The sequence below is a fragment of the Harpia harpyja genome, chromosome 1 (genome assembly GCF_026419915.1).
Source record: "Harpia harpyja isolate bHarHar1 chromosome 1, bHarHar1 primary haplotype, whole genome shotgun sequence".
Taxonomy (NCBI): Eukaryota; Metazoa; Chordata; class Aves; order Accipitriformes; family Accipitridae; genus Harpia; species Harpia harpyja.
Window position 1 is genome coordinate 20,086,114 of NC_068940.1, and position 144,179 is coordinate 20,230,292.

Sequence of the window (144,179 nt, forward strand, 5' to 3'; positions counted from 1 at the left end):
TAGTCAACTGTTAGTCTCCACTCCCCATTAGACTTTCGCACGGGCCATATGGGACTATTAAAAGGTGAGCGAGTTTTGCTGATCACTCCTTGGCTCTCCAGTTGGCGAATCAACTTGTGGATGGGAATCAGAGAGTCTCGGTTGGTGCGATATTGGCGCCGGTGCACCGTCGTGGTAGCAATTGGTACTTGTTGTTCTTCAACCCTCAGCAACCCCACAATCGAAGGGTCTTGAGAGAGACCAGGCAGGGTAGACAGCTCTTCCGTGCCCTCCATCTCCAAGGCAGCTATACCAAAAGCCCATCGATACCCCTTTGGGTCCTTAAAATACCCTCTCCTGAGACAGGCTATGCCAAGGATGCACGGAGCCTCTGGACCAGTCACAATGGGGTGTTTCTGCCATTCATTCCCAGTTAGGCTTACTTCAGCTTCCAATACAGTTAACTCTTGGGATCCCCCTGTCACACCAGAAATACAAATGGGTTCTGCCCCTTCATAACTTGATGGCATTAAAGTACACTGTGCGCCGGTGTCTACTAGAGCCTTATACTCCTGTGGGTCTAACGTGCCAGGCCATCGAATCCACACAGTCCAATAGACCCGGTTATCCCTTTCCTCCACCTGGCTGGAGGCGGGGCCCCTCTAATTCTGGTCAGAGTATCCAGTATTCACTTCTCATAAAATTGGCTCAGAAGTCCCTTCAAGAGGATCAGAAACAAGATCAGCCCTTCTACTCTGTTTGGAAACCGGAGCGGCATTTTTCCTGGTAGAATCCCCTTTTGTGGTGTTTTCTCCTCGCAGCTCACGTACCCGTGCATTTAGGACCGAGGTAGGTTTTCCATCCCATTTCCTCATGTCCTCTCCATGATCACATAAGTAAAACCACAGGGCACCTCGCGGTGTGTACCTTCTATATTCTCCCTCTTGGGCAGAGGAGCGCTCACTCCTAATAGTTGAGACATTGGTCCTTACAGGTGGGCAACAGGCCATCTCCTCTTTGAATTGCTGGAAATCCTCGGACAGCTTCTCCACAGCCGAAATGCAGGCTTGTAGGGAGGAGGAGAGATTTTCTTCGTATTGACGGAGTTGGCGAGCCACTTCATCCACTGTCAGTGCCTCTTCGTCTTTCCAGGTCATTATTGCCAGTGAGTTGGCATAGGACGATGGTGCGCTCCGTACAAACTTCCGCCACATGGGTCGTGTGCATTGGACTTCGTCTGGATCTTTGGGTAATTGTGGGTTGCCCAGATCATGATGAATTGTCTCTAGCACAGCTAATTCCCTCAGATATTGGATACCTTATTCCATGGTTGTCCACTTGCTTGATTGACATATAACATCTTCCTTAAAGGGGTACCTTTCCTTCACACTTGACAGGAGTCGCCTCCAGAGGCTGATGGCTTGTGTCCCTCTTCCAATTCCCTTGTCAATGCCACCTTCCCTGGCAAGCGATCCCAGCTGCTTGGCTTCCCTACCTTCTAATTCCAAGCTATTAGCCCCATTGTCCCAGCATCGGAGGAGCCAGGTGATAATATGCTCACCTATACGGCGGCCAAAATCTTTTCGCATATCCCGCAGCTCACTCAAGGATAGGGACCGGGTTATTACCTCTGGTTCTGCCTCTTCCTCCTGTTCCTGTGATGACCCTGGTTCGCCTTCATCCTTCGCTAAGCGAACTGATTTTTTTGTATATTTCTTTTTCTGTATGGGGGCAACTGATACTGGTGCAGGTTGGTCTGCTGGTTCAGTTGCAGTACCGCTCGCCGGGTCTTGGATAACCGCAGTGTCTGTTGCCACAGTTTGGGTAGCTGCTGTGCTCGTTGCTGGGGCTGGAGGGACCTCAGTGCCCGTTGCCGAGGTTTGGGTAGCTGCTGTGCTCGTTGCTGGGGCTGGAGGGACCTCAGTGCCCGTTGCCGAGGTTTGGGTAGCTGTCGTGCTCATTGCTGAGGCTGGAGGGGCTGCAGTGCCTGTCACTGAGGTTTGGGTAGCCACAGTGCTCGTCGCTGGGGCTGGAGCCGCAGTGCCCGTTGCCGAGGTTTGAGTGACCGCAGTGCTCATCGTTTTGTTGTTAGGTCCAGAGACCTTCTCCTCCCCTTGAGGGTATTGAGTGGTGTCGAACAGGGCTCGATAGGCATGGGCCAGGCCCCAGCACGTTGCAGTAATTTGTATCTCTCTGGAGCTGCGGGGGTGACAGCATACCTTTTCCAAATATTTTACTAGTTCTTCTGGATTCTGCACTTGTTCAGGGGTGAATTTCCAAAACATTGGAGGTGCCCACTTTTCTAGGTACTTGCCCATACTACCCCACACACCCTGCCACTCATAATTATCCAGCCTTGGGACAGATCTCTGGGTGATTTTCTTAAATAGTTGTTTAACCTTAAACGAGAGCTGAACCACATTCAGAAGCATGCTAATTCCTAGCAGTAGGGCTAGGACCGTGCTGGTCCCAACATCCCAAGAGTATTCAAATTTTTCAAAATTCTCAAACACCATTGTAACTGGACTGAAGGAGAAAGGAGAGGGGAAGAAAGGTAGCCCACCCATAGACTGGTTTTCCAAGGAGGAAAGGTAAATGGTATAATTATTAATAGTTTCCCACAGATGGCTTCCACAGTATAAAGGTGACAATGCTGAGTGCAAGTACCGGATTAATCCCACAGCCGACGACTTTATCATACCATAAACCAGTGTTATATAATACATCAAAGCGAAAACCTTAATCCACCTCCCACGGATGATAAGCAGCAGAAGAGGGACTACATACAGCAAGCGAGGTGATACATAACAGAACTTTAAAAACCAGAGCAACAACTCTAAGAACACGTAAATCAACATAATGACCAGCAACTATTAGACCGATATAATGAATGCTTATAACAAATTTGTTTTAACAAGCTCTGGTCAGGTTTGTCGTTATCTCAACCCTTCGTGCCCCATGTTGGGCGCCAAAAAGGACTGTCATGGTTTAACCCCAGCCAGCAACTAAACACCACGCAGCCGCTCACTCACTCTCTCCACCCCCCAGTGGGATGGGGGAGAAAATCGGGAAAAGAAGCAAAACCCGTGGGCTGAGATAAGAACGGTTTAATAGAACAGAAAAGAAGAAACTAATAATGATAATGATAACACTAATAAAATGACAACAGCAATAATGAAAGGATTGGAATGTACAAATGATGCGCAGTGCAATTGCTCACCACCCGCCGACCGACACCCAGCCAGTCCCCCAAGCGGCGAATCCCTGCCCCCACTTCCCCGTTCCTATACTAGATGGGACGTCACATGGTATGGAATACACCGTTGGCCAGTTTGGGTCAGGTGCCCTGGCTGTGTCCTGTGCCAACTTCTTGTGCCCCTCCAGCTTTCTCGCTGGCTGGGCATGAGAAGCTGAAAAATCCTTGACATTAGTCTAAACACTACTGAGCAACAACTGAAGACATCAGTGTTATCAACATTCTTCGCATACTGAACTCAAAACATAGCACTGTACCAGCTACTAGGAAGACAATTAACTCTATCCCAGCTGAAACCAGGACATAAGAAAAGAAAAAATATTTCACAACCTCTGCTGTTCCATAGTTTTGTATTCTCAGTCAGAACATGAATTCTCATCCAGTCCCTAGCCTAAGCTCTGCTAAGGAGGTGTTTCAAAATTAAGGTGGAGTACAACCATAGGGCTGATTCCTATTAGGAGAATTTATAGGTGAAAACTTAGAAGTAGAAAAGACTACTAATGGGACTTCCAGACCTGCTGGTTGCAGCTGGAGTTGGTAACTGCTAATCATTTAAGATCTTTTAGGAAAGAGTTGGGGATGGAGGGGATTGTTTTTGTTGTTGTTTTGTTTTATTTTTTTTCATCTAGCTTGTGCCCTGTTAATGTCATTCTCTGTGAGAGAGGTTCATTGGAAAAAAACATTTTCTCAAGTGTACTGCTTTGCATATTGGAAGCTTGACTTCTATCAGGGACACCATAAGAAAGAACAGGTCCTTTCTTTATTTCATTTCTCTTCTGCTATCCTAACTTTAAGGTGTACCTCTTGATAAATAAGAAGGTAGCACAAGAGTAGCACTTTTCATAATCTGTTAAAGTGGAAAAAAGAGTCGATGTGCATCCTGCTAATTGCATATGAGCACTTCAATGAATAAGGAGCTTAAAATGTCCCTAAGTCTCTCTGAATCCAAATGTGATATAGCTACAACGTTAAACACATGTTGAAATGTATCATTTCTTTGTATTTCTGTCTTTTTTTCTGAGCAGGGTTATGCTTTACTGTCTGCTTTTTCTACAAATGTAATTCCTGGCATTATTTAGACTGAAAAAGTATGCTTAATTTGATTTTGTTCTCTGCAAAAATATAGCTTCTTTCAAGTATGAGCAATTGATCTAAAGCTGTTTAGCAGTTTAGCTGTTCTTAATGTATCACTATCACATTTGCCAAATGCAAAATTGATACATTTAATCTGTGTTCTTCCAGATACGTTATCAAGGGAGGAAGGATTTCTTGTGTATTTGTTCACATATTTGCAATTGCACATACATGCACATTCTTATTTAAGTGTAATGGGATGGCACTAAACCTGCTGACAAACCTTCAGAGACAGGTATGTATAACAGCATTGGTATACGATAGTAAAATTAGAACCATGCAGCTAAAGCAAACATCTGAATAAAACCAATGTATAAAAATATTATTTACTTGTGAATGCAGAGAAACATATTAATGTTAGATGGGAATCATATAACAAGTTGTTGGAATTGTTCACAAGGTTTCTGGTGCAGTTGTCACTGAATGGAAACCAAGAAACGGAAAGACCAAGGAAAAGAGAGATCTGGTAACCTTCACATTACTGCTACTAAGAACAACTTGCACAGCAGTGTTGTGTTTACACAGTGTAATGACTTAGATCTGCAAGTACATTTTGACAATGTTTAAGCCAGTACTAACAGAAAAATAACAAACAACCAACTGACTTGAAAAGGGGAAATCCACAGAATAATTTTAGTGAAGTCAAGTAAGGATATTTTCTGTTATATTTATTTTCATGGTATTATACAGAAATAATACGTTTTGTCCAAATCAGAGGATATCTGTTCTGTCAAAAAGCTGCTGCTTGGTTGTATTAATACAGCATTATTTCCAAAAAGCGCCCTGTCTGTTCATACTGCTAAAAACATGAGAGGCAATTTGAAGAATGCTACCAATAATCCATAAAGATTTGTCTTTATAGTTGTTTTAAATTTTTTTCATAATCATTTGATAAACCATAGACAAGTTTGTATACAGTATGGATGCTTTACTGACATCCTTCTTAGTAATTTCATCTTTTGTGTGTGTAGTCTTCTGTATGAATTATGTTCCATTTATACTGTTTATGGATGTTTTCTAGGTAACTATAAACTTCTTTAGTGTACTGTACTAAAATTCACTTGTAGCATCAAAACATTTGAACGCTCAGATACAGGAGTAGAAGGGCAGATGATTTATAAAAACAAGAGAATTTTAGAAGATACCAGGATGCGTGCACTCTGGAATAACTGCAATGAATGAAAGAATGGGTAGTTGATTCTTTGGAGGCAGCTATGTACTTATGGCTTTCAACAGTTGGAAGAAAATATGTGTTTGGGTTAAAATGAGATGCCAGAAACTCAAAGAACTCAACTTGCTTGGTTTTATTTTCCATCACAATAGATCAAAGGAGATTTATAACAGAAGTCAGGGCACTGCAAGGCATTGCTGAGTCTGCATGGAGAATTAAAGGAAACAGTGTTATTGTCAGAGCAGGAGCTGCAGCTGGTATGAACATTACTGAATGGAATGGGGTGATGATGTTACTTTTAGAAGAGTAATATTTTGGACTAGGTACTGCTCTGTTGAATTTTTTTTTTTCTTAATGCATGTACTGTGAAATATTTTGCTCTTCTTTCCTTCATGAACAGCCTTTTGTTCATAGTACTGTCTATGTGTTCCTCCACAGCACTTGGGCTGTTTGACATGGAAACCTCCACTCCTTTACTAGCAACTCTCTCTGCAATTTATTGCTATTCTTTTCCTGTTAGTTTTTTGTTTGTTTCTTTGTTTGTTTACTTAGCCACCTTTTCATGTTGTGTTGTCCATCCTTTCATGTCTTCTTTTTGGAAAAGATCCCTCAGTGTGGGATCTGCTGTTGTATTTTTGTCTGTGTGGTCTCACAGAATCACAGAATGGTTGAGGTTGGCAGGGACCTCTGGAGGTCATCTTGTCCAAGCCACCCCTGCTCAAGCAAGGCCATCTAGAGCCAGTTGCTCAGGACCATGTCTAGACAGCTTTTGAGTATCTCCAAGGATGGAGACTCCACAACCTGTCTGCACAACCTGTGCCAGTGCTCAGTCACCCTCACAGCATAAAAGTGTTTCCTGATGTTCAGAGGGAACCTCCTGTGGTTCACTTTGTGCCCATTGCCTCTGCGCCTGTCACTGGGCACCACCGAAAAGAGCCTGGCTCTGTCCTCTTTGCACCCTCCCTTCAGGTATTTATATACATTGATAAGATCCCCCCTGAGCCTTCTCTCAGCTTCTAGGGTAAAGAGTTCCAGCTCCCTCAGCTTTTCCTCATACATGAGGTGCTCCAGTCCCTTCATCATCCTTACGGCCCTTCGCTGGACTCTCTCCACTATGCCCATGTCTCTCTTGTACTGGGGTGCCCAGAACTGGACACAGCACTCCAGGTGTGGCCTCACCAGTGCTGAAAAGAAGGGAACGATCTCCTCCCTTGACCTGCTAACAATACTTTGCCTCATGAAGCCCAGGATACCTTTAGCCTTCTTTGCGGCAAGGGCACGTTGCTGGCTCATGTGGTCCAGCAGAACCACCAGGGTCTTTCCGGTTGGTCAGCCCCCAGCATATACTGGTGCCTGGGGTTGTTCCTTCCCAGGTGCAGGACTTTTCACTTCACCTTGTTGAACTTCATGAGGTTCCTGTCAGCCCATCTCTCCAGCCTGTTGAGGTCCCTCTGGATGGCAGCATGACCCATCAGTTACTCCTCCCAGTTCTGTGTCATCTGCAAACTGGCTGAGAGTACACTCTGCCCCATCATCCACATCATTAATGAAAATGTTAAACAGGACTGTACCTGATATTGATCCCTGGGATATACTGCTAGCTAAGGGCCTCCAACCAGACCTCATACCTATTATATTCATGGTAGCTTAATGAAAAAATAATAAAAATTTAAAATACTGATGTGCATGTAGTCTTTGTAAAAGACAACTACTAAGATTTCAGATTCAAGCTTGCAGAACTTAGGAAATGCTAAAATTATTTGCTTATCCTGCAGCTAACACGCTTCATGAGAATCATGATATTTTGCTATATTATTGTATTGAAGGCACATATTTTCTTAATTCTGCTTCAATGTCATTATTCAATGTGGTTTATGGCTTTGTTTGAGGCACACTTTTCAAGTCCTGCTTTTGTATAACTTTCTTAAGGACTTCTGTAATGTTTAACATTATAATAGCTGAATGTTTTCCAAACATTAGCTTATCCTCTCAGTAAGTGTCTGACGTGGGGCCATGATGTTTACCCTTTTCCACAAAACAGAATTTGAGGCATAGAGAGAGACCATGGTCAGAAGTACAGGCTGACTTAGTGACAAGACACAGAGCACCAAACTTCGTATTTACAATTTTTTCTCTTATTATAGCACGGTGTGTGCTGAAACTGTGAGTGTTCAGCACCTCTTTATATCAGACCCAGCTCTTCAGTCAGAAACTTAGAAATAATAGGACATAACAGGAAAACACTCATGAAAGAAATCTGGGTCAAGTGACATGCTCAGCATCATACAGGCATAGGTGGCAGAGGATTAGATATGGTCTAGTTCAAAGGAGAATGTTTTCATTGTGAAAACATCTATTTTCCCTTCCATTCAGCTTCATTCACCACAATTTTTCTGGCTTCTACACCATAAAAGACAGTCTTTTCTAGACAAGAGAGTTGCTGTGCTGTGACTTACCCATAGACCAGTCCATCTTGTGCAATAAGGGTACTTTTGGGAGTGTATGAAGGGAGTTGGAAAGTAATTAGGAGATGTGTGTAATAAATTGGCTTCTTTGCATATATGCACTATGATATTTTTTTTTAGTTTGCATTATACATAGATAAACAATTCTGGTGTTTGTTAATTTTGGACTACTTGGGGTTTATTGTTAGGTTTCTGTATACAATTTTACAGAGGTTAAAAATATATCAAACATGGAATACAAAAAAGGAAAAATGGGATCATCAGGTTCCATATAGCTCATTGCTAGGTTTGGAGTCTTTAGAAACACCACATTGATCACTATTTCATGAGCTCATGAAGCAACCAACTAATGTGCTCTCTTCATCCATGTGGGCCAACACTGAGTGGAAAGAATTCCAGTAGGTTTGACAGGCATTTGCCGATAGTGATACTTACGAAAATGGGGTCTAATTCCAGATTTTTTCTTTCTCATCCTTCTTACACCTCATTGTCTTCTTATAAATGCAACTGTTGGCTTCTGGGATCTCTGTCAAGTTTGTAACCAGAAATGAAAAACAAGGAAAGCATCTCCAATGTAGTTTGAGTAGGTATCATACTAGACCTATCATTTCAGAGGATAAAGCTGCCTACCTTGAAGACAGAGATGGCAAAAAGCAACCCCACAGTCCCCGGTAAGGTCTGTACCTCTTTTTCTGGCTTTTTATCTCGTGTGCTGCTTTTTTTTTTTTTTCCCCACCCATCCCATGTTTCCTTGTTCAGTCTCTGTGAATTTATGTATTTACCCCTATGCTGCCACTGTTTCTTCCTTCTTGCTTCTTTATCAGAAATAAGTCTTTTTTTCTCTCCTGGCCAAGAAGAATATATCCTCCAGCCTCCACTCCTTCTGCTCCTACCACTCTTCCTTTATTTTAATGCTCCTTGACCTAATCTGTTCCCATTGGTAAGCTTCCCTGACTCAAAGGCCAGCTGTACCCTGTGGAGTTTCACATTCTGCCTTCAAAGCATGAAGGTTGTTTTACTCCTGTGAGAAAATTCCAGCTGTATATTTTTTCCTCATTCTCTGAAATCTCTGTATCATTTTGGCTGAAATGTTTTTAAATGATTTCTGCCTGAGGCAGACCATCAGCATAGAAAATTTAATCCTAAATAATTTGTTTGGTAAATTTATAAGCAACTATAAAAGAATTCTCCTAATGGGAAGTATTAGGCAGTGTTAAAAATAGGTTATGATGCCACCTTGTTTTAAAGTTACTGTCATGTGTATGAATAAGTATACGGCTGAGTAACTGTTTTGGCATAGATATCCAAATGCTATCAGTATAAATAAGTACTGGCTTTTAAATAGTTACCATACCAACAGAAATAGGAGTTAGTGACAAAGTACGGCTTTTCTAGAGTTAAACCTTAACTCCCAAAGTTAGTCCAATTTAAGGGTGCAAGTGCGACTTGCAGTAACTATGCCTGAATAAATTAATATATCTCTAGGATAAGACTGGTTCACTTTAGCTGAATAAAACCCTAGCAGAAATATATCAAAATACTCTGCAGAAAAGGGAGTAAGCACACATTCAGTGACTCTGAAGTTCTTGTTCCTCAATAATTCCACTAAATCATTTATTTTCTTCAACTTGAGAATTTGGCGTAGCTCTGTGTGTGTGTGTGTGTGTGTGAGCATGCATAGAATAAACTTTTGTATATATACAGAAATTGTCACTTATTTCCCACCTCATTGTTGCAAATTAAATAACAGAAGACAAAATGCTAAAAAGAACTGAAGCTTTTAACTTGATTTTCAACACTCAGTATTTTGGTGATCATCTAAAAAGCAGTATGGCTTTAAAGAGCTACTTCCCAGCCATGTAAATACATTTCCACATATTTGTGTCTCCTTTCATTACAATTTAGTTTGTCTGTATTACCAAACTGAAAATGCAACTTCTATTCTAAGACAATCCTTAGCTTTCTACTGTAGGGTCCAAGCCTAGATCTGATATTTTAGGAGGCAGAAGCACAGTTGGTACAGCCAGAAAAGAAAGTTCCATGAACTTCACCTTCAGATCAATGTGAGAGGGTTTGCCCAAAATAAGAGAATCTTATGCTTCCAGTTTTGCACACATAAATGAGTAAACTTGGAAGACAGTGCCGATATCTCAATACTGTCAGTTCCACATGGATCACCGGGAACTGTGAATGTATCTTTACATAGTGAAATGTCAAATGGTGGCAGAGATTAGGAAGCTTGAGTTAGATTCTGCAATCTCCTCCTTTCCTGTGAAAGGACTGAGAATGAAGATCTTTGGAAACCAGGAGCAGATGGACATACGACACTTCTAATTTTTATGTTGATACAACAATGGGAAAGGGAGAAGGAAAGTAATGGAATTTTTTACAGATGCACCATGCATTGCACGGTGTATTTATGTGCCCAAGTACAGCAAAAGCCAATGAACTTCATTGTCTTTCCTTGAAAGATTCAAAATCTATTGTGGTAGATAAATTTTTCAAAACCTAATCTTTTCCTATACAGTAGTAAAAAGAGGTAACCCCCACCCCCTGACATTTTGCTGCTTTTCTTCTTTCTATCTCCAGATGATGTGCTCATGTGCCAGTATAGCATATTACTTCAATGCTGACTTGCTTATCTGCTAAAAGGTTGTGCTTAGGTGGTGGGTCATTTCTGTTCCTACTGGTGGTTACAGATCTGGGGAAATGACAGCAGTTGGTCACATTAGGAAGTGATACTAGGCACGATAAGGATCTTGCCTTTTTTCTTTAATTGTCTTTTTGACCGGTAGTTAGCAGCTGAAAACAAGCAAAATAGTTACCACTGAGCAGCCTAACAACAGCCAGTGATCTATCTACTCCTGTATTAGGTCTTCTAATAATGAAATGGTTTTCATTTTTACTTTCTTCCTCACTCCCAAATACAACATTTTTCAGCTCCTGTTTTAAGACAATTTGGCTTTTTTTTTTTTTTAGGAAGACTTTTTTACAACCAGAGAAAGTCCTTTATGACACTTTTTAGATAGAGCAATACTGACATCCATTGGTTTAATCTTTCGTGACTATTTGTTAAATCTTTCCTAACTAATGTACACATAACGCTCTACAGTATCACAATGAAAGGATTGGACTTGATATGATCCAAGGAGGATTGTGCTAAGTCCAATTTGCTGTATTAGAAACATGAAACCAACACAGATTAACTTGATGAAAAGGAACACATTGCAAAATGTGAAGTCTGAATACAGTGACTGAAATAAAATAAAAACAGGCATTGCAAGTATCAACCGGGGAAAAAATTTTAATGGGGGATTAGTAGTGATGCTGGCATTTTTTTCAGGTAACCTCTGGAAATGTGAAAATACCTAATATTATATGAACCTGTCTTGTTTTATATTAATCATAAAACTGGCAAAGCACGAGGAAAAATGTTTCTAATCTAATAGCATAAGCAGTTCAGTGAAGAAAATAACTATTGTCTGTGGTTTCATTTGAGCCCTCTGAGGTTGCAATGTAACTTGGCACCATGCTATTTTTTTAAATATATATATATATAAATTTTATAAACATTGCTATAAGATCACTGGTGGTATACAAAAGCGGTTATATTAATGGAGAAAAAACACACCGCAAAAAGTGGCGGTGTTTTCAGTATTTATTATTACGACAAGCTAAGCAGATGAAGCTGATTACCTTCGACTTCAAAAACAGAGACCCATTCTGTCAGCGAAGGGAGGGCGACAGGCTTTAACAAAAAAAAGCTCTCCGTTTGCTGTACCCTCCCACCGCATTCACTTGCAAATCACTGTGCGCTTGGAAAAGCCTGCCCTTCCCTGCGCTCCAACCTTCCCAGGGTAAGTGCTGCGGCTCCATCCGCACCGCTTCTCGCTCCCGGCCTCGGAGGGAGGGAGAAGGAGGGAGGGGAGAAGGAGTGTGTGTGTGTGAGTGTGTGTCTGTGCATGTTGCCTGTGTGCGGTGGGAATGGTGTGTCTTTTTTTTTTTTTTTTTTTTTTTTTTTTTTTTTAATCAGGAGCTCTGAATGAAAGCCAGTCAGAGGGAGACCTCCCCCTTAGCTTTGGTTCCCGGCTGTCCAGAGTTAAGTGATGCTGGGAGAAAAAGCCCGAGTTAGATCCAAGTAGGATCAGTCTTAGAAAATAACAGGAGAAAACAAACAAAAAAAGGACTCTAACAGCTTGGGTTTCAGTTTGGTTGGGGTGGACACTACTTCACTTTCTCAGAAGCTGAATAAAAGGTAGGAGCCTTTCTTATTTCTATTTCCTTAAGCTCTTTGTAGTTGCTGGTGTTATCGTTGTTATTATTATTACTATAGCAGGAAGAGTATGGTGTTTAATGCAATGGATAGAATTGTTCTACTATATACAACTTTTCACATTTTATAAATATGCTTCCAGAGTAATGTGACGAGGGCTAGGAAATGACTGCTGTGTATTTTCTCCTCAGAGTAAACTGATATCATATTTATTCAAAATTGAAACACTAAGCATTTTATAATTTCTATTTTTATTTTCCTAGTAAGCAGGCTATCTTTTGAGCAGCAGTTTCCGTCTGTATTCAGTTCTTGCAAATTCAGTGGCGGGGGGGAACAATGCTACTCAAATCGAAAAAAGCACAATATTTCATAGTGTAACTGTTATGAACATAGCATGAAACATACACATATGTGCCCTCACTTTCTTTACACCAGTGCAAGTCTGTAACAGCTTTCACTGCTATTCTTTCTGCCCTGAACTGAATTTCAGAATAATTATACACACTCAGAGCAAATGCTTATGAAGAAAATCCCTGTGGAGGGGGATAGCAGGGTGAATACAGGCAATATTTCAAATATCTGTACAGAGCTATATACATGCAAATGGGGAAAATATTGCCAGGTTTGACATTTCAGTAAAGGGGGCGGTGGGGGAAGAAGGGAAAAGGTGGAGGGAGGAAAAATTTAGTCTGCAACTGTGTGAGCATTTATTGTCACTGCTGCAATAAAATCCATATTTGATGTGGTGTTAAATTAATGCAGCACAATGCAAGTCTAAATCCATGTTCCCAACTACTAACTATTGATGGCATTGTCAACTGTATTAGAAATTTGCAATAGGCTAATACTGTCCATGATAGTAGTTGCAGCTGGAAAAACCTAACAGTCCTTCAGCTTAAGAGAATGCATCTGCACGTGCAATCAGTGACAAATAGCAACCAGCATTTTAAAACTGACCTATCATTTCTGTTGCTTCCACACAAATGGAGCTGTTGCCTATAATCTTCATCTTTCATTTCAGTAAAAGCCTCTGTATTACCCCAACTGCACACCCATTGCTTTTAAGGTATTTTTTGAATTATACAACTTGTTGTGTATGCATGTGCATATGCATATAGGAGTGTGTGAGTGTGTGCACAGTGTGAGGAAGCAGGTTTGTAAAAAATTATGTGCTTTTTTTTTTTTTTAAGCTAGTAGGCTTTAAATTTACGTGGCGATATTACTGGAGGGGGAAAGCAGGGAGTGGGAGACTGGAACATACTTCTGAATCTCTAAATCTTTTTTAAATATGCCATTTACTAGCAATATCATGAGTCTGGTACCAGCATTTCTCAAGGTTTTCCAGTTACTCAAACTTTTATATTAATTGGTTACTTTTTGAATATAATAGTAGTCTGTGCTATTTTAGAGGATGAGATGAAAGAATGAACTTAGAGAACTGGGAAAAGCAAGTAGAAAAGACAAGCTATCTTTCTCAAGAGTTGAAAACCAGCTTTTTAGAGTCAATGTGGGCTTGCATCGAGAGGAATACTTCTTGGGTTATCAACTGGTAACCTAGTTTGTGCCTGAGGGAGTCTTCTCGTATTTTTATATGCTTTGTTAAATAAAAGTATGAATGAAGAGGTCATTTCTGTAGCAGTTTCTGTTAATTTTAGCTTAGCTTTCTGTCCATGCTTTCTTTGTATGGTGTCAAGATGATTTTGTACACTTAAATAGGAACTTTAATGTCTGAGGAGTGTTGATTATACTACAGATATTTAAACTTGAAACTGCTGATGATGATTTGATTTTTTGTTGCTTTGGGTAGCATTGGATAGCATATGTCTTGGTTGCTTGCTTTGCCAACAGTTTATATTTATAATGCTTTGTAACAGTTCATGGAAAAGAAAATAGCAAAATCTCTCTTAAAGGGACTGTGCCTAGGACCTTATATATTCTTAAATGATCTTGTTGGCTTTGCATTAGAGTAAATGAGTGTAGATCTACTAAAACTTTGTACTGGCGTGTTCTCAATAGACAAAGGATCCGTGAAGAAACTGATGAAATACTGGAATGTGCTCACAGTAGACACTGTGGTTACTGTTCTTTTCTGTGCCTAGCTGTAGCTGAAAAATGCATAAAAATAATGTTATATGTCAAAGCAAATTAGCTCATCATTAATTAAATGTAGAGAGATATTCATAAGGCACACATCTATACATGCACACCAGTATACAAATTTCAGCTAAGTAATGTAAGTTATTTTTTCCTTGTTAAATAATTAAGTGCAAAAAGCAGAAAAGGTTAATGTGAAAATAATATCTATCTATGATTCTGAGAAAGTAATTTCCTGATCTTAACGTGATTTCCCAAGGAAACAAGTGAATGAAATAGAGCCTGTCTCATCTGGATAATTCTGTGCAAGTGACTTAGTTTCTATGTCTGTTAACCATATTTACAGCCAGGTTGCAGGTCGAAGTAGTATAATGTTACACCTTATCACACCACTAGGTTGCAGCACTAGTGCAGGGGGTCAAATTAAGATTGAAATACAGTTGAATGGTAGCAATGGGGTGAAGTTTCTGACTTATCAAAATATTATTTTTAATTCATCCATTATTATCACTTGAAACCAAGTTTGTAAACACCAGGGCATCTTAATTGGACTTCACAATATGTCCCTGTTCATAGATTTGAAAAAATCTGCTGTACAGTTATTCTTTGATATTATGTGGTAGACAGAAATGGAAGGAAAACACTGATTATTTGGGTTTAAGTATATAAGGGTTTAAGAAACATTTTGTGAGTGCCTGAAGTGAACCACATAAATATATATTCTGTATTACCATTGTATTTGCTAGTGTTTTTTAATAACTCACTAATTGATGTATCATTTATTATAAAGGATGAAAATTGAAATTCAGAAATAAAACTTCTTTTCTTATAAGCAGTTTAAGTATGCCAAAGTAAAACATTATGAAGGGTGACTTCACTGCACGTAAGGATGCTATACCATAGCACATTTTCAATTGCTCTGAATTGTATGCAACTATCAATGAAAGGTCATGCGAACTCAAGGTACAGTTCACTGAAACCTTGGTTGACTATACAATGCACACGCTGTACGTCCTGCACCCTCAAATCTACTAATGCAAACACTTGCTTTTTGAAGAAAACATACTTCCTCTACTGTCCAACTTCTGGAAAAACTTGAAAGCAAGAAACAATGGTGAAACAATGGTATTCTGTCTTGAACCAAATGTTCCCCAAACTCTCTTCAGGCCAAGAGGAACTTCTATGTTGAATGTTGCTTGTTTTTCCCTCCCTGGATTTACAGCTTTTCAGCTTTGAGTCCTTGGCAACTTCCCTAACTTGCCTGTTTCTGTGGGTTAGCAGCTCTACAATAGAGCAATAGAAAATAATCTTCATCTCTGTGGACCTGAGTGTGTTACAGTTATCAGGCTGTATTACTACACACAGAAAAAAAATCAACTAGACCTGAGCACTGTTTTTTTCTTTGTTCTGTTTTCATCTGGTGGGAAGCCAGAACACCACCCAACCAAAGAGCTATTGAGCTGTATGTTCTGTTTAATGGCTTATCAGTCTAATTTTCAGTATGTGGTGGATCTGCCAAAAATCTGCCAGTTGAAGCTTTATACACATTTCTTTGTACATGCAGTCTTCCCAATTATTAAATGTCAAAACCAGTTACTTCAAGTGTGTGTATGTGTACAGTAGAGGCAAAACAGGGAAAACCTTTGTCTTGTACAGGGATTCATTTTAGCAAGCAGAATACTGTACAATTTCTCTCTAATTTATATCAGTGTTTTATTACTTCACTTTTTCTGTAAGCTCCCACTACTGTTTCTTACCTCTACTAACTTATATGAAATAGATAATGCTTATCACTTTTTTGATAAAGAAGCGTGTCCAGCAGGAGGCATAAAGCTCTAGCTGTATCTCAGAGGTACTCCTCAGCTTGTACTGTCACAGGGCATCTGATCTGCAATGTAAATTCAAGTCTGCTAGTTGGAAGTGTGTAGTACTATGTCTGTACCAACAGGCTGCATCAAGGGAATACAAAGACTTAGGAAGTTAACTGGATATAATGAAAAGCAACATGGCAGGTGTCCTTTTTAATATTGCTCCCACGTGCATATCATTCTTCACACAGTTGTTTGGGGTTTTTTATTTGTAACTTTATTATGGCATCTCTTAATTGTAACTCAAAGTGAACTTTGAATTGTATTTCAAACAGTAGGAAATTGTGTAAAGAAGAGAGCATGTGTATGTGTGTTTATGTAAAGGTAATGATTCAAAATATGAAATGAAAATAGATGTTTCCAGAATTCTGTTGCTCAAAAGCTAGAACCATGTTCTTCTGTGTTTAAAAAACAAAACAAAAAAAAACCACAAAAAAACCCAAACCTCTCCAAAATATTTTCTCATGAAGAACTGTATATTATGTGAGATATATATGTATGTATATGTAGGTTTATGATTTTACTGTTAATATTCCATCACCTGCCACTTTACAGATTGGATTTATTGTATTATCCTGTTCAGTACTTTGCATTACAGCATAAGGAACACACATATCATCACTTGGCCCAATCAGATCATGATCCTTAAAAATGAATGCAATCCTCATGAACTCTGCAATGCTATAATATCCAGATTTTTAAAACATAAAGAATACATACCAATGTAATTTACAGCACTATGAGCAAGGCTCAAAATGCAATGTCCAACAGGACTGTTAATATTTTTCCCCAAATTAACATAAAATAGAAATATGTATAACTGAACTGTTACTGTGTGCTTGTGTCTACCATACTTCAGTAGTTCACATATTTACACCTGTTTAATGAATAAAATTATTATCTTGTTAATTGCTATGCTATCCTAATAGTAAGCACAAATAAAACAGTGATATGCCTGTGTCTAGGATACTTAGATGCTGTGCGTTCTCTCATTGGTTCCTCTAAGTATCACAGGTGTATAGCTGATTTTTACTTCCGCTAGAATCAAGAGAGTTTTGAGTGTAGATTTTCTTGAATATGTTTCATAAGACAAAATACGTGGACAAAATCTTTGAGTTTTAAAATGAGGGTGAGAAAAGAGATAAGGACCCAAAGTATTTGTAATTATTTAGAGGTAATATTCAGGACAGAGGGAGGATGGTCATGTTTATCCTGCTTCTAAGATTTCTAAGAAAAATTATCCCGTAAATGTATAAATTCCTTTCCCTTACAAATAGTGACCTGCCATTTTCCTGATGCCTTTTCTATGGTGAGTGGGACTGGCACCATAAATGCATGTAATGTCCAAGATGCAAGACTCAGTCAGCATCAGTAATGTTGCTGTGGGTACAGTGCTGGCATCCTTGCCTCGGTCCCCTGTCCTGGGGTGATGGAATCTCCAGGGCCAAGGCTCCTGTAACCCTGCAAAGGTCTTTGTACTGGTACTGCTACCACAGATAAAGTCTCCTAAAAAGGGATCTGGACACCCTTTTAGAAGTAGGTGATGAAAGATGGGAAAAGAGACCCTTCCTCTCTCACGACATTGAGGTTTTCCTGACTCTGTCCATGTGGTTTAATAGGCATAACATAAAATTTTTTTCTTGATATGGTTATCTATCTTATAATGTTCTTTTAACAATACTGTCCCTCACTAGACCTTAAAATGCTGTCAGATTTGGCCTTGACAAGCACATGGGCTTCAATTATGAATTGGGATTGTAGTGTGTTTTATCTGCAAGTTCCTATTTTTTGAGGGAATGAGTGTCATCTTTTCTCCATATATCTTTCTACGCCTTTGGCAGAGAGAAAAAGGGGAGAAATGTGTACCTAACCTTCTTGTAGTCTTGACTGAAAACTGTCAATAGTATTACTATACTTAATTTGAAATTAAAAAATGGCTTCTTTCAATCCTCAGGTTGTTTTCTCTATTTTTTTTTTTAATACATCCCCTTATAATCATGTTTTCATGTTTCATTCTTTGTTAGAGAAATATCTGAGCCTAAATGTATCAGACAAGGTGTGAATCTAAAAGTTTCTATTTAGGTCCCTCTCTGGTTTATGGTACATAAGAAGATTCCATGAAGACCTATAGATCCATTTTACCTGTGTGTCACCAGAAAATTAGTTAAAAGCAGACTTAAATGTCATTGATTTCTCTACATCATGAAGATTCTAAGTAATACATTCACTAGAAGTGTACATGTGCTAATTAGATGAATAAGATTTAATTCTTAAAATAATGTGGGGTGGTTTTTTGTTTTTGTTTCTTTTTTAATGTTGAGGCTACTCAGAAGATGACCTGGATTTTCAGTAGCAGACTGTCAGTTGTTAGAAATAATTGCAAAATGAAACCCAAGAAAAATAGAGAGGAAAAAAAAAGCAGAATGTGTTTAAAACAAAAAATCCCAAAACATGATGAGCTGAAGCAGGAGAATGACAATATTTCAGCTCTTACTTTCTTTCCACCTGTAAGAAAAAAATTATGCAAATAACCTTTCACAAAAATTTCACATCATGCTATAGATCATCTTTTTGTATTAGTATAGATGTCTTCTAATTTTTTTTTTTATTTAGTAGGGAGAGGATTTTTACTTGTCAGTACTGTTGTATGTTATATTATTCTTTCTTTCATTATAATCTTGATCCTGCAAAGTATGCTATGTAGAGCTACTAGCCTGCCCTCATGACTTTCTGCTAAAATATCAAACCAAAACTAATTAATCATGCTAAATGACTCATGGGTCATCTAGCAGTGAATTATAGTTAAATACATAGGTTAAAACAAAAACCATCAGAATCTATAAAATCACTGCCATAGAATAAGGGGTGTTTCAGCAGAGATCAACAGCATTCAGCCATTTAATCAGCAGTCTTTAATCAAAATAGTCCTGTATTAAATGATAAGTAATAGTGTAGACCTCAATTTATGAATGAATTGTTGGGGTATACCCAGTCATTTTACAGCTGTATGAAAAAATTTGCTCATTTCTATGGTTAGGGAAGCAAGACATTTCATTACAACATGAAAGATAGTTTAAGATCTGCTTAAGCATAACACTTCCAAGTTCCCTAAATATGCTACTGCTTCCCACTTTCCAAGGCCAGGTTTTAAATAGTATTTTTGCCTCCTACTTCTGTTTCCCTGTAGGATAGTTTCCACATGCTTTTGGCAGAAATCTGTAGTGTCCATAAAAGAGTAGGACATAAAACACTATCGTGAGTACAATCTTAGGGAAGTGTGATTTTTCTCCCTCTGTTGGACAAAGTTTTTTTCTGTCATTAACGTGCTGAAATATGTTCTTTCCCTTGAGTAAGAGCATGGTACTCATGGTCAAGATATCACTGAAGCTGACATCTTGATTAAAGTGGATGAACCAAGCCCCGGGCGTATTAGGTACATTTGGTTCTCTCCATGACTTAATACTTGGGGGCATTCTATTGACAGTTTGTGATTAACAACTTAAAAGCATATGCGTTATGTTATTAGATCTACTTTTTTCTGGTAGTTACATCTGAATGGCAGATGTACAGATACGGATAGACGGATTTTTATCTGTAACATTATTCTTTTATAAAATATACACTTTTTTCCTTGCTTATACAATTCCTTCAAAATTCTCTTAAGTGGTTTCAAATGAAGTAGTACCCTGATTCGACCAATTAATTTGAGAAGATCTTTCTTAAGGTGGAAATGTATTACTTTTTTATTTATTTATATTATTTAGACAGTCTTTAATCATTCTAATGATCAGAAGAAACTGATCTCTGTTCTACAATTTAAGTATGTGTGTGGAATATATGTACAGAATGGAAAATTAAGACAAAATCATACATTTCTTCTTCTTTTTATCCTTGACTAGCAAGGCATCTGAACCCACTTTGAAACACACGTGCTGTTTCTGAATATATCCTAATTGTGCCTTCGTTTCCTCTAGCTTTTTATTTGAGGTCAGAATAATGAGAATTGGAAAAGAAAGATGAACTAAGACATAGTGTATTATAATAATAATCCCATTAAAGTTTTGACGAGCATAAATCTTCAAGAGAATTTAGGAATCTATAATGTGAATAAGAAAGGTCACTGGGCTTGAGCTATTCTAAATTCAGTACCTAAAAGTTTGTGACAAAGAAGGAGAAATCAATTATTTGAGTTCTGAAATGCAAAGTTTTTTAAAAAGTAACACTATAATTCCAATTCCTTACATTCAGGGGTTTAAATTGTACTTGTTATGCTAGTGTTTTAGAACAAAACTTACAAATAGCCATCTACAAATGAGTGTTTTCAGCTTTCATTTCAAACACCACCCACTTAGCTGGAGTTAAACACAAATGGTAAAGCTGAAAAGCTACTACTGGAAGGTAGTTCAGCCTTCTAAATTACAGGACGAAAAAACCTGTGTTAACACAGCAGCGATTTCTTGCTAAATTTTGGTTATGTACATTCAAGAGAGGAAATACCCACCTTTTCCTTCCTCCATGACTACAGCCATCAAGATCCAACCACTAAGTGCTTATGCACATAGGGTTGCAGGTGTTTTGCCACTTGGACCGCCTGTGAAAGTCAGGTCTGATGGGATAAAAGCAGGCTAGGTGGATCAGTCCCACAACTGCCAGTTAAATGATTCCAGTTCAATCTCTGGAAAAGCACCCAGACAGTCTTGTCCTCCAGGTCTACACGACTATGGGGTCATTTTAGTGATGTGACTGATGTGACAGTCGTTGTTACTCTTGGTATGCTGATTGGAGTCCATTTTGTTATCATGATAGTGGATTAAAACTGGACTACTTGTTATCAGGACAACATGAAAAAAATGTGGTGTCATAATGGCATGATGACTGAAAAAAAAGACTATTTTAAAGAATTAAATTCAATTCTATTTAAGTAAACAGACTTAATCTCAATGATTCTCATGTGTAATCAAGCACTGACTTCTCAAGGGTAATCCATTAGTGCTTTAAAATATATGAGCTAAAATGAAGTAATATACAGAAAAAATATTTTGAAGGTAGCTTACTACGTTTCTGTACAATCAGAAATACTGGCAATGAGGATCAGGATAATACTGACACAAAAATAACTCTTTTATGTCTTCTCTCTTTAAAGGAAACACAGTGACTTAAAGAAATTTGCTGGTGAATTAGTAGTTTTATGTTTGGAGATGTTTGGTTTCTTTTGGCTGAAGGCTGTGAACACTTTTTAATGGTTGTTTTGTTGGATTTTTTTAATAGATATATGAAATGTACTACATGAAATAATTACCAGTGAAATACTTGTGATTTGAAATTTTTTGTCTCCCCAAGGCTTTGGGGTTTTGTTTTGGTTTTATGCAGTTAGTGCACTCTGACCTGTACCTACCATATAATACTATTCTTTGTGAAGGATGAGGTTTTGCTGTGGGAATAGAAAAGCATTAATCTGACAATGAGATATCCCATAAGCTAGAAATATAGTTTCTTCAGTATTTCTCACATTATATACCACACAACTTTTTAAAAAGTTCACTGAATTTGAGATCAACTTTTTTTTAAATTGCAATTGGGAGGGAAAATTGAGTGGAGTAAAAGAATAATTCTTAATGTGTAAGTTGTTGAACTTTGATAAATTTTCCTCTAGGGGAGACTATAAATTGATGATGGGTTTGGAGTAATTTTTTCTTGTGTCTGTTTAGTTTTTAATCATACATTTGCATATGTTCTTACTTACGTGTCCTAAAAAGGAAATATATCATTCTAAATGTTCACTGCTTGTTCTTTGCCATTTGTAGGAAACTTAAGCTTTAGTAAAATTTTTTTTTTTCTCCATATTCACTAACTCTATGGTAAGTCTCTGCATTTCAGCAGTTTGTCGAAGTAAGCAGTATGACGTTCATAACTTGCTAACCAAATAGAAAGTCAAATGTTGATGACATTTCTTGTGCAATTCCCTGCAAAGTTTGTTCATTTTTTTCAGACGGGAACCTTAGGAATGCAGATATTTTTAATCTTGTGGTGCCATCTTGTGGCAAGAGGATAATTATATGAAACCAGGAGGTACTCTTTTCTAGCCCACAGTTTCTATGCCTACCAGCAAAATAGCTTGCTTTGGTGATAGAGATGTATGTATGAATTTTGATAGTGACTGTAAAATAACAAACTGGGTCATGCACAGGACAAAGTTCTCTTTGGTTGCTTCTTTTTTTTGATCTTTTCAAATGCATTACTATAAATATTGATTTGAGAAATCTCACAAAAATTTGCTATAATTACCACATAGAAATAGATTTTTAGTCTGTAATGCATTAGATCTCTGTAGAATACTTAAATACTTAACTAGTTCAAGGAAATTGTCAATATATTTTTATTGTATTAGTGCATTAGATCTCTGTAGAATACTTTAATACTTAGCTAGCTCAAGGCAATATTCACTTCAGCATCCTGTAATGTTTAACAGAAAGCCAAGGTCTGTGCTAACATTCTTGTTTTTCATTTTATTTTCTGGTTTTGGCTTGGGAAAATTCATACCAGCCTGCATCCAAAAAAGCAATAACAGCACAGGAATGCTGTTTATTTTCCTGATATTTTCATTGGGATTCAGCAAGATGAGTGGTTTTGGTTCTGTGCTAAATGAATGCTAGTTTAATACCTGTTTTTTTGAAGATAATGCTTGTAGATGTCTGCAATCAGTGCAGATCACATTTTCGCTCAATTTCCTAAGGAGTTTTCTATGTGATAGTCCATCTTTGCTTACTTATTTTTGTCTGACTTCCACTCACGCTGAAAGTTTCTAGATGCAAAAATATTACTCCCTGTCAATAGCTGGAAAGAAAATCAAGATGTCAGTCCTGCTTTTACTTAAGCAATAGTTCTCATGTTTTCCAAAGTAAGGATGATTTTCTTTTTCTTTTTTTTGAAAGACATTTATTATAGTCTGGTCCAAATAACATCCAAAAATCTTGTAGTCATTGAATATCAATTGCAAATTATAACTTTGTGAGTTGTTGTTATAATACCCTTTTTTCAGACAAGGGATATGAAAGCATATAAAGATTAAAAGTGCTTGTACCTAGGCACTGGAAAACAGACTGAAATTTTTAATTTCAGTCCAGTACTATAGCCACAAAAGAAAAAAAAATTACAGTATTTTTTATAGTGTATCCTCCCAGCTGAAGGAAGAAATACTATCGATCAAAATGAGTACCAAATGAGAGTACTGTTTAAGATCTCATCTTTGAAATGGAAGTAGTATTCCAATTGGATATTCTTGCAATGTCAGATACTTCTGTCACTTTCTGTGCACATGGCCAATACTGCCTCGTGTATTATATGCTTTCTAAACTTATACAGAAAATAAAAATATGATGTGGATGTTAATACAAGATATGTTTTCCAGCAATTATATGGCATATATTAAAATATTAGTCACTAGAATGTGATTTTTTAATAAGCAATCACTAGCTGAGGTATAGTTGTATGCTGTGCCAGCTTATGACTGATTAATCAGTCAACAGCTGAAGCATTGCTTTTGGATGGTTAGACATTGTGTGATTTCTCTGATTAGGGTTAGCTAGACAGAAAACTCTGTTGCCTATCAGCAGGAATTGAGAGAAGAATCATAGCATTAATGTAATAAGATATAGAATTTCAACAGTCTTGTACATGTATGCGATAATGTGTTTGTTAGAATTTTTCCTCCTGATCCAGTAAAATTCTCTTGACAATTAACACACTTGAATGCTTCCCTCTTTTTCTGTATCTTTTGGTGCCTTCTATAGTATAATTTGGCTACAAGATGAAAGCGGTAGGTGAATTAACAAAAGAAAGAATTGCAATTGCACATTCCAGTGAATTCACATGGTGTGAATTCCCTTACAAGGAAGACAAACCTAAATAAGTGTCACAGTCTTTTTGATAGAAAGGTGTGAAACTTAAGGCATGCATCTAAATAATATTTGTATAAAGTTATGATATTATGATATGTATAATATGCTAATAATAATAAAATTGAAACCCAAAATATAATTTTTACCTTTTGCAGTCCATATAAAATCAGTTTCTATATCATTATATGATTTGCTTCATAGGCCTAATAGAGGCATTTTCTATAACTACAATTTCTAGGCCTGGTAGAGTTTACATTTCTTACATTGAAAAATACAGTCAGTATTTAGTCATTAAACAGTATTTTCTGTCATTTCAAGGTAACCTGTGAATGGTCTGTAAAAATGAAATCTTAAAAAGCTTTCTAGAAAGTTATTTACCAAAACTGCATCTTCTTAACATCTTTTTCTGGATGAATACACATTTGTGTATGCATGGCACTGTAATTTTCATGTGGTTACATTTAATGCAAACTGAGTACAGAATATTTTGAAGAACATTCAAGAGGGGAAAAGTAGAATTCTATTTTATATATATATATAAGTTCTTTTTAATTTGATTTATGGGTTGTTTTAAATGTATTTACTTATAAAAGCTGCAGGTAAGGCAGGCAGCACGCTTCACCTGCAACATGGGATGAGACAGGCAACAAATCAAGCACAGATACAGAAAGGTGATGGAGCATGTTATAAGTTACCAAAGAGAGAGTCTCCAATGAGAAGCAGTTGTGTTTATGCAGTGCAAAAAGCAGAAATGTAAGTGTGATAAGTCAATGGATATTGTGGAGGAACAGACAGAGAGTTTCTTGGATTGATTGATATGCATACCTGAAGCACTTCAGGAAATTATGTGAATGCTTATTTGAACAGAAGAGTTTTGAAATTTGGAGAGAAAGTGTTGTAAAGGTTGCATCTCTTAATTCACATAAGAATGTACAGCAATAGCCTTCAAAAACTGAAGTAAGAGGCCATATGCAAAAGAAGCAGGACGTTCAATGATAGAAGAAATAATGGTTTGGCCAAGGATTTGGGTAGAAATAAGGTTGACATGAGGTTAAGAGAATTTACAGACAATGCTATGTGGATGAGGGATGTAAAATAAACTTAAGGGATAAAAAGAGAACATAGATAGTTAGGAATGTGTCTTAGATTAAATAATCCAAAGTATCAATGTCTCCACTGAAGTTAGAGAGGAAAGAGGAAACATGGTCAATTATAGTGATTATTCTTATTTCTGGAGCTTGTGGAGGTGAAAAGAAAACAAAAGTTCATGATTTTGTGATTATAGTCAGGAATGCCTGGAAATCCATATAATACCGTTTCAGAATATGTTTTTGAAAGAAGTGGAATTCCTAGAATTTCTTCTTCTCAGTTGTCAAATCCCTTGTATGCCCTCTGCAAATTACACCTGTTGAATAGTAGATTTTTCTCTTTCAATCCCAGTGTGCTTAATTTAGCTAGAATTTTAGGTAGGTAAGTAAATATATTATTTATGTTGGAAACTGTTAGTTCCTGTACATAAAGGGGAGACTGAAAAGTGTCCATCACAGAACTTGTCTGGATGATCAAAAGGAAAAAATGATTTTTAAAACTGTTTCTGGGGTTAGTCCATCAGAAAAGATTGATTGCCTATCTGTGGAACTTGTATATTTAGTGTGTTCTCCTGACTGTCAAAATTATTTATGTCTAGTGTGACTACCAGCTAGTCTAAGCAACATGCACCTAGGCTGTGGCAGTGAAAGAAGAAAATTCATCCTGCTGTACAGCTGCAGTAATATATAACTGACATGTTTCAGGGCCTGAATGCCTAGAGATATTGTAAACAAGATATAAAGGTCACAAAAGCACAGGATCCCAACAACTATGTGTGCTGTTCTTACATACAAGACATAGGTGTACGGTCTTTTCAGATATCTGCAGAAAGAGTCTGAATGAGTTTGTTGCTATGACTTTGTCCTTCGGAGATTACAGTATTTAGGGCAAACTAGGAAGTGTTATTCAGATCGAAAAGAGAGACTGCTAAAATAAGAGTAGTGGCACTGATACTTCAGGTTATGTACTTTTTGGCAGTAGATTGAAAGATCTTTCCTTTGCCAAAGTAAGCTTGGTTGTTTTCTCATGAAGATGAACAGAGAGGCTTATGTACCCGCTAGCTGCAAATGAAGCACTTTTTTCCTTCCCTACCTTTTACAATGTAGAAATAATGTAAACTGTCTTTGAGGTATGAATATACAAATAGAAAAAAACTAAAATTATGTTTTATTGGACTGATGTAATGGAGTCTACCTGCTTCAGAAATAAAACTGTATTTTCCTGCAACGGATTTATATCCATCTCCTTTGATGCAGAGCAAACTGAAACACTGACATAGAGATAGCTGTCACTTTTGAGTATTCTAAAGACAATTCAGGAAATGAAAGACAAAAGAAATTGTAGTTCCTTAAAAATGGGAGCAAAAAGTCCTGCCTTAATAAATTTTAAAACATTTCTTTTTTCCCTGATTTAATAATAATTTGGCAATAGCCTCACAATGTCTTTTGCAGGAAATAAAAGTTTTCAGAGAAACTAAAACCTTGTGTCTCTAGAACCATCTCTCTCCAGCAGCATTGAATCAAGTTCTCCTCAGCCAAAGGAAAAAAATAATCTCCAGATATTCCGGTAGTCTTATGGTAGTTTTAGACCAGGCTACAGCTCTTTTCTAGCTCCTCAGTCTGTGACAGCTGGTTTACATGAGAAAGGAAAGGTAACAATGATCAGCTCTCCTGCTTTCTCTTTGTTAGTCCACATTGCTAGCCACAAGAACTCTACAGTTTTTGCACTTCGAAAAGATACTAGAGTCTTTCTTGCACCTCATTTAAAAAAAATAATCCTGAAGGAGGGTAAATAAGAGTTAATTTATACTGCCTCTTTCTGTGTGTTTAGGTACTTTCTCTGAAAGGCATTTTAGTTAACAACAGCAGTCAGGTGCTCTTCTCAATTAGGCCATGCTTGAAATATTGTGTACTTGTTCACGCGTAAGAGACATGCATTTGAAGAACCAGAAGATGCAGGGCTGGACAGCACTGCAGAAGCTTCTCATTGTCAGTGGTTTTCTGATGCCCTCTTCCTAATTAGAGGGAAAGCGTTTGCCTGCAGGGAGGATAAAAGCCACCTCTTACTATGTATTGCAAACTTGGAGAATATACTAAAACTCAGAAGTTTGAGGGCCACGGTATGTTGTTAGACTAGTGTGCTTTTGTGCATGGAAGACCCCAGCATTTTGCAAATGACTTAAGCTTGTGTTTAATTTCTATTACCGTTGACAGGATTTGATCATATATATAAATTTTAGCACATTTAAATTGTTTTTAACAATGTGCAAATATGTACACACTCATGTGCTTTGGCCAACTTAGTCCTTAATCAAAGCTGTGCCTTGTTCTGAGACTAATTTCCTAGCAGAAAATAAGAATAAAATGGCTCTCTATTTCTGAGAATAACTGGATGTTAATCATCAACTTTATCTTTGTCTCAGTTTGTTCTTAGCAGTACTGTGTTCAGGACTTCTAATTATTTCAGACATTTTATTGGTTTCCACCCAGATTTTAATAAAAGGGTAATTTTCATCCCCCATGTAATTCTTAGAAGGCAGTGATTTTTTTCATAACCTTTTAATGATGTACAATAAGTATTTGTCAGGTAGTTGATTTAATTGATTTAAAGAACAAGATGAGCATTCTGCTTTAGTAATGAAATGCAGAGGGCAGTTGGAATGAATGAATTCTATGTAGAATACATGTCATCAGAGCTTGTCCTGGAAGAGAAGTGAAAAATGAGAACCTATGCTAAGCTGATCATTCTTATTACCTAGAAAGTGCTTAATTGCACTTTTGCTCCAGGGTGTATTAAGCAGAAATTTTCACATCCAAAAGTAATATATAAAATTATATATTTAATAAAATATCAACATGCTATCTCACTAAAAAGGCTACAGTGTTGTAAGTCAAACACTGCCAAATGTTTTAGAATTATTAAATCCTCAACATAAGACTATGACATAAAATTATAAGTGAAATCAAATTGCGAGCTTTCATTTCTGTGCTTTTTTTATACACATATTTCAATATGTGTATTTTATACACAAAATTTCAATGTTTGTTGTGTTATCCTTTATGTGTCTCTGTTCATAAACCCTCCAAAATTATAAGCAATGTTTTTGCAATATTTCTTACATCCTAATGTTGCCCAACTGTTACTCAGAACTTGATCACCTGATTTATTTCTGTGCTGTGCAGGCGCTGGTATTTTGGTGTTCTTTTTATGTGTTGTGTTCTTTGCTTAGGACATACTTTTCATGTTCTTTGCTTCTCACTTCGTATTTCCTGCCAGCCACGGATGTTTGCCTTTTACGTGTGTGATGTAAAATAGCAAACTAGAAGTTGAATACTCTGAAATCCTGGTTCTTGTGAGCAAGACTAGTGTTCACTGTGACAGGCTAAAAGGAGCCTAAGTCCTCTGTGAGAAATTTTATTATGTAGCTGAAACATAGAACTCTTTTTTTAAAAAAAAAATATATGAATTCTAGCTGGGCATATAAAATTTCTGTTCCAGTGAATAGGTAAGTACTGTGTCATACCTCTTCCAGGTATGCTCTTCCTGGGCTGTATCACCAGGACCTGCAAAAATTGGTTAAACTTTGATAGACCTAATTTGAGTATCAATACCCTGAAGAAACATGCCACATAAGAGACAATGTGGCCCACCAGCAAGAAGAAACATTAAAAAATTGTTCAGACATAACCACTCATGTGATAAGTCCCTTTACATCTGTCCATGAAAAGAGACTATCTCTAGGTATCAGTACACACATTCAGATACTTCTTGGACACTCTATGATACTTTGCATATCCTTACAGATAGGGGTTTTTTTCTGTTTCTTCAGTCTCTTACTCATTTTTAAACATGGATTTTACGGTATGCTTTGGAGCTTTTAAGAATATTCAATGCTGTCAACAGTGTTCATGCTGTACAGCTGTAGTTCCTGGATAATTTTCAGTATATAATGGATATTATTTATGAAGATTTAATTAATGATAAAGTCAGGTTTTATCATATATCACTTATTAGCTATTAATAGGTATGTAAAGTACTGGGGTTACAGCAGTGTTTGTGCTTAGGCACTGTCCTGTTATCTATTTGTGCACTGCCTGGTTGTTTGCAGAACAGCAAGGGCTTCAGCATCACTGAAGAGCTTTAGGCCTTCTTTTTGTCCATATAATACGTTAGAATTAATGAACACAACAAAACCCACAAACTATATCCACTCTACTTAGTCTGTAGTCCTACTTACTCCTAGAAATTTTCTGAGTTATACAGGTGGTTGGGCAGCATACACTTGTTTAGTGAAATATAAAGTAATTCATAATTCCATAGCTGATGTTTTTTGTTTTGAATCCAAACTGAACTAACAATCAGTATTCAAATTACAGGTACACTGCTGTTACTACTGTACATCAAGTAAAACTTAAAATCAAGTCTTCCTGATTATTTGGGATTATCAAATAATATATAATACAGTTATGAATGTATAGGTGTTGAGAACGGCATTCTATCTCAGTTTCATCTTGGGAATTTGTCCTACTGATTGGGCTGCTTTACATGTAATCACTGGGGCCCTTTCTTTGTAAAGACACCCTGGTGGGACTTGGTTATCCTGTTCAAAAATCTTCCATCTGCCTTGAAGTCCTGTGCCATGATACTTGCTTGTGGAAGGATTGAGAAAAAAGTGTTTATGGGGGAGAGAAGAACCATGAAGTCTGAGCTACTCCCTGGGAGATGAAACATGTAACCCAGGGCACACATGATGTGTACATGGGCATACAGTTCTCTAAAGGTGTGCAGCTTTACCCATTTAACACTATGCAGGAATGAAAAGCAAACAAAACCATCTTACTGTAGTGTGTTGGGACTTCCAGCATTAAGACCTGTGTAAACTGTCTAGTCTTGCTGCTTGAATTTTCTTGCTCTTTTGGAAGTATTTTTATGGAACTCTTTGCATGGAAATGTGGCCTGTTAGAGACTGTCACAGATTTAAGGCATTTCTAAAGTAGACAAAACTGGAAAAGGCTAGGAGGTGGGGAATAGCTCACAGAGGTTTCAAATAACTTGCCCTAACTCACACTTCACATTGCTTGAAGATTTAGGAATAGAAACTTTTTCTTTCAAGTTCATCCCTGTCTACTGGCTATGTATCATATCAGTACGCTTAAGTAAAAATCCATGAAAATATGTAATAAAATAAATGTGGGAAAAGGAAGATAACTTCTTGGGACCTTTCAAGGCTGATGAAGTAGTTTACCAATTTAACAAATTGTTGATTTTTAAAAATTTTTATTATTTTACTATTTTTTTGATTCTTCTCTAAATTAAAAAAATATTTGTTTCCTCTGCCTCTTCCCACCACAATCTCTTTGGAAACATAACATTTTATGTTTGATGATAAATGACATATCACATTAGAGCTAAGTGTGATTTGAAATGGCTGAAATATCTAAAAGAATCAAACATTATATTGGAGACAGGTCATCTTTAATATCAATGTGATTACAGTTTTCATACCATTTTTCCTCTTTCAGACAGCATTTCTTCTGCATACTTGGAATCATTCCATCTTCCTTTCCTTGAAGACACAGCGGGTATATAAGCATTAACCATTGTGTGTTCAGGCCCTTGGGCTATGTTTTCTGTTTCCAGTGATGTTAAAAGGTACTTCTGAAAATCCAGTAGTCTAAAGTGACAACTCTAAATAAGCAAATGTAGGGTGAGCTACTACTAAACAAAATATGAGTAGGCATTCAGTTTTTCAAATTATGTTTAATCCCTAGAGGGCTGTGGAAGCCAGCCTGCAAGTATTACTTATTTTGCGTTGAATCTAGGTTAATGGAGCTTTTTATTATTTTTTTATTTCACAAAATAGGGTCTGTATGATTAACATTATCTCAAAATTTTCGTTCTCCTACTTTGTACAGTTACTATGTGGAAGTGAGAAATATCTGAAAGTATGTGTTATACAATAGCCTTTTATAACTTTTTTCAGTGTAAATAAAATAAAGTTCAGGGTTGGTCTTCTGGGTATAGCACTTACAAGATTAAGGATGGATAGAGGTGGAAAGGGAAGTTAATCTCCAAGACAGTCTTAAGAGATGAATTGTACTATGTAAATGTGTGCTAGTTCTGTCTGTAGATGTAATTATCACTAAAGTTACAAAAAAATTCATTCACTGGGCTCGGTTTTGCGGCTTTTTCCCAGCTACAAATCATCTCAACCGTTACTTCTTGTCATGTTCAGTAGATATGGATAACAGATTATCCTGTCTCTTTTACAGAAGTCTTACATAGTTGAAAGTTTTAACTTGTTCTCCCCTCTCAGACTCTTTTCTGTTATAAGCTAGTGGCACCCATTTGTTAACTTGTGCCAGGATAGTCATGACAATTCATCTTTTACCCTGACTTCTCCACACCTGTCTTAAGGTATGGTGTTCAAAAATTGATTTATTGTTTTAGCTGAGCCCTTCCCATTGTTGCACAAGTAGAGAAGATATACTTTATTTTTCTTATAGGTGGTAATCCTCCTTATATTTCAGTTTCTTTTTTGGATGTAGATGATGCTATTAAATCATATTCAGTGATCTGTTTGCCTCAGTAGCATTAAGATAGTTGACATTTACTGATTTTTCTCTGTCCACAAAGCACAATAATTATTCGATCATAGAAAGAATTTAGAATGGAATTGGAGTGGAAAATATATTTTTAAATAAAAGAATGTCTAATTATTCTGAAACTGCTTCAGCCAATTCATGTTCTATACTAGTAGTAAATTCACTAGGCCCAGTGCTTTAAAAACCTGTAATTTGCAGTGAACAGTGTGTGGTCCTTGAGCATGCTCGATTCCCATGCCTACGTGGTTTTATTTTATCAACACATGAACATGCTGATACTGGATTGCTGGGTTTTCTGAATGTCTTGTCACTGAAAGAAGAGTCCCATAACTTAACATAACTGGGTTGCCTTGCTCGCAGCTGCACACCTTGTCCAGTGTCATTCCATCCCCTTCAGGAGGAGTTCACATCACTTCCCACCTAGGAATCGTTTATAGATTTCTCCAGTGTCTCATGGCTCTTGATTGCAAACCCAGCTTGTTACACAGCTAATAGGATTGCAAAGGCTGGCCATTCTTATCTATGTTCTTCAATTACTCTTTACCCTGCCCTTTTCCTGTTTAATGTTGAGATCATAACATCTTGCTGTCAGTATTAATTGTATTAGTTACCTGCCCTAAATTTTCTTTTAGAAACAATGCTGCTGAGAAAAGACACTGCATTCTCCAACTTCCCTTATTCTATCTGTAAGAGCACTATTTCTCCACTGATTATTGAACCAAAGTTTTCAGTCTTGCTCCTGTTGCTAATACTCTTACAGAATTATTTCATCCTGGATGTCTCTGACTTCTCATTTTGTGCCTCAACTTTGTCCATTTTACCTCTTTCTTTGCCTGCTATTGCTTTATACTCATATTTATCAATACAATATATTTTATATTTTTGACATGCTTGCTTCTGTATGTTTTGAATGACATGAGAATGGCTTAGCCAAAGTCTGTTCTTTACTCCATTTCCTATCCCACTTTTGCACTAGAAAAGCTTTTGTTTGTGTGATACAGTTTCTTTCAAAAACTACCTCTTCCTTTGGTCTTCCTGTCTTTCCTGTACATAATATTATCATAACCTTCCAGTCCTATGGGATACCTTACCAGCTTTCTATTATGCTTATTATATGATTTTCAACTTTTAAAACAAAAGACTTCAAGATTTTCTAGGTTTGCTCACTGTGCTTTTTGTATTAATGTACAGATGTCTAAGGTGTTTGATAGATGACTAATGCAGGACCTTCTTCATCCTTTCTGACTTGCTGTCACCTGTTCTTTTTATCCTTGCCCTTAGACTGGTTTCCAGGTATTTCCTGTTTATACCTAAATTACATGTTTATGTTAGCGTAGCCATGTTTCATCTTACTCTAAAATCCTTTCTACTAAGTTAGTGACTGAATCTTCCTTCCTTATTTCCCTGCAGATCCCATAAGAAAGAATTTACCTTTATCTAATAGCTCAATGAAAAATGTCTCCTAAGTGAGGAAGCCAAAGCAGTCCAGCTGACACCATCAGTCGTTAATGTATTTCCAGACTATTATTCTATAGAACTGATGTTTTCTTCCTAATGACAAGGTTCTCTAAAAGACAGTGAGTAAAAGGAGCTTGCTAATGAAAAGGGTAAGAGGTTGTTACAAATGCTGATACTGTGGACAAAATTTGCATAACTTGGCATGGATGAACATTTGTAGCAGACCTCAGCATTTTGGATAAATAGAGATTTTGGGGGAGAAAGTTTCCAAATTAATTGGAAAAGGTCGTGGAACAGGATTTGGAAAAACACTGAGGCACAGAGGCTTTGAAGAGGCTGCTGTTCTATTGCAGACCAGAATAAGGGACACACATGCATCACTTGTCAGGACTGAGGATGGAGATGACAGCAGCAGTGCTGCTGCTGTGATCTAGTTGCTCTGTGACATGACTCCTTGCTGATTTCATTGTCTGTCAGGTGGTATTTGACATCTTACCTTACAAGTTGCCAGAAAGGTGCAAAACTTTCAACAGTGTGAAAGTGACTTTATATCATATTCAGTGTGTGGCCATTTTTTAAACACCTGTCTGTCTTCTAGAGCTGGTGTTTTCATTGTGGTTTGGGGAGTTTTTTCTTCACTATCATACAGCTATCTTTTTTAAAGAGTTGCACTGAGTAGTGTGATGAAGACATTGCAAACTGGAAGGTTTGTTCATAGGCACAGGAAAAATTTACACTTCAGTCCTTTGACCTTCACTCATATAACAGTTATTAGAGGTGATATATCTATTTTTTTTTTTATAATAGTGTTTAAAGGAGAGGGAGGAAATAATTGCTTGACTTTTTCTCTAAGTTTTTCTAATGTGTGTATATATATATTATAGCATTGTAGTTCTGTGCTGCTCATCACTTTGAAAAAAATCCCCATAGTTTGTTTATATATGGTAATATACACTTGAAATATATATCACATTGTGCTCTGGGTGACACCAGTGAATATCTTCAGGAAATACACTTCAGTCACTGAAGTAGCAGGCTTTTTGCTGCCGAAATTGAGAACAGATCCTTGACATTCTTGTAGTAACATAAATATAACACTTTCATTTACACTAGATTCTTATGCTAGCCTGCCTTTCTCAAACAAGTGTTTGAAAGAGGACTAAAAGAAACACCAGGGATAAAATGAAAATGTTAGCAAAAGAAGAGATAGCTGTCAAAATAGCAATGAAAATCCATGTTCAAAATATAGGCTACAGCAAGTAAGTCATGAATGACATTGGATGGAAATTGCAAAAGTGAACAGGAGTCATAAGAAAAAAACAGTCAATGGGATGTATTACCATTTAATTTATGTGACCTTTACAGCCTGTTAAGAATCATTTTTACTTCCAGTTTGGAACCGTTGTTCCTTTGGACCTTAACGAATGGATGTAGGACCTCAAGTAACCTTCCTCCTATGTTTGTCTAAAGTCCTAAACTTCTTGTAATTGCTTGCTTTACTGTAAAGCAAGCTATACATGAGAACATGAAGCTTTGTTCAGCATTGCTTCTTCCCACGCTGACACTAGCATTGGGTCCATGCATTTTTCTTGGCAGGTGCAACAAATAATGTTTGTAGCAGTATGACAAAGATTCAGCCTGACATAAGCCTTCCAGAAGTGAGAAGCTGGATGCTGTTCTCTAAATATATCAAGCCAGATTGGATAAAACAGTAATTCTTTAGCTACTAGTTAAGTCATGGTATACTTTGGACAGAAATAGATTTGCTTCCCCAGGAGTGATTTTGATCACAGATGGTCAGCATTTCCTATATTGACACTTCCCAGAATATTTTTTTGCAGAAGGCATCTGAGTATATTGTATCTGTATGTGTACTCTCGTATCTATATCTCTGTGGATTTATTTCCTAGCCAGCTTTTAGATGATAGTGTTAGTAGAAGATATGAGATTCAGATTTTCCTGATGACTTTGCAACCCAAGAATGTTAAGGAGAGTCTGTTACAAATAGTTCTGTGATCTTCTATAGTGCTTCCCTCTCTGCAAATGATTTGAAGGAAACTGTTGGTAAAAATGTACAGGTCATCTCGTTCTTGTTATCCTGAAAGATTACCTTTATTTAAGATAGCTTTCTGTGAGAAAAAAAAAAAAAAGGATGGATGTTGTGAGTTAACCTTGGTAGGAAGCTAAGCACTACACAGCTGCTCGTTCACTCCCCCTACAGTAGGATGTGGGAGAGAAAGGGAAGGATAAAAGTGAGAAAACTGGTAAAGACATCTTAATAGGGAAAGCAAAAGCTGCGCTCACAAGCAAAGCAAAATAAGGAATTCATTCACTGCTTCACATTGGCAGGCAGGCATTCAGTCATCTCCAGGAAAGCAGGGCTCCATCACACGTTAATGGTTACTTGGGAAGACAAATGCCATCACTCCAAATATCCCCTCCTTCCTTCTTCTTCCGCCAGCTTTTATTGCTAAGCATGAGGTCATATGATCTGGAATATCCCTTGGGTCAGTTGGGGTCAGCTGTCCCAGCCGTGTCCCCTCCCAACTTCTTGTGCCCCCCCAGCCTCCTCGCTGCTGGGGTGGGGTGAGAAGCAGAACAGCCCTTGACTCTGGGCAAGCACTGCTCAGCAGTAACCAAAACATCCCTGTGTTATCAACACTGTTTTGGTCATAAATCCAAAACACAGCACCATATAAGCTACTATGAAGAAAATTAACTCTATCCCAGCCAAAATGAGTACAATGGGGAAATGAATTGAGGCATTCTAGTTTATTATTGTTGAAGCATTCTAGTTTATTATTGTTATGCATCTAGTGGGATTAAGTGGTGAGATTTCTTTGCTTTTTGCCATAGCTGAGTGAATATTTTAAAGTATTAATTGTTTTACAGAAATATGTTGTGTCTGTCCAAGCTATTAGTTTACAGTGCCAAGAAATTCTATGTAAAATATCTTAGTTATATGCCACATATATCTATATATATTTCACATAGGCAGATTTGAAGGGGTTTGCCTTTAAATATGGGAGAGCCATCAAATTCCTGTTGTCCTAAGAATCACACCTTTGTTCAAGGCAGTTTTCTCAGGGAACTAGGTGGTACTAACATAATTATTTTTTCACTTATGAGGATAGGATGGGGTGGAAGTCTGTTTATCACTGAGTAGACACTTTGTTTGAGTACACTGTTGACTCTTGGAATTAGAGAATTATTTTTCTGCAGTCTCCTTGTGGTTACCTATTTGTGATCTTTACAAGAGAAATTTCTCTTTACTTGTTATTCTAGAGCTTTGGTACGTTTATAGAAAAATATTCTGTAGAGAAAAATGTGTACATATTGCCTAAGACAGCATCACTCATTCAGAAATGATGTTAAAATGTTGCATATAATAGAGCACAAGTTAGGAATAAGCCCCTGTAAAAACATTTTAAAACTTTTTGTAGAAAAAATTGCTTAGTAGTCTGTAAGCTTCAAAGATCTATACATCATTAATCACTGATAATTTGTTTTCAGTTTGAAAAAGACTGTTGTTTAAAAAAAATCCTTAAGTTAAATTATTAGCTATGCATATTGTGATGAAACAATCCCTAATTCTAAAAAGAAAGAAAAAACAGACTAGATAATATTTGACAGACATAAAGAATTCCAGTAATGTAAATGTCTTCTATTTTTCTTGTACAATTAGTCACATTAAATACAAATAAACAGCATTTTTCACACAGAAGTATGTTTTGACTCCTAATTGACTTCTAGTTATAATTAAACTATAAACATTTTGTTTCCAATTATAATAATAATTTATTCATCTTAGATTCAAAATTTTTTAAAAAGAGAGAGATAATTTGAAAATTTTATAAATATTGCATGCATCATAAACTAATTTCTTTACTTATGTGAAACCACAAAATTCACAGTAGATCAGGTATATTGATATAAATCATTGAGTTTCACCGGGATAACTGTAATCCTACACCAGAATCTGTCAGGAAAATTATTGATTTTCTAGCTAACTGTATTTGTGGAAATATATAATTTTAATTAAAACTATTTGTTTTTTTAACAAAAGAAAGAATTGGATAAACCTATAACATATGATTCCATTTTCACTTAACCATGACAGTTACCTTGCTATTGTAATACAGTATCCTTAAGTCATCTTGCAGCCTGTTTTAGTTGTTTGCTTGCTAGCTAAGTGTTACAACATATACAGTGTTTGCATTTTGTTTTCCGGCTGTCATGGGTGCAGTTGGAGAATCATTTGGGTGAAATAGCAAGACTCATTGTCACTTTGGATATGGTGTGCACAGGCAAGGTCTCTACCTAGTAGAGGCCCTTGAAGCTTTGCATTTTCAGTTTGGACTGAAGAGAGCTGTTAGGCAAATGATAATCTCCCTGGATGTGACACAAGGGCCATGGAGGGCTGGTCATTATTGGTTGAATAGTTAATATTGGTTGCTACTTTACAAACGTCCCAACAGCCATGTAAAAGGAATCTGTGACTATAGTGACACAGAAGAAAAAAAAACCAAAAAAAAGAACCAGAGGAACAAATGAAGCACAGTTGATCAGAGGGGACTTCTCAGAGAAACAGAATAGAAGTGGGTTTACTTGAAACTGGATATTGAACAGAATTAATAATATAAGTTAAAAAGCAAAACAAAGTCTTGAATGTTTTTAGTTTTCTCTTAGTTTTCCCTTCAGAACAGATTTTATTCTGTCTTCATATAATACTCCCACTACTATAAACTTTGCTGAATAAGTATCCTTATGTCTACAAAGTTTATACATACACACATACATACGTACATACAAACAAACAAAACAAACAAATAACTGCACCCAGAACTGGATAACTTAAAACTTTATCAGCCGTCCAACCACCTCTCAGATAGCACTTGTGATAAAGCCATTACTGTCTGAAGAGCCCCAGTTCTGTAATCTGGATTCCAAAACCTTTCATGAAATTAAGATTATCTCACAGAATTTAGCTGAGAAAGAAACCAGTGTAACACTGAAAGCTATCAAATAATCTAGTTGTATCTGTACTCCTCCAGCTTTTTTTTTGGATCTTGACCTCTTTATGTTATTCCTAGTTCCTGATGATTTAAAAAAATAATTACAGACCATTGCTTTGCTTATATGACTGTTTTCTTCATTTCCTTCAATCTCAGTTTTTGTCCATAAGGAGAATTTCTCCTTTCTTTTGAGTGAAAAGGATGAAAACTCTCCAGCAGATGCCAGTTTTAAATAATACACTGATAGGCACTGTAGCTGCTGTATATTACGTGCCAATTGCCAATTCACTATATTCCAGTGTTCCAACTTAGAAGTCTGGTTGGCCAAAAACTGTTGTAAGAACAAAAATGTAACATCTGTCAACAAAGTAATCCCTAAGTTCTCACCTTCCAATCATTGTTTTATAAATACCAAAAACCCAGAGTAAAAGTAGAAAATTCCTTTTATTGTCTGAATTGTATCTAGTAAAGAAATTGTATATGAAATTTGAGTTATCTGTAAATGATATCGAAACGTCATTCTTTTTACTATGAAATGTTACAAAATAAAGATAATTTACTGTGCAGATGGTACTCTATGCCACTCTGACACAAAAAAAACCAACAAACCCACACCACAAAAACCCCAAATAAACAACAAACCCCAAAACTGAAAAATGGTAACCAGTGCAGGTTAGGTGCTGTCAAACAGTTTAATACAGTCTATTGGATGATTGTTTCAGAGCAATACTAGTGGTCATTGAGGAGGGGGAAAAGGAGGAGGACAACCTTTTCTGTCAGAGGGATCATGACCAACCTGTTCAGGTGTCCACAAGTTTAGAGCACTTCAATTTTCAAGTGCCTAAATAGAACAATGAGGTTTGCCTGAAATTCATGGGTGATTGGAGCTTTTTGTGATTGTTACATGAAAAATTAGGTCTTGCAAGTCTCAAAATATGTTTTCAAAATGGGTTAGCACCTTAGAAATTATTTATGAAAGCACTGTTTTATTCAGGGTTTTTGTGTGGTTCCAAGAGATACTAATTGGTGTTGCAAGCAGAAGGCAAGAGCAGTGAGAGATTGCCAGAATGCAGATTAGCAACAGCTATAATATAATATTCTGCCCGGCTTTGATTTTTCTTCCTCTGAGGCCTTCTTGAATGGCATGACTACTGGGCAGCTGTCATTCTTTCTTACCTTTTTTTTCTATGTTTCATCAACTATGAAAAAGTCTACAGTGTTGAATAATTTCAGTGAGAGGGGCTGTGAGAGATCCTAAGACCTGGTGATCAGAACAGTCTTCTGGAGAGGAATGGCCTCGGCTAACATCTCTGCCTGATTAGCTGCCATCTGTACTGAATTTGTGAATGATTTTGGAGTTAATGAAGTCACACTTTGGAGAGAAAATATGCTGGGGGAAAAAAAACAAGAAAACCCTGCCTTTTAAACAAATCCTCCTTTCTTGTATTAAAATTTGTATTTTACAATATTTAACCTACACATAGCACCTAATGGGCTTAATACCATGGTATAGGACAAAACGGGAGAAAAGAAAAGAAAATTTAATACCACAACTGTAGGTGAAGCTTTTCCTTTTTTTTTTCTTTTTTTTTTTTTTAATGCACTCTTGGCCACACCAATAAATTCAAAATTTAAATTCAAAACCTCAACTCCAGTAGACTTTTCTTAAGGATCTGTCATACTTCCTCCTTCAGGCACTCTGTGCAGACCACCAGAAAACATCTCAGATGAATGCCAAGGTCTGGGAAATTTCCCAGGCATTCTCATTTTCTTCTTTTTACAGCTCTTTTAAGAACAAGTTTATCTATAATTACATGGTATTATTCCAGACTTTCTTAAGTCCAATCACTGTGTCGGTTCACTTTCACTGGAAGATCTTTACTTCCCAAGCTAAAACAAATAAATATGTACATATACTAATATGGTATAATCATTCTTTTTAAATTGTACTGGGAGTCAGAGCTACTTTCTTGTTTGCTACCTGATCCCCCTCCTTGCAAATGTCTTTACTCTGGAATATCTTCACGCTGTACACCATGGATGTTGCTACTTCATTACTTGCTGCTAAGCAAGGTTTGGGCGTGGGAGAGGAGATTAAAGAAATGGAGTGTGCTGATTCTCTGCAGTCTTTTTTTCCTCTCACTCTCCACTTTGTCCTGTTTGCCAATGTGTGCATTGTTTAACTATTCATTCTCCAGACACTGTGAACCATGCTTAGACGTTCAGGATGCAGTCGCTCATGCACTAATTACAAACGGCTTCCTGAATTTGCCTCGTATCTTGCATCTTTTGAAGACAAGACTTGCTCATGCTTACCCACACAACTTTACTCAGTGCTTCATCTGACACATAAGTTTCTTCATTTGGGGCAGCAAAGCAGATAGCTTTTGGTTACCTGTACATAGGAAGCATTTACTATTGCAGTGATTTCAGTTTTCAGCAACTTCTTTCTGGAGAACAATGTCTCTCCTATATATCTATTTAACAGTTCCTTATACATTGTATGATTCACTCCCCTATCAGTCCTTGTCATTTATGTTTTAATAGGTTACCAACTTCATTTTTTCATATGTAGTCTCAAAAACTTTAATGACAGCCAGCACCAAGTTTTAAATTCATTTTATTCATATTTGAAAGTGAGGTATGGACACTTCTTGGTCTGCACATCCTCTCTCACATAATAGCAGAGATAATTTCTGTAAAACATTGTTAGTCTTCCTATAGACTAAGGAGATTCTGCTTGTTATTCCATTTTCTAGTTGCTCATCAGTCCACACTCAATTATGTTAATGCTTTATTACTTGAGCTATACAGCTATAATAATTTCAGTGTATTTTTAGCTCTTCAGAGCATAGTGTTGTCCTACAGGTAGGAGCTTACTATTTTTTTTCTTGTCTACCACACACAACCTGCTTGCTGAGCAGCTGAATGATTTCACTTGACTAATAGTAAGTCCATTACTATTCATAAACTTGATGACCTCATCAGTCTTGAAACAGGGTACATAAGTACAGGATACAGAATAGAAGCCTCTCAGAAGAGGATAAATGAAAGACCGCTCAGTATTGTACCTTGAGACTGCAAGGTCTCAGGTGATCACTTTGTCTTTGCCTGAGTTTCTTATTCATACAGTCTACAATAACAGACTAGAATAATAGAATAATATTTTATTATCATGTTCTGTGGCATAACAGAAAAGAGTATATTCCTTTTCTGCGTCTTGGGTGAAACAGTAATGAATGCCATAAAGACTGCTAGTGTTGCTGTAACTGTAATGATCCAAGGACTTACAGATGAGGTATAGCTTTTTTAATAAAGTCAAAATATTTTACTAGCCTGTCTGGCTGTATTTGGAAAAAAATTACATTCTTTCAGGCACAGAGGCCCTTTTTTAGATCTGAAATAGAAAAAGTGGACTTTAAACAAAAGTTGAGGACAATTTCTCTAATTTTAATTAGATAGCTATCAGTTACATGAACTCTGTGAAGAAAAATATATATACATATATATATAGTTACCACCAATGAAATAAAATGGTATGAGAAGGGTGCTGAAGAGAAAAAAAAAGACATTTAGCTCTCAAAAGAGAGTTAGGTAGTTTACAGCCTGCAGACATACAAAGGTTAGAAGGGAAGGGAAAGAGATTATAAAGTTCAATAAAACCAGAAACTCATTTGAGTCCATTGGTTTTGGCTTGTAGCTGAGTTTTGAGGTTCTATTCCAGGTTTATCTTTGAAAGGTATTTTGTTGGTTTCCCTTGAAAATCGGGAGTAAAAGATCAGAGATGGAATGACTGTTTTGAAAAACCTGTGTCTCCTGTGGCAGCTGGGTGTAGCCCTTCACAAATTACCTGTGCAAGTGCAAAGTGGTTGCTGATTTCCACTCACATATTTATCAGAAAAGCGTACAGCACAGTGTAAGAAACATGATACAATATGGGAAAAAACACATGTAGAATTCAGTGATCTATTTCTCCAGAGGAGTGTTCTTGTTGGGAAGAGTTCCTCTTCCCATTATTGAGGTGGGTGTTACAAGTGTTCTTCAGCACATTGATTTTTATTCTGAAACAATAATTTTTAAGTATTTGTTTTGTCTAGCAGTGTTCTACATAGATGACATCTGGACTGGAAAAGTAGGCACTTCCTTATTGTCTTTTACCACAAATTCAGTAACTGTCTTCAGACTATCTCTGTAATAGTCTTCTATTATTACCATTTTCTCAGATGCTATCTATGGACAACATCAAAACCCATAACCATTAAACTACAGCATATAGAAAACCAGCAAACCAACATATGCATCTCTGTATAGTCAGCAACCATGAAAGACATGTCAAAAAATGTTGTACTATACAAACATGTTCTTAAATACCATCAGATTCGCTCAGAGAATATTTCTGAAATCCACAAGTTTATCTGACTTTTCCATCTAAGCTTGCTAGGCCAGTAGAATTTATTGTGTTGGCCTAATCTCTCTTACCTTCAAGACTGAGACAGTAACAGTGATTGTATAAAGCATAGAACTATACAGATATTGCAGGAGACATTCAGAACAGTCTTGATTGATACACATGTGGAGCCCAGAGCCGGAATATGCATAAATTCATTTATCTGAACGATATCTACCTCTATGTTCTTACACAGCAGTGCCGGTGTATGTATAAAGGATGTTTACCCAGTGTGAAGAGCTCTCTGAGTGTCAGTAAAACTACAGTGCTCATGAAGCTTTACAGTACACAGAAGCATTCGTAAGAGAAAATTTCCTTACCTCCAAAGTTTCTAATTGGCCCATGTCCATCAGCAGTTTAACATGCCCATATGTGATGCCTTATTGTGAAGGTGATGTACTACTTAAGAGCAGATATCTCTTTTCAAAACTAGTCAAGACACATCCTTTTCATTACTGAGATATGCAAAAAAGGTGAATTTTTATGATGTGAATTGCAGATCTTTATAGTTAATCCTGGTGTAAAACTAATTTTGAAAAGATGTCAGTTGCAGCCTGCTGTGTACTGTTTTAAAGCAAGTACCATTTGGGAAAAAGTAGGATGTGATCTTCTAATTAGCTGTTATCATCATGCATACATAGTACAACTGGTAGTTTCACATTGCATAGGTAATATCAAATATTATACTACCTCAACTAAATACCTGATGTACAGTAATTCATCTTGTTGCAATGCACTGTAGATGGTATAATGTTAGGCACAAAAGTCTACAGATTATTATATACTATACATATATGTGGTATATTCTTAAGAGGTTTCTCATCATGCTTTAACATTTAAAACAATTTACAGGCAAGTTATAAAGGAGGCTTCATAATTCTGACTCACTCATAGTGAAGAAATTTTGATCATTTTATCCAACCATAGAAAACCACTATAATAAATGATATTACCACTCCCTACTTTTTTTTTCTTTTTTTTTTTTTTCATCATTTCAGGTCATCCTGGCCCAAAAAACAGCAGTCACCCCATAAAAGGACTTTTACTTTGCTGTATAAACTGAGAACAATACAAAGAGCCATAGCAGGACTTTCTAATATGCTACAATAATTATAAAAGAATTGAGCACAAGGTGAACCTCCAAGCACTTTAAGAAATGTTTATAGTAAAAAATTTCAAATGCATTGCAAAGATACCTTCTTTTCATTCAAGATTTTTTTTGAAAGCCAAATATAAGATTTATGGGATTTGTGAATAATAAAGTGCATTTTTTAATACTTACACTTTTATTCTAATAAATGTGAAAGATACAATCGTATGCTTTAACAAACTTTCTTAAAATGTGATCCTCTCTTACATTTCAACTATGATCTTCTGTGAGAAATGGTTGTTTCGATTTCTTCCTGTCTGCTAAGAAAGAATGCAATCCTTCTGCTATCATCTAATTAGCAGGAATGGGACTATCCATGCTGCAGGCACAAGCACTAACACACGTTTGAGGAGCCACTGTGTAGACATCAATGAACACTTTATTAAATTACACAGTTTTCTAAGCAGGCACAGTCCCTCAGTGCCCCAATTCTTTATGCTTTAGTGAACTGCCTCTGCTCTCTGAAGCTGTAAGGTTTCAGCCTGAGCTGAAGATATAAACTCCTGATGAGATTATGGTGAGTTTTTAGATATTTGGCATGGTTCTGTGCTTATTCTGCTTCTCTAATAAGGCTTAGAGTTTGCTGGCAGGTGAAAGCGTTGGACAGCAAAGACTAGGAGATTTAAAATTCCACCTGATCCAAAGGAAAAGAATGTCTTTTTCATAACCATTCAGCATTATTCGTTACAATTCACCCTGTTCAGGAAAACCCTTCAGTACAGGGAGAAAGAATATTAAGTCCCCAGGTCTAGATATTCAATGATCTCTCAGTTTTGGCTCTTGGCAACATCCAGACGGAATTTTCTGATCTTTTCATCTCCAGAAAAATCATGGTCTGTCAAAGATGGAATGTAATGAGTAAGAAAAAGAAAATGGGGTGTCAACAAAATCTCTTTAGCATATGCTCTTGTGTCTAAATTACAGTGTTATAGTAATGCAAATAGATTTACTTTCTCTGATGAATGACTATTTTCCTCCTACTCCATACTTCTTCAGAGAAGAAAACATTCTGGAACTTGTTTTTTGCTGCTTCCTGTCAACAGGTCATTGTCCTCTTCTCCACCATCACTCTCTTCTCCCCTTCCCCTCGCATGCATGCTAAATATCAGAACAGGTTTGTTGTTTGGTTTTTTTTTTTTAAATTGTGAAAGGTGTTTTTTTGGTTTTCATGGTTTGTTTTTTGGTTTTTTTTGGTTTTTTTTTTTTAATTAAATAAGCAAAGAAAGAAAGAAAGGGAAAAGCAAGTATAATCAAATGCTAAAATCTATAGCTGGTTTGGGGTTTGTTTGGTTTTTTTAATTGATGAAGTAGAGTACTACCTTCCTTATAAAAGTCTGCTAATAATGGAATGTAGATGTTTTAGAAGGCAGCATGGCCATGGGCTAAACACAAAGGGGATAATCACTTAGGAAGGAGTACATGGGATGAGTTCAGGGTGGCATAGGAAAGAGCTGTATTAATTCTCTATCTGGGAGAATATAGCAGACAGCTGATGGGATAAATGCAACTCCAAAATCTTATGGAGACTCAGAGGACTGGCACAGACCTTATCTAAATGGTAGGGAACCATGTGGCTAGGACTGTATCATTTGATGTGGAAAAGCATGTTATGCTGGCTGGCAAGCAAGAGAATTGCAGTTGCTTTCAACCCACAACAGTAAATCTACAGCTGCTTTTGAGATGGTATCAGATAAATGGAAAAGGATGGGGTTGAGCTGGAATCAATAATACATATTCATATATAGGAGAATAGGGTGGCCACTGGTAACAGTGACACCAGACGTAGGAAGACATAATGAGGGGAAATAATGACATGGAAAAAGATGGGATAGAGCTCTATGGGACCGAGCTTGAAAAAATCTTGAGAAAGCCCCTGGTCACACCAGCTGCAGGCAGCCCACTTCTGAAAGCAGCTCGCTCACACTGTTCTTCCAAACCTTCAGTCACATCACATTTCAGCTGCCGACTACCCCTGCAAATACATAGGAAGTTTTTCTTAATGCTTAACCTAAATCATCGTTGTGATTGAAGTCAATTGCTTATACTATCTGTGGTATGCATTGAGAATAATTTCTTATTTTCAGCAGTGTTTCTGAAAACTACGGTCTTACCACCTTCATCTTTTTTCCTCCTGTAGACGAGGCAAATAAGTGTAGTTGTTCTTTCCTCCAAAATAGTACTTTTTTCCTAAACATTTTGTTGCTAGCCTGATTTCTGATCATTTACATGTTGGTACTGTGATGTTCAAACCTGGACACAGCATTTGAAATGAGGCTGAGTGGAGAGGAAAGGTTATTTCATACTCCTTAACAATAATATTCCTGTTCACATATCTTCTCTCCCCCCCTCCCTTTTTTTTTTTTAAAGACGAGTGACAAAAAAATCCACCATATTGAGATTGTTCAGAACTATTATACTTGTATTCCTCAATTATTTTCTCCAGAACGGTGCCTAGGTAGTTTATTCTTATGTTGTGCAACCTATTGTGATTTTTCCACTTCTTTTTTTAAATCATATCCTGCACATTACAGATATTTTTTTTAATTTTTTTTTTTAATATTTTGAATTTTAATTCTTTCTTTTTTTTTATTCTGGTGGGTGTTTTTATGCACTCTATAAATGTAATAAATAGACTTTCTAATTGTTCATCCAAATTACACAGAAAAATACTGGGTAGCTACCAAGACCTGTGAAAGTTAACTCAGTATATATAATCAGACAGGAAAGAGTCATCTAGAAGGGAGAACAGTATGCAGCAAGGAATGAAATGCTAAGGGGACCTCACAGGCTACGGAAATGATAAAGATTTAAACAACTTTTGCATGTCCACAAGTCACCTACCACTTTGTGACTGCTGCATGCATACCTTCTCTTCCAAAATTTTAGGGGCAAAGGTAAATTTAAATGTCTAAGTAGAGAATCACCATAATACCACGCTACTCTTGATATCTTGCTGTGAGAAAAAGTAAATTCACCATACAGAGAGCACTAAGATTTATTTTTAGTTATCCAAGTAATCTAATTAATACAGAAAAGCCTCATTAATAAACAATCAAAATTGCTATGCAAGATTACTTACTAATATCTTCTGCCTTTTCTCTGGTGTTCTGCTCACCTTTTCAATGTCCCTCTATGTCTTAAGACTGAGGGTCTTCCTTAAGAAGAACAGGGAAGGGTTGTGGTGAGGCATCTGAAGATCTTTACAGGGAAGAGGACAACGTTCCCTGCAGCAGGGGAACTGAGAGGAGTGAGGTGATAATGCTTTCTTCCTCCTCAGTTTACTGTCCGCTTGGGGTTATCTTATCCATTTTTTGGATATCACATTTACTGAAATACCAGTGGAAGGCAGACTGAATCTTTAACCTTCCACTTTGAAATCAGTATAGTGTATGTTAGCTTGGTTTTTTAATAACAATTAGGATTTGTACTATGTAAATATGCTTAAAAATGAGACATAAGGTATGCTTCTATGTAATCTCTCTGTTCCCTAAAATATGACTTAACTCTTGTAGCAAAAGTTATAATGCTCAGTATTTCCTTTTCCTTTGTTTTCTCTGCTTGTTTTTCAGTCTTTCTGCCCATGGACTATGAAAATAATATGAAAACCTCTCACTTGAGTGAAGTAGTTTTGACGATTGTGAAATATGATTAGTATTACTAATTAAAATACATAATTCCTGAAATGTTGGTTGGTTTTTTTTAGGTTAACATCAAACTATGCATACTCAATTCGAATTCCTAAGTGGATCAATGGTTGCAGGACTTCATAAAGAGGATTGAGTTCTAAAGTTCAAAGTTATAGCTGACTACTTTGCAAATTCATGTTATAATTTAATAACTCAAAGTGTGGTCGCTGCGGTGTTTAAGTGTTCCACTGGAGGCTATGAAATAAGCAGCTTATTGACAATTTACCAATTATCTCCTTAGTTCAGAACTAGGCAATTAAATTATGAACGGCTTTAGGCAACTTCACTGGGATATAATAGATAAAGCAAGGAACATAAATCTATAATACAAGGAATGATGAGATTAGAATCCATTAAGAATTGATCTTTTGAAAGAGCTCATTTTCTTGCTTCAAGTACTCTTAAAAACCTTTATAAAAAGTATTGTCTTCTTTTTCCCTTAAGGGATAACTTACACCTATAAGTTACACTTACAGAGGTAACTCTTTTGTTTTGTTTTGAATGAGTCTCTTGCAAAGGTGTCTGTTTAAAGTACTTGCTTCATCATACTGTGCTCTAAAGCATTAGAACTTTATTCCTGGTTTTGATAAAGAGATGGCAAATAAGTTAAAACAACTAAATTAGCTGAGCTAGGGGCTCTTCTGAGGCTCATTGAAAATGCAGGTTTTTCTGCACTTAGCTGCCTTCCTACTTCCATTTTTAGTAGGTTGTTAAATAGTTCCTATTACTTCAAAACCTAGCCAGAGTTCTGAATTTCATTTATGACATCATAAGCCAGGAGTCAGAGTTCTAATGAAATAGAAAGGCACCTTACTAAGTTACCTACTTCAAGGAGGAAACCAAAATGGTAGCAATTATGTCTCATGGCTGATGGCTGTAGCCACTTTGAAAGAGGGTCTGCAGCCTGTGGTGGTAGCTCTATAATGGTGGCTGGAGGGGGACCAAAGTTTTTGAGAAATGGGGCAGAAAATAAGAAAAGTTTTTCACCGTGGCTGTATATAAGAATAGCTCTGTTGGTGTCACCTCTGCAGAGCGAGAACAAAACATGCTCCAGTGTCTTCCATTGTAATAAAATTAAAGATTGTTCTCCTCATAAAATTCCAATGTAGTTTAACTTAATTTGTCATGAAACATCTTTGGTTCCAAAAATATCTTCCTTTTGTACAAACATAGCAAAAAAGGACTGAAAGACAAGATCAGAGATGTGAATAGATAATGGCTCCCAACTGAAAGAGAAATGGTGAAAACAGAAATGGCATTGCATAAATATCTTTCTTTAAACCAGCTTTTTGAAATGTTACACAATTAAAATTCAGTTCAAGTTTGACCAAGGTTAAATACGGAACAAAAATGATAAATGGCAGCTATTTCAAATTTTTTGCTGTTCAAATTTGCTTTTCACAGGAGGGGTTTACTAAGATTTCTTGATTAAATAAAATACACAAGCTTTTGATCTATATTACAGATTTTACTTTAAATTTAATTCTGCTGACTTCCAAAAGCAGCTATACTTTAATACAGAAAGACAAAAAGAGGAAACTGTTTGCTAAAGAAATAACATCTCAGCTGTAAAAGATCGGCCTCCTGGAGCAATAAGTAAATGGAAGTCTGAGAAGTGCATAAGTTAAAGGTATTCATGGCCCATCTTACATGTCCATTAAATCTCATGAGTTTCAAATGGTATGAAGTATGTTTTAGTATTATTAAGGGGATTGCATGACTGAGCAAGCAAAATGTAATATTTTCCAAATTTTGCAAAAAATTACATTTGAAATCACATGAATACAGTTGGAGTTGTATTAAAACGTTTTCTTTTAAGTTCTGAGAGCTATAGAAGTGATTAACCTGTGGAAAGTGAGAACTGCTAATTGTTTTTAAATTGTTAGCTGAAAGCTAATGGTGAAATGATTAATACCTTCAGTGATGATTAATCCATCTCCTCCATACTAGAGATTGTTCCAAGAAAACTTGTTAAAAATAACACCAAAACAAAAACCTGTATAAACAAGAGCAGAGCACAATGTTCCTCTGTAGTAAGTTTAATGTAATTTAGAATGGTATTGCATAGAAATATGGAACCTTGAACATATTTGATAGTTTTTAGAAAGCTTTAAACTTTTCAATTATTTTTTTTTTATTTGTTTCTTTTCTATTGTGGGAAGAAGTTGAGAAGTGATCTTCTGGAAGAAGAGGGAGAGAGAGATTTGAGGAGAGAGACTGGTGAAATAGTTTCATTTAAAACTATTTAAAGCTATTTAAAACAATTTCCTCTCTTTAAAAAAAAGACTTACTTGAAGCCAAAAAAACTATTACAGTTCTGCTGAGTTTTCAGACCCTTTTCTAAGATTTCACCAAATTTAGACATTTTTCCCATTAGTTTTCCAGGGAATTAAAGAAACAGATGATAAATTTATCTTCTTCTATTGACTGTTCCAACTCTGGCAGGGTAGCCAGAACCCAAATACGCAATGTATTACAGAACTGGGACTTGTGTCTGGTGTCTGTATTTATATATTTAAAGGTTTCCTTAATCTAATTATCTTCAAGTATTTCCTTTATTCCAGTGCTTTTTGTTTAATTGTTATTAGTTCAGTCTTTTTTTTTCTTGTTTGTTAGCTTATTTTTAAAGGTAAATGTTACGGCTTCAGTGTAGTTTACTATCAAACCAATTACATTTAAAGCAGGAAGCTGAACTCCAACAGGAGTCTCAAAGGAAGGAAAAGACCTTGCTGCTACATACATCCATTAAGCAGCCATGCTTGCCAAGCCCATGTGCATTAGCTACTTTTGTAACTTTTACAAATTTAATCTGAGTTTTCATTCTGCTGACCTAATTTAACAAGAAGGAAATTCAATAACAGCCCCTAATATTGAAGCATTATTTCCCAAGAGGAATTTAACAACACTTCTACATCAAATAATAATGTGTGAATAATGGAATATATATACTGATGGCAACAAGAAAGCGAAAAAAGAACAAAAAAAAAAAACCCACACCAAAAAAAAGAAAATATTATACCTCCTTTTCAAAAAAATCCAATAACTTTCCAATTTTTAGGGAAACTAATAATATCCTGAAGAGCTAATTTCAGCTTTGAAATTCCTATGGTCTTTGAGAAGAAACATTTCTAAGTATCTGAGAATAAATCATAGCCCTCCTCTCTCACTCAGTATGCTTTTGTTTCAAAAGCACATACGTATGAGTTGTGATTAATTTCAAAGGTGGAGTATCATATCTCCAGTTTGTACATGCTGATATAATTCAGCATATGTTTTTAGTGGTTTATATTAGAACAGAATGTTCTGAGTAGTATTCAAAGATCACAAATCAAGTAAGTGTCAAAGTTTTAGGAGAAAGGGAGAAGGGGTAAATGAAATGATACATAACTTGGTGTTTATTTAGACAAATGGAAATGAATGCCTGTGAGTTACTGTGAAGAGTCTTGGGGCTAAAGTCCTTGAAAGCAGTGGCTTTGAGAAGTTCTTTAGTCTTCCAAATGTTGGAGGAGAGGGGAAAAGGTTCTCCTGAATGAATTTAACTCTGAAGACAAAAGCTGGTTCCTGAACTGAATCTATTCAGTTATTAACACGCACACACAGAGTGTCTTTTAACTGTAAGAAATCACTACATTTCATAAGCTTTCCACTCTAAACCCCTGACATTTTATTGCAAACTCTTTTAATCAACACAGGCTTACTGAAAATATCTTAAGTAGCACATCCATATCAAACTGAAACACAGAAAGAATTTCTGAAAGTTTTACAGAGCTCTACTTTGAAAAATAAAAAAATATTTAAGATGATAGTGAGCTACAGTATAATGTTATTGAAAGCAGAGGACACATAGGATTGCTGTGTGCAATGTTACTTATCTATCAAAATCAGAAAAGGAGAAAAAACAACCCAAGCTTTTTACTACTTGAGTTTTGTACCACATGTGGAAGAATATACAAGGAACTGCAACCACCATCCAGGCATTTTGATTTCTGTGGGCATGCTAAAAAAAACCAAACCAAATAAACCACCCTGATTAAAATTGGCAAAAACTGTACACTATGAAGACGAAAAATCATAGGTTTTCATGATTTACTGAAGGAAAACATTACCAAATGATCTCACTAGCAAAAAGTGTTACTCTTTAAATGATGGGATGGAAGGGAAGGGAAGTGAAGAGAACCTGGCTAAATTTGTCTTGCTGAAATAACATTTCATGGTTCTGTCAGAAGAAGGAAAAACTAAAAGAAAACAAAGCAAAACAAAAAAAGAAGTGGAGACAAAACAAAGATGAGTTAGGAGAAGCTTGCCTTCTCTCTGTAATATCACTTCCCACAATGAGACTAATTTCGGTACTTTCCAAATTTAGTTATTCAGGATACTTGCAAAACAGGCCCTCATTTTTAAAACACTTCCTACGTTTTAAGGCTAAGTTTGCATCACTCCCTATTGCAAGATCATCTCAAACTTTTTCTATTTAAAAGTTTGCTTCTTGTCATGTTGTATTTCTTCTGATGCATATGATGTTCTCTTTTTACCATTTAAAATGCCCTGGAGAACTGGTGTTTTACCATTTCCTCATTTCTAAAACTACTTTGTGTTGGCTTTTCAGTTCTCTTGATAGTAAAATTAATAAAACACTGGAATTCTTGTAAATCAAATTGGATGGAAAACATTTGAAGCAAAGGCAGCAGTATTTAATGTGTAAGTTTCAGCAATATTAATCCTCCAGTCTATGTAAAGAACACTCTTAGAAGTTTCTAAATTGAAAGGTTTTAATGGGGAAATAGTTGATGATCTCAGGGCACTCTTACTCTTTCTTAGGAAGTGTTTTGACAGCAGCTACCCCACATATTCACAGTGTTCTCCCTATCTGGATAACCTTTATATTCCTAACCAGGTTGCTTTCTATGTCAATGTTTTGTATGTGCAGGGTACAGTAGCAGGGATGTTGGACAATAGGGAGTGAATGCATTTCAACTTATATTGTCTCTTCTCTGTTTACTTTCAGGATTTGGTTACTACACGCAGTTCAGAGATGAGTTGCTGGAAACTGCTTGGCTGCATCAGCAACTAGAGACATAAAAAGCAAGTCAAGAAAAACAAAACTGTAGACACCATTGCTGACCAGCTCGAAGAGCATCAGCAGTGGAGAACTATGACAATACAGCAAGTCCTATTACTTCTGCTGCTCTGGATGTGGCTGCCGCATCCCTGCCATACAGAAATGCTGTTCAGAAGGACTCCTGATCTCAGACCCAAAAGCTTTGGAGGACGTGCATCAGGGAATGATGGAAAAGCAATTCACCGCCAGAAGCGAGGCTGGATGTGGAACCAGTTTTTTCTTTTAGAGGAATACACAGGATCTGATTATCAGTATGTAGGCAAGGTAGGTTTCTCATTAAGTTTTCTATATAATTGTCAAGTTTACTTATTTTTCTACAGAGCCCTAGTTTCTGTTTTATTCTAATGCATAGGAAGCAGATTTCCAGGCAATATATATATATACACACACATATAGTTTGTCCTGATAGAATCACTAAATTAATGTTGCTAGTTAAAGTTATTCAGAAATATTTGAATGAAACAAATGAAGACATCTTTGACAAATTTGTTTGCTTTAGCACATCGCTTCTACCAGCAGCCCACTCAGTATCTCTTCTGTATCAAAACATAATATTTTATAATTCATCATAAAATTTTGTTTCAGCTCTTTCTCTTTGAATATTTCATGTTTCATACAAGATAATGCATTCTTTTTCTGTGGTTATGTTTGAAGAATGCAACCTATTTTGAAGAAAAAATATTCTTCCTCTTTCACTCTCCCTGAATCTCAATAAGCTGCAGTGAGTAAAATTCATTAACAACCGTGTGATAGAAATGAGATGGTTAGGAAGTGAACTACAATAGAAGTCAGCAGAACTGCACATGTGACTGCGTAGCATACTAAATGCATACATAAAGCACACCTGAAGTGTCCTTTAAATTACTTTCAGCTAATGCTTATGTTTTGCCATGGGATTTATTGAAAAATATATAATGTATAATGCCACAATAATATTCAAACAGGTACAAGGAATTAATTCAAAATGGTAATTTGCTTGAAAGCAGAAGTTAGTGTCAGCAGTAGTGGGTACCAGTTAGTACAAATGGTTGGTGGTAAACACAGAAATTTCATTTTCTATAATCCAGATTTTCATTTTTTACATGGTTTTGAACTTGTAAAATATTGCAGAGAAATACTGACTTGTTGAAAATCACAGAATCACAGAAGAACTGAGCTTGTAAGGCACCTCTGGAGATTATCTAGCCCAACCCCCCTGCTCAAAGCAATGTCAGCTAGAGCTTGCTCAGGACTATGTCCAGTCAGATTTTAAATATCTTCAAAGGTGGAGACTCCACAATCTCTCTGGGCAACCTGTTCAAGTGGTTGAGCACCCACTCAATAAAAACTTTGTTCCTATATTCAAAGGCAGTTTCCTGTACTTCAGTTTGTGTCTGTTGCCTCTTGTGCAGTCACTGGGCACCACTGAAAAGAGACTGGCTCTGTCTCCCTCACTCCTCTCCATCCAGTATTTATATACATTACCAAGGTCCCTCCTGAGCCTTCTCTTCTCCAGGCTGAACAGTCTCAGCTCTCTCAGCCTCTCCTCTTATGAAAAACGCTCCAGTCCCTTAATCAATTTGGCCTTTTCCTGGACTCTCTCCAGTAGCTCCATATCTATTCTGCGGGGGAACCCAGAACTGGACACAGCATTCCAGATGTGTCTTACCAGGGCAGAGCAGAGAGGAAGGATCATCTCTCTTGATGTCCTGGGGATGTTTTTCCTACTGGAGCCAAGGGTGCTGATGACCTACTTTGCTACAAGGACACATTGCTGTCTCATAGTCAGCTTGCTGTCCATGAGGACTCCAAGGTCCCTCTGCAAAACTGCTTTCCAGCCAGTTGATTCCCAGCATGTACTGGTGCATGAGATTATTATATTATAAAAAGTTTCTTGAAGGGATTAAGGATGTTGGGCAGTTTGAGAAAGGAAATGTTTATTAAAATTTAAGGAATTTAAATACTAAGTAAAAATTTAAGAGTGCAAGCTTATGAATGAGTAAACTGCCTTTTGTTTCCACTTTTTATTTGTTGCTTTGAGTCTGTAATTTTAGCACTAACATTTGAATGATACAGCCATTTCCGAAGCATGTCGAGAGCCTTGTAAATAGTTCCTATACCTATTTCATACACTTATCAAGTGTAAAGTCATGCCTCCCAAGTGTTCCAAAGTATTTAGGCCAGTTCCTCAGTCCAGGCCAGACTGATAGCTTATGAAAATTGACCTTGCCCACAAAATGGGAAGTGTCACTGTGTCAAAACACTATGCTATTGTATTTGGAAATGTATTGCTTCCAGAAGTCCCAAGAAATAAATAGCTTTGCAGGGCACCCTGAATTTCAAATTATTTAGGCTCCTTCAGAAACGTGCTGATTACTGTCTTTTATTGCATTGGTTTTGACTATTTATGATCTCAAATCACATAGTGAGAGTGAAGGCAGATTCTTTAGAGGAAAAAGGGTTAAAATTTTTATAGGCTAACTCATCTGCATTAGAAAAAGAGAGAGAGATGTTGATAAACAGGGAACTACTTTGGTTGAGAGAAAATAAGCATATGCAAATGGGAAGTGCTAAGCAAAGGTAAGTAAAGCGTCAAATAAAGAGTACAGAGCTGAGAAGAAACTTTAGCATTTAAGACTGCACCTTCACCTTTTTTGCTCTGCTTAGAGCAAAAGCTTGTTAACTTGAGCAAGCAAATTTAGTATTAACCTGAGTATATAAAGTTGCCCTGTAGTAATTTTCTGACAATTTTGGGAAAAGTGTAGAAAACACATGCAAAAGGAAGAGTATTATAGCATTGTATTTGCACGGGGAGAGTTTTACACAAAGGAAGCAAAATGAAACAGAGATTATATGTGGAGCTAAAAATTGATTGTTACTCTAGTTAATGTTTTAACAGTCTGATAGTCCAAATTCTCAAATTATTAGAGAAAAAAATAATTAATTATTAAAATCATAGTACATAAACTTTATAGTAGCTATCTTTTTTCCCTGGTGTTGCACTCACCTTTCCAAAGGCCACCTGAGTTGTATAGTCAAAACGTTTCTGGATGTTTCCTTTTATCTGATTTTATCCAAAGCCAAAATTATTTCAATAGATGGGTGACATAAAATGCCACTTTCCTGTTAATTTCTCTGCAACATATTTGGAGGTGGTGTTTGGAAATTATGTGAGATAGTAAGAGCACAAGTTAGAACTCAATGATTTGTGGTCAATGACTAGGAGAGAATGTTTGTCATGGAGAGTTTTCAGTCAAAAATAAGTACTAAGTGTGATTTTTAAAATTGACAAAAATAGTTAGATGACAAACGTGCCAGTGAAAGAATCAGCAGAAATTCCAAAACTGAGGCTACCAGATTCATCTGGATTTGTGATTTACATTTGCTTGCTTTCTGAGCTCATGATTGATATATTTTTTCTTGTTTCTTATCCTGCATCTATATATCTGTCAAGGGAGTTTGAAAACTGTTGAATATCACATTACTCTTGAAACCAGTGTCTACAATTCACAATGCAATTTATGTATTCATTTATTCACTGTTTAAGTCAGCTTGAGAATGTTCTACTAGAATAATATGATGGAAATGAGGTTGAATGAATGAATGGGATACATAATCCAGTAACAGCTGAAGAGTTCCTTGTTTAAGTCAACCATGCTTGTGAAAAGGTGGCAAAGTACATATTGACTGATTATGGACATTGACTGGTTGCTTCAGGTCAGTATTTATTATTATTATTATTATAAGAAAGAAGGATGGTCATCTTTTCCTTCATGTAATACACAGCATCCTGAGGGTAGAAATCAAAATTACATAAGTGAATTTTGTATATGGAGAACCTCAAATAATAATTATAACTGTAGTTCTAGTAAAGGTTGAAGCCATAAAAAAGAGCAGTGTGGGAAACCAGACTTATATATATGTATTACATATATAACTATCTTTGCAAAAATATACTAGAAGACATTAATTCTGAGACAGAGTACTTTTCCCAATTTCAGAGAAACAATGCAGGGATGTTCAAAAAGAACCTTCAACCTCATATCAGAAAAATAATTTTATTCATATTTGGGGTTAGAGTTATGGTTAATACTTCCTTTATGTCTTTTTCTGTGTAGAAAGTCTATGTATGCTCTATTATTCTCTCTTAACATACAGAAAGCTGATTCATAATTTTTATTTCTTTTTGCTAGTATATAGTTTCAAGGCCCATTTATTATTTTTCAAATAAAGTGCTACAATTAAAAAGTATTATGCATTTTCAAACTTGTTCTGAAAAACTTCAATTTGTCATGAGTACATCCAGAAAAAAACATTTTTCTTTTAAATCTAAAAAATATATTCTAACAGATGGTGTAAAGAGCAGAACATGTCAACCTCACTTAGTTCCTCTCAGTTCAAGAACCCCAACACAGACAGAATTCTGAGGAAAGGACTTGGAGTATTAGCAACATATGCATACATGACACAATTTCAAGAACAACAGTTACTGGTTCGTAGCCTATCTTTTCCTTTTAGTAATTATCTGTGTCTATTGACACTGTGGATGATACACTACAGAACTGGTACTTGAAGGAGGGTCCCACATCCTTAACTTGATAAAGTCTGAAAGACAGCTATCCTAAAAGTAATATTGCTTTTAGATACCTCAGCAAAAGCGTAATGTGTAACAAAGGTGTGAATGGAGCCCAGGACAACTTACGACCCAGTCATAAAGATCGAAAGTAGGGAAACCTCAGATGTTGCTTGAACTCTAGATAAATGTATATGTATTGGAATGAAATATACTGTTTTAAGTTAGTATTGCAAGTATTCCTTCATATTGGTTAGTATTGCTTAGTATTGTTTTATGTAGTCCATAATCCAATGAGAAATATTTTACACAGAATTTGGCAGCATCAGAGGTAAAAAGATGCATTTTCCTGAAAGTCCATGTTCTGTCAATGTAAAAGGATAAAGATTAGCTAAGATCAGATGTGCATAGAGTTGTCACTGTTAGAGAAACAGTCAGTTTTAAGGAAAGATTAAACAAAATAATTTCCTGGGGGAAATGAAAACCAGAAACCATCCTGGGCAGGAGTTCTGAATGGACTTTTCTTTCTGATGAAGCAGCTACCAAAAATACCGGTTTGGGAGGGAGTAATACAAAACAGCATGTTGTCTTGATTTCAAAGGGTTTGCCATCAAGCAGGACACACACACACAAAAAGATCCCAATGAAGTGGTGCTATTGTAGTAGTAAGATGAAGACTTACCAAACCCTTTTAAAAACTTCTGTATTTTGATTCCTGAAGAGTGTTTCTACCGTAGCTCTTTTTTTATGAAGACCTTTGGTGCCATGAGAGACTAAAGAGTAGGATTTTGAACTGAAAGTGCTCATATGCAGGCTTAATATTTGGTATGAAGATCTGGTTGAGCATAAAATGCCTCCCTTTCAGGTGATGGAAATCAGCTTTGTGGCACTGAAGTTCTGTAGAGGTTGAATTTTCAGCTAGAGCAGATTCTTGTGATGGGGATCAATGAAGAAGAATGGAAAGGGAGGAAAGATATTCTGCAAACTGAATAAATGAATTGTGATCTGCTGTGCCTAGGACTCAGCCGCCAAGGTGAAAGAGGACAGCTTGTCCTTTAACAATTTCCACTTGGAACTTTTTTGGTGTAACGCTACTGGATGCAAAAAGCAAATTGTTCACTGCTGTGTATCTTCAAAAATCTTATCTCATTGAAGATACTGCAGTGTGGTGGAATCAATAATTGGACAACAATATTTAGAAATTTATTTATTTCTCAGACTTAACACATAGGCTGTGAAGAGGGTTATTTAAGGCACTAATTTATGTCAAGGATATGAAAGCTTGCTTTTGGGAGTACATGTGTGGGCTCCTAGATATTTCAGCACAGGGTAGGAGTGTCAGAGTGAAATGTGTTTCAATTTCTTTTCTTTTTGAAGGACTGGTTCTTCTCTACCTCTTCTTGCAGTCCAGAACACAGGAACTTTGATGGCTTCTCAAAACACATGGTGCAACCATTGTTTTTCCATAGCAGCAGAGGCATCAAAAGCTTCCTGTAAGATTGTCCTGGAGGCTGATTGATTCTCAGTGAGTGCTGAGATGAAATTCTTTCTCAAACTCTGTTGGGATCCAGCTAGTATGGAGTTTATGACCATAACTGGTTAGATTAATCATTTGCTCTAAATTGAAACATGCAGAGGGTTTATATTTTCTGTTTGCAAAAGGACTATTCCTTTGGAAACCTCAGTGTATGTTGGAGTCTGACTTGTTTCATTAAACATCAGCAAAAGGTATTGGTGGCAAAGAGCTAACCTGGCTGAATAGTAAGTTTTTATTCCCATAAAGAATGAATTATTTGTTAGCTACTGTACTGGATGTATCCCTACAAGACACTGCGTTTTGCTGGATGACACAGCACAGAATTAACAGACAGTTGTTGAGAAATGTGAAGGCTTTGTAGTATCTACCAGTCTTTTAGTGAAGATCAAAGAAGCGACAGTTGTCATGTGCCTGAATCCAGAGCCAGATATATTTGTTCAAAGGCTGTGGATCCCCAGATGTCTGTGTGTATGAGTTTCTTATAAGTGTTGTCTGGTAACAAGAGAAAAGGAGTTAAGACATTTGGGTAGGGCATACTGAGAGCACACTCAACCCAACTGCTTAAGGGGATGACCCCAGTGTCCAAATTATCTGATGGCCATTTCGCTCAGATGTGCCAGGCACTGTAAATGAAAGACCTAAGTGAGCATTCCCAGTTGCTTCTTTAGACTGGCAAATCTTGGAAAGGCTGAGGAAGAACACAGACGTACAGTGAAACTTCAGTGCTTCACAGTGAAATAGTACTGGAATGGATTACTGTCCTTTTAGACTTCTTTTTAGGAGTGCAGGCCACATCCAGCAGAGCTGAGGGTAGATGTTCCAAGGCAGTTTTGCCCTTCATGGGGAGCTCAGTGTCAGTATTTGTTCTGTTAAGGAGAAATGCTGGATGCATTGAATGCCTCTCTGCTTAAAATCTGTCCTTAAAGACCAAACAGGCAGACTGCTTTGGGATTGTGCTTTTTCTCTAAAATGGTAGTCAATAGGACTGTTCATCCAGCCAGAACCACACAGCACTGCAAGAGACATGTTTCATAAAACCAGTGGGGCCTCATCAGATGCTAGTTGCTCAAACTGCCAAGTGAGGTATTAAAGGAGATACAGTATACATTGGTCAGAAAGAAAGAAAGGAGGGAGGGAGGGAAGGAAGGAAGGAAGAAAGGGAAGATATAGGCAAGCAAAATGAAACCAAAAAACCTAAAAAGATGAAAAAGTAACCTAACTAACAGTGGTGTCATTCAAACTCCAACTTAGCAGAGAAGATCTGGTTTGACAGAACTGAAAGGGACCGTGTCCTATATTTTTGTTACTGTATGAGTTGGACACAAGAGAAAGAGTTCAGAGCATGCCAATGCCTGTACAGGTGCTGCTAGGGAAAAACTGCCTGGCTAACGGTGCTAATCTAGTTGTAATCAAATGAATATGTCTTCTTTACCAACTGGTATGGTGAAAAGAGGGGAAGCACCATGCTTCCAGGTTTGTACCTGCATCACATCTTCGCTGGCATTGAAGTCTGTGCCAATTCCAGGCTCACATCATGTATCCATACATAGCTAATTGCCAGAGGACCTTGAGTCACGTAGCAAGTGATGTCCTGGTGAACAAAGTGATCCATGGTCCCAAGAAGACAGAAACCACTCTCTGAGACTATAAGACTCCAAAGAGAGGAGCAAGTCAAACCACATAAAAAAGAACAGTAAGACACTAAATTGCTTACATAGACACATCTATCTATGTCTTAGGTGGACACCTGTAAATGTGCTTTGAGACAACAGCTTGAAACTAAACACTAAGCTTAGACCAGGACCATTTTCACTTCTATAGGTACAGTTTTATAGTTTTTTTACAGTTTTTTTTTACAGCATACTTTGCATAATTTTAAAAGTCATGATAACTGGAAAAGTTATAGTAAATGAAGTGGGATATTATCTCTAGAAGTTATATTTGCTCAGCTTTCAAGCAAATACCAATTTGATAGTCTGTTTTTATTTCTCCTTGGCCTCTATAGGACCATAAGTATTATATTTAATAAGTTTAACACTGTTAAACATGCGTTTAACACTGTTAATGGTCTTTAATTGAAATTCAAAGCATGGAAGCTGCAATAGAGCCTGAAAAACAAGAGGTGGTTTTAATCATTATTCTTTTTTTCCCTTTAACGAAAACAAATTAAACTGCATGCCATTTCTTGTAGGAGGTGTAAAGTAGAGGAAGCTGCTCATTGAAATAGGTCTTGAAACATTAAATTCTGCTGAACAGTATGAGTTATTAATCAGTTGAAAAATAAATGAACTTTCTAGTTCTTCCTGACCAAAATGACCATTCACAGGCATTTAAAAGCTTTCTGTTTCAAGCACAGCTTTTAAGTACTACTACTGGTATGTTTAACTTCTGAGGTAAAGCATTAAAATGTATTTCCCATTTGCTGTCATATGTCATGGGCAGCCTTTTGCCCTTTCTTCCCCAGGCTTTCCCCGAGGCTGAGGGGCTCAGCTGTGCCCGGCGGTGGGGCTGCTGGAGCTGGCGGGAACCGGCTGGGTCTGGCCCGGGGCAGCCCCGCCTCTCTCCTCACAGGAGCGGCCGCCGCCCCTGCAGCCCACCATGGCCGACACCTGGGCACCTGCACCCTATATGATAACATACTTAGCTCATGTATATTAAAATAGTTTTTTGTGATGTCCTTTTCCATGTGTCAATAGATCTCAGTATTGTGTAATCATACACTATGCTCATACTTAATTTTAATCTGCTGTGAATGCTTCACAAATACCAGTTTCAAAACAGTGTGGGAGGTTTCGCTTCATGATTTTCTATATCCATCTAATTGCTTTCATGTGCTTACCCCTTATGCAAATACTTTTCAAATCTGCTCAAAAACTAATGCAAATATGAGTAGGGACTAGTAGCTGAATATTGTTTCCTCTTTTTCTGTCAAGTAACTTGAAGCTACGCCTAATGGCATTCAGAGCTATAAGGTAGTATGGTAAATGCAAGCCACTGGGAATGTATGAATGGTTTAATGAAAACTTGCTAGTCTTGACAGAATAGTGAAGAAGATTATTCAACTTCTCCATTTTACTTTTTTTACGCATTGATATTTAAGTGCAAGCCATTTATCAATTTGATGAGAAGTTTAGTGATAAAGAGACTGAGTGGTCAGTATGGTCCTACTAGTCACTGGGGTAAGTTTCCTGCCACTGCCTTTCTTAGTCTCTGAGAAAACTATTTTTAAATGTTTGACTTTTTTTTCCCTAATAATCCCAATAGCAGTGATCTGCCATTTTGAAACTAATTTCCAAAAGAGACAATTCCGCTCTGTGCAAGCACAAAGTGCAATAGCATCGATCAGTTGTTGGGAAGATTTAGAGGGAAGATAGTCAAAGTTATGGGCATCCTTTCAGCAAGTATACAATCACCAGTAAGATGCATTTTCCTGCCTTCATGCAGAAGACCTATAGTTCTCTTGCATGGTTTCCAAACTCAGAGTTTGTACCTGATTATGCATTGCACTTAAAACGGCATCATGCTTCAAAATAGTATAAGAAGCAGGGAAGTAGTTTAGTCTGAACTCTCCAGTTCCTTTCAGTTCAATTTCTCTTTCAATTTTAAAATTGTATCTGTTTGTCACAAAAAGATATTCCGAAAAGGAAAGAACTGATAAAACTGAAACAGTTTGTATTCAAAGCCATAGCTCAGGAAAAGTAGAGCGCACTTCATCACAGTACATTCATTCACTCAAGGAATTAAAAAAAAAAATAGAAAAGGGAGCTTTAGAAATGTTTGACCTACACCTTGTTTGAAATGATAAATGTATAAATAGCCAATAGTTTCAACAGCAATTCAAAGACTGATGCTTTAGGGACTTTTTTTTTTCCTCTCTTGTTTTTTTTTTTTTTTTTAAATCAGATGCAGATGACCTTTTAAATATCCTATATACACAGATAGCAAGGAAGAGCCGGGGGTAATACTGAGGGAAAATCGATGACTTGCAACAAAATACCCATGAGGGAGAGAGTTCTAAGAAGTTAAAAGTTGATGTTTACCCTTTTAAAATGTCTTCCTGCCGGAATATTTTCCTTATATTTATGAGTGGTTTTGTCTTTGAAGATAATTAAAAATAAGTGGAACCAAAAAGGCTGTAATGGCAAGTTCTTTCAAACCCTCCAATGCCTTCTGTTTTGAGGCAGCAAGTACTATACAGTCAATGTATCAGAAGTCCCTGGCAGACAGAGTAGGATTTGTTTGCAGGCAAAAACAAACATCATTGTCCAACTCATCAGTGTTAATTCCTCAAACTAAATTATTTCTGTTTCCTGAGTCTTTTAATAGCTATTTACTTGAGAGTGTTAAGGAAGGGCTGGATCACTGAGGGGAAAAAAATGCCCTCTAATTTGACAATATTTTGGTCTGTAGCAATTTTAAATGTGCAACCATGGATGAGTTCATACACTCTTCAAGTCTGAGAACAGAAGCTGTCTTGTTTTCATTTCAAAGATCCAATTCACAGACCATCCAGTTGCCTGAAATGGCGGTGTGAGGTACCTTAAATGTCTGAATCACACCTAACAACGTAGAAAGGCATTAATGAATAGTTAGGTGGCTTAGCATGCTAAAAGGCATGTCCAAACAGAAGGTATGCAAGTATCTAGATGGAAAATATGAGCTGAAAGAAGGAACTTTATGTTCTGGGATATTCATGATATTGTACTTTTGAAAAATATGTAATTGCAAAGATTACTGCCTGCACTGTAAGACTCAGGGGGCTGGGCACACAAAATTTCTGTGGGAAAAATTTCTGGATAATTCCAAGAATATGTAAAAACTGAAGAAAACCTCAGTGCTCAATTGCAATTCTGTTCAACTCTTCTGTTCCCCTTTTCCTAGTTGTAGAAAAGCCTTGCTCTTTCATATTGGCTTACACTGATACTCTCTGCCTTTCTTCTATTTCTTACACCTTCAGTCCAGTTATGCTACCTGGATTTAGCATTATTGTTTTACATGCAATGCAGACCCACACTGAATTAACTTTTCTGGGGTCATTTTTATTTAGGCAAAAGTGTAGGTGCCCTCTCTGCTTCTGATCTTTTATTCCTTCAAACCTGCCTTTCCTTTCAACTTGCCTACATATATATCTCAAAGCAGTGGTGGGAAGACATGAACATATTAAGTTTCCTCTTGAAGTAAAGTTCAGAGTAATCATACTGTCCTTCATTGCCAAAATTTTGGTGATTTCTGATTTATTTTTATTACTCAAAGAGTGGTTGTCCTTTCTTAGTAATTCTCAAACAAATGCCATTTATTAAATGTTGTGGTTCAACCCCAGCCAGCAACTAAGCCCCACCCAGCCGCTCGCTCACTCCCCCCTGGTGGGATGAGGGAGAGAATTGGAAGGGTAAAAGTGAGAAAACTTGTGGGGTGAGATGCAGACAGTTTAATAGGTAAAGCAAAAGCTGCGCACACAAGCAAAGCAAAACAAGGAATTCATTCAGCACTTGCCATTGGCAGGCAGGTGTTCAACCATCTCCAGGAAAGCAGGGCTCCAGCACACATAATGGTTACTTGGGAAGACAAAATGCCATCAGTCCGAACATCCCCTCCTTCCTTCTTCTTCCCCCCAGCTTTATACACTGAGCATGACATCATATGCTCTGGAATATCCCTTTGGTCAGTTGGGGTCATCTGTCCCAGCTGTGTCCCCTCCCAACTCCTTGTGCCCCCCCAGCCTCCTCACTGGTGGGGTGGGGCGAGAAGCAGAAAAGGCCTTGACTCTGTGTAAGCACTGCTCAGTAATAACCAAAACATCCCTCTGTTATCAACACTGTTTTCAGCTCAAATCCAAAACATAGCCCCATAGTAGCTACGATGAAGAAGATTAACTCTACCCCAGGCAAAACCAGCACATTAAGACAAGAGGGTTGGAAACAGAGGTTGGACTTGATGATTTGAAATATTTTAGGGTGAAACTGTGGTAGCAAAAAAACCCCCAAAATGAAAAAAAACTACTTTGTAGAAGAACTTGGAAGATTGCCATTCTGAGTATTTTGTAAAGTGGCTGTGTGATACAGTAGAGATGGTCATGCAGAATACTTTGTCTCTTCCTCATCCAAAACCAGCTAAGTAAAGTAGCAACCTCTCTTTCCTCCCATTTACTTTAGAAACTGATTTATGTTATGAAAATGTTTTTCTGGGTTTTCTTCCTAAAAAGTTTTAATAGTTTTTTGTAATTATATATAATTTAGGAGTACATATGCCACAATGTAGTGATTAGTAGAATAAATTATACTTGATATGCAGAGACATGAAGTAGTAATAAAGATTTCTTCCTTCTATATTAAGAACCCCATCTTCCAATGAGAACTTTTGCATATCCTTTTTTGAGGTATGGTATTTGATGTAAAATATGCATAAATTAAATTTTCTGGGTCTCCATGTTTATGATTGCTAATTCCATTACAAATGGGATCTTGAGGCAGTAGAAATATTTAAGAAATATTATTTTGGAGTGAATATAATAATTAACAACTATTACTACCTAGGCAATCATGGTTATAAATTATCTAGCTTAAATGATAAAAATTATATTGATATTTTGTATTTTGACAGTGAGAAAAATTACTATTGCAATTGTGTAAGAGGTGAAGTAAACAGGGAGAAAAAATGAGAGTTCTATATAAATTTTATGTTTTATAGAGTAGGAATTTAAAGAAATGTCATGAAACAATCCATTTTGAGGAAGGAAACAGAAAAGATAGATAGGATAATGCAGTGTTTCAGGCCATGTTAGTAAAATTTTGGAAAACTTTTAATGAAGTAGAGGGACTTGTGAAATGCTAAATTAATGTGACAAATAGAATATATGAGCTTCAGGAGAGGCTAACTGGATATAGCCAAATAGAAGATAAATACACCCATGACAGGACAGAGCCAGGAAATATATAGGACTTTTGTAAATTGATATTAATTTTTTTACTTGCAAAATTTCACAGAACTCTCCCCTCCTTTTGTACTTTAAAAATATCTGTCATTTGTAAGAAATACTGTGCGGGAATATGGCCACATTTTTACACAGTGATGCTACTGAGATTGCAAGCTCCACAGAGGATTCCTCAGAGGACTTAGAAATACCTTTAGCAATCAGGAGGGTGTCTTAGGTCATTCAAAAAGGATAATGAGTCTGCTATATAAATAATACAGTTGGAAGATAAGGAAACTGATTGCTTAATTATATCTTTAGTTAGGTCAGGTTATGTGACAGACCATTCTCTATGTGTCAGGAGTGGCCTGTTGTCTAGTAAAAGCCAAGTAAAATAAATGTAATAGCTAGAGGACTACTGAGCAGTGTGACACAGAAAAGAGCTGCATGGGATTAATCAAGGTTTATCATTTAAGAATAATGGTAGAGATTTCAGTAATACGAATGTATTTACCAGGAAGGGATAATGACGTGCTACAGAAAACAAAGTCATTGAAGGAGCAAGAAATACTATTTCAAGTGCTATGTAAGACTGTGTACCATAAAAGAGAATTAGGGAGTTTTCTATGAATAGTGTAGAATTCTTTTTACTGCTAAAAGAAGAAAGTAGGCGCTAATAGTGCACAAGGCAAAAAATAAAGCCTCATGAAACCAGCCTAATTCTGGAAAAAAGAGAATGCAAAAGCTCTCTGTGGTTCTATAGACAAAAGAAAATGAATAGCGGGTTTTGGTATAAATGATAAAGGAGTAATTTATGCCAAACCAAGGAGATTTTTAAAAAAATTAAATAAAACCCAAACCACAAAGAAAACCCAAGCACCAACAGCATAACCAATACAGTATATTTTATTGGAAATTAGGAAAATGGAGATTAGGTAAAGAGTGCTTGTGATGTCTTACAAATGCCAGCAAATGTCATGGAAGATTTATGGAAATACTGACTGGGCCTATCAGCTAATTACCAGAGTTCCCATAAGTTAGAAATAATTTTTTCATCAGTGATGTAGTACAGAGAACACATTTTTGAAAACAGCAGTCAACATTGCAAGGGAAAGTAATTACTATGGAGCACAGTTCTTAATTTGTAGCAGTGAAGGTTAGGATGGGCTTTCTGTCTCCAGTAAAAGTAGTTGAGGAATACAGTTCACCGGGTTGATGATGCTGTCTTGTGTGTTTACACACATAATGTGTAATGCTGTGTATGATTTCTGCCAAGATTTATACCCAAATCTGGTTATTTTGGTACTTTACAGTCTGATAGAGTAATTATATAGGCTGCTTTGGTAGGAGAAGTTTTAATTTAAATTTTAATTATAGCTACCTACCCAGTCTTAATACAAACACAATTAAATTCAGTTAAATTTTACTATGTAATTGTAATTCCCTATGTAACTGAGGTGCCAACAAGGTGTCTACAAGGCACCATTGTGGATAAATCCCCCAGACCCTCTTCAGGAACTCAACATGCTGGGATTCCCCTCTTAAGTGCCTGTATACTAATGCATGTGGTATGGGGAATAAATACAATGAGTTAGAGATCTGCACGTAGTTGCAGGGTTGTGATCTTGTTGGGATTACAGAGATGTGGTGGGATGGCTCCCATGATTGGAGTGTTGCAATGGAGGGATACAGGCTCTTTAGGAAGGACAAGAAGGGAAGACAAGGAGAGGGAGTTCCCCTTTATGTGAGAGAGCAGCTAGAGTGCACGGAGCTCTGCTTAGGGATGGAAGAGGAGCCAACAGAGAGTTTATGGGTTAGGATTAAAGAGAGAACAGGCAAAGGAAACATTATAGTGGGTGTCTGCCATAGGCCACCTGACAAGGAAGAACAAGTGGATGATGCCTTCTAAAGGAAGCATACAGAGGGTGGAAGCAAGGACAGATAACATGGGAGGAATACAGAAACATTGGCCAAGCATCCAGGGATGAAGTTAGGAAAGCTAAAGCCCCAGTGGAATTGAATCTGGCCAGGGATGTCAAAGACAAAAAAAAGGGCTTCCAGAAGTATGCAGGAGAGAAAACAAAGCCTAGGGGAAATGTGGGCCCATTGCTCAATGAAACAGAGGACCTGGCTACACAGGACATGAAAAAGATGGAAGTACTGAATGCCGCCTTTGCCTCAGTCTTTACTAGCAAGACCAGCCTTCAGGAATCGCAGGTCCCAGAGACCACAGAGAAAGGTTGGAGCAAGGAATATGTATCCTTGGTGGAACAGGATCAGGCCAGGGAATACCTGAGCAAACTGGACCTCCAGAAGTCCATGGGCCCTGATAGAATACACCCATGAGTGAGTGCTGAGGGAGCTGGCAGATTCATTGCGAGGCCACTCAATAATATTTGACTGATCATGGTGACTGGGAAAAGTACCCGAAGACTGAAGGAAAGCACCACGCCGATGTTCAAGAAGGACAAGAAGGAGGACATAGGGAACTATAGGCCAGTCAGCCTCACATTGATCACTGGGAAGGTAATCGAGCAGCTAATCCTGGAAACCATTTCCAGGCACATTAAAGATGAGAAAATTATCAAAAGTAGTCAGCATGGCTTCACCAAGGGCGAGTCATGCTTGACCAACTTGACAACCTTCTGTGATGAAGTGACTGGCCTGGTAGATGAAGGGAGAGCAGTGGATATTGTCTACCTGGACTTCACTAAGGCCTTTGAGACTATGTCCCATAAGCTACTCATACAGAAGTTGTTGATGTATGGGCTGGAAAAGCAGACTGTAAGGTGGACTGAAAACTGGCTTAATGGCCGGGTCCAGAGGGTGCTGATCAGCAGCGCAAAGTCTAGTTGGAGGCCAGTAGCAAGTGATATATCCCAGGGATCAATATCAGGTACAGTCCTGTTTAACACTTTCATTAACGATCTGGGTGATGGGGCAGAGTGTACCCTCAGCCAGTTTGCAGATGACACAGAATTGGGAGGAGTAACTGATGGGTCATGCTGCCATCCAGAGGGACCTCAACAGGCTGGAGAGATGGGCTGACAGGAACCTCATGAAGTTCAACAAGGTGAAGTGAAAAGTCCTGCACCTGGGAAGGAACAACCCCAGGCACCAGTATATGCTGGGGGCTGACCAACTGGAAAGCAGCTTGACCAAAAAGGACCTGGTGGTTCTGCTGGACACCAGGTTGAATATGAATCAGTAATGTGCCCTTGCCACAAAGAAGGCTAAAGGTATCCTGGGCTGCATGAGGCAAAGTATTGTTAGCAGGTCAAGGGAGGAGATCGTTCCCTTCTTTTCAGCACTGGTGAGGCCACACCTGGAGTGCTGTGTCCAGTTCTGGGCACCCCAGTACAAGAGAGACATGGGCATAGTGGAGAGAGTCCAGCGAAGGGCCGTAAGGATGATGAAGGGACTGGAGCACCTCATGTATGAGGAAAAGCTGAGAGAGCTGGAACTCTTTACCCTAGAAGCTGAGAGAAGGCTCAGGGGGGATCTTATCAATGTATATAAATACCTGAAGGGAGGGTGCAAAGAGGACAGAGCCAGGCTCTTTTCGGTGGTGCCCAGTGACAGGCATAGAGGCAATGGGCACAAAGTGAACCACAGGAGGTTCCCTCTGAACATCAGGAAACACTTTTATGCTGTGAGGGTGACTGAGCACTGGCACAGGTTGTGCAGACAGATTGTGGAGTCTCCATCCTTGGAGATACTCAAAAGCTGTCTAGACATGGTCCTGAGCAACTGGCTCTAGATGGCCTTGCTTGAGCAGGGGTGGCTTGGACAAGATGACCTCCAGAGGTCCCTGCCAACCTCAACCATTCTGTAATGTAATTTTATATAATGATTTGAACTATAACTTCTTTACTTAGTAATTGGTATATAGATGGGATTTTTCTTGAGAATACTATTGTCTGGAATAATGATTTCATAATTTACTAAACAGAGAAAAAATATTGATAGGTAAATAAACATGTGAGTTGCATTTAAGGGTTTATATGTATCCCACCTCTCTTCTCTCACAGGTCTACGTTTAATAACTTGACTCCCCCTGTACGGTTAGAAAATACCAATACATCTCTCCTGGACTATGCATCTATTACATGAATAGGCCCACTGATCTTACTGTGATATAAATGAAGCCCGGATTGATCCAAGACATCTTTGTCCCTCTTTCTTTGAAATCTTATAATATTAGGTATAGCATCAGTTCAGATTCATCAGTAGTTTCCTGAGACATATGAAAAATGTCTGCTCTCTTTCCCTCTCTTCCCTTCCTCGGGATTAAATTTAACAATAATAATATATTATCCTGGATATTACTGTTTTGGAAATTATTAAAATATCCCCTTAATGTTTTTTATTCCTTAATTCTGATATATACTCTCCACCTTAGCTGACATTTTCCACTTCCTGGGTTGACAGACATTGTCTTTCAGTTCTCAGTGGTGTATTTATTGTTGCCCCTAAGTATACCTCTTCTAAAGATATGTATACTTTAGAATATTCTTGAGGAGAAAATGCACACATAATAAAGGTAGAAAGTCTTCACAGCTCTTACTAATTTACATGTTACAGTGATTTCAAATGGAAACAAAGACAATCTTGTTTAATGTGTTTTTAAATGGCCTCCAGCAATAGGCGAAATGAATTAAGCATCATTATTCTTAATGGTGTTCTGCCTTTGTATAAAAAAAATGCTTTTTATGTATAGTGCAAATTGTACATTAGGATATATAAAAACTAATGCTGTTTTAATGGTTATTTTGTTAATAACTAAGGTACTTCAGGAAAACATATATAAGCTATAATAAAAAAATTATTTTTAACAACAACAACAAATTACCTAAAATTGCTTCTTAATTACCTCTTTGTTGTCATTAATGCAGAGAGCATGAGGATTAGTGGTGACTTCTTCTTTAAAAAAACCAAAACTTAACACAAAAAACCCCAAAGCTTTCAAATACATAAAAGCTGTTCTGAATTCAGTAAATGAAAGGTATGTGTTGTTTTAGCATATTAGACTTCCTAGGCCATTCCTTGGTGGATTAGAGAGCTTGTTCTGGAAACTACTTAATCCTTTATACAACATTTAATACAGATTTTTATTTTAGTCCAGAATCAGCCAAACAACATAAAACATAAAAAATATGTACGTTAAAAAAAAAAAAAAGTCTGAGGAAAATCTTATCAGACATATTTCCATCCTGAGACCATAGGTTAGTGTACAGAGACTACTCATGGAAGTAGAAATATAGGCTTGTGCCACATCAAGCTGAGTAGAAGGAGGACCAAAGAATGTTTCTTCGTTTAGTCCACTTTTTTAATGAATAGGAACCTGAACAGCAGACGTAAGTCAGGATTTTTTTTTTCCCTTTAACACAGGAATTCTCTTCTGCTTATTCATAGCCAGTCATCTACAGGAGGTATTAGGCCAAGCTGCCAGAAAGTAAGGTCACTTGCATTTCACTGATAGTTCTCTACTTTCTATCTTCACCTGATGTACAAACTGTATTTATTACATTAAAATTGGAAGAGAACATGCATATTGGCTCATGCAAGAACTCTTTGGTGTATGAAATTCAATTAGTCTCTAGTTCATGTTAGCCTAATGCTTGTGTGTCATCTGGAGTGGAAGCTGCAACAGTCTAATGAAGCCGAAACTTTCTTGTTCTAGCTCTCTGATCATCAACTAAAGACCTTGGCTTGAGGAGGGAGTTCGGTTATTGGCATGTTGACTCAGTGCATCTGTGTAAGACTCTCTACTGCTCATATGATGTGTCATAAAAAAAGAAACTGCCTTTCTCAGCTGAAATCCTAGAAGATTTTGTCAGTGACAGGACCATCTACCTTCTCCAGATTGTGAATCCTCCCTTTAGAATATGCTACAATAATGGGGAAAAGATGGAAGTCTAGTGATGGAAAAATACCTTTGTTGTATGATTAGTTTGTGGAAATTGCAAATCTTGCAGATGATATCCCTTGGTAGTGAAGGTTGTAGGGAGCTGCGAAAATAATATTTCTAATACTGAGATAGACATTGCTTCACCAGGGATGTGTAAAGGAATCCTAAAAATTTTATTAATTTTAATTTATCTCTTACCATTTTAAAACATTGGTAGGAATAAAGAAAAGTCTTGAACAGCAAGGAGCTACTGTAATCCTTCTCAATAGAAGTGGTAACAATGATTTTTACCTTTCCTTTGGATAATGAATCAAGTTAAAGTAAACTAATATGATCTGAAAATGCACTGCAGGCTGGAGTTTTTCATTTCTGTTTGTTGCTGCTTCTCAGCAAGCAAAAGAATTTCAGAGCACTCCTCATCTTGCATTACTTGTTATGCGTCCATTTTAGTTTGCTCTCCCTTTATCTTTCCCAGTCTCACAAGATTTTCTTTTTGAAATGTGCCGCTTTCCCTTCCACCTGTCTCCTCTTCTAAATAACACACAATGGCACAGGACTGGCAAACTAACAATATAACTGACTGAGAAAATTAAATGTGTGACGTCTCATTAAAACTTAGTGCAAATTCTTGCATCGCTGAAGAGAGTTGTTTTAAATGTTACCTTGAAGATAAATGCAAATAAGTGAATCTCTTTGGTGAGTAAAATTTGGCATGGCAGTTAAATCTAGCAACTAAGAGAATACTGCACAGGACATGAGCTAGTCTGAAAATCTTTCAGAATTAAGTGCAGCTAACGTTAAACAACTACATCATTTAATAGTTCAGTTCATGTTGCTTAAAATAAATATGTCCATTTTGGGAGTTCTATATCAATTACTCTCTGCTGATTTCAGATCAAATCTGCCCAGTGTTGTGATTATGTTTAGAGAGACAATCATTATTATTCTACAAAGTATCCAGTGAAGGTGCTAATGTTATATGTGCTCTAGAAAACTTAGAGTGAAATTGTGAATGCTTCCACAGGTGTATTTTGGCATCACATGGCTAATATGATTATTTAGAAAAGAGCTAATAGGTTACAATTTTCCCTGAAATATGTCCTCAGAATTAGGAGAAGTTCAGGACTTATTTGAATAAAATCTAAAGGATAGAGTAATTCAGGAGCGTACTGAAATCTCATTGTTACTGTGATACTTGGATTAAATTGAAATGTTGACAAATATATTGCAGAAGAAAGTAGAAAAAACATTTTCTAGATTATACAAATAAAAATTACTATTAAAGTAGGAGAGTAAAAATGTGTTTAGTGAGGTAGTGTTGGAATAGCCTGTCACTTGGTAAAGACTACAAAAAACTGTAAACTTCATTGGAAAGACTCCTATACATTATAGCATATTAAATTAAGATAAAAAAATAACTTGGACTGCATTAATGCCTACAGTAAGAATTCAAACTAAAGGCTGGTTTGTTAATACAGTCATATTCTGGTCCGTAGCTATCTGAATACCATTCACTGAAAATTCATGGAGGGATTTCTGAATCTGAAATTCAAATAGAAATAGGTGTGAAAAATATTAAAGTCTTTATCTGGCATTGTCATAAATCATTTCAAATTCCAGAAGTAGTTTGTATGATAAAATGGGTCTGACTAACCTAATCTGCTCTCTGTTTTTCACAGTAGCATCTTCTGGCTTTTTGGTGAAAATAGGATTAACACTTTGTATGCTATTAGAAAAAAGTCCGTGACCTTTATAGTCAATTAGGAGATTTCAGACTTGGGTGGAATTCATAGCAGGGGAAGAGAAAACCCTCACTCCTGTAATTGGCAGATTTGATTTGAATAATTGGAAGTCAATTAATGTAGAAGTCCCTTGCTGTAGTTTTCAAGTAATTTTTAAAGCAGAATTATGATGTTGTTCATCTAAAGTCTTCCAAAAGATGTTTTACAAAGATATTTTACAGATCTAAAAAGATATTGAGCTGAATTTGATTGTGGTATCCTTTCATTAACTCTCATTATTTATGGTTGCATTTACCTTAAAGAACAAGGTAATATATATTAATTAACTCTGTTTTTTATTGTGATTGAAGAAAAAAGAAATCCATCTTTTAAAACCTGTTTTTCTCACTGTCTTGGGTTGGTAACTCAGTTTCTTTTTTAAGTATTCATATAACATTCTATTTTGTTACTCTCAATATTAATTATCTTCTGTTTAGGAATACTTTCCTTTTTCATTTGTATGAAATCCTTCTCAATTTAAAGGTTTGTTCAACCAGTTTAGATAGATGACCAAATATCCAAAACTCTCTTTCACAGTAATTGCAATTACTGTATGATAAAACTGGGCTATATAAAATAAAACCAACAGACATTCTGATTTTCTATACAGTGAGAAAAATTATATATAAAGTACATATACCACTGACAGCTGAAAAGGCAAGTATTTCTGTGGAAGAACAGCAAGAAATTCACTGAAACAAGAGTTTGCAAAATATCAGTGACAGATATGAAAACAAAACCACATCTTCACAGCTGATCATTTTGTGCAATAAAATTGCTAAATGAAACAGATGTCTCTCCACTTCTCAGCTTGGCTGACATGAATCACAGATGCCCATTAGCCAAAATAACTATAGGAAACACTTTATACTAAAAGTAGCAGAGAAATATTTCACAGAAAGTTTTTTACTAGAGTAAAATGACAAAACTTTGCAGTGCTGATTGACACACTGCTCACGCATTTCAGAGCTGGGTAAAGATTCAGTGTTCAAGGCTGTCAAGCACATAGGGTGGGCTTTAGCCATCTTGATTCTTCTAATAACATCTGGATTGAATTAAGAGCTAAGCAAATGAAATGAGAGGTATTATCTTTCCTTGCTTGTATATAACACACATTTTCACTCCTTGAATTATGTCTGGAAGCCCTGTTCATTGTATCTATAGCTTTGTGTTTCCTGATCACCCAAGAACACCTTCTGAAATGTCATTCTGAATTTGAAATTTTTCTACTATAACTGTGGACTTTTATGTGTATACATAAAATTTAAATTGGATTACCAATCCAAAGTTACATTATTAATATTTTTCAGAAAATGCAAAGTGTTATAGTTTAAAGTGTTCTTCTAAACTATGCAGGTTAGTATTCCTCATAAATATGTTACTCTGAAGTGCAACTATCAACTCCTTAAAAGCCTTTATGTGGATGTCTCAAAATCTTATATTCAGTCCCCTTTCTGGTCTTTTGGCTAATATAGGTGGGAAGAAAACTATAGTTTGAATTTGGTGGAGGTAAAAGGTTAATGATTTTGTGAGTGATGTGAAAAGACTATTTTTCACTTCCAAACCAGTTTAGGAAGAATTTTTGACACACACATAGCTACAGGAGAAGCAATGGAAAACCATCAACATTGGTAGTACCTTATATATTAGACAAATAAGTATATTAGAAGATCTTTACATCCTGAATTGGATCTAAATATAGTTGTTCAAAAGCTTCATATTTTGTAGTGTAGGGGTTTTCTTCATTTTCCGATTTAGTTTTGTTCACTACACTGTGTTTGTGCTTCTAGTGCAGGCAACATTCTCGCCAAAACAATTTCTATGCATGATTTGTGAGTTAAATTTGGCAAGATAGTATTCCTGGGAACTGTTTTCATGGGGTTATGCTATTCTGGAGATCAAGAATTTATTAGAATGGATTTTGCCAGACTCTGCTAACTGATTTCTGAGTTAAAGGACAGGCACTGGTGCCCCAATGTACTATCATCAACTTTTGTAAGAATTTATAATACCAGATCTGACTTTGGAAGGCATATAGGAAAACTGCAATGTGCCCATTTGAAGATTTTATTTTCCGTGCAGTCTTTCTTGTTTAAATGGGCCTTTATTTTGTATTTTTGGTGCACATGTCTAAGGAAGAGCGGCCTCCTATAAATGCTCTTCATCACTCTACTATGAAAATACTGTATTTAGTGGTCATGGACCACCAGTGAGCGCTTAGGACCAAAACCTTTTTGAAGATAAGGTGGTATCCTAGGAAAACCTGGAGAAGAAAACACTTAAAAGGCTTTTGAGGACTAGTTACACTAAATGACATTATAAAATAGGCCACAGCCTGCAAGACAATGTCCAGTCCCCTAAAAACCGTGTTACTTAGAAGGGTGAAAGGGCTATCAAGAGAGGAGCATGAGGGATTAAAGTTCAGAGTAAAAATTCATTCCACAAAAGAGGAGTGAGAATGTCTTGAAAACTTCAGTTTGAAGTCAGCAAGAGAAATGGAAGGAAAAGAAAGAATAGGATTTATTTCAAAAGATTTCTCTTAACATTTACTTTCCTACTCTTCATGTTTGGTGGAGTGTCCTATTTATCTATTATAGAATGAAAAAAAGAAAGTAGTAAGAAAATATGTATTTTGTAAAGTAAACATACATGTATGTAATGTAAACAAAGTTTAATTTGTCATTCTGATAAATATTTACAGTGTTTCTCAAGGTTTATTTCTGAACTAAAAGAAAATAGGAAAACCTTTATATAGAAAATCAAAGTTCAGTACAATGATAGTTTTCTAAATTTCTACCATAAAGGCTTTGATCCAAGGTTCCACATGAGCTCCTTCTGTTCCATATATTGCAAGTGTGTGGGAAACATTCAGTGTTTGAAAAATGTTTCATGGAAGATAAGTTTACTGTTTGACTTCAGCTTATCCCACCAGTCCACTGTGTATGTTTGGTTTCAGCACAAAAGGCAAGGAAAGCCACATTCAAAACCCTAATAGTTGAATATTCTACCTCTGATACTGACTTAAAATAGATGCTATGGAAGGCAATACAAGGGCATCATAGACAAAAAAGAGAAATATTTCCGTGACTGCATGCCAAGGGTGATATTTGTACTAAGCTACATGTATAACATTTTTCATGATCTGAAATGTGAGCTTAAATTAACTAAAACCTTCAAATGACTAAATATGATCTTACTGCAGTTCTAACTGATGTTGTTAACGTGTGTTCAGATAACTATTTTTAGAAAGGAAAAAAGCGCTAGTTCTGTCTTAAACTTTTTGGAACATTCTGATATTTTTTGAGTGTGATTTTTAAAAAGTCTTTATATTTGCACTTCATTATTGTAATCAGAGCTTCTACTTAATTTGATCCTTCTGCTGAACCCCAAAATTAAAACTATATATATTTTATGGTGAAAATAAATCTGAATGCCAGATTCTTTCAGTTAATTATGAAAGCAATGAGATTGGAAGGAACTTTCCAACAAGGTGATGAGAGAAATTATGGTAAGTGTATCCAAAAGATCACATAAGCCAACCACATCACTGTACTGAACAAAGTAACATAATTGAATAATATTTTTGTTATGGATGTACTAAAGTCAGTCAGTACTACAGGTCATTAATAGATGAAGTTCAGCTTTGTATTACTTACATAATGGGTATAAAATCAATACTGAATTCTTAATAAATTTGTTTCTTTCCTTTATGCTATTTACATTAGTTGATGGAGTGAAAATGATAATGACTTATAATGAAATGTTCTCCAATTTAGGAGAAATATAAACAATATGAAATAAAAAAAAAAAATTAGTATGACATGGAACCAGTTGTTCTATTTTCCTTAATTGTCATGTATTCTGCCATGTTCTTTATCTGCTTACTGAATTTACAACTAGCACAGCAGGTTGTGAATTTTTAATAGGATCTCTTCAAGGAAGGAAAAGGTCAGTATTAACATAAAATTCTTCTTTAAGAATTGTGGTGCAAATGTTTCTTAACAGAGAGCAGGTGTTGCTGTAAAACTAAAATCTGCCATGACAGCCAAGTTAAAAGATTCCTGGAGCTAAGTTAGGAAAAAAATGCCTCAGTATGACACCATGACTGCCAGTCAATGGTGACTGAAAATAACTTTTTCTTGTTGGTATTAAACATGTCTGTTGCATGCAGAATGATTTAATACATAATCATTTAAAAAAACCCCAACAACAACAAACAAAAAAACCCTTTTCATTACTTCTAAATAAAACGCTCTTATATTTCTTCCTTTTCAGCTTCATTCTGACCAGGACAAGGGAGATGGATCCCTCAAATACATTTTGTCGGGAGATGGGGCTGGTACTCTTTTTATAATTGATGAGAAAACAGGTGACATTCATGCTACTCGGAGAATTGACAGGGAAGAGAAAGCATTTTATACCCTGCGTGCCCAAGCTATTAATAGAAGAACTCTGAGACCAGTGGAACCTGAATCTGAGTTTGTCATCAAAATCCATGACATCAATGACAATGAACCAACATTTCCGGAAGAAATTTACACTGCTAGTGTTCCTGAAATGTCAGTAGTGGGTGAGTGCTTTATACTGAAGCACAAATGCCTGTTCTATGTTACTTGATGAATAATTTCCCCATCCTCTGAAAAGCCAGTCATGTTTGAAATTCTACCTGAGAGGTTAAGTATTTTTCATTTTGGTTTGTTTGTTCAAATTTTGGAATTGCATCCAGAAACAGATTTCTGTGATTTGAGATCTATTTACTTAGAATATTCAAATTATTAATTTACAATGATTTGGAATACAAAATAAATAGAAAGTAGTTAATGGTGAATCACCCTCCTCCTTAAGAACTATTAGAATAAGATCACTAAATTAGCTTCTTAAAAGCTCAATGAATTTTTTCTTTCATTTTCACTGGAGGTCCCCAGTGGTGATAAGCACTGAATGGAGAGCTGTCTCCACTTTCACTCTTTCTGTGGCTGAGGAGAGTTATATGTTTACTCATGCTGTTGATGCACTGCCTGAAGGTAGACACCCTCTTTATTCTCTTTGCTGTCAGTTTTTTAGTGTATGGACAAATCCTCCTGTGCTTTTGGTTCCTCCCTTAACTCACTCATGAATGGCAGCTTCAAGAATCTTAAACAGCTGTTTGAGTTAATCTTTCTTCTGTTTGCAATGTATTTTCAGTTCCTATTTTATCTAGAAAGTTGTGGCCTGGATCATGCCAGCTGGTCAGATTCATAAACAACAGCATTTTAGAATATGAGCTATTATTAATTAGTGCATACAACTTTTTAGGAAGAATTTTGAAAAGCTTAAAAATATATCAAGTCTCTTTTTAAAAATTAATATTCACTTATTCATTGTATAACTGTAGATATAATACTAATTTCTAAATATTCAGGAAACACACAATAACTTCAACACTTCTTTTGGCTGTTATTACTATTTTAATTACTACCACTGCCTGAACTAGATCAAACAGTGTTTTGAGATGTTTTACATATACAGGTATTGAAGTTTTAGTACTTACTTTCCTGGGCTTTGGAAAATGTTAAAAGAGCGAGAAAATACATAATTATTGGAAGAGAATGGACTCAGCAAAGCTGTGCAGCAATGTGTGGAAGCATAATACTAATAATTTTGTATTCTTAATAAGATATTTCAATCTGCTTTTAGTTTGTGATTGAATAATTTTTAAAAGTCCTAATATTCAGCTAGCAGGTTTTAGTATAGAGGAAAATAAAAAAAGAAAGAGGAAGAAATCTGTCAGAAGATTGCATAGGGCTGTACTGGAATCCCATCAAACTAGTCCACATAAAGAGGGGAACTGAAAAGCCTTCTTTCTTTACTGTTACAAAATAGAACAAAATGTAATACTGATTTATTAATTTACTGATCAGTTCTCTAGAATCATCCATTTCAGTAAATATATATAGCTTTAGGCAGAGCATCTTGAAAGAGCATTTCTGCATTTTTTTCTAGAGAAGCATGTGGCAAGATTACAGTAGTGTTAAAATAAGACATCTTAGAGCTTCCACTTTATTTCTCATGTTCTTTCTATAAATTCCAGAAAGCATTGCTTAAAATATTCTTGGAAAGGTTTTATGAAAATGATTCAGTGTTTTCATTAAATAATATGCTATTATATGACATTCAGTTATAATCTATTGATTCCTAATTTTGTAAGTCTCAATTCCATAAAGTTCATCTTTTTCTTAAGTGTTCTCAAACATCCAAAACATTATTTCAATGAGTCTGAAACATGCAGGATGTGACGTTCCAGTGTATCTGTACGTCCACATAGATCATACAAATTTTGAAAGTGCAAATTTTGTTGCACTGCAACAAAATGGAAACATGGTAAGCAAGAAAAAGAGCTAAGATGATAAGAAAAATATCAAAAAAACTACACTGATGGGTAAAAAACCAAAAAAGCTTGGATGTATTTAGAGTATTAACCCTGTATCTTGCACAAATCGCTGTGCTAAAACAAATAGACTTTTCTTCAATAAAATGACCATAATTTTGAGAATTGTAACTAGGTTAAAATCTGCCATGTTCCTGGATTTTATAACTGCGTTCATTCAGCTTCTAGACTACTGACTACCTGATAGGTGAAATTTGCTTTTAGCTTTATAGCTTTTAGCTTTATGCCTGGTCCCTAGAGGCATATGTTCATCTGTGGTCCATGAGTGGATGATGCGATTCTATAAGGTATTCCTCAAAGTTGATTAATTTCCTCAAAACACTAATTTAATTTTCCAAGTTAAAAAATCTACTCTGTAATCTCAAAACTAAAGGCTGAATGGAGAAGGGGAGAAATATTCTAAAAGAACAAGCTGCACAAAAATTTTGAGGCAAATAGAATTAGAAATTTTAAAGTCAGTATGTTAAGAAATCTTCATATATTTGTATAATAATTAAATATAATATCATAGAATCATAGAACGGTTTGGGTTGGAAGGGACCTTAAAGATTATTTAGTTCCAACCCCGCTGCCATGGGCAGGGACACCTTCCACTAGACCAGGTTGCTCAAAGCCCCATCCAACCTGGTCTTGAACACTTCCAGGGATGGGGCATCCACAAGTTCTCTGGGCAACCTGTGCCAGTGCCTCACCATCCTCACAGTGAAGAACTTCTTCCTTACATCTAATCTAAATCTACCCTCTTTCAGTTTAAAGCCATTACATAAAGCTTTAAAGTAGATTTGAAGGGGGAAAGCGATAAAACCAGGCTCACTAGAGATAACCCTGGGCATGGCATGTCAATGTTTGAGGGATGGTGTGCTAGCGAGGTCCTTCAGTCTGCTCCACGATGTGCTGAGTACACTGGAGCACATTTGAAATGTCTTCATACAAATGCGCGCAGAGGAATAAGCAAAGGAGATAAAAGCTTTGGCCCAGTCCCAGAACTACAACATCACTGGGCTAAGCGAAACCTGGTGAGATGAGTCCTGTGACTGGGGTGCCGTGATGGACAGTTATAGGCTCTTCAGTGGGGATAGGCAGGACAGGCAAGGCGGGGAGTGGTGCTGTATGTAAAGGAGGGGTTGGACTGTGTATGGTGCTTACAGCTGGCAACAACGCAGTTGAGAGCCTCTGGGTAAGGCTGAAAGTGAAAGCAAATAAAGCAGATGCTGTTGTGGCAGTCTTCTATTGACCACCCAGCCAGGATGACGACCCCAATGAATTATTCTATGAGAAATTAAGGGATATCTCTAGATCAACTGCCCTTGTCTTTATGGGTGATTTTAACTTCCCGGACATCAACTGGGAATATCATACAGTGGACACAAACAAGCCCAGGAAATTTCTGAAGCATGTTAAAGGTAACTTCTTGGTGCAGTTAGGGAGCCAACTAGGAAACCTGCCCTCCTAGATTTGTTGTTTGTAAACAGAAAGGGACTTGTGGGCAAAGTGGTGATTGGTGGCTGTCTTGGTCACAGTGACCACAAAGTAGTTGAGTTTTAGAACATTGGAGACGATAGGAGAAAAATTCCCAGCAAAACTTCAGCCCTGGACATGAGGAGAGCAGACTTCAGGCTGCTGAAGGAGCTAGTCAGTAAGGTCCCCTGACAATCTGCTTTTGATGGCATTGGGGTCCATGAATGCTGGTCATTTTTTAAGAGCCATCTCTTAAGAGTGCAGGAACATGCAATTCCAAAGTGTCAAAAGTCAAGTAAGTGGGGCAGAAGGCCGGCTTGGACGAGCAGGGATCTTCTTCTAGAACTTAGGTGGAAAAGGAAAGCATACAGGTGATACGGGAGGACTACAGAGATGCTGTTCACCACTGTAGGGAAAAAATTTGTGGGGCTAAAACTTGATTAGAGTTCAAGCTGGCCAGGACTGTGAAGGACAACAAAAAGGTCTTTTTTAAATGTTAACGGCAAAAGGAGGATCAGAGATAACATTGGTCCATTATTTGATGAGGTCGATCACCTCACAAATAGGGACATGGACAAAGCAGAAACGTTTAATGCCTTCTTCGCCTCTGCTTTCAATAGCGATGATGGGCCCTGGGACCCCCAGAGCCCTGTATTGGAAGACCATGGCTGGGGGGATGATAAACTCTCAGCCACCTCTGAACTTGAGACTTGCTGCTCCAGCTGGATGCACATAAATCTATGGGGCCTGATGGGATTCATCCCAGGGTACTGAAAGAGCTGGCCAATGTCATTGTGGGACCTCTCTCCATTATTTTTCAACAGTCTTGGGTGTCTGGAGGGATCCCATTTGACTGGAAGCTGGCAAATATTGTCCTAACTTTCAAGAAGGGTAAGAAGGAAAATCCTAGTAATTACAAGCCTGTCAGTCTCACTTCAGTGCCTTGTAAAATTATGGAGAAGGTTATTCTGGGAGTTACCAAAAACCACTCGAGAGACAACATAGTCATTGGTCATAGCCAGCACAGGTTCACGAGGGGTAAGTCCTGCTTAACCAACTTAATTTGCTTTTATGACATCTAGTTGACCAAAGGAAGCCAGTAAATGTGGTGGTTTGGGATTTTAGCAAAGCTTTTGATACTGTCTCTCATAGTATCCTTCTGGATAAACTGTCCAGCACACAGCTAGACAAGTCCATAATACGTTGGGTGAGTCCATAACACAATTGGCTGACAGGTCGGTCTCAAAGAGTTATAGTAAATGTGGGTTACATCAGGCTGGTGGCCAGTCACCAGTGGGGTTCCCCAGGGCTCGATTTTAGGGCCAGTGCTCTTTAATGTTTTCATAAATGATCTGGATGCAGGACTTGAATGTACATTAAGTAAGTTTGCCGATGATACTAAACTAGGAGGAGCTGTGGACTCCCTCGAGGGTAGAGAGGCCTTACAGAGAGATCCGGATAGACTAGAGAACTGGGCAATCACCAACCATATGAAGTCTAACAAGGGCAAGTGCCAGATTCTCCACCTGGGATGGTGTAATCCTGGTTATACGTACAAATTGGGTGACGAGAGGGTGGAGAGCAGCCCTGTGGAAAGACATCTGGGGGGTTTGGTTTGATGGCAAGTTGAGTATGAGTCAACAGTGTGCCCTGGCAACCAAAATGGCCAACCATGCCCTGGGGTGAATCAAGCACAGCATAGCTAGCCGGTCGAGGGAAGTGATTGTCCACTCTGGTGCAGCCCCACTTCAAGTACTGTATGCAGTTTTGGGCACCTCAATATAAGAAGGATATCAAATTATTAGAGTGTGTCCAGCGGAGGGCAATCAAGATGGTGAAACATCTTGAGGGCAAGACTTAAGAGGAGCGGCTGAGGTCACTTGGTTTGTTCAGCTTGGAGAAGAGAAGGCGATGACTCCTCGTCGCAGTCTACAGCTTCCTTGAGGGGGGCAGTGGAGGGAAAGGTGCTGATCTCCTCTCTCTGGTGACCAGTGACAGGACACGAGGAAATGCAATGAAGCTGCATCAGAGGAAGTTCAGATCGGACATTAGGCAAAGGTTCTTCCCTGAGAGGGTGGTCGGTCACTGGAACAGGCTCCCCAGGGAAGTGGTCAAGGCATCAAGCCTGTCAGAGTTCAAGGAGCATCTGGATGACACTCTTAGTCATATGGTCTAGTTTTAGATAGTCCTGCAAGGACCAGGGAGTTGGACTCGATGATCCTTGTGGGTCCCTTCCAACTGGAGATATTATATGTTTCTATGATAGAATTATTCACTAAAAATATATCTATCTGTTTATGGAATGCCTTGCACTCCTGCTACTGTACATTCATCTAAATTTGGTATTTTACTATCAATCACTTTATCAGGTGGGAAAGTTGGAGCATCAGACAAGCACATACACATACACAAACGCTGCTTTTTAAAATTACAATTTATTTAAACCAACTATATAAAGAAAGATTTTTTTATACATAAATATGGTTGGTGAGTGGCAGTAGCAAAATGGGGTGAATAGCAAATGAAAAGGCATGGCTTTTTCACTACCAAAGGTGAAAGAGGACCTGCTGTAGATAGATGGTAATATTGATCAGATGTCATGCCTTTTATTGGGGGAGACAACACTGGAACAATTGTTTTTGTTCATTGGTTCCAATTCTAGTAGATGTTGTCATCATCTTTTACATCCTCCAGTTACCTTCTCTGTATTTTCACCATACAAGTGATGTTTTACACGTTAGATATTTGTTCTTTTTTTTCTTTGTTATACCTTAAATCCAAGTCAGTCTCTAATATGAACAGTAGCTTGCAACTTGTATTTATGCCTTTGGGGCCTCTGGTATGTTATTCTGGGACTGCATTCTCAAGACGTCTGCTATCATCTGGTGCCTGCACTCTCAATCCCAGTACTGAATATCACTGTTTTAAATGGATGGGCTTAATCTCATCTCTATTTTAAGAAGTGTAAAAAAAATAGTCAATGATTCTGCAGTTTTGCAACTGTGTTGTCTATTTATACACATCTGTACCGCAACCATAGTGATGAGATGTTCATATTAACTCAATATGCACTCATTTGAATACCAGAAAGAAGATACGGTAGCATATCATACTGTGTAAGTTTACTCATATGCCTCATTTCTTTTAGAGCTACACTGTGTAATGTAGATAGCAGCTAGAGTTCAGAGCTATTGGGTTTTCTTCATACATTTTAAGTTTTCAGCAAGACTGCATATATCATTAATTTCATCAGTATACCACCATATCTCTGTTACTTAATAACTGAGTAAGTTGGTAAACATTTGATCACCAGTATTTCTTTACTAATTCATAAATTAAGGCTGTTATTGCCTAATGTCCTGCTTTCTTCACCAAAAGCATCAAAAGAAGTGCACAAGTAGCAAAAAAGTGCAGGAAGCATTAGCTTGAAATAATGGAAATCTGTGCAACCCTTGGAGTGCAGGGTTTGCTCCATCCTAAAATGCCCTGTACTGTAAGGTACTACAAAGAGGGCCAGGAGGTAAGAAAAAGGCTATTAAGTCTTTATCTACTCCATCTGCCCCCATCCTTAAGATATCAAATCATGATGTAGCCAGCCTCTTTCAAGCCAGAAACAGCAGTTTTGATTTCTTCTTCAGGCTGTGGTATTAGTTAGATGGATACCTGAGAATGTGGCTATTTCTATTATCAAACACAGTGTCTTGACAAAGGCCCATAAATTCTTTGTTGTCTTGTTCATCTTTCTTCTGCTGCTTATTAATCATAGTAAAGGCAGAGATAAATGGGCCAACTTCAGGATCTTGCAGTTGGGTCAATATCCTAGAAGAGGTCTTGTCCTCCTGACGTCTTTGTACTGATTACCGGATATTTTCTCTTCCTTCACTTCTTTCCTTATTTTCAAAGTTTATGACTCAGAATATTCTTACAGTTTTGACAACAATCTTCTGTTCTGTCCATCATATTCTTCACCTATTTATCTCTTTCTGCTCATTCAAGGGTTTCTTTTCAGAACTGCAAATGAGTCTGTTTTCCTCTATACAGCTTTTCCCGTGGATTTTGCCTATCGGTATCTTTTAGACAAGCTTTCAGAACTTTCTGTTATTTAGACCTTTTTTTTTTTTAATCATCACATTCTTCCTTCTATTTGTTGATGTTTCTCTATTCATCTGTTGTAGCCTGTATATTCTCTAGTCATTCGTTATGCTTATTCCATCCTGTATCTTCAGTGCTGTTTCTACTATCTGTCATGCTGGTCTTTTCTGCTGCTGAATTAGGGATATCAATATATGTCTCATAAGATGTAACCTCCCTCTGGGTTTACACGTGAACTACAGGTTGGGTGTCCCACAGTTAGCCTGTCATCTCTACTGGTGTTTATCTTTTTGTCTTCCTCTTCAAACAGCATTTAGAGCTACTATTGCTCAGCTTTCTCCTGAGGCTTTTTGTACACTCCCTCATTAGCGCTGTTCCACCAATTCCCAATGCTTAGTCCTCTCTGCCATAGCATTTATCTTATAACACTTCCTTCTTGTTTCCAATTAATAAAGATTTTTTTAAATCTTTTTTTATAGCTCTCTCACCAAACCCTTTTGCATCTTCTGACTTATAATTTTATAATATCAATAATGACGGATTTTGAAAACCCAAATTATTATATTATATTTTTCAATTTTTTACAAACTCCAATTTTACTCTGTACACAAATCCTGCCATAAGGAGAGGGGACAAAAAAGAAAACAAAAGACAAGACAAACCCCAAAAAACCCCTCAAGATTAAACATTATTTTTCTATAAAAGGGACGTCTTAAAAGAATTGGAAATCTCCACTGATGTGCTTGTTTCCAGCTTATTGTTTTCCCAGTTACAGGAGTACCATGTAGCCAACGATCTTTCTGACATCAACTTCTCTGAATATGCAGACCTTTCCACTTCTTTGTTATTCTGCTGTATTAAATAGTTTATTTCAGGGGAGAACATGTGTCATTATTTCTTCTCTTTTCTGCTACAAAGAGCAGAAAATTTCTATTAATTTGACATGTTATTTTTATGGATAATTTACTAGGGAGCGTACTTGCTGTGGTTAAATATCACATAACTCAGTTGGGAGCAAGGAAAAGGAAATATAAGTTTCAAATTCAGCTCTACAATGGGTATTCTGTGGGTTCTTTGTCCTAGCTAATTAACTTCAGTGATTCTTATCTAAAAGGTCTACCTCATAAATGCATTGTGAGGTCAAAGTCATTAATACTTGTATGGTGTTTGAAGATGCTTGCAAGAAACACATTAAAAAGGGCCAAATATATTAATTACTATCATAGTACCAGACCCTAGGGAGATTCAAACATTATAGTTAAAATTATGTTAAAATATGCCTTCTGAGAACTACAATAATCTGACAAATGACTGTTTATTTCTGGGCCTAGCTCACCACTGTAGAATTCTAATTTATCATATAATAAAATTTGCAAGTGTACAAGGAGAAAATCACAGAATTCATATATCATATTGATAACATAGCTGATGCCATATTCTCCAGTATATTATCACTGTCTCCTTTATGCTGTCCTACAGAGTTCAGATTAGGCTTTAGATCCTGAAGGCCAAAGACTCACCAACTTCATCAGAAGCAATGTGTGCCTATGTAAAAGACAGAGCAAGGCCCAGACCAAGTAGTGCTGACTAAGTCACACCCACACTGCAGTTTTTAAACTGTGGCACGACTGATCATCTTCAGTGCCTCGGGATTTCAGGTCCAGGTTTCAGACCAGAGCAAGCATTGTATTTGTAGTATTGAGCATCAGTGGTCTTCAGTGACTTCATGGAACTGAAGCAAAGCAAAACAAGCTGATGGTTTGACATCAACATGTGCACAACACAACTGATATCCTCCTCCTGTTCGCTTCTTTGCCTGGTTTCTATCAGGTTTTTCATAGGAATCACTGATCCCTTGGTGGAAGCCTAGAGAACATGTCTCTCTTCTTCCTAGGAGCAAGGGCCAAGATCAAAGTGGTGACTTACTTCTGCATCTTGAATGGCAGGCAGAAGTGTAGCGGTGCCCTTGCACTTTTCCTGCCAGGTACCTGACCGTTTGTAAAAAAAGCCAAAGAGCTGAGCCAACATTAAAAAGTATAGTCTATCCTTACTGCTTCTGGGTAACGGGGTGTACGTTACCCTGAGCACAAGCCACTGAGTAAATCGCACTGTGTGATAGTGATGAAATTAAGAAGCCAAAGTCTCTTCCCACAGACGTTAATGGCAACAGGATCAAATCTACAATTTTCAGAAGAAGCGTCTGATAGATTTTATTGGGTGTATGTGCAGCCATGCTCACTGCAGCTAGAGAGAATAGCTGATACGATTTGTTCTGTTTCATGTGTATTAAATAGCATTAATTAATATATTATATGTGCATTATGACCCTCATAATTGAGGCAGCAGTAACTATTAGACACTTATTACATTGCAAATAGAACTATGTTTTATTTATTTTAAAGCTATTAAACACTTTCTTTGGTTTTCTTCCAAATTATCCTTCAACATCAATTCTGCATGTTTTTTTAAACTAAGATGAAATAAAAATCTCATACAATTGACCTATTAATAAATACTGCTAGTTTGAACATATGAAGGAAATGTGAAAATTAGAAATAAATAATTCAGTTGCATGTAATAGATACAAAATATCACCTTTCATGGGTTTGCAATGTAGACTTTTCTGATTAATCCATTGTACTGTTGTGATAGACAACTTGATGATGACTGTTCTCTGTTTTTATGGATATAAAATGGAGGATTTGTAAACTTTACTTGGATAATGCGGTATTGATCAGTGTACTTGCTGGCTTGGTGGTTTAATTTTTTTTCTGTTGCTTTTTTCTTTTTTTACTCGCAGCACCTAAGTTACTGAACATGATTTGTTCTTATCCTTCTTTTACACAACACCTCTTTGCTATTTCAGAGCAAATATTCTTTAGGAGCAAGTATACATTCTAGTACTGCAGTTTGCTACACACTAGGATGGTCCAAAAGGTGCATTTCAGAACCAAGGCAATACTCCTCAGAACTTAAATATATTTAACAAGAAGGCCTCTGTATCTTTTAACAGAATATTTATATAGACATATATCTACAAATGGAGTTCACTGTGTCTGGAGATATAAGACATTTGTGAATCTAAAACAGATGAAGTTTTTAGGACAGTTCTACAACCTTTACATTCTTATATTTTAAAGGTGTTCAGATTTTCAGTTTCAGCCCTAGTCCAGATGGTCACTGAAACAATTATTAGTAGAGTGGAAAGTGTTCATAATTTTTATCTTATTTTTTCATTATATTTGTGTAGCAATTTTTTATCTTTTTTAAATTTTATTTTGTGTTTGAGGCTTTGTTCTGTTAACTCAGTGATTCATTCCATTTTAATACCAGAAATAATATAACCAGGAATTTGCCTATTATGCCTTCTTTATGACATGCAAATAGTTTTAGGGACTCACTGAAACAAGTGTTTCTGTTCTAAAACAGTTGAAAACTGAACATTTCTGAGAACTCATCTCTGATTCAACAGTTAGGCACGTGCTCATTCCATCAATATTGGCGTAATTTTTCACATGATTGAACAATTGACTTGTCAAAAGCAGATTTGTCGTCATCTTGTGAAATACCCCCAAAACTGAGGAAGCTTAGCATTTACTTCTGTTTGCCTTTCTATGTACGTTAGAATAAATATGTAATGTAGTCAAACTATGAGAGGGAATAAATAGTTAAATAGTTGTGACAAGTGTCTTGGATTTACAGGTGCTTTATTTCACAATAATCGGCAGTATTTGGTGGAGGGAAAAAATTGGGATAAAAGGAGAAATAGGTTTGAAAGTCTTCTGATCCTCAGAATAGCCAGTGGCTAACCAGTCACATGCATATGATGATTTATTTTCTCTTCCTTGTTTTTTTTCACTTATTTCCTCTATTCTTAAAATCATATCTGCACTTTATGGAGGTACGATAGGGAAGATCCTTGTTGATACTTTATTTCTCTAGTGGAAGAGTTGAACAGGATGTAGAAACTATTTTGATTCAGCAAGAAATGGCAGAGGCAATGGTAAACATTTCCTGTTTTGAAGAACAGGTATATTCCACTAAAATTTAGAGATGGTCTTTAAAATTAGAAAATTTTCTGGAGTCTAAATAACCAGCAGATTTCAAAGTCCATATGGCAGTATTTCTTCTGGTAGTATCTATCTATATTAACACTTAGAAGGTAGGGAGAACTGATGACTAGTTTTTCCCAAGTTCCAATGACCTATTTAATCATCTTTTTCTGTCATGTTCCTGCATGTGTAGTTTCATAGCATGTTGACATCATTGGACAAAAAAAAAAAATATTTTTTGGTAATGGTAATGGAAAGCAGATATTTATTGTAAGAAAAATAAATAAGTCTTCTGAAAACAGGAAGTGAGTACATAAGTATGAAATTATTGTAGCTGAGTAAGGATAAGAATTCAGCTCAACTATAGCTATTGTTTAACTTTGCTAATTAGATCTTAATCATGCCTGTGGGATTAGGGAAGTTTAGATTCAATTTCTGTAGAATGACATCCTGAAATACGGACGAATGTACCTGAAGTTGACTATAAGATCATAGACATATTTGAAAAGTCCAACTGATATTAGCTGAAATTTTCTTTGGGGTCTGCTCAAATGGAAATTAATGTTCTTGGACCTTCACCTAGTACCATGTGAAGCTAAGCTGACTTTGGATGTTTCAGGTACTTCTGTGGTGCAAGTTACAGCTACTGATGCAGATGATCCTTCATATGGAAACAGTGCCAGAGTAATTTACAGCATACTTCAGGGACAGCCATATTTCTCTGTGGAACCAGAAACAGGTTAGAAAAATTGTCATTTCCATTTACCATAAACTGTATACTTTTTCTTTCATTTTAAAAATCTTAGATCATATAAAAAATTAATTTTAGAAACTAACTGAAGTGAAATCATATTTCTTGCTTTTTTCCTCATAATTTATAATTCTTATAATAAATATAAAAACTTAGATTTATTACAGCTGACACTATGAAGCCTAAGTCGCTTTACAGTTGTACTGCTGATAGCTTAAGGATCTAAGTAACTACATTTCTGATAAAGACAAGAATAAAGGTTTGTGTCCTAGAAAATGTTCTTTTTTTTCTTAATGTTTCTACTTGGTCTAATAAAAGGTTTTCTTTCTACTCATAAATGTTGTGCATAAATATCTTGAATCATTTTTAGCATGAAATGCAAACTGGTGTGTTGAGTTTGCGTGGCAAGGTTTTGATAGTGGGGGCTACAGGGGTGGCTTCTGTGCGAAGCTGCTAGAAGCTTCCCCCATGTCCGACAGAGCCAATGCCAGCCGGCTCCAGGATGGACCTGCCACTGGCCAAGGCTGAGCCCATCAATGACAGTGGTAGTGCCTCTGGGAGAACAGATTTAGGAAGGGGAAAAAAGTTGCTGTGCAACAGAAACTGCAGCTGGAGAGAGGAGTGAGAACATGTGAGAGAAACAGCCCTGCAGACCCCCAGGTCAGTGCAGAAGGAGGAGAGGAGATGCTCCAGGCACCAGAGCAGAGATTCCCCTGCAGCCCGTGGGGAAGACCACGGTGAGGCAGGCTGTCCTCCTGCAGCCCAGGGAGGTCCACGGTGGAGCAGATATCCACCTGCAGCCCGGGGAGGACCCCACGCTGGAGCAGGGGGATGCCCGAAGGAGGCTGTGACCCTGTGGGAAGCCCACGCTGGAGCAGGCTCCTGGCAGGACCTGTGGCCCCGTGGAGGGAGGAGCCCACGCTGGAGCAGGTTTTCTGGCAGGACTTGTGACCCCGCGGGGGACCCACGCTGGAGCAGGCTGTGCCTGAAAGACTGCAGCCCATGGAAGGGACCCACGCTGGAGCAGTTCATGAAGAACTGCAGCCTGTGGAAAGGACCCACGTTGGAGAAATTCGTGGAGGACTGTCTCCCATGGGAGGGACCCCACACTGGAGCAGGGGAAGAGTGAGGAGTCCTGCCCCTGAAGAGGAAGGAGCAGCAGAGACAACGTGTGATGAACTGACCCCAAAGCCCATTCCCCGTTCCCCTGTGCCACAGGCAGGGAGGAGGTAGAGAAATTCGAGAGTGGAGTTGAGCCCAGGAAGAAGGGAGGGGTGGGGGGAAGGTGTTTTAAGATTTAATTTTATTTTTCATTACCTTACTCTGATTTTGATTGGTAATAAATTAAATGCATTTTCCCCAAGTTGAGTCTGTTTTGCCCATGATGGTAATTGGTGTGTCATCTCTCCCTGTCCTTATCTCAACCCACAAGCCTTTCATTGTATTTTCTCTCCCCTGTTCAGCTAAGGAGGGGAGTGATAGAACAGCTTTGGTGGGTACCTGGCATCCAGCCAGGGTCAACCCACCGCAAATGGAATGGAAGCTGTGATGTAGAACTAAGGTTTGTTCAAGAAACAGCCTGTACTGAAGACTATTTATAAAGCTTATGAACAGAAATTTGTACTTTAAAACATGAAATTAATATTTTAGAAATATATTTCACAGACTAATACAAAAAAGATGCAGCAGATTGTTGCACATCAAAAATAAAGAGATTATTAACAATTTTTGTTTTTTATTTATTTATTTAAGGCATCATCAGGACTGCTTTGCCAAACATGAACAGAGAGAACAGGGAGCAGTACCAAGTAGTTATCCAGGCAAAGGACATGGGAGGCCAGATGGGTGGATTATCAGGGACCACCACCGTGAACATCACTTTGACTGATGTCAACGACAATCCACCTCGATTCCCCCAGAGTAAGCTGCATTTAATTGTTGCCTTGCACTGTAAGAGCTTCAAACTAAAGAGTTAAGCAATCACCATCTGGTTTAATTTAGAGTAAATCTAGATTATGGGGCACACATGAACAAAAGGCTTATGTACTGATTTATTCACTGTTATTAAAGCAGTGTATTAGATGTTACAACATTTGTTTGCTAGGAAAACAGTTACATGGTCAAATATAACTGCACCAAACCTGGAATACATTCCAGTACTATGGGAGGGGGTGGTAGGTGGACTCATAAGAGCATTAGAGCAATGTTTTTCTTTTCCCTTACCTATTGCTTAAATCCTACATACTCCCTCACTGTAAAATAAAACATGTAGTAATTCTAGGTACGCAGAAATGTTTGAACTGTAGTATCTGCTTAAATATTTAATCATGAAGAATGTGGAAAAGAAATTACTTGAAGGGAATCAAGCAGATTTTTACTTTTCTAGTTATAGTGCTACAAAACCTAACAGAAAATTTCCCAAAGTAAATGGCATTTAACCTTTTTTTTTTCCAGCTTAAGTTTACCAAAGCTTTTTATAATGCTTTTTAACTTCTGTTAGTACAGCTATCAAGACTTTGTATCCTCAAACTAAAATATAAAAACATTCTTGGTCTCTATGCAATATGGAAATATTAAACTATGTAACATCAAACTTGTTAAAGGTTAAGCATTTTAAATACATTTGAAGCCTTTTGCATATACTGAAGTTGTAATATTCGCAGGATGGTTTGGACATACTTAATAGCTAAAGGATTTAGAGTATCCTCACCACCCATATTTTCTTCTTTCTACTGAATCCAGTAGTTACTGATGATCAGCCTTAGGCTCAAAATAACACAATCAGCTTCAAAGGATTCTGATTTTAACATGCTTTTTATGGCACAAATGGAGTACATAATTTTGTTCAATTTAATATTGTAGTTAATATGTATGTGTTTAGCTAAGATGTTTATCAGCATGTGGTTTCATATACACACTCAAAATAGAAAAAGCTTGAACAATTGAGTACTTACAGTTTGTGCATTTCCACACAGGCCCTATTCTGGGCAGAATTTATTGTTAATTTGTCATTTTATGTTCTTTTTATTTCCACAACTTTTTGATTTATTATTTTTCTTGTTTCCATTTGTATATAGAGGTTTACAGTAATTCCAGTGCTGTGCAGGTGAGGAATGCTGTATTACTCCTCTCTGGACATACTGAGGAAGACTATTCAAAGAGGTGTCATGTTCAAAGCTTTACAGGAAAGCTAATTTCAACAGTTAGATTAAGACAGCATATAAGCATCAAACATGCATATTTATGCTCTTCTCTTTTTTCCCCCTTGTTTCTTAAACAGTGTGTTAAATTAAAACTTAGAGCAATGGAATCAACTTTCTAGACCATTTTTACATGACTTATCTAGCAATGCAACATCATATTTGAATCTGATGAGGATTGATGTAGCATCCCAGAAATATCTCTGCATTTTTCTATTAATATCAGTGTAAATTAAGTGTGACCTCTGCTTTAAGGAAACTTTCACTTTTACTCTCGGGGGGGGGGATTTGTTGTTGTTTTGGTTTGGTTTTTGCTCTCTACTTCCTCTCTGACAATAGCTTTGCTAGATATAAATGTATGTTTCACTGGAAATGAAAACTAAAACATTCATAAAGCACACTGATTTTACCAGATATATGAAAGTAAAAATAACCATTGACTTCTTAAAAAATCTTTATATTTAATCTCAAAATGCAAATAGACATTATAATGATTCCTGATTTTAATAGAGTTCAATGAGACCACTCAGACTGATACTGATTAAGTTAAATTATTCTTATTCTGTTCCATTAATAAAAACCAGATGTGTATTAGGTTCATGAGACAATCATGTTCATATCAGATTTATAAGTTACTAGGAAAAATATTAAAGGTCCATTATGTTTTCACAGGACTCAGCATATTACAGCTACGTTTCAATAAAATGTTTCATAACAGATTAAAATTCTCCCACAAGAAACTCAGAATTGTGGAAAATTCTATTTATTTTATTTTATCATACTTTCTCAAAAAAAAAAAAAAAAAAAGCAGAGCCATTAATTCCTCTGTTTAGATTACAGAGCAAGGACTCTCCAGAATATTTTTCTCCTTCTAAAGATCCCCTGAAAACCATATAGGTAGCAGTGGCTGCTCTTCTGAGGAAACATGATAAAATTTAAAATGTTATCAAGGTTCTGCACAGAAAGGCCATCAAAGACCTCAGCTATTGGATCTCTGTTTCAACTGTAATATTTCCAAGTGTTCTTAGAAGTGAGGAGATGGTGTTGAACAAAGATAAATGTAAAAAGTCGTTTATGGACTTAGAAGCCTGAGTTTAACTGAAACTCAGTACCTCTGAGTTACAGCAGCCCATGTCTGCTTTGAGACTATAGCCTGTATTACTCTATAAAAATATTTACCTTTACATTATGTGCCTATTCAAGAGTAAATGGAGAGAAGGGTAAACATGAATAAGATTGCTTTTTCATTCTTTATGACTGACTGAAGTATTTCCAGACACAAGTGCGTAGACTTTAATCTTCCAGCTGATTTCCACTCTCCTTAGTATATGGAAAAGCTTTTCCTCTCCTTGATCCTCCCATTTTTATTCCTGACAGACAAATGAAAGAACGTCACTCACCGGAGCAAATGCAAACAGAAAATTACCCTCCTTGAGGAATAGAGGAAGTGAGAGAAAAAGGATTGACAGAAAAGTTTTGCCAGAATAATTCTAGTTTGGTGTAGTTTGTGTTCTGATACAGTGTCTAAAGCTGCACTGCATCCCATATTTAGTCAAGGCATTAAATGTCTTCAGTGACAAAAATAATAAAATGAAGTGTCTCATACTATGGTGGAGATTTCTATAAATGGATAGGTTAGGCATAAAATTATTCTTCATATTGTAGGTTTCTGGTTATTTTCACTCTCTGTTTCCACTACCTTATTAGCAATTCAAGATATGAGCTCTTACTACTTTGTAGACTAAATTAATTAGTTGGCTATTGCAGCGGAAGTCAAAGTAGCATCCACAAGGCATAGCTTGGGGATGTAGTTTTAAACATTTGAGAAAAAAATGTGGGGAATAGGTGACACACCATAAACTAATTATAACATATAAATATGAATTGGGAAGAAAAGTGGTCTTTCACCGTAGTCTCACATAGTACTGAATAAATACTAAATGGGAGCAGAGGCTATTTTTTTCTTCTGTTTTTTTAACCATTAGGGGATTACAGAGAGATTATATGCTAACGTAACAAAGTACACAGATTTAGGTATTAGAGAAAGGTAATGAAAATGTCAGAGCAAATGCAAGACAAATCACTCGATTGAAACACCAAAATGTAACTGAGCAAAAATAAATTCGTATAAATATTATGTGGAGTGTATATGGCCAGAAAGTATTAATTCTGCTGCTGTATATCAGTTTCATATCAAAAGCTAAGTAAAATTATATGAAGAAATTTAATTTCAATATTTTTCATTCAACATTTAATTACAATCTATATGTGAATATGTTTATTTTTGTGTATTTTTGTTGCTTTTTTTTTTTTTTTAGGTTTGGCATACTATAACATAACGGAACAGAAAAAATTAGTTCTATAGAATGAAAGTCTCAAACATCCCAATGAATAATAGGGGTTTTTTTCAGTGAGTGTTTCCAAACCCAAAACCAGTTCCTTTGTCACTCTGTAGCTGGCTAGTAATAAACTCTATTAAGAGACACTGATAATCCTCACGTGACTCACCTGTGCTTTCCCAAGGATATGATAAGATCATGTTGCCAGCGGCCTTCCTGTACTGCCTTGCCACTGCTCTCTCCCCACGATTCTTCCTGATGGCACAAAACTAATAAAACTCTCTTTATGGACTTTTCTGTACTTCTTATTTGTAATGAGGTATATATGTGCTGCCTTTAGGGTAGCCTGTTCAACTTTTTCCTGTTGTGGTTGCTGGCCTTTACCACCTCCACTTTTTTATTACTGTTAACTGAACTGTCTTTCTAACCCACTTTACTTACCTTAGGAAGTGTCTAGGCAAAATGGAAAATCTTGGAACACTTAACTAAGGCCAGAGGAGAAAATGTTTTTCAGTAGAGCTTTGATGACTTAACTTTCATCTTTGGAATGACAGCTGTATCTGCGTTCATTTTAAAATCTTCTTCTGAGAATTCTTCATGTGCGTTATGTCCCCCACATGTTTTCCTACCGTATGTTCTGACAGATGGGACCAGAGATCTCAACGCTTATTTACAGTTTTCACAGTAAGGCTAGGACATAGAATACTAAAATGTATGGTAAGATATTTATTTCGATTTATTGTAGCATGTCTGAATGTTGGCAGTTTTATTCCTATGGTTTTTTATCAGCTGTATGACACCACAATAAAAGGATACAACTGAGCTAGAGAAAGTAGTGCAAAACCAAAATTGCAATGTTCATAAACCTTATTTAAGTATGAATTAACTGCATTAACAAGTATAGGTACACCTTCTGCTTGTGGATCTTCAAAAACCTATCCCTGTATGAAGATGTCATTCAATTTATTTAATATTGTGTCTGACTATCTAATTTTGAAAGCTGAAATTGCTTAGAATTGGCCAGCGAAGTCAGGGGGTTCTGTTCTTTGTATTGCTTCCTTGTTAAACTAGATGTAAAATGTATCCCAAAAGATTTACCTTAGATATTAAAAGGAAAAAAGCAGAGTAAAGCCTGAAAAGAAGGCAGAGCAGTCTTTCCAGATGATGTTTCAGGAATGACATAGACAAGAAAAGTATAGACATAGTTGATTCTTCTTTGAGATAGGAGAATAGAGGTCCTTTTCAAACCTATTTTCCTATGATTTTGTTTTTCGATGATTTTGTTTTTCTACAATTTTGTTTTTGATCTTCCACCTAAAGTTTTCACCTGCATAGTTCTCTGTCTCACATTTTGCCCATCCTCCCATTATTAAATGGCAAGTTCTCTAGAATAAAAGATACACAATAATATGTAATCAGCTATCGTGTGACACAATGTTACTTAATGCATGTGTAATGGTTTATGAGGCTCCTGAGTGGCTCTTTGTCTCTTTGACAGGTACCATCCACCTCCGCATTCCCGAGTCCTCCCCAGTTGGGACAGCCATTGGCAGTGTCAAAGCCACAGATGCAGACACTGGAAAAAATGCAGAAGTAGAGTACAGAATTATAGATGGCGATGGGACAGATATGTTTGATATTGTGACACAGAAGGACACACAGGAAGGCATCATAACTGTGCGAAAGGTGTCTATTAACCACATTCACTAAATTATTTTGGTGTCTATGTTATGCCATAAATGTTCATTGGAAAAAAGTGCTTAGATCATGTGATGACATATTGTAACTGCTTAACACTTGCTAGCATTCCCCATCAGTGACTGAACAGTACTATTTCCTTTTAAGATGAACTGGAAATAACAGGTGGTAACAATATCTGAGATGCAGCACAGGTTTAAAGTACTTTTGTGAGCAAAGTATGTAAAAAACGGACCATCCCCAATGTGTTAGTACTGTCTCTGTGACTTCAAATACAGACATTAGTATTCATGTAACATTTTCTTCAGCAAGCAATATATGGTTCACTCGCTACTGAAAGACATAGGTTTTCATTATCTAGGAGACCCTCATCAACTTAGGTGACCAGTGTGTGCCAGAACACAAACACACTCATGGAAGCAGAGTCACAAGCTATACTGTTTTGTTCCTGTTCCCAACACATCAGCTAGTGAACACATGAGCAGAGAATAATGATGGTGTCCCTGTTTCAGAGCTACCTTTAGTTCTGCCTTCTGTCTTGCATGTCAGAGGACTTTCAGAAGTGTAAGGTTTCACACTTAGAAATGCCATTGTCCTGCTCCTGAACAATTTTCCTTCCAGAAGTTCCTCAGTCCTCCTCTTTGGCATTTTCAGATGTGTTTCTAAAGAGTTCAGGCACCATTTCTAACATAAAGCAGTGTTTATATTAGCTTTTAAAACAAATCTCCTTAAGCATAGAATAACAAATTGAACACTACTCTAAAACATATCTCCGCGTCTCTTGAAAATGGCAACCAAGGAAAAGGTAAGTTAAGTTCTTCAAAGATCAGAGTGTGTTCCTTTTTAATCTCTATGTTCTATGTTCATAGTCAACATTGTAGTTTAGCTGGGAAGGAATGAAAATACAAAGTTTGGGGCCTGTTATTTATTCTTTTCGTAGAAGTTTGCAACAGCTTCTCTTGAGATGCTCCTACCTTGCTTGTTTCATGTTTTTCACAGTCTGCTATTATATTAAGTCAATACAGTCTTGAAAAAACAGTCTAATAACTGGACCAAGCATAAAAAATTCATAAGTTACAACACAGCAGCTCCAAAATGTCACCAATAAATGCTAATGAACAAGATCTTCACATTTTGTCATTAGCAATCTCACACATTTTGCAATTTTCAGGATGCTTTCTCATATTGATAAGTAGCTTATTCAGATAGCACAGACAATAGCATTAACTAGCAAGGAGGAAGATGTGCTCAGTTTGTTCATTTATGAAAACAGTCTTTATTTTTTTATTATTTAGCCATGTTGATTGTCATTTCTGTTTTCTATGGTGAGTAACTACAAATAGCTGGTGTTCCTTTACTGAGCCCTTAAGTTACTAAGTCTGAATTTAATACCTGCTGCAAGAGAAATTAGTCTATACAAGTTTTCCTATACAAGTTCTCACAGACAAAATAATTGCTTTGCCACAATTTCATATATTTGGGTGACAGTTTTGTTCATTACTGGTGATATGTTGGAATACCTGTATAATCCACACATTTTATAACCATGTTTTGCAGTATAGCCTGAAGACATGTCCAAACTGGATGTGAATGTACTAATAGCAAGTTAACTACATCTGTGTGGTGCACCTTCTGGCAAATTAAGCCAGCTAATTAGAATAAAGCAGGACCAACATGGCTTCTTTGCTTCTAGGCTTGAAGCCAGCATCCCTTAACAGCAGCGTGCTGCACTTTATAGACATACCAATAGTCTCAGATTAGCTTAAATAGCAGCACTGTGTTGTATTTCTCAATTATACTTGTAGATATTCTCCCTTCTGCTCTAACTACTTTTTAAAAACAAGTTTGGGGCTGTGGGGAAACTCATTTTTTTACTGGACTGCATCTTTCTGCTCTTAAAATATTTAAATTTCTAGGCTGCCACTCTGGCATCTTTCATGAACATTAATTTGTATTTAAAAACAGTTAGGCAGAAAGAACAAGTCTTCTACCTCCCATTTTGATGAATGAAAACCACCAGTTTGATATCTCCCTGAGATTTTGCAGGCGTTAATGAAGTCTTCTTTGTGTCAGAAAGGTAAATTCTCAGCTTGCTCATTTCCTCAGTAACAATAATTAGCTAACACTTTTCATCTATGACAGAAAAATTTGAAGGGATAGAGGTTCTTTTCTATCCAAAATGGTTTCTAATTATAACCCTGAAACTTTCCTCCTTACATTTTAAAAAGGAACTGCTGACAAAAATGTCAAATCTATTTTGTAAAAAAAAAAAAAAATCTTTGATGTTGGATTTATTAAATTAAATGAAAAGAAACAAGATTAAGCTCTTACTGTTTCTCTAGATATAGAGAACTTTGACACACACCCCACCCTTAAAAAAACCCTAAAACATTCCTGATATTTAAGACCAGCTACATTTTTCTGACAATAAGGATATTTAGGCCATTTTGAGTATCCAAGAGTTTATAGTATTTCCTGAGAAATACTAGTATTAAGTACCTTGTTCTGAAATGTCAGTATTTCAAGTTTGTATTATTTCAAGTATTTTAAATGCTTATATGATTGTTTCAAATCCATATTCTTGTGAAACAGCTGCAAAATTCACTAAATAATTGGTAAATATGCACTGAAAATCTTTTTGTCATTTGTACTATGATAATTCGTATAATATTTAGGAAGAGAAACTTCCTCTAAAAACAATGGAAATTTCTTACTAAAGAAAGTGATGCCTATGGTGTGGAAAATTTGAACTGTATTGGGGTTCCCCCAACCCATGGCAGGATCTGACAAGGCTTGAGTTTCCATTATGTATATAGGTCAACATCTGTCAATATGTAATGTGATTTAATAAACTTTATCATCACCTTCATTTTTAGCCACTGGACTATGAGACAAGACGACTTTATACCTTGAAAGTAGAAGCTGAGAATACCCATGTGGATCCACGCTTCTATTACCTTGGGCCTTTCAAAGATACAACTATTGTGAAAATCTCCGTAGAAGATGTAGATGAACCTCCCATCTTCAGCAGATCTTCTTACCTTTTTGAGGTGCATGAAGATATTGAGTTGGGGACAATAATAGGAACAGTAATGGCCCGGGATCCTGATTCAGCCTCAAGTCCAATAAGGTAATACTCCAGTCTCTGTAAACACATAATTTACTAAAGAAATTAAGAGACATAGTAATACAACATGAATTTTCATGTACACATTGTACACCGGAAGAAGATGCTAATGTTTTTTTCTGTTTTTTTATTAGCATCCCAGAGATAGACAGAATTGAGAATGATGCTATCCGTAAGCCTTCAAACACCTCAGGGAACAGCCATTCAATTGCACACAAGAGACACAGGAAATGTTTTGTAGTACTTCAAATCTCAGAGAACTTATAAAATTACACATTGATTTCAAGTAGGCTCTTCAGGACTACTTGCTTCACACTGTGAAAAAGTGCCAAACCAGTCTATGGCCCAGGAAGGGTACAGAGCTTTCTAACGCTTCCTCTGGTCAGTCCTGGAATGCACGCAGGGCTGATATCCCCTGCTCTGGTTGGTGCCTCCTGCTTTGTAGGCTTGCAGAGTGATTGCTATATAGGATAAAATTATCTTTGTGTGTGCTCAAATACCCTGAGAAATTAGACGTTGAAAGATTAATATCTTTAAAAATCTTTTCTGTGTATACTACTAGATGATACATGCTACATCACATCTAGCTGAATGTAGTAAACCATATTTTAGTGTGGGGGTTTTTGTTTGTTTTTCTGTAATGCATAAGCTTTAAGAAAGAGGTAAGACAATGCTGTCCAAGTTGGATGTGTGTTGTCTGAAATACCAAAGTAGAAAAATTACATTCTGGCAAAAGAACCTAATTTACTGACTTTGAAGTCAGTTGCCATATACTTCTTAATGAGGCCCAGGTGGTAAAACTGGATTAGGAAATGAGACTGAATCTAATTTTCTCTTATGGTGATTCGTGTGTATGGAAAAGATAGGAGATAACACCAAGCCTCTAAAATTTAAGTATATATAAATAACTTAGCATTCCATCTTTATCCACTCTAATTGCATGAGACAACTGGCTATTTTAGTAGTTATGTTTTCTTAATAGTGACTGGAAGAAGAACAAACTTGGTGTTTTGGCTCATTTTGTTTCTGACACAACTTGATGAATAGAAGAACTGCCACAGCTATTTCCCTCATCACTATTATTTACACAAAGTAGCAACCTAAAGATTATTTTATATAATTTTTCTATGTCCCATTAATGTTTCTTTCATTCTCCCATAGAAAATAATTTAGAAGAGGCAGGTGGAGCAAACCAATATTAATAAGGGCAAAGAAATTTCTAAAAAATTGAAAGGGACCTTTGAACATAGATTTAGTTTGCTTGAAGAAAAACATCGAAGATATATGTGATAACGCTTTTCATAATGCTCTTCATAGTACAGTCATTTCTTTTAGCTTTCATTTAATGCTATTTAGTTGAAGTCAAGAACTTTAAAACAATTTGCATAGCATAGATCAAATTCTTTTTAGTGTTTGCTCTGTTCTTCAACTTCCAAAGCAACCTTGTATATTCATTCAAACAATAATTACCTAGGATAAGTTTTTACAAGCTTTTATTTCTTACAATATCAATATTAAATACAAAGTACTATGTCTTTACCCCAGAAGTGAACAGCTAACATTTAAACTAAAGTATTTTGAAAGTTGTCATATTTTGAAATTAGGGCAGTTTGTATAATATTTTAACACTGCTATAAAAAAAATATTACAGCTTCAGGTTGTAGAAATTATTCAGTTTTTAAATTTTTTTTCTGTTAGCTGTTTATTTTAAAATATTAGTTTCTGTTTATTAAAATTCTATATAAATTAGGCGTCCTATAAATTGAGTGCCAGTAGCTTCCTGTTGCACTAATTTCTACTTCTGTTCAATGAAAATAGAGGTATTTCCTGAAAATAATAATTTTGGTAGCATTTTCAGGCCATTAGAAGTAATATGATGGGTAAAAGTATGTGCTTATCTAATGGTTATTATCAAATGATATAGAATTTTTAATGAAACAATGTGGAATGGATCTTGTTAGCTAGAGAAGTGATTATTGCCTATTGAAAAACTGTTAGCTAGAGTGCTGTCAGAATAATTTTTCCTCGTTAAAACTCCTTCCATGGATGAAGTAAAATCAAATGCTTATCATATAAGCCAAATAGTCTTCAATATAATTTCTTTGAAAAATAACAGGTTTTTGTTTAATTCTAACTAACAGTTATTATAGTCAGCTAGTAGTAAAAAAAATAATTTGAGCAAATTTTCCCTGCACTTTCAGAAGTCTTTTTTAGCTGTTCTAATTTTCTTTTGTTTTATTTTTTTATTCATTTTGGTGTCAGCTTGTTCATTTGGGTGATGTTTGTTTGACTGTTTTACATATTTATGTTATTGTGTGTGGTGGAGTGAGCAAACAAAACCCACAAAAATGTCATAGAGATTATTTTCATATTACAGCATTTTTTCATTGGGTCAAGTTAGTTAAGTACTGTAAGTAAAAACAGATACACTTCATGAACTGTTTAGATCACTCGTAAAAGTTCATAGAAACATGAACACTTGTCTCCATTGCACTGTACAAGTGTACTAGCAGACTTTTTTTTAATTTGGCCCAATTCTGCCAGGTAGTTCAGTAAATGTTCTGTACTTCACAAAATCCTACATTCAGTTCCACACCAAAGGTTCAATCCTAACTTTGAAAGCAGTGTGTCCTGGTTTCAGCTGGGATAGAGTTAACTGTCTTCCTAGTAGCTGGTACAGTGCTATGTTTTGAGTTCAGTATGCGAAGAATGTTGATAACACTGATGTCTTCAGTTGTTGCTCAGTAGTGTTTAGACTAATGTCAAGGATTTTTCAGCTTCTCATGCCCAGCCAGCAAGAAGGCTGGAGGGGCACAAGAAGTTGGCACAGGACACAGCCAGGGCACCTGACCCAAACTGGCCAACGGTGTATTCCATACCATGTGACATCCCATCCAGTATAGGAACGGGGAAGTGGGGGCAGGGATTCGCCGCTCAGGGGACTGGCTGGGTGTCGGTCGGCGGGTGGTGAGCAATTGCGCTGCGCATCATTTGTACATTCCAATCCTTTCATTATTGCTGTTGTCATTTTATTAGTGTTATCATTATCATTATTAGCTTCTTCTTTTCTGTTCTATTAAACCGTTCTTATCTCAACCCACGGGTTTTGCTTCTTTTCCCGATTTTCTCCCCCATCCCACTGGGTGGGGGGGGGAGTGAGTGAGCGGCTGCATGGTGTTTAGTTGCTGGCTGGGGTTAAACCACGACACAGTGTTAAATATTAGAAAAATAATGGAGGAAAGCACAATTTTCTGATTCTAGTTTGACATTCTGCCATATTGTGTTAGTAGAAGTTTTGCCTGCAGAAGTACAGCAACTATAGCAACATAGAAAGTCCTTTAACATCAGTATATTCATGAAAGTGAAAGTTTGGTATGTGAACTTACTTTTATAGAGTTTTTTTTTAACTTGATCTCTAATAAATTAACATATCCTAAAGTGTAGAAGCTGAGCTTATAAAAATACTTTTGAAAAGTTCATAAATTAGCTGTCAATCTCAGTCTGAAGGAACAAGTACATCAAAGACAATTTTCCTTTCAGGATTAAAACAATTCTTTAATTATTATATTGAAATTCTGACTTTTTTTTTATGGTTCTCATATATGTCTATAAAAGTTCAGATGGTCAAATATTATACTATTGTATCATATTTACGAAATTTTTGTAATTTTTATTCCTCATTCTATGGAAGTAACCTTGAGAATTTTCATAAGTGTTTATAGAAATTAAATGTATGTCTTCTCAAAACTAACCTTTGTAATATAACATATAGAACCTAAAAGCTATATTGACTTGTGAAACATGCTTTCTTCCATTTTCTATCATTTTGACAATACTTTTTCTTTCTTTATCATATTTAGGTTTTCTCTGGATCGTCACACTGACCTTGACAGGATATTTAATATCCATTCTGGAAACGGGTCCATCTATACTTCTAAGCCACTTGACCGTGAGATATCACAGTGGCACAATCTTAGCGTTATAGCAGCTGAGATCAGTAAGCCAATTTGGTCTCTTTTTCCTTTCAGTTTTCCTTAGCCTGCAAAGTTACAGCTGTGACTTCATGAGAAAAAAACTCCCTTCCTTCCCCCTGCCCCTTTCTATTAGATATTCTGGGAAAGTAAATTGGGGGTAGCTAACAGCAGCTGTCTCCTCATTGCTTTTTTCCTCACCTACTTCCACCACTTTAATGTCCAAGTTACTTCTGAAATGTTACCCAATTAAATAACAACGCTGCAGTAATTCTGTTTTCTTCCTTTTCTTTGAGGACAATGACATGATTTTGCTGTTAAAGTAGCAGAGTTCAGGATGGTAATCTATGTTTTTGTCTCTATCGTTTTCGTTATTTCTTTAGATATAATTTTATCTCTTCCTATGGTATCTATACCTACAGCTCTTGGAATCAATACATCATACAAGTTAGGTTCAATTTCATCCCTAAGCTGTAGCATTTCTTGGACTATTTAAAACAGGTCTCTAGATATTTTCATGTTAAAAGTACAAAGAGGAAAGCAGAGATCCTCCTAAACCTGCTGCATTACTGAGATTAACTCTAATCACCCGACAGAAAATTTTCTAAAAGGGACAAAGGTCTGATCTTTGAAATCAGCTAGTGAGGATCACTTGCTTTCAAAGGCACTGGTTTTTCAGGGTTAATTCTATATCAGTCAAAAAAAAAAAAAAGTGCTGATCAGCAGTGAAACACGGCTGGCAAGAACTACACTGCAGAGAACTAAATGAAACGTCATGTCTAGCCAATTAACCACTCTTAGCCAGCCTGTCCCCATTCCTGTAGTCCAGAATAATAGGCTGGTTGTATTGAGCACACCCAGTAGCTTTCCTTTTTTTTAAAAAAAGGGGGGGGGTTCCACTTGTGATGCATAGTCCTGAGCTTACAATCCTTCACAGTGCTGTCCAATATTGTAAGAATACTTTTCAGAAGTATTTCTATAACAAAAAAAACCTTAGTATCCTTGTGTGTTTGTATCAAAGTGCTAAACTTTTTTCCTTGTCAGGATACTTTGAGCAAATTTACATTCTGGACCTAGTTGGAGTAGCTAGCATTCTCCAAAGAGGTACTTTAGTTTGGGAGAAAGAAGTGAAGGGGGAGATTTAGATCTTTAAATCTTTTAAAATATTATTACCTGTGAATCTTATGGCTTGGACAAGTGTACTCTTCGCTGGGTGAAAAACTGGTTGGATGGACGAGCCCAGAGGGTTGTGGTGAATGGGGTGAAATCCAGTTGGCGGCGGGTCACAAGTGGTGTTTCTCAGGGCTCAGTGTAGGGCCCTGTTCTGTTTAATATCCTTATCAATGATTTGAATGAGGGGATTGAGTGCACCCTCAGCAAGTTTGCAGGTGGCACCAAGTTGGGATGCAGGGTCAATCTGCTTGAGGGTAGGGAGTCTCTACAAAGAGATCTGGACAGGCTGGGTCGATGGGCTGAGGCCAATCCTATGACGTTCAACAAGGCCAAGTGCCGGGTCCTGCACTTCATTCACAACAACCCCATGCAGCGCTACAGGCTTGGGGAAGAGCGGCTGGAAAAGTGCCTGGCAGAGAAAGACCTGGGCGTGCTGGTTGACAGCCGGCTGAATATGAGCCAGCAGTGTGCCCAGGTGGCCAAGAAGGCCAACAGCATCCTGGCTTGTGTCAGAAATAGTGTGGCCAGCAGGAGCAGGGAAGAGATTGTTCCCCTGTACTCGGCACTGGTGAGGCCGCACCTCGAGTACTGTGTTCAGTTTTGGGCCCCTCACTACAGGAAAGACACTGAGGTGCTGGAGCGTGTCCAGAGAAGGGCAACCAAGTTGGTGAGGGGCCTTGAGCAAAGTCTTATGAGGAGCGGCTGAGGGAACTGGGGTTGTTTAGTCTGGAAAAAAGGAGGCTGAGGGGAGACCTTATCACTCTCTACAACTACCTGAAAGGGGGTTGTAGTGAGGTGGGCGCTGGTCTCTTCTGTCAGGTGGCTGGAGATAGAACGAGAGGAAATGGCCTCACGTTGCGGCAGGGGAGATTTAGGTTAGATATTAGGAAAAATTTCTTTACTGAGAGGGTTGTCAGACATTAGAATATGCTGCCCAGGGAAGTGGTTGAGTCACCATCCCTGGAGGTATTCAAAAAGCACATAGACAAGGCACTTCAGGACATGGTTTAGTGGGCATGGTTGATGGTTGGACTCGATGATCTTGAAGGTCTTTTCCAAACTAAATGATTCTATGATTCTATGATTCTATCATGACACAACAGGAAAGCAGTGTTAAGAATAGAACATATTTGGAAAGTTAGTACAAAAATGCAAAAGGCTATGAAAAACAGTGCCCTAATCCTGCCATTTTAAAGAATTCAGGATGTCAAAAGGATCCACATCATACTCTTTAGCAAAGGTGTTATTAATAACAAGAGAACTTAATGCCAGCTACTCCAAAATGTTTACTATTTTATTTGAAGCAGCTTAAAAGAAAAAAAAACAGTAATTTTGAATCATCTTTATTTTCACTTGTCCCATTCCATTAAAATTGCAAAATCATACAGTATTTAGCTACCACCTAGAAGAATTCCAAGAAATGGCTGCACTTTTTTACTCCCAAGCATTATTTCAGATTCTTAGTATGGCAACTAGATCAGCAAGTGAGAACAGGATATCTTGTATTCCTGAATTAACCTATACTAATGAGAGGGCACTCTAAATGATACTAGGATTTTGGCATTTGGCAAGGGGTGGTTACTATTCTTGTTTCTTAACCTAAGGTCTGAAGATCTACATTCATATTTTTTAAGGCAATTTAAACATAAACCCTTTGATTCTAATCAATTCTTTACCAGATTTTTTGGGGGGATACTTTCATTGGCTTTGTTGGAATTTCTCCCTACTTATTCAGGCACAAGAGAGGAAAGTCAGGCTTGAAAAATTTTCAAAATATGTATGCACAAAGTCAATAATGTCTTTTCTGTGTTTAACAAAACAGATCACAAAGAACTTTAAAGTTAAAAATCAAAACCTTACAGCAGAACAATACTCTTGAGCCCACCAAATAATCAAATCTGTCATTATAGCAGTGGTCATACTTTTCATATACTATATTTGCATAGATTATTAACAGTTGCAGTCCCTATTTTCATGTAAAATCTTAATTGCTCACTAGATACCAATCCGATAATTTATTTACTCTAAGCAAAACATCTTATTTTTCAGAGGGCCTGATTTTTACCTGGTATCAGTTTGTATGCTAAATTTTGACCAGTTTCAGACCTAATCTTGCATGTGTATTGCTCATGAAATTTGGAAGAAAACAGAAAACTTTTAGTAGGGAATTAAACTCATTATTCTTCTCTTTTCTCCTGTCAGACAACCCCAAAGATACTACTCGTGTTCCTGTCTACGTAAGAATTTTGGATGTTAATGACAATGCCCCACAGTTTGCTGTATTCTACGACACGTTTGTCTGTGAAAATGCAAGAGCTGGACAGGTATGCCTTTGAGAAACACTTCCACTATCCAGTTTTGCTACGGCACTCAACTGTAGATCATTCTTGCCTGTTGCTTGGGAGAAATCATGTCCAAAATAGCTTTTGAAACGTTAAAAACAAAAGCAAAGGAGCTCTGTAGGTGAGGCTTAGAGTGAAATATCAATATATTACAACGGCTTCAGTGTGTGAATTACCACTTTTCTTTACCTAACCCTGTACTACTGTTAAATCCTGGCTAGATATGTCCAAGAGACATGGTCATAATTAGTTTTGCTGTTATCTTCACAAAGTAAAATGTCATATGTAACTACTAAAAAGTTTGATCTATATTTTCAATAACTCTCAAACAGCAAAGTTCAGATATATTTCAGTCCATGCTGATGGTGATTACAGACATTTACATCACGCCTTTTTTTTTTTTTTGGCGATTGTTAGATTTATCTTTTATTATCGCACCAAACTTTTGCGTTTTGCCTCTTAGAGGCTACAGAATGTGTACTTTAATTTAAGTGAAACAACTGCACTACTTAATACCTAGTTCCTAATAGGCAGCTGCTCATTAGAACTGTTGAAAAACTGTTTTCCTATTACAGCACAGCATGTCCCAGAGCACAGTCAGCCAATAATAAATCCTTTAAAATGGTAGCAGTAGTACCTCAGTGCAATCAATTTAGCACCTTTGAATAGAATGTGGGAGAAGTGCCAGCTTGTCTTAACTGTTTGAGTCCTACAGGTATGGCATTCAGGTTGTATTACAAGTTTCACATTCAAGTTGCTATTCTTTCTAAAGTAACATCAGCTGGAATTAGAACAGAGGAATTAAGGCCCAAATTTATAACGTATAAAATACCTAAAGGTACTGAGCAAGTGCATTTGTCTGCTACGAGAGTTATAAAAGAATCCAAGCTGTTAGATAAATAAAAATCACTGGCTAAGCATCTAGAATTTTTTGACAGTTGCAGTGTCTTCTATAAATGCTAAAAAAATATTTTAATCATTTTCAATATGAGACATGGATTAAGAATTGGAAAAGTAGAGCTCTGAACTTTCCTCTTCCAGTTTCACAAAAAAAAATCCTGGGGGAAAAAAAAATCTAAATGCATTAATCCACAAATCTTACTCATTTGAGCTTTTAGAATCTATTCTTTCCAGGTTACTAACTATAGAGCGTAGAGGAAACACTTACTAGAACAGTTATATTTTCATGTAAACATACGTTGAGGAACTCTTTTTCTCAGCTATCTAGAATAATGAGGTCAGTATAATTTGAAAGTAAATATGAAAGTTATTTCTGCATTACTCTTTTTCTGTTTACATTCAGAAAAGACTGTCAGTTAAAAAGTTGGAAAAAACCCACACTAATCATTTATGACTAATAAATGAGAAGCAAAATAAGTGTACATATCCATAAATGTTTATTTAAATTGTTATAGAGCTCAGTAGTGTCTCATTTATTAGAAAAAGTGCCAAGTTTACTAAAAGGGCTGTAAATATAATAACTTTTTAAAAAAAATCTGAGTTGCAAATGATTGTTTAAAGAAAACAATTCACAGGAAGAGAAAAAATGCAATGCAGGATAACATGAATAATCTATTTGAATGTAATTATATTCTTCTTGCTTACTGGTAGATCATAAATAAGACTTGTTATTTTGGATTTCAGTCTGTCCTGAGAGATTGAATCTAATCAATCCACACTAAACATGGTTCTCTAAGTTTGATTCCTCGTACATTTGTGCTATTTTTCTTTCCTTTCAGGTTTTCATAATTACGTTTGAGCCACGATCAAATTTAAATCTTTGTTAGATCACTGAAACTATTATGGTACTTCATCAGTCACAAATTCTGTGGTATTCATTTCAATATTTCCTATCTCCTACTGACAAACGTTTTAATGAATATTATAGTTTTCCAGTTTCTTTATTTTCCCTTAAAATTTCTATTTACTTAGTTTATATAGAAGTATATATAATATATATACATCCATATGTATACACCTACGTATATAGACACACACACTATATATAATATATATGGATGTGTGTGTATATACATATATAGTCAAATACACATCTATGCATATAAATAGCAAGAGAGAGAGGGAGAGTGCTTTTTAGGAAATGTGATTTTTGAAGTCTGAGTGACTTAAAGGGCCTGTGACTGTTTTCCTGCTTGCTATTACTGCTTATGTCAAATCATACCATGACCTTCCAAACAATGGGAATACCCTGTTCCAAAAAGCTGAAGGTACAAACAAGCAGTGCCTCTGGCAGAATGCCATTTTGCTGGATGTTGCTCTTTCGACCCCCCCAAAACCGAGGACAATCCTGGTGTGATGGCATAAAGGGGACACAGGCATTCATGCAAGCTATACAAGGCTGACTCAGTAGGAGTTGAGGGGAAGAAAGGAGCAAAATGCTTGGACTGCTGCAGCGCGGTACCCCAAAGAAGTTCAGCTGTCCTTCACCCTCAGGCGAGAAGAGCCAGGAGTTGGGCGTCTGGGCAGGTGGATTCCCACTAGTTTCATCAGCTCCCAGCTGCCACATGTCTGGCAGCTCAGCAGCCAGCCTCCAAAGATCCTCTGATGTGAAAGACAGGAGTCAGTGTAGAAAGCAGAAGTCAGTCCTACTTTAGAGAGTTTTTATATGGAAGCCGAGTATATTTTTCCTACATATTCGTTTTCCCTATAGTAATGGTCAGAAGAGGGAGAAAACAAGTATAAAGAAAAACAAAACTCCAGTTGAGAAAGCAAGCAAGCTGCTGTATTAAAAGAAATCCAATCCTTGCCTCGTGAAGAAATTTGTTGCTGTATTCTGGATGGACAGGAGAGAAGTTGGGAGTTAATCATGCATTTGTTAAGGCAAACAGGAGTACATTGCAATTGTTGATGTTTAAGATGATCAGTCCTGACAAAAGCTGTGATATGAAGAGAAATGGCTGTATTTGGAAGAACTGGAAGAGGAAAAACAAACAGGGTTTAACAAGTATGCCACAGGGAAGGAGTAGTGTCAAAAATTAGATGTAATTCCATGCTTGAAAAAACACTGCAATTTAAAATGATGGATCACAAATGAAGAATAAAAATGACCTAGGCTAAATATTAACTTATTTTTGGAAGTTAAACTTAAGAACATAACTGAACATTCATGCATGCATGCACAAGAATTCAGCCATAGGTACAGTTTTTATTGCTATGGTATTAAAAAAACAGACTCTGAAATACAGCAATAAATACATCAAAAATTTTATTTTGGGGGAAATGACATTTTGCCACCCTTAGGCATAGAAACTTCAGTGAAAAAAAGCCACACGTTATTTACCTGACAGATAAACCAATGTTGATAAAGGGCTTTCCATTACTTCCCCCCAAAATACCCAAACTTTTTGTAGGCATTGCAGAAAGCACTCAATCCAAGTATTGAACTGACCCGATGCAGTTTACTCTGAGAATTGTGACACCAGATTCTCATCTCACTCTGAGGTTGTGCATCTGTAGAGTATGCTACAGTGTTTTACAAGAGTTGAAATACATATATAATCTAACTGGCATTTTTCATCTCAGGAGTCTTATTGGTGTATTTTGCTATACTAATAAATAGAAAATATCTTGTTGTAGAAACAAATGTTATTATTTTGAAATTTAATTTGAAACTTTAACTTCCCTATCAGAAAAAATCTATTTGATGAAATACTATTCTTATCACAAAAATATAAAACATCCTCTGAATTCCTATCTTAGGTATTGATTTGAATTTAAAATGATGGATCAGAGATGAAGAATAAAAATTACCTAGGCTACAGATAAAACTATTTCTGGCAAGTTGTCCCCCCTATGTAGTTACAAAAATACATAAATATGTTTTGAAAAAAAAGAAATAGAGGAAGACTAAGGCAGAAGTTGGCCATTTTATACATGTACGTGTACCACCACATGAAAGGTATGGATGCTCTTGTTGGAAAAACTTATATGATATGCTTTTTTAACATTTGTTCAGTTAATGCGTTCTACGGATTAAGCAGTAAATCAATATGAGAATAGTTTGAATATGAAGTTGTCTTAACACTTATAGTCTTCTTAAAGTAATGGGACAGCTGTATCAAAAACCTAAGTGTATTTGGATTCTTTGTTGTTTGTTTGCTTGCTTTTTTTCCTGCAGCTTATTCAAACCATAAGTGCAGTAGACAAAGATGACCCTCTTGGTGGACAAAAGTTTTTCTTCAGTTTAGCTGCTGTTAACCCTAACTTCACTGTTCAGGATAATGAAGGTAAAATTCATGCCTATTCCAGGGAAGGAGTTTTATCTTTGCTGTTTGGCGTACATTCCTGAAATATATTTGCTTTTGATATCTATCAATATGTAGAGAAGCCATTAAGGCTGCTGCTAGCAAGAATAATAATTTTACCTGAGTGTTTGTGGTTTAGGACTTCTACATATTTATCTGTGTAATGGAGGCAAAAATTAGCATGGCGAGAATGTGATAAAACAAATTATAAAGAAAATCAGTAAAAGTGTTGGTTTGAGTAGCCAGATGAAATGCTTGACTGAAGGAGAAAAAAGGTTTCAAAAATGGCTTCAGGTGACAAGTTCAGATTTTTGACTTTAGCCTTCTGTCACATAGTTCTGATTCTCCTGGTCTTCTGTTTTGCTTCTTTCTGACCACTAATGAAAATAATGGTTCTAAGTCCATAGCCACTTTGGCTTTTCTTTTGATCCTTTGTCAATCTTTCTTTATCAGAGAAAATTTTCAGAAGATTCTGTTGGGGAAGGGGGACTAAGCACCCATTTTGGCCTTCATCATCAGTATGACTAACTGAGAGGGCTCTAGACTGCAGAAGAAATAAATGAAGGGGGACATGCTATCAGCCTTCAAAAGTGTTAAAGGCAATGGGAATAATCCTCTTTTTCTGATGAAGATTTCAGGAAGTAATAGGCTGCAAACAACAGCAGAAAAAAATTCTAAGAGTAGGGAAAGTGAAGAATTCAAATCAAATAGTTTGTGTTCTTTACAAAATCCCCAGCAGCAGAGGTATATAAAGATCCATCAGAAACATAGTTTTTGATGTTGAGTGTAAACAAATAACATACAAGTACCAAAAACCTATGAAGGGATGCAATAAAGGAAAACTTTGTGTTTCACATCATAGAGGCTATGAAAAAAATATATAATTTAATATTTTAAACAAAGATTATATCCTGGTGACTAGGTCCTGAGTGTATAGAGTTATAGACCTTGCTTTTTCTTTTCTATCTGTAATTATTTTCTTTCTTTTTGCACATGGGTTGTTTTAATTCAGCCTGAAGTTGGCTGGCACTTACCTCAAGAGATCCACAAGTATGATGAAAATTAAATTTTCCTCCTAATGGAGCCTTATCTGTATTTCCTCTCTTTTGGACTAAAACGTTAGTAACTCTAGCGCTGGCTCACACTCTAGTGTTGTGTCGCTAAAAATAGAAGAAATAGTCTCTCCCTGTTATTCATTCCTTCTCTTCCTTACCTTCACTCTGGCCACTCAGTGAGCAGCTTTTGATGCTGAAGTGTACTGCATACAACTAAGATTTGTCTGCTACAAATACAGTTTAGTAAGTTCACTTCTCAAAACTATGAAGGAATACCTACTGTCTTTCATATTTTCTGAATTCCTAAGACAATTTATACCCCCCAAAAAATCTATTCCATGGGCTAAGGTACATAATTCCTTGTTCTACAGTATGTTGAAAGTGCTTTGGTGTGGAAAATCTCATACTGAGTTTACAGATAGCATTCCCGTGGGTGTTGTCACAGAAGATCCATAGAAAGAATCTTTCAGAACAGAGTGCTTGTTGAACAGCATGAAGTGGAAGGTTATTTTTTCTCAGTTGGCCACTTTATTTCAGGGCTTCAGCCCTGAACTGGAACTGTCATGCACTGCATGCATTAATCTATAAAACATTTTAAGCTTTGAGAAATCCTCTTTTCAAATCACACTCAAAGGTGGTGCAGAGGCACAGAGGAGCAGGCCAGATGTACATAAAAAATAATAAATAGCTTTCTGATCAAATGGGAATGTCATTAGAAAAAGAGAGATACCACTATGATATCAGGAACAGTTTCAAAATGCTACCAGTGATGTAAAATATGATGGTTTGCATGTACTATAAATGATACATTTTATATTCATACACTCTACAACAGTGTATTTTAATCAATCTAGATAACACTGCCAGAATTTTGACAAGAAGGAATGGCTTTAGTCGACATGAAATAAGTACTTACCTTCTACCAGTGGTGATATCAGACAATGACTACCCGATCCAGAGCAGCACCGGCACGCTGACCATTCGCGTGTGTGCCTGCGACAGCCGGGGGAACATGCAGTCCTGCAACGCCGAGGCCTTGCTCCTCCCCGCCGGCCTCAGCACCGGGGCACTCGTTGCCATCCTCCTCTGCATCATTATCCTGCTGGGTAAGAAAAAAAAATGCATCTTTCCCCCTATGAACAAATGCTTCAGGCCTGGCTCATTTTACAAAACTATGCAGGCTGGTAAAAATTAATGATCATGGGTTTTGCAAGAAGAATTCAACTGCAACTTAAAAGAAAAAAAAAAGGCAAACCCCATTTGTCTGGGAGTTGGACATTGTAAATAAGAATTCAAGTCCCACACTGTTAAAACTGTCAGTGTGCAACCAGAAGCTCATTTCTGTTCTTTCGTTAAGTTGTCCGAAAAAGAGAGGAGGAATAGTATAATGGAAAATCACTTCCATGTCTTTCATTTTAAATTTTTTTTAAGGGGATGTCTCTTTTTTATTTAAATAACTACCTAAAGTCAATATGCGGTATATATTTCACACAGAATATGCCAGTAAATAGTATTTTTACTATATTAAAGCACTGTCTATCCAGAGGTTTCTGTGCTGTAATAAAAAAAGTAAATTTTGTAAAACCTCCATTTTGCAGTTTTCAGAATATCACTAATGACTTATAATTCACCTCAAAACCAGTTTTTAAGAGTACATTTTGCGCTTAAAAAAGGGAAAAGATCGTCAGAATAGACCTGGCTATTTTAAAACTCATTAAAGTTACAGAAGGAGCATGTAGACAAGCTCATGGTTCTGTAAAGCAGAGCACACAAGGTGTGTGCAAAATAGCACATTTTGATATAGACCTTACTGTGCTACTGTAATACAGTTAGAGATGTTTATCCATTTATCAGACAGAAATGAATTGCTGAAATGTAGCTGAAATAAAGCTCTTGTACCTGGTAGATTTGCTACTGAGAAACTGATAAATAGAGATTATTTGTTTCTCTCTTTAAGTTATAGTGGTGCTGTTTGCTGCTCTGAAGAGGCAACGGAAGAAGGAGCCTTTGATCCTCTCTAAAGAGGACATCAGAGACAACATTGTGAGTTACAATGATGAAGGCGGTGGAGAGGAAGACACCCAAGCCTTTGATATTGGCACACTGAGGAATCCTGCAGCTATCGAAGATAAGAAGCTTCGACGAGACATTATCCCTGAAACGTTATTTGTACCACGGAGGACTCCTTCAGCACCAGATAACACAGATGTCCGAGATTTCATTAACCAAAGGCTAAAAGAGCACGATACTGATCCTTCTGCACCGCCGTATGACTCACTTGCAACCTATGCCTATGAAGGAAATGATTCAATAGCGGAATCCTTGAGCTCCTTAGAGTCGGGTACTACTGAAGGAGACCAAAACTATGATTACCTCCGAGAATGGGGCCCTCGGTTTAATAAGCTAGCTGAAATGTACGGTGGAGGAGAAAGTGACAAAGACACTTCTTAACCTACAGTAGGCTACATTTTTGTTTCCTTTGAGTGGAAGTAATTTTACAGACACCTTCTGCACTCAACAGTATTTAACATTCAGGAAAATTTTCCTGCCACTCAGCACAATGGTTTCCTTTTAAAATTTGTGTTTAATTTGTCCATTAATGTCATTCATTCTTTCTAGTAGGATTCCACTTGGAATATATACAGCATTTTATTTAATCACCTTCCAAGAGCCAAAGCTATGGAAATTCAGTGTTGTCCATTTTAGTAAGTAAAATAAACAATACCTTACCTTCGGAAATTTGAACAGGGTGATAATCCCTTAAGCAACCTCATGTACAAGCCGCTTCTGTTAGGTACATGTCCTATCCTTGCAAGTGCAGCTTTTAATATGGCAAAGAAGAAAAAATCCAATATGTCCTGTTCTGTACATTAAAATGAAAACAAAATGTACACGTGGTGTTAATAAGTGTAATATGCAGCTGGTTTAAAAAAAAAAGTTTGTGCAACTTCATTTCATCAAATTCTATCTGCCAATGTTTTATATTTATATTTTTGTATTTATTTTTAAGAAATAAACCAGGTTTTACAACTACGTTGATGCTTGCCTGCCTGTTCTGGCCATCAGTTCCAGGCTTGAAGAGAACATGAAATTTCTCCAATGACAGCACAGCCAAGTGGCAGTACTTCTATGCTGCAGTACTCCACACATTTAACCCAATCAGAAGTGCTTGTGCGCACAGGGAGAGGATCAAGTTATAGACCTATTTGTTTGCTCAGAAGTGCTACTTCCTACAGATGTCATATTTAAGAGAAATTTGTTTTATTTTTGAGCTGAACTAATGATATTCTATTCTAGAAAGATGAACTACTATTTTGTGTCAACTTGAATTACCTTATTCTAAAAACATGCTGCCACAATACATCCAAACACAAAGAATTAGTTTCAAAAACTGAGTTTATTTGTTCTGTAGTTCTCCATTTTGAATCATAATTGCATCATCAGAGGAGATCTGTACCTGCAATGAATGATGTGTAAAAAGATGTTTAAACAATCATTTTTAAGCACCATCCTTTTCCAAAGACAAATCATTTAAAGACAAACCACTGCATGTTGTATTGCAACCATCTGAGGGTAACCTAATCTGCTTTAAAGCTGTCAGGCTGAAGGCTGACAAAGTGTCAGTAAAACTAGCGCACCCCCCACCCAATTTACTGAGTTTTCTGATAGCTTGGAAAAGTGTAGTACAAAGAAACCTAAGCAACTAGCCAACTGTAACAGAAATCATACTTTAGCTATCACAAAACAAGCTAGGTATCCCAAGACATTTTAAGATGTCTCTTTTTTCTTTCAGTCTTTAGATTACACAAATCTATTTAGTAAACAAGCACTGAGATTTTGAAACATTGCTGAGATTAAATAATTTCAGAGCAAAAGCAGGACGTCATAGGATCTGTATTTACTTCTTTATTGCGGAAGAAACACATCTGAAGGATAATCCCTCCTCTATCTCTCTTAACTTCTTACTGGGATAAAATCAACAGATATTGAAAATATATTAGTCCTTCAAAAAGTGCAATGCTGCATTCTTATTTGATCAGATATTTCTTCTCCTTAATGGAGTGATTAAACCCAATGAAGTTGAAAGCTGAATACAGTGCCATTATGCAAGCTATTTTGGTGCAATGGAGACCAAATTTTTATTGACTTGACATCAAGTTAAACTATTTGATCTATTAAGAAACCATGAAGATTATGGATGTTTCTTAATAGAAAATAATTCTGAGAATATTAAGAAACATCTTAGATAATCAGCATTACAAAGCTCTGTAGAAGTCTTACAGGCCATACAAACAGTTGATCTTCTTTATTATTATCTAGTGAAATGGACCTAATTTTTCTTCCTTCCTAATTTCCATTTGTCCTTCAACAGCATGAAATAGGTATAAACAAACAAAATTCATCCATTCAATACATAAATAGCCAAAAGTCCCTCTTCAAATACTGTTTTCTGTCTGCAGCAACATTGAGATCAGTGACACCCTACATATTTAACTAAGTATGTATTAGGACAGAAGGTAAAATAGGCTGTAATACAGCTGGGTTTTACGTCTTTGTTAAAAACAAGATTTTGGTTAAACAGGTCCAGCCACCGCGTTCACATATAAGTAAGAATCTCTGCTTGTTTCCAGAAAGAAAACACAAACACACACAGCTCCCTCACTCCTTAAGCATATCAGGAAATGTCAAATAATACACTTATTATTTTGATTTGCATTACAGTACTTATTTCTGAATAATAATTACATGGAAATATTTGTCTATCACTACGTTTAAGGAAGTTATTTTATAATTGCTCAGCATAATCTGAACCTAATGTTTAAAATTTAATCCTGTATGCATTATTAAATAAAATAGTAGTATACATTGTGGAAGTATATGGCAATATATAAACATTCTACTAAAATTATTATATAAACAGTATCAATGAAAATTTGTTTAACCCCTTGCCATATCCTTGGAGTTTTATTTCCCAGTACATTTTAGGAAAAGGAAAAAAAAAAATCCATTTCAGCACTATAGATGTTACTGTGCAAATAGCATTTCACTGTACAAATATATACCATTTTACTGTACAAATATCTCAGCCTCGTGAAAGCGGGCATAGGAACATGCAGTCACTTGTGCAGACAAATCATAAAAAAGCATTGAGGAAGTCATAATTCATTGTCATATCTATCTAATTTATTTTAGGAACCCGATCATTTAAGCAACTGAGTCTGGTCCTTGGTATTACATGCACTCACAGAATAGTCTGCAAACAATGTTCTCCATGCTCTTACATGCAACAGATGAGTCATAACAGCTTAGTCAAATGTAAGGCCGTATAGTAAAAGCCATGAGTATCAGATGTCATGGAAAGGGAGAGGAAAGGCATCAAGAGAACTATCCCAATGTCTTTCTTACACCCTTATAGTAGTGAAGAATTGGAAAGTGAAACTCCTAGACAATTCAAAGTGGAGAAAATGTAAAATAGGATACCTGGTTCCCAAGTAGTGCCTGCTAAGCGTAGCCACTTGAAATTGTACTTAACAAAATGTAATATGTAGTAAAAAAGACCCTTGTATTGTTTAGTCTGAATGAATTTTCTATACATTCTTGTGATAAAAATGCCACAGGAACACACTAAACAAAGAGAAAATACATTAATATTGCATTTCAGGTGGAACCTACAAATGACTTACAAGACAAACCTCATGAATGTTTAAAAATTCAGAAACATATCAAAACTATTGTAGCCACTGGACTCCCAGGAATCGGTGAGGTCGTAGAGTCTGTTGCAACAAACTGTTGGTTTTTGTTTTTTTTTTTAAGAAAAAGCAATTTTGTGAAAGGTGTGTACAAGATCTTACATTAACAACAACAAAAATACTAGTATTTCATAGGGCCTTCAGGGAGAAGGTTGATGGTAAGAACTGCCTAAGCAGACTAAAAAAAGACCAGGGAATAAACCAAGGACCTACATCAACAAAATCTTCACACCATCGGGTCAATATCCACCAGCTGCCAGCCCTGTATATGCAGATGTTTTTCACTCATTCACTGTTACAAGGTGTCAGGTTTCCACCATTTGTCCTTCAACGACATGTAATACTATTCCCAGGCCAAACTATTTATCAGTTACATTACTGTCTGTCCAGAGTCTGCTCTTCTTTCCACTCACTTATTGTCCAGTATGACTCTATTGGCCTTGAGTCAGATTTCCTATAAAGTTTTTTTTTTAAATTCTTAGGCTACCTATCACACAAAGTTGGAAGAAAAAGAACGAAATTTGCTACATTATTCTCCTTCAAACCTCTTCTTATAATTTGCTCCTACTGGAGTAACTACAAAAATACCTGTTAAGGGCTACAGAGCTGCTCACTATGCTAATCACAAATGGTGGAGAAAATTAAATCCAATCATTACTCCAGCTTGTTTCAGACTGGTTTGCCTTTATTCTAACAGAAGTCAAATTATTTGACAGTGATCCTCTAGGTTTATCCGACACTTGGGAAAAAATAAATACTTTCTTTTGGCCCATAACTAACTACTCAAAAGAAAAATCAATGAACTTTTTAGGAAGCTAGTTAGTAACATATATCTGATATAAGCATATCAACAAAACAGTTTAGGCTTCCTTACTTTTTGTCAAATGAGTGAACTAGAGATCTGACAATAAAAGTCACCAGAAGCCTTCAAACACTGCATTATCATTATGAGACTTGCTTGAATGGCATAGAAATCACCCAAGAGTAATCTGTTCACAGCAAGATGAGCAGATAGACGTTCAAGCTAAAACAATTTCACTTATTCGTAACAGTGTTATTTCTTATGTCCAAAACCATTATGTAAATAGTTAACATAAGGAGATAATATTGAATATAAGGAGACATGTGAATACAATTTTTTTCCAACAAAATGTCATAGGCTTCTCTATAGTCTCTGCAGTTTTTCAGAGGCTTATTCAAACTCTATTCTAATATGGTTGAACTGGCTGAAAAGTCACTTTCCACATAACTAAAGATGTAAAATACAGTAATAACAACATGGGAATCAATAAATATAAGACAGATAGAATTAATTTAAAAAAAAAATTCTTTTGTTTTCTCTTCTTTAAAGCTATTTTTGTTTTTGTTTTAAAGGAATATAGTCAGCTATGAAATCAAAATGACAGTTTTTAAACTAATGTTTTTTCTGACCGTCTTTTTTTTTTTTCAAAAAAATTTTTCAAACCAAACATTTAACTTTTGAGAAAACTTCATTGTCTTTCAGTTGATGTCAACCTCAGTAAACCATGACAAATAAAAACCTCTTTGAAAAGAAATATGACAAATACTCTTTCTTTGATTTTTGGCTACAAACCAGGTATCAGATATATTTTGAACATATACTTGGCAAAATATTATTGAACATGTCCATTAATGTTTGCAAAACAATATTTTGATTGTTGATTAAGCATTCAAAGGAAAACATTTTCTAAATATACTTGCATCCATGTTTAAGTACTGTGTGTGGAAACTTTCAGAAAGCTTCTCTCATATCTGTCCTTTCGAGGGAAACAGAACAAATTCTAATTATATAATAATCATTAAAATGCCAGAGGAAAGCCAACAGTTAAATATACAAAGTATCTTTTATGTTCCAAACAGACTATAGGATGACAAAGTAGTGTGACTTGTAGCTGTATGGTCACAAAAAGTACAGCAAATCCAAGAAATTAATTGATCAATAACTCCTGAAAAGTTTTAGAAGTCATGAGTGTTGACAAACTAATTTACGGAGGAACTTTGGTATATTTAACAATGGTGCATAAAGAACATCTCTATCATAATGCACACCTCTAGCATGCATTTCCCCTCATGAATTTCATCATTACAAAGAATTACAGAAGTAATGAACATTTGTGATTTTTTGACTGGCTGCTGGATAGTGTGGTAATCTGCTTGTTCATGAGGACAGGAAGTCAGAAGATCTGATCATCTTCAGGAACTTCATTTACTTACTAAGAATCAAGACAGTCACAATTTTTACACGTAGAGGAGGGAAGTCCAGATTTCAGTCTGCTTAGATATCGAACAGGTGTTTGACAAGATCTCCCATCAAAACTCCTAAAGAAATGAAGCCACCATAGCATAAAATGGAAAGTCCTCACCTGGGCAAAGACAGAAAATCAGTGATAGGAGTAAATATTCAATAATCTGAGGAAGGCCAAAAAATGGAACCCTTCCTGATCTGATCTTTTGATCTGCAAAAGGAGATGAATAATGGGGTAAGAGAGCTTATTTGGGATTGTTATTAATTTTAAGACTAGTAAATAAAAGGGCCAGTCATAAGAAATGAAGGGACACATTGCAACTTTAAATGACTGGGCAATAAATTAGCAAACAAAATCACTATAGCTTTATGTGAAGTGACACAGTGATGAGACATGGTTATTCACAAATGAGATCTTGTAATTATAACAGCTAATTGTGGGAAAACCTTAGCTCAGTATTAAGTAAATAAAGGAAATAAAATATTAAGAATTATTAGGAAAAGAACAAAAAAATTGTTATGCTACTGTCTGTCATGTCCTTATATTGAATGTTTTATTGCTGTCCTTATCAGATTCTCCCCAAGACAAGATATTCTAAACCTAGAAAAGATAAAGAGGTTGAGGGATAATCAAAGGCAGAATACGGTTTCTCTGTGAGGAACAATGAGGCAGGTTAGGATTCTTCAGCTGATAGTAGTTATGACAGTTGTCTATGAAAACATGAACATTATAGAGGATCTACTATTCACTGTGTTTTCAATAAAAGAAACAGGAATCATTTAATAAACCCAACAAATATCAGGTTCAAAAAGAAGCAAAAGAGGTTATTTTTTTGAGACACAAAACACAACTAAAGCTATGGAGTTCCTCGCTGCAAGATTTTGTAGATGCTAATAGCTCACACGGATTACAAAACTGTTGCAGGAAATGTTTCAAAAGTTCTTCAATGCAAGTTACAGTCATTCAAGAATCCCTGGATTTTTATGTTGCCGGAGATCATAGAACTAACTTCTATGTGGAAGTACCACTACATGCTAACTTTATACTTGGTACAATGATTCATATTTTCTCATTTTTATGACATTCCCTCTGTTCCCAAAACCAAATCCCACCTTATAAATCTGAATGCAAATGGATCAGTGATCCTTGACATTCTTTCTTTATACCTGCAACTGCTGCTGAATCATAGAATCATTGAATCGTTTAGGTTGGAAAAGACCTTTGAGTCATCCATTCCAACCGTAAACCTAACACTGCCACAAAACCATGTCCCTAAGCACAATGTCTACACGTCTTTTAAATACCTCCAGGGATGGTGACTCAACCACTTCCCTGGGCAGCCTGTTCCAATACTTCACAACTCTTTCAGTGAAGAAATTTTTCCTAATATTCAATCTAAACCTCCCGTGGCACAACTTGAGGCTGTTTCCTCTTGTCTTATCGCTTGTTACTTGGGAGAAGAGACTGACAGCCACCTCGCTACAACCCCCATCATCATGGGATAATTTTCCAGAAAATGTTTTAACAGTATCCAGAAGAGAAGTACACCAGGAAAATGGTAGATGGTGTTGATAAAAAAACTTTATTTTAACCATACTCAGCTAAACTCACCTTGCCTTCACTACAGTTGCACTTTAATATGAGTGGGCCCAAAATATGAATTTATTTGAACAAAATTTAGTGACTACATTTTCAAAACATTGCTGGTATAAGAACTAACAATCATTAAGTTTAATGTAGCTATATTTAAATTGCCATTTAAAATATTTCACTCTGCATGAAAGTCCATCAGACACAGTCAAGGATATTATAGCTAATTTACCTGCCATAAGCAACACTTTATTTAGTAACAAAAGTTGGTGAAACTTGTTCATAACTCAGAAGCTGATGAAAACTGTATTATTGGAAGGAAACTGTCCATCGTCTCTCTCTCCTCCAAATTATTGATGTTTGAGAAATATTGTTTTGCTTGCTACTCTTTATTGATGCATTCAAGGCAGAATACAACATAAAGAAAATATTTCCAACCTCAGTATTCCATATATATGTACAGGTATGTATGTATGGTCTAGATAAAGATGCATATACATATACACAATATATACGCATGACATGGGATATAAACATGTTTCATTCATATTAACAAGAGACAATTTAGGAAATGTCACAGTAACCTTTCTAGATGACACTCCCAGCAGAGAAACTTCAGACAACCACTATGTGCAATTATGCCAAAGATATATAAACCTTCCTGCATCATCATCTCAAAACAGTGACCTGAGCAGCCTTGGTATAAATGAAGCAGGAAGATAGAAAAAAAAGAAAAGCATGAAGGTTCTCTTCTGACCTTTAATTATATCATCTGAAAAACAGTTCTTGTAAAAAAATAGTCCTTTGTAGCTAAGGGCTCAGTCTGGCCTTCTTCCATACTAGTGCACTGTTGAGAGAAAGAGGAAGAAACATTCTTCCTCATTGCAAATTTCCATATACTCCAAGTATTATGGTAACAACTCCTACATTCTCCAATATGTTAGTTCATGTTGCTCTATTTTCCTCAGTTACACACTGGGTATACTTAGAATCATAGAATCATAGAATCATTTCGGTTGGAAAAGACCTTCAAGATCATCGAGTCCAACCATTAACCATGCCCCCTAAACCATGCCCTGGAGTACCCTGTCCACTCGCTTTTTGAATACCTCCAGGGATGGTGACTCAACCACTTCCCTGGGCAGCCCATTCCAATGTTTGACAACCCTCTCAGTAAAAAAATTTTTCCTAATATCTAACCTAAATCTCCCTTGCCTCAACTTGAGGCCATTTCCTCTTGTCCTGTCTCCAGACACCTGACAGAAGAGACCAACACCCACCTCACTACAACCCCCTTTCAGGTAGTTGTAGAGAGCGATAAGGTCTCCCCTCAGCCTCCTCTTTTCTAGACTGAACAACCCCAGATCCTTCAGCCGCTCCTCATAAGACTTGTGCTCAAGGCCCCTCACCAACTTGGTTGCCCTTCTCTGGACACGCTCTAGCAGCTCAATGTCTTTCCTGTAGTGAGGGGCCCAAAACTGAACACAGTACTCGAGGTGCGGCCTCACCAGTGCCGAGTACAGGGGAACAATCACCTCCCTGTTCCTGCTGGCCACACTGTTCCTGATACAGGCTAGGATGCGATTGGCCTTCTTGGCCACCTGGGCACACTGCTGGCTCATATTCAGCCGGCTGTCAACCAGCACGCCCAGGTCTTTCTCTGCCGGGCAGCTTTCCAGCCACTCTTCCCCAAGCGTGTAGCGCTGCATGGGGTTGCCGTGACCCAAGTGCAGGACCCGGCACTTGACCTTGTTAAACTTCATACAATTGGCCTCAGCCCATCGATCCAGCCTGTCCAGATCTCTCTGTAGAGCCTCCCTACCCTCAAGAAGATCGACCCTGCCTCCCAACTTGGTGTCATCTGCAAACTTGCTGAGGGTGCACTCAATCCCCTCATCCAAATCATCAATAAAGATATTAAACAGAACAGGGCCCAACACCGAGCCCTGGGGAACACCACTTGTGACCCACCGCCAACTGGATTTCACCCCATTCACCACTACCTTATTTTGAGGATGGTTCGAGGCTACTATATAATGGCTATTCTGTGGACAGAATTGCCTTGTTTGATACGGAGATTGGCATTTTGCAGGACAAATATTCCAACAAAAACTGCACTCTTCCCAGGAAAGCAGTTTTCTATTTCTACTTCTACTGCAGAGGCTTAAAACAAAATAAGTATTGGCAATCATAACCCATATAGTTTCAAATTTCTGAGCTCCAAAATTCTGGAAAAATGTTGCTGGTATGCAAAACCATCAATCCTTAAGACCAAGAATTCAGAGCTACATATCTCAGCTAGAAGGGGTTTTCTTACTTTAGCAGTTATTCCCCAGCTTCCTATTCATAAAATACAGGTAAATAAATTTAGGCTATGAGGAGTTTTCTGACTTAGTTAATTGTTTGTGAAACACTCAACTTCTATAGTGGTGAGCACCATAGGAATGGCAGAAAAAAACCCCATAATACTTGATAGACCCCTCTGAGCAGAATAGAGCAAACAAAATGTATGGCCACCCATTGGACAAGGACAATAGTTACTTATGAAAGGCATGCCAGCTTCCATTCAGTAAAGGAAAAACCTGAAAAAACAACCACATGATTAAAACTAACACATTACACATAAAATAAAGAAATAAGTACAACCTGGTGTAGTGGGTTGACCCTGGCTGGACACCAGGTGCCCACAAAAGCCACTCTATCACTCCCCTCCTCAGCTGGACAGGGGAGAGAAAAATATAACAAAAGGCTCGTGGGTCGAGGTAAGGACAGGGAGAGATCACTCACCAGTTACCATCAGAGGAAAAACAGACTTGACTTGGGGAAAATGCATTTAATTTATTACCAGTCAAAATCAGAGTAGGGTAATGAGAAATAAAACTAAACCTTAGAACACCTTCCCCCCACCCCTCCCTCCTTCCCGGCTCAACTCCACTCCCGATTTTCTCTACCTCCTCCCCACAGCAGTGCAGGAGGACAGAGTATGGGGATTGCAGTCAGTTCATCACACGTTGTCTCTGCCGCTTCATCCTCCTCAGGGGAGGACTCCTCACTCTTCCCCTGCTCCAGCGTGGGGTCCCTCCCAGAGGAGACAGTCCTTCATGAACTGTGGAGTTCTGTGTTTAGCTCTGGAGCCCCCAACATAAAAAAGACACGGACCTGCTCGAGTGGGTCCAGAGAAGGGCCATGAAGATGATCAGGGTTCTGGAGCACCTCCTTTATAAGGACAGGCTGAGAGAGTTGAGGTTGTTTAGCCTGGAGAAGAGAAGGCTCCAGGGAGACTTTACAGCAGCCTGCCAGTACCTAAAGGGGGCCTACGGGAAAGATGGGGAGGGACTCTTTAACAGGGAGTGTAGTGATAGGACAAGGGGTAATGGCTTTAAACTGAAAGAGGGTAGATTTAGAGAAGATGTAAGGAAGAAATTCTTCACTGTAAGGGTGGTGAGGCACTGGAACAGGTTGCCCAGAGAGGTTGTGGATGCCCCATCCCTGGAAGTGTTGCAGGCCAGGTTGGATGGGGCTTTGAGCAACCTGGTCTAGTGGAAGGTGTCCCTGCCCACGGCGGGGGGGGTTGGATGTAGATGATCTTTAAGGTCCCTTCTAACCCAAACCATTCCATGAACTTATCCAGTGTGAGTCCTTCCCACGGGCTGCAGTTCATGAACTGCTCTAGCATGGGTCCCTTCCATGGGCTGCAGTCCTTTAGGAGCACACTGCTCCAGCGTGGGCTCCTCTCTCCACGGGACCACAGGTCCTGCCAGAAGCCTACTCCAGCGCGGGCTTCCCACGGGGTCACAGCCTCCTTCAGGCACCCACCTGCTCCAGCGTGGGGTCCACCATGGGCTGCAGGTGGATATCTGCTCCACCGTGGACCTCCCTGGGCTGCAGGGGGACAGACTGCCTCACCAGGGTCTTCCCCACGGGCTGCAGGGGAATCTCTGCTCTGGCACCTGGAGCACCTCCTCCCCTCCTTCTGCACTGACCTAGGGGTCTGCAGGGTTGTTTCTCTCATATTCTCACTCCTGTCTCCGGCTGCATTTGCCCCACTGTGCAGCAACTTTTTCCCCTCTTAAACATGTTCTCCCAGAGGCACTACCACCATCGCTGATGAACTTGGCCTTGGCCAGAGGCAGGTCCGTCCTGGAGCTGGTTGGCATTGGCTCTGTCGGACATAGGGGAAGCTTCTAGCAGCTTCTCACAGAAGCCACCCCTGTAGCCCCCACTACCAAAACCTTGCCACACAAACCCAGCACACAATGTCAATAATGGCATTACCTGAGTTGCCTTTGCAACCTTAATAATGTTAACTAATATGGGTTTTGAGTATGATGTCAATTACTATGTGATGAAGGTCATCAAATTTTTTCATTAGAAGTTAAAATTTTCCTGTCTTGTAACGAGTAATAAACTATTTCATAGGTACTATTTTCAAATGTGACTGGTCTAAGATTCCTTTATAGTTTTAGTGTTCTTAAAAATTGGAGTTTATTTCAAATGCAAGGAAAACTCGTTTGTTTCTTTGTTTCCTGTAAATGAGGCTTTACCAGACTATTGTTTCCTAAAAACCAGAATCTTCTATTAAACTGCCCAATAAAACTTCAGAATGCTTTTCTGCCACATAGCAGGATTAAAAAAAATACCCCAAACTTTTAAATAATAAAACATTAAAAAAAAGAAAGCCTTAATATCAGCAGAGAGATAAAAACAAATTCTATATATTTAGCTAAAATTCCAGTGCAAAGGTAAAAAACATGATGGAATAATAAATAGTAGGTATTTTTAAAAGTAGATTTAACAGTTTTGCTGTATTTATTCTTTTCTGACAACACATTAAGAAACACCCAAATAAGACTATGATATATTGGTATTTTATTCACAGGCATGTCCTGACTAACACCATAGGCCTTCCCTCTTAAGAACTGTCAAAACAACATCAAATATCTAATGTGAAATTACTCACATAACGTGCTGTAGCCTGCTATATTTGGTTCAGGACATAACATTTTTGCAGATATAAAACATGCTTGCAAACTGAAAGGGTGTATTTTAGCTGCGGCAGCAAGCAAACAATCCTCAAAGTATCTGCTTTCAAAGTTCAAATCTGTGTAGTTCCAGATCTATAAACCTGACTGATTATTCATCGTTACAGAAGGATGCTAGTTCTATCAGCATCAAGTACAGCATGTGTTACAAAACAAGCAAGGCCTATCTATTTCTTAAGTACGCTTTAACACTACTAACATGAATTGCAGTAAGTTTTATTGAAGATGCCTAAAACCAGATTTGAGAGTAACTTTGAAGACCTGTAACAGGACGATCAGGGGAAACCTTCCTCAAAGTTGTTTGTAAGAAAAAACCCCACAGAGCTAACAAGGAAGTACACACTCTGAATAGTTAAGTTTCAACTTTGTAGCTATTTGTCATGTCTGTCCATTTCAATGAAAACAAAACATTTCTATGATTACATCCATTAATTTAATTAATATAAGTAAAAGCAATAGTAATCAACATTTATATGTGCAGATACAGTCTGTGTAAGCCCACTGAAAATAACTCCTCCTGGTCACTGTCAGCTATTTATAAATTTCTAAGCCATTTAATGCACAAACAATTATCTTACATAAGGTATTAAGGGAAAAGCAATTCATGTTTAAAAGAAAAATGTCATACAAGAGAGAGGAGCACTCTAGTTTTTGCCTAGCACCCAAATGCTGTGAAATGAATGAACATCAATTCATGCTGCAACTGGAGTTTAAATATAAATTCATTCTTATGTATAAAATAATGCAAGCTGAACAATGAGTTTCATTGATTTTTGTGCAGTGTTATTACAGGACAAAGTATTAAAATTATATAACAATAAAATATTGCTGTATTACTTGCAAAGATGGCAGATGTTTCCTCCTATCATCGGTTTGGTTTTATTTCTTCCATGTTAAGGGTGGATATACCTCAAACAGTTGAGAGGTTCAGTTCAGTTCTGATAACCACAAGAGAGTCATTCACAGTCTAATTGAGTGGTTTTAGGCCCTAGTCCCTCTTGGTGCCTTGATAGTCCACTGCTGATGTTAAAGAAAGTAGAGCCCTAAGTCTGGTAAAGGAGTTCAATATATCATGAGACAACTTTCACGTAATTTCAGCAGCAATTTGAGTTAATCAGGACCATCTACTTTATGATCTTTGAGTTTTTCATCTCTTTCATAACTATAGTGGGTTTCGTCATGCACAATCAAGGAATTAGAGAGAACATGCAAAGATAAAAGCATAAAAATAAATAAAACCTTCTATTTAAATATTTTGTTTCTGAGAAACAAGTATGTACAAGGTAAAAATCAACTTGTTTATTAATTCGGAAAGTCTATCATTCCCTCATTTGTTCCTCTATACAGAATGGTCACAGAGTTATAAAAAGAAAAACAGTGGACTGTGGATTTTTTTAACTCTCTTCTTCAGCAGAGATGATCAGAAGCCAATCTGTGTTCTGGGCATGAGGGGGATTGAGTTTGAAAAGAAGTTGTAGTAGATTCTACTACTATATCCTAGTGTAATTTGGAAGATAAGCACCATTAATTTACTTTAATGGCATCTATCCCAGATGGATAAGGAGAAAAACAAGATTAGGGAAAAGACAATAGAACTCCAAAGTCTGTGATCCTGCTCTGATTCATAAAAACAACCAGAAGCAGTATAGTGGGTTTTTACTTATTACTCTCAGAAAACTGATTAAGATTGATGATTACCTGTACCTCTGCCTGGCATTACTGTTACTGAAGATGACCCATATCTCTGTCTGGCATTACTATATTTCAGGGAAAACATTACTGTTAGTATTTCGTAATTTCTTTGAGAATCAGATGTATATATTAATACCACACCACATTTATTAATTGATTTTAATATATTTGGTTACAGGTTGCTGTTATCTGAACCATAAGACTTATGAAGGATGGCAAGAATTATACAAACATGGTTCATTTTGTCACCTTCTTTGTTAGTGCTCTTCCTAAAATGTATGCATTTCAAACATATCACCTAGGCCACTAAGGAGAGATTCAAGATACAACTGTCTACAGTACATTCTATATGCCCAAATATTTCTGCCTTTCAGTGAGAAGCCCTGTATTTCTAACGTCTGTGCAAGATATCATCTGTTTTGCTAAATATGCAAAGATCAGCATATTTTAGTTATATTTTCTCAAGTATACTTAAATAGAAAGCCAAATATTCAGCAAGCAATGATATTTTTACAAAATGAAAAAAAAAAAAGTTGCTTAAATGTTAGCTACTACGACATTGCCAAGAACTTGTATCAAACTGAACTCCTGACTCCCATGTTAACTGCATATGACATTCTAGCAAAACACATTATAAAAGTGTACAGGAATCTAAGAAATTATTTCAGAAGTACTACTATATGTCATAACACTTCCACAATATGGGTATATCAGCTCTCTCTGATAGGGACAGCTCTGATCAGCTCTTTCTATTAAAGCGTATCGAGTTCACATTTCAGCATATCATTAAAGTTATCAATTTCACAAAGATGGAGTAGCTCAAGAAACATGTCGTATAGTTTTGTGACTACACAAGTCATACCTACTATTAAACCACTAAAAGATGTAAAGGAAATGGCACAGGAACTTTGAATTAGAACACTTGAAATCTCTTCTCTAGACAAAATTGGTTTACAAATATAAAATTAACCATTGAAAATTAATTCTTATTGCCAAGTGAGCAACTTCCCAATCATAACATTTTACTTCAGCATTCTTTCAAGTGGGAAAAGAATGGGTTACACCAATGCAAAAAAAAAAAAAAAAAGTTTATATTAGCTTATCCAAGCACCCTTATTGTACTTTTTATTAGCTTAGTGAGTTTTTGCTTTAGCATAACAAATCAGGACATGGTGAAACATTTCTAGACCTTTTCAGTATAATTCATGTGCCAATTGATAAAACCAAGCAAAGAAAAGAAGTAAAATCACAACATAATCTAATGCTATATTTGGAAACCAAAACTTCTTTTTAATGGGCTTCAAATCCTCCTATTTTGATTTGTGGATATTTCATCCCCCTTACTAGCCTAAACTTTTTTTTTTTTTTCAACTGGACTGACATCTTCAGCAGAGGCATATTATGAAACAATGCTGCCAAACTGCTTTCACCTTAATATTTTGGGCCCAGCCACATAATGATGGCATTAATTGATTCCACATGAAAGATTAGATTGCTAGAATAATTGTTGTTTCAACTGTATTGTTTTAAGTCTTTTAGTTAAATTATAGTCAAGTACCAGATGTTCTATAGTACCATTATCAATGCAATTCATAAAATACTTGGAAGAATTAAAAAAAGGACAAACTTCAGATGTTTATTAAGTGATTTTGCATACTAATCAAATATCTGTAAGAATGTTCTTTTCTAATTTTTTTTTTTTTTAGTTCATATTAAAATAACATTATCTTCATAGCAAAAGGTCTCATGTCCCACCTCCATACTGCATCTCAGCGAAATTCTATTAAGAACCTCTCAATACATTTTACATAGACTGTAAGTATAGCAAAAAATTACGACACTCTTTAGCATCTCTTCTGTGTTGAAGTCTCAGAATTGTTTTAGCTCTTTTTCAGCTGGTAATGGCATCCTGCTCAAGAGTCTGAGAGACATTCTTAGTCAGTCAAATCCTATGTCTGATGCCTGAGGCTATGACTATTCATTCTTTCCATGTAAAACTGTTAGGAATGTTCACTTACTGTATAAAGGACATGTATTGTTTTTTCAAATACCAAGATATGAAAATACAATGGTGTTCAAAGTTTTCCTCAAGCCTTACCCCTTTTCTCATTAAATGTAAGACATTCTTTACCATGGCATTCACAGTCTTAAAGGAAGGCCATATAATTTCTCGAAGGAAACTAGATCAGCTGTTGCAGAAGGCTATGGAACACATATTTTTCAGGCCGAGACAAAATGTAATTTTGTATAGCATCTCATCTTTCATAAAATGCTTTTTAAAACATGGCAATAGAACACCTGATTTAGCCAATTCAGGTTCTGCCATCATAACATTTATAGCAGTGAAACTGATCTCATTTTCCTCCATGCAAATTTTGAAGGTGAGTAAGTACGTTTCAATGAAGTTGGTTTGGATTTTAACAGGGAAGAATGAAATCTTGGCATGCTTTTTCCAGATAAACCCTTGCGATTTTTTTCCTTTAAATATCCTTTGCTGGTAAAATTCTAAGTAGTACAGGAAAAAATAGCTGGGAGTTTTCTCTGAAAAGCATCGATCCTTATTTCCTTTAACCCTTTTGAAAAGGTGTTTCACACCTTATTTCTGCAGATGTTATACCTTATGAACTGCTCCTTACTTTCATGCTAATTAGTTATCTCACAGATTTCTCACAGTTCTTTTTTTCCTGGCAATGTGTGAGGGTTTGCACTATAAAGTGAATGGCATCATCTTGAGAGGGAGGACTTCTCCTCTATTAAAGTCAAAACCTGAACTCTGACTTTCTCAAACACCCACTGTTATGCACGCTGTTGTGCAAGTCTTGACTATCCATAAACTGTTTTCCTTTTCTCTTGGTTCTTTAATAGATTTTGGCTAAGAACTGAACAGATGTGATCAAATGCCGGAGGAATCTACTAACATACAATGCTAGCATAAAGGAAAATACAAAATGTTAACACGAAATGTTTCTTCCAAACTCATTTTTGCCAAATCACAATACTCTTGTGGAAGGCTTTGTTTAACTTGTGATTAAACACAATGCCACACAAACAGATGGACAAGGAATCTTGGTGACCAGAGGCCACACATGCACATCTGCCATTGGGCGGGGTTCAAGTTTTTTTTGTTGCTGGGTTTGGGTTTTTTTTTTTTTTTGGGGGGGGGGGGGGGGAGTGGAATAGCATTTCCTGCCAGGAATGTGAAAATTGGGTCATTATTATTTATGCATAAAATATATGTTCTCAGACACTAAACTGTAGACTGTTTTTTAATGTAAACCAAACCAAATATATGTGGCAACATTGCTAGTTGCCAGTGTTTGGAATAGATATTTGGAAGCCTTTGTACTCTAGTTAAACAAAACTTCAGTTTTGTTTACAACTCAAAATGCTCCATCTTTCTTGACTGCTCTTGGTTTTTTGCTCAATAAAGAGTAATTGATCACTCTTGATACAAATACACCTTATACGAGTATGAAACATAGGTAACTCAGTAATTAAACTGACCAAGTCTAACTTGGTTGTCTTCAATCTGTTCAGGTTCCATGTGTGAGTCCTGTCTCTCCAACCCTTATTTTCACACCATCCTGCTTTTCCAAGTGTGAGCAACACTTAAGCAGAGAGGGATAGAACTATACTTGCAAGCTTCTTTAGTATCTCTTCAGGGATCAGGTCTCAGAATTGTCTTAGCTCATTTTCAGCTGACAACATCTTACTCAAGGCTCCTGGAGACAATCCTGACTAGTTATGCCCTGTGAATTTTCTCAGCTCATTATACATTGCTTCTGTTGTTAACTATCTCAGCTTTCCTGCTTTACTTTTGGAAAATGCCTACCTCTGAATTTGGCCAGGCATGCAAGCAGCATTTTGTCTTTTCCATTTTGTCTCTATATACAATCACCTCTGTCTAAAAAATCACAATTTGGATTTAGTTAACTGTCTGTTAACAGCACAATTAGATAAATAGAAGCTAGCAAACATAATTGATTTTTGCAGTAACCAACTGCATCAGGCAGTTGTATATGATTAGTGATGAACACAATTGTTTTGAAACATTCTTTGTCATATCTGTTTGAATACAGACAGCTGGAGCTACAAATGAATAACTGGACCAAGAGTGTCTTTGCTGCTTAAGTTGGTGGGTTAGAACACACAGTTCTAGATCCCACATGCAGTCAAAGTATTCTCTTAAATACTTTGCCACAGCTTTTATTTAAACACTATTACTACCCAAGATTACCCAAGATCTGGAACTCTGTGAGTATACTCTTGTTTGGACTTTGAACAGGACTAGCTTCTGCTCCTCTTTGTCCTTCACTTTAGCCTCCTTCCTCAACACTTCTGCTTTTAGTCTCACTCTGGATGAGATGGGCAGACACAAATGGAAATCAGAACTCCGGAAAACAATGAAAATGAGTTTTGCTTTGTTGGGTTGTTTTTGTTTTTTCCAACATTGGCCCCACAATTTGAAGTACATTATGGTGCAATATCATTGCACAGCTGGAGGTTAAAATGCTTTTTTTTTGTGCTAAATGAATACAAATGAGTTTGTGGAGACATTAACCTTTCAGGAGAATGACAGTGATAATGAACTTAGGCAAGATGTGAATTTAAATATCTTCATATGTTATCAAGACAGAAAGGCAAAGTACTGAATTAGTTGGTGAGTGGGGTTCTTTTGTCTGACGAAGTCAGAGCTGTATTTACAAGAGCTTTTAAACTCACAGGTAGAACAAACGAAGCCTGAACCACACTACAAATGCTTATTTATATAACAGTATTGAATTCACTGCCTAGGAAACAGGGACATGGCTAAACAATACAGATGGGTCAATTTAATAGCTTGCTGACACCAAAACTAGAGGGTTTATTCTTCACAAGGGTCTCCTGTGCATCTTCTGAATTTCTGCAACATTCTGCCATCTCCTATGTGCCAACTCTGGCACTTCTTAAACTGTCTGTTGAGGAATTGACCAAAAGGCAAATAAATTCATCTCAGCAACCCAGCAGAAACATTTTTTTTTTTTCCTAATTAGATCAGAAAAAGATCAGAGGATCAAAAGAGCAATTGCAAAGGAAGCAACAGAAGCACATGCTTTGCTTCTGTCAGAGGGAATCTTTGGTAGCAGCAAGCTTGTATCTGAGAACAGTCATATTAAGATTGCTCAGATGAACTCCGGATCTGACCTAGTAGTTCAGCATAAGTTGTAATGCAATCCACAATTATCTAGTAAATATTTGAGATATGTGTAATAGTCAGAAGGTGACTCACTTGGAGGAGAAGCTGGCTTCTCAGGAAGAAGAATCTTAAAATTAGTCACGAGCTTGATGTATGTTTTTCATCATTTTGAGTATTTCAATTTTCTCTCCAAATGTAGATAGGACAAAAATTTGCAGAAAATGTTTAAGCACAAAGAAACTGGGTGAATTGAAATGACAGCATAGAAGGTGGCAGACATGATTAGGATGCTTTGACTTAGTCCGGGATACACCAGAAGAGGTTGGAGCAGTTTTTGAATGATTAATGTATCTGCATCAAGCATTAGAAAACAGTCATTAACCCTTGTAAGTCTGGTAGGGACATCTCTCATTTTGATATGTAGAAAAGTAGCATGTGTTAGCTTGGAACACAGTTTATTTTAATTATCATGTAATGAACAGCTATACTTTATTTTTAAACTCTGTTTTTATATGTATGTATGAATAAAATATCTTTTTTCTATATGTTTGTATATGTACATTTATAAGATAAATTAAAATATTCTTCTATATATAATATTTATGCCTTCTGTGTTGATGGCATAATTCCTTTAGAGGCTACTTTTTCTGGTCTAATACCCTTTCCTTTCAGCTCCACTGACTGCAGGTCTTCACTAAACCGCAGCACTCCTTTCTATGCACTGTAGATCCAAGAACAGCCATGAGATTACTACATGGCAAAAAACCTCCAGGTTTTCACTTAAATCCAGTAGTTTAAAATTAGGAGCATCTAAATATTTCCTTGAAGCAATAATCTTAGTATGAACAATATATCTAATTAGAACAGCCAAAAGGCTTTGAATTTTCATCTGATTGATACACATCAGTTGAGTGAGAATTAATTTTAATTCCCCTTTTAAATACATGCAATCTTTTTAGCAATTTGAGACTTTAGTTTCCAATTCTTTAATTGCTTGAAGCTAAGTGTGACAGAGTATATCTTTATGAGGCTGTTCTTTGAAATTATATCTAAAGACTTAGGATGTGATATTGCTTACCCTTACATTACTGTGTATCAGGATTAATTCTGCTGAAGTTAATAAAAACCAGTAGAATAAACCTGTTGCAAGAGAAGTCAACTCCTTTGAATTCTTTCTACTTGAGTTTTCTTCTTGTGAACTAGGTCCTGAATTTTCTTCACCAAGATTTTTCTATCACTGTACAAAGCAATTTCTAGAATTTAAAAAAAAAATAGAAGATGCATAGATTTGTTTTAGCAAACACTAGCAGTCTGAAGATCTCTGTTGACTCATAATTCACTGCAATATGTGCACCTTATTCTGACCAAACAAACAAATAAATAAATGAGAGGAGGAGTACTACAGAACAAAGTAAAGTACTTAAAGTAAGTATTTGATGTCTGATTTTCCAGCCCCATTTAGAAGGACAAAGAATGTTAAAACCAAGCTCCAGATTAATCCATCTTCAGTTTTCCAATGGAATTGAAAAAGGTGGCAAATTTATTCAAATACATGTGTGTCTATGAACAAACACATTTAGGAACAACAAATTATACTAGAAGAATTGACTATATACATACAACCCTCAGAATGGGTCAGAACACTGTTCTACCCCATGAAGATCACATCACATAATATTTTGACAGGATCTAAACAGAATAAAATTGACCTAGAATTGGAATGAACAAGACTGCAGTTTTTAGTCTGGCAAAAGCCTAGGAAATACCACATACTTGCATGTTGTAGTTCTGAATAATGATTGAATGAAGCAGACAAGCAAGCCAAATACCAAAACACCACTAAAAATTGAGTTTTCATGCACATTATTTCAAGCTAGGTTGTCCATTTTGATACACTGTAGTTCAGGAGTGGATTCCATACACTTTGGCCCATTTAATATATAGGGAGGAAAAGAGTGTCAAAATAAAATGCATTAAGGTACTAAATGGATTATTCAGGTAGTGAAAACCTTTTGCTAACAACCTCACTGAGCAAATATAACCCCTCTCAAATGTTCTTCACAAAAAGACATCAAGTGGGGAAACTAAAAGATACCAATTAATTACAGGAGCAGGTTGATGATCAGTGTAAGTTTTGCATTAAAAAAAAAAAAAGAAAAGCCACTAGTTTTTCATTTATGAGACAGGGTATAAATATGACAGTCCCAACACCAATGGAAGAGTTCTTCGTATTTTTCCACCCTTCCAGAGACATTTCCATTAGAGTTAAGGTCATAATTTCTCCTCTCTTCCTGCCTCCATTCTACACTCTCTACATCAGCTAGTAGAGAAGGAGCAAGCTCACAGAATTGATTAGTCTGCCACATGTTCATGGGGTAGCTCCAGGTGACATTATACACACTGTAGGAATACAGATATCTTAAGGCAGTTCTGCACCAGTTCTGTCACAATAAGATAAATGTAACAGTACTGCCCCTAGGGCTTGTACGTATTTGATGGTACCTGAATGATTAATATCAGTTGATTAGGTAGCACAAAGCATTCTAAGTAAAATGTGAGAAAATGTAGGCTAAGCTTATACCTTACTTAGGATCATCTCAGCATCTCTTTAAAATTAGATTCATTTTTTATCTTCTAGGGCAGTTTCTGCAACTATCCATTCATAGAGTCCCTACTATTCCTTGTCTGCCAAAAACATATTTCATATAGTTTGAAAATGTCAGAATATTAGTATATATGAGTGGGAAGATTACAGTTTCCTTAGTATTATTACAACATTAATATTTTAGATCAAAAATCAAACATTCACTGACTCAATCTCCCCAGTACTATCAAGTAGCTCTCAGTAACCTGAAAGTACTTTTCAACACATCTTTATATTCTGTCAACCTATAAGTATGAAATGTGAAATCAGGCCAAAATATTACTTACTCTTCCTCTGTGTGGGATATACTTCTCCACTTCTCATCTCTTCCATGTATGTCCCAAAATTTTACATGGAAGAGATTCTTTGACTTGACTGTCCATGTGCAAAATAACCTGGCATTGCCTGTACAGCAGGTCTTGGGTGTACAGCAGCTACTGAAGTTATGCTAGTTATGTGATATCTGAACAAGTGCCAAAGTCTTCTCAGCAGCCATTTTCTAGAGGACAGGTTGTCCAAGGCCAAAGTTACTGCTTCAAAAAGGTTACCTGTTATCTTGGCTCTTGGCTAAGCAGCACCGGGGGGCTATCGAAACTGGTGAACTGTGTACATTATCCATAAAAAATGCACCAATCAACAAAATTTGTGGCCAGTGAGAGTGCTCCTCTCTACTAGAGACTTTGGGTTTGTCTAGTTTGGAGAAAATGAGGCTGAGGGGTGACCACATTGCTCTCTACAGGTTCCTGAGGAGGGGAGGGGGAGAGGGAGGTACTGAGCTCTTCTCCCTGGTATCCACTGATAGGATGAGTGGGAATGGTTCAAAGCTGCACCAGAAAGCCAGCTGTATCCTGGGCTGCACCAAAAGAAGTGTAACCAGTAGGTCGAGGAAGGCGATTCTGCCCCTCTACTCTGCTCTTGTGAGACCCCACCTGGAGTACCGCATCCAGCTCTGGGGTCCTCAGCACAGGAAAGACATGGACCTGTTGCACGGGGTCCAGAGGAGGGCCTCGAAAATGATCAGATGGATGGAACATTTATCCTATGAAGACAGGCTGAGAGAGTTGGGGTTCTTCAGCCTGGAGAAGAGAAGGCTCCGGAGATACTTTATTGTGGCCTTCCAGTACTTAAAGGGGGCTTATAAGAATCATAGAATCATAGAATCATTTTGGTTGGAAAAGACCTTCAAGATCATCGAGTCCAACCATTAACCATGCCCCCTAAACCATGCCCTGGAGTACTCTGTCCACTCGCTTTTTGAATACCTCCAGGGATGGTGACTCAACCACTTCCCTGGGCAGCCCATTCCAATGTTTGACAACCCTCTCAGTAAAAAAATTTTTCCTAATATTTAACCTAAATCTCCCTTGCCTCAACTTGAGGCCATTTCCTCTTGTCCTATCTCCAGCCACCTGACAGAAGAGACGGGGACAGACTTTTTAGCAGGACCTGTTGCAATAGGACAAAGTGCAATGGTTTTAAACTAAAAGAGGGTAGATTTAGACTAGATATAAGGAAGAAATTTTTTTATGATAAGGGTGGTGAAACACTGACACAGGTTGCCCAGAGAGGTGGTAGATGCCCCATCCCTGGAAATATTGCAGGTCAGGTTGGACGGGGCTTTGAGCAACCTGATCTGTTTGAAGATGTCCCTGCTCATTGTGGGGGGGTTGGACTAGATGACCTTAAAAGGTCCCTTCTAACCCAAACTATTTTATGATTCTATGAAGTCATTGCACGTAAGTTAGAAGTTAAAAATATTAAAATGGATTATTATTTTATGAAGCATTTTAAAACATTTTAAAGAAGGATACATACTACACAGTTTTCTTATACTAAGATATTACTTGTAATAGTTCTCTGCTGAGACTTGTATGTTTTTGGCATCCCCAATGAATATTACTTTATTGTTATAGGTGTAGAACTATGTGCTACCAAAAGTTAATGTAAAAATGAAATTCTGAGGGACCATATAAGTAAGTATATCTAATCACAGACTCTAGGAGTTTGTGTACTTACTGAATTTGTAGTGATCTATTTACAATCATGCAGTAATTACTTTTGATGATAGCTTCAGTCTATTGAAAATGCCACCTTTTTTCCAGCTATTATTGTCTACAACATGGAGAGCTATTAAATCCCATATAACACTGTTGGAATCTTTAATATAATTACTGACTCTCACTATTCATTGCAAATTATCTGCCTTTTTATTACAGATGCATAATTTCCTTTGTAATTTATCTATAAATTAAAACCATATTTTTGAAGAAAAGTACAGCAATGAAACAAAGCAGTATCTTTGCCAAAGATCAGTATTCAACAGTTTTCCATACTAATATGTAGCCTTCATTGTCTAGAAAGAAGTATGATACATATTCCTCAAGCAAAAAAATTTATGGTAAAGATGATTCTGCACTGTAATCTACAAAACCTGAATTCAGAGTGGATTATTTACTCCTGGTAAAATGGATCCCATAAAACTAAGGATACTATGTAAATAAAGACAAGATCTGTATGTGAAAAATGCAATATAAGCTATTACAATTACTGATTTTTTTCATTCTCATTGAGCAAACAATTTATTATCCCAGTACTGAAGATAGGTCACCAAATTAAATAGGTCATAGTACTGATATCTTTTAAGAAGTAGTAAAAGAAGTTTGGTTTGGGGGTTTTGTTTTTGTTTTTTATTTTCAAGAAAAAGCTGTTGAAAGAGAAATATAGGATAAAAAAAAAAAGAAAAAGTGACCAGCAGGCTAACGTTCCTATGCATAGAATTGCTTAAGATTTGAATTTTCATTTCAAGGACACTCAAAATTCTAGTTAAGGGGAATTAAAAAATGTGGCAGGAAAAATAAAGAACATTGTTCTTGCTGATTTTTTTGAAATCTAAAATCCTTTCTGGAACTCATTTGCAAGTATTTAAGACATCTTATGAACTAAGAATTTTGTTTTAATACTTTAAACTATAGGTTTTAAACCGTAATATTTTTGATACATGCAAACATACTCTCATTTTTAATATTACCATAGAATTTGTAGCTTAGTGTTTACAAAATGTTCCAGTCTGCTAATTAACAAGGTACAGCATGTACTGAAAATTGGCAAGCAAATAATTCCAATGAAACTTTTATGCAGGCTGCAACCTCTCATGTTTCAGAAACTAGTGCTTAACTATGAAGGAATTAAGAGTCTCTTGAAAAAATGAGATTATTTAGGTTAGTATAGCTAGGGTGTATGCACACAGAAATTGTATGCTTGAAAAATCAGAGATTTAGGTTAATTGTCTACTGAGTGAGAATAAACATAAACATGCATACATATTTGCAGGATTTCATACATCGGTTAATTGATTTACATTGTTTTTTGAATACATCTTCTTGAAATAATAAGGATTTTCTTATTGTATGTCTGAGTGCATGTCTCTGCAAGAAAGTGGGAAAAACAGAACTAACATAGTTTGCAAAGTCCTAAGAATGCATTAATCAGCATTTCATTTTTTTTATTACCGGCTATAGCCTGATTTTGTAAGAAAACAAGGTGTTTATATATGTACACATATACACACATACACATGTATATAGACAAGGCTGTTCATGGTGGGTTGACCCAGGCTGATGCCAGGTGCCCAGCAAAGCTGCTCTATCACTCCCCTCCTCAGCTGGACAGGGAAGAGAAAATACAGTGAAAGGTTCATGCCTCGAGATGAGGACAGGGAAGATGACTCACCAATTACTGTCACAGGCAACACAGACTCGACTTGGGGAAAATGTATTTAATTTATTACCAATCAAAATCAGAGTAGGGCAATGAGAAATAAAACTAAAAGTTAACACCTTTCCCCCACCCCTCCCTTCTTCCTGGGCTCAACTCCACTCTTGATTTTCTCTACCTCCTCCCCACCAGTGGCAAAGGGGAATGGGGAATGGGCGTTGCGGTCAGTTCATCACACATTGTCTCTGCTGCTCCTTCCTCTTCAGGGGCAGGACTCCCCACACTCTTCCCCTGCTCCAGCATGGGGTCCCTCCCCCAGGAGACAGTCCTCCACAAACTTCTCCAATGTGAGTCCTTCCCACAGGCTGCAGTTCTTCACAAACTGCTCCAGTGTGGGTCCCTTCCATGGGCTGCAGTCCTTCAGGCACAGCCTGCTCCAGCGTGGGTCCCCCGCAGGGTCACAAGTCCTGACAGCAAACCTGCTCCAGCGTGGGCTCCTCCCTCCACAGGACCACAGGTCCTGCCAGGAGCCTGCTCCAGTGCAGGCTTCCCACAGGGTCACAGCCTCCTTCAGGCATCCCCCTGCTCCGGCATGGGGTCCTCTCCGGGCTGCAGGTGGAGATCTGCTCCACCGTGGACCTCCCTGGGCTGCAGGGGGACAGCCTGCCTCACCAGGGTCTTCCCCACAGGCTGCAGGGGAATCTCTGCTCCGGCGCCTGGAGCACCTCCTCCCCCTCCTTCGCTGACCTGGGGCTCTGGAGAGTTTTTTCTCTCATATTCTCACTCCTGTCTCTGGCTGCATTTGCCCCATTGTGCAGCAACTTTTTCCCCTTCTTAGACATGTTATCCCAGAGGCACTACCACCATCATTGATGGGCTCGGCCTTGGCCAACAGCGGGTCCATCTTGGAGCTTGCTGGCATTGGCTCTGTTAGACACAGGGGAAGCTTCTAGCAGCTTCTCACAGAAGCCCTGTAGCCCCCCTGCTACCAAAACCTTACCACGCAAACTAAATACACTGTTGTATGTAAATCCCCCACTAGTGACTTGCAATTCAGCTGCCCAATTTCTACTACATCTGCAGAATGCAAATTGTTTCAAAAGATATTGTTTCTACAGCCTTCATGAAAATAAATATCCAGGTAGAAAAGAAAAATACATACATATTTATTCTCCAATCTTCAGAAAAGACATCAGTGAATCCAGAGATCTCTATACCTTGAACACTCAAATCCACCAGAAAAAATGGTTTCAGTAGTTCTACTGCTTGCAGAAAATTCCTGGTTTAATTTCCAAGTAAAAAGGGTTTATACATTAGATAGAAAGCATACATAAAATTTTGAAATTTTCATTAGCACAATATTGTCATAGACATACAATGTCATAAAATCACAATTTTGTGGGAAGGGGTGACATTTTCCTATAAGATTTTCTTCCCACTCCCCTTATTTTTAAAAGACAGACAATTATTTGTAGCTGCTCAAAGATTCTGAGTGTTAATGCACATTCCAGTTAAGAGGAATTAATGGGAAGAATTATACAGCCTGGCAATAACAACTACAATCCATTAAATAGCTAGGGAAATGAGTTGTGATGAATGGAGTTAAATCCAGTCGGTGGCCGGTCACAAGTGGTGTTCCCCAGGGCTCAGTTTTGGGGCCAGTTCTGTTTAATATCTTTATCAATGATCTGGACAAGGGCATCGAGTGCACCCTCAGCAAGTTTGCAGGTGACACCATGTTGGGCAGGAGTGTTGATCTGCTTGAGGGAAGGAAGGCTCTACAGAGGGATGTGGACAGGCTGGGTCGATGGGCTGAGGCCAACTGTATGAGGTTCAACAAGGCCAAGTGCCGGGTCCTGCACTTGCGTCACAACAACCCCATGCAGCGCTACAGGCTTGGGAAGAGCAGCTGGAAAGCTGCCTGGCGGGAAAGGACCTGGGGGTGTTGGTTGACAGCCGGCTGAAAATGAGCCAGCAGTGTGCCCAGGTGGCCAAGAAGGCCAACAGCATCCTGGCTTGTGTCAGAAATAGTGTGGCCAGCAGGAGCAGGGAAGAGATTGTCCCCCTGTACTCGGCACTGGTGAGGCCGCACCTCGAATTCTGTGTTCAGTTTTGGGCCCCTCACTACAGGAAAGACATTGAGGTGCTGGAGCGTGTCCAAAGAAGGGCAACCAAGATGGTGAAGGGTCTGGAGCACAGGTCTTATGAGGAGTGGCTGAGGGAACTGGGGTTGTTTAGTCTGGAGAAAAGGAGGCTGAGGGGAGACCTTATCACTCTCTACAACTACCTGAAAGGGGGTTGTAGTGAGGTGGGGGTCAGTCTCTTCTCCCAAGTAACAAGCGATAGGAGGAGAGGAAATGGCCTCAAGTTGCATCAGGGGAGGTTTAGACTGGATATCAGGAAAAACTTCTTCACCAAAAGGGTTGTCAAGCATTGGAACAGGCTGCCCAGGGAAGTGGTTGAGTCACCATCCCTGGAGGTGTTTAAAAGATGTGTAGATGTGGCGCTTAAGGACATGGCTTAGTGGTGGACCTGGCAGTGTTAACAGTTGCACTTGATGATCTTAAAGGTCTTTTCCAACCTAAACAATTCTATGATTCTATGAAATGTTCTCCTTGATCAATCAATCTAGATGTGAAGTATATTTACCTAAGCATAGCATGCATCTTTATACAGCTTTTGATTTTTGTTGGATAGTAGGAATTCTTTCACACTATTCTTCACATTACATAAAAATGTATGTCTGCTGTATTTATTGACCAATATTTTCTTTTTATTTTAACATTACAATAATTGTACTGTGTACTAGGGGTCTATATTATAATGACATCTTTATACACTTTTATTAATATTAAAATAGTGTAATGATTATTGCTATATTAATAAGATATATAGATCATCTTTCTAATGGTTATTGTAATATTAATAAGATATATACAATGTTTCTGTAATGGTT

At 37.0% G+C, this 144,179-nt stretch overlaps 1 protein-coding gene across 4 annotated transcripts; it reads left to right on the forward strand.

The window, feature by feature from the left end:
- Positions 1 to 11,751: 11,751 nt before the first annotated feature.
- On the forward strand, positions 11,752 to 116,381 carry CDH10 (cadherin 10). 4 transcript variants are annotated; one of them, XM_052781037.1, is made up of 13 exons: positions 12,035 to 12,260; positions 30,750 to 30,879; positions 52,594 to 52,971; positions 77,674 to 77,968; positions 90,047 to 90,166; positions 91,931 to 92,098; positions 97,216 to 97,403; positions 100,292 to 100,545; positions 104,403 to 104,539; positions 107,889 to 108,010; positions 112,167 to 112,275; positions 114,203 to 114,454; positions 115,306 to 116,381. In XM_052781037.1, the coding sequence occupies exons 3-13, from the start codon at positions 52,741 to 52,743 to the stop codon at positions 115,797 to 115,799; spliced, it is 2,370 nt and encodes a 789-aa protein (XP_052636997.1). In that variant the 5' UTR covers positions 12,035 to 12,260; positions 30,750 to 30,879; positions 52,594 to 52,740; the 3' UTR covers positions 115,800 to 116,381. The 4 variants fall into 4 exon arrangements, with proteins under 4 accessions (XP_052637002.1, XP_052636997.1, XP_052636996.1 ...); XM_052781042.1 differs by lacking the exons at positions 12,035 to 12,260; positions 30,750 to 30,879 and adding an exon at positions 11,752 to 11,862; XM_052781036.1 differs by lacking the exon at positions 30,750 to 30,879.
- Positions 116,382 to 144,179: the final 27,798 nt, after the last annotated feature.

What these genes read in the sequence shown, in the direction of transcription:
- CDH10 (XM_052781042.1), top strand. Translation starts at nt 52,741, where the DNA reads ATGACAATACAGCAAGTCCTATTACTTCTGCTGCTCTGGATGTGGCTG. An exon ending in CTCTGTGGAACCAGAAACAG is followed by an intron (nt 90,167 to 91,930) that starts GTTAGAAAAATT and finishes TATTTATTTAAG; the next exon opens with GCATCATCAGGACTGCTTTG. An exon ending in AAAATGCAAGAGCTGGACAG is followed by an intron (nt 108,011 to 112,166) that starts GTATGCCTTTGA and finishes TTTTTCCTGCAG; the next exon opens with CTTATTCAAACCATAAGTGC.